At 40.0% G+C, this 144,179-nt stretch overlaps 3 protein-coding genes and 2 long non-coding RNA genes across 16 annotated transcripts; 4 read left to right on the top strand and 1 right to left on the bottom strand.

Moving 5' to 3' along the window:
* Positions 1-28,580: 28,580 nt before the first annotated feature.
* Positions 28,581-29,770, top strand: LOC135322005 (uncharacterized). Its single transcript, XR_010382223.1, has 2 exons — positions 28,581-28,746; positions 29,323-29,770. It is a non-coding gene; the product is annotated as an uncharacterized LOC135322005 (long non-coding RNA).
* Positions 29,771-31,615: 1,845 nt separating this feature from the next.
* On the top strand, positions 31,616-38,225 carry LOC135322004 (uncharacterized). Of its 2 annotated transcripts, none has more exons than XR_010382221.1 (3): positions 31,616-32,132; positions 32,213-32,286; positions 37,367-38,225. It is a non-coding gene; the product is annotated as an uncharacterized LOC135322004 (long non-coding RNA). The 2 variants fall into 2 exon arrangements; XR_010382222.1 differs by having other exon boundaries at positions 36,467-38,225.
* A 3,341-nt stretch (positions 38,226-41,566) lies between these two features.
* DENND2D (DENN domain containing 2D) lies at positions 41,567-59,407 on the top strand. 2 transcript variants are annotated; one of them, XM_031457789.2, is made up of 12 exons: positions 41,567-41,754; positions 46,277-46,452; positions 47,297-47,409; positions 48,125-48,194; positions 48,902-48,979; positions 50,186-50,326; positions 51,600-51,748; positions 54,124-54,301; positions 57,313-57,354; positions 57,774-57,858; positions 58,186-58,425; positions 58,901-59,407. In XM_031457789.2, exons 1-12 carry the CDS (start codon positions 41,697-41,699, stop codon positions 58,975-58,977), a joined length of 1,407 nt encoding a protein of 468 aa, XP_031313649.1. In that variant the 5' UTR covers positions 41,567-41,696; the 3' UTR covers positions 58,978-59,407. The 2 variants fall into 2 exon arrangements, with proteins under 2 accessions (XP_031313649.1, XP_031313648.1); XM_031457788.2 differs by lacking the exon at positions 41,567-41,754 and adding an exon at positions 42,916-45,702.
* Positions 59,408-61,615: 2,208 nt separating this feature from the next.
* CEPT1 (choline/ethanolamine phosphotransferase 1) lies at positions 61,616-97,581 on the bottom strand. Of its 5 annotated transcripts, none has more exons than XM_010993471.3 (9): positions 97,444-97,581; positions 90,228-90,637; positions 84,952-85,099; positions 82,928-83,069; positions 70,278-70,362; positions 64,222-64,353; positions 63,594-63,752; positions 62,988-63,113; positions 61,616-62,396 (listed from the first exon to the last, which is right to left on the bottom strand). In XM_010993471.3, exons 2-9 carry the CDS (start codon positions 90,564-90,566, stop codon positions 62,277-62,279), a joined length of 1,251 nt encoding a protein of 416 aa, XP_010991773.1. In that variant the 5' UTR covers positions 90,567-90,637; positions 97,444-97,581; the 3' UTR covers positions 61,616-62,276. The 5 variants fall into 5 exon arrangements, with proteins under 5 accessions (XP_010991773.1, XP_010991775.1, XP_010991771.1 ...); XM_010993473.3 differs by lacking the exons at positions 70,278-70,362; positions 97,444-97,581 and adding exons at positions 76,983-77,067; positions 96,928-97,068; XM_010993469.3 differs by lacking the exon at positions 97,444-97,581 and adding an exon at positions 96,928-97,065.
* DRAM2 (DNA damage regulated autophagy modulator 2) lies at positions 97,456-117,564 on the top strand. 6 transcript variants are annotated; one of them, XM_031446728.2, is made up of 9 exons: positions 97,456-97,596; positions 98,236-98,361; positions 103,401-103,542; positions 107,103-107,170; positions 108,325-108,464; positions 114,272-114,449; positions 114,974-115,056; positions 116,036-116,128; positions 116,624-117,564. In XM_031446728.2, the coding sequence occupies exons 3-9, from the start codon at positions 103,412-103,414 to the stop codon at positions 116,729-116,731; spliced, it is 801 nt and encodes a 266-aa protein (XP_031302588.1). In that variant the 5' UTR covers positions 97,456-97,596; positions 98,236-98,361; positions 103,401-103,411; the 3' UTR covers positions 116,732-117,564. The 6 variants fall into 6 exon arrangements, with proteins under 6 accessions (XP_031302588.1, XP_031302585.1, XP_064344879.1 ...); XM_031446725.2 differs by having other exon boundaries at positions 103,398-103,542; XM_064488809.1 differs by lacking the exon at positions 116,036-116,128 and having other exon boundaries at positions 103,398-103,542.
* The last annotated feature ends 26,615 nt before the right edge of the window (positions 117,565-144,179 follow it).

Raw genomic sequence — 144,179 nt, 5'->3', positions numbered from 1 at the left:
CCAAATAACTTTTCTGTTTAAATCTCAAAGAGAAGGGGAGGATCTGCATGAGAACCTTGTTTATTGCAGCAAACCTATAATTAGCAGGCAATTCAGGGCTGAAGGCATCTCTTTAAGGTAGCTCCATCCCTCCGAGAGAAAATTAAAAACCTTATAAATCAGTGCCTTTTGCTGAGATGAAACCTTAAAGCTGGGAATGTCTGATTTAGATGTATTCTAGTCCCCTCTACCTGCTAATATTAGCAATTACTAATGCTTACTTAGCATTTGTTATGTACCAACCACTGCTATGAGTAATTTATTTAAATTTACTCATTGATTCTCACTAAAACCCTATGAGCTAGGTATTATTATTATTACTCCCATTTTGCTCATTTGGAAACTGAAACATAAAGGATGATGGTGTGTGTCTATCTAACACTTTGAGCTGTCTTCTTGAGTAATCATCCCCTCTTTACCCCCCCCCCCACCCCGCCCCAGGGAAATGAACCATCCAGTAGGACTCAAGAGTCCTGGCTTCAGATTTAAATTCTGTCACGAACTCCCTATATTTCCTGGGACAAGTTAACATGATTCATCTCTGCCTTAGTTAACTAGTCTGTGAAATGGTCTGGTAATAACTTTTCTGTCCACCTTTCAGAGAAGACTTGTTTTAAAGACTCAGTAAGATGACAGATTTGAAAATGCTTTAACAGAGCAGAAGACACAATGCAGATGCCTTATCATGTTATTTTTTATTGTTAACATTTATTTTTAAGACCACTAGCTAGTCAGTTTCAGCTTTAGGATTTTTTTTGGCCAATGATTCCAATCCTTTAAGCATGACTAGGGAATTTTAAACTTCCTTTAAAAATTTATATGGTTTGTTTGAAGTAGAAAGACAGAGAGCCAAGCTGAGTTTCTAAATTATGAAGAAACAAAAAGGAACAATATGGTGGTCTATCCTAAGAAGAATACATACTTAGCTCAGCTCTCAGAACTAGGAGCAGAACTTAAAGCAACAGAGAGCAGCTGGAGGAACATGTTTGCAAACAGAGCAGCTTCTGTAAACTAGTGCTTCACTTGCAGAAGGAAACCTGTCTTATCTTTTACTCCTTGAATTCTTTTAATGCTCTCTGTAGACTCCCAACCTATTGATGCTAATAAAGCCTCAGTATTTCTCTTGGAAGCCCACTTCCCTACATCTCCACTCACAAGACCATTAAAGTGCCATGAATCATAGGCTTGAAGAAGAGAGGGAGATGGCAGGGCAGTGGGACACCTATCACCAGGGAAGGAACTGTGTCCCTGTACTTCTGCCAAAAGCAGTCAATTCAAATTCAGGAATTTGAAGGTAAAAGAAAATTTTACAGGGGCGAAAAAACAAAGTGATAGTGGCTCACAAGCACAGAGTGATGGTAGTTCCCTACCAGTGAGAGGAGTGAGCTGGGTCATTTGCCTCGGTGTAGAGACTCCCTCATCCAGCCTGCCTTTCTTTTCCTCTTCCTCCTCTCCTGTGACTTACCAGATTCTCCTTTATCCTGATTACCTCTAAGGTAAATGTTGATATTGGTCGTTGTCAAAGTTCAAATCCATTTAAGAACCCGTTATTTACAGTGAAACCATACTGTTTTGATTTCAATTTACAAGAAGAAAAACTTGGGCTCAAGCCCAGAAACCAAATTAATAAGCTCCATTATAGAGCAGCTTACATAATTCAAGATGGTTTATGTACAGTGGAGCTATACTCTGTTTGAATAGTGAAGCAACTAATTGGCCATGTCATAGTCTCTTTAACAGGCATAAGCATGAACTAACTTTGCATTCATTTATTGTTTGCATTCATTCATTCATTGTAAGAGCAAAGCTCCCTCCTTAAGCAAAGACAGAGGAGTAGCCTACTCTGGTTTTTTTGCCCTCAAATTCTTACCTATTTTCTTCCTATTCCTTTTCCTGTTCTTATTCCTCCTTCTTTCTCCCAAGCTTCTGCATCTCAAGTGACCCTAGCTTGGTTCCACTCTGTTCAGGCTCCTTCCCACTGTGATATTTCCCTGGGTTTAACCTGCTTCAGCTGCCCCCAGCGTGCTCTTGATGGCATCTAGAATGTCAAATCCTTTCCAGAAGGTTTTACTTTGCTCAGATCCATCAGAGGACTCACTACCTATGGCAGCTGGAGCTCACAAAATGTATTTTTTAACTTGTAAGACTTGAGAGTCAAAATTACCCCTTTTTTCACTTATTTTGCATTAGGTAAAAATATAAGATAATATGTATCATAACGAAATAGAAGTGAATAATGCCTTGTAGGATCAGAATGTGTTTTAAACTGATATAAAGAGTTGGGATTTTAAGGTTTCTGTAATATTCCTTTTCATTATAGGCTATTATAAGGTATTAAATATAGTTCTCTGTGCTATACAGTAGGACTTTGCTGTTTATCCATTTTATATATAGTAGTTAGTATCTGTGTGGGAGCAGAATTAACTCCTTGATCCATTGGCTGCAGAATGGATGTTAAGAGGCACAAAAACAATATTAATCTCATTGTATGTCTCCATCAGAGCTCTTGGGGTACCAAGTGCATTGTCAGTGAGCAGTAATATTTTGGAAGGACGCTTTCTTTCTGAGCAGTAGTTCTCAACAGTGGGCTTAAAATATTCAGTAAATCATGTTGGAAACAGATATGCCGTCAGCCAGGCTTTGTTGTTCCATTTATAGAACACAGGCAGGGTAAATTAAGTAAATTCTTAAGGGCCTTTGGATTTTTCAGAATGGTAAATGAGCATTGGCTTCAACTTAGTCACCACCTGCATTAACTCCTAACTGGAGAGTCAGCCTGTCCTTTCAAGGTTTGAAGGAAGGCTTCTCCTCTCTAGCTCTGAAAGTCCTAGGTGACATCTTCTTTCAATGAAAGGCTGTTTCATCTACATTGGAAATCTGTTGTTTAGAACATCATTAATTATCTTAGCCAGATCTTCTGGATAACTTGCTGCAGCTTCTACATCAGAATTGCAATTTTATCTCACACTTTTACATTATGGGGATGTCTTCTTTCCTTAGACCTCATGAACCAACCTCTGCTAGCTTCAGCTTTTTCTTCCCCAGCTTCCTCACCTCTCTTGGCCTTCACAGAATTGAAGAGAGTTTGGGCTTTGCTCTGGGTTAGGCTTTGATTTAGGGAATGTGTCTGCTTTGATCTTCCATCTAGACTGTTAAATTTTTCTCCATATCAGCAAGAAGGCTATTTTGCTCTCTTATCACTCCTCTTCCCTGGAGAAGCACTTTTAATTTCCTTTGAGAACGTTTCCCTTGCACTCACAGCTTGGCTAACTGTTTGGTGCAAGAGGCCTAGATTTCAGCATATCTTATCTTTCGACATGCCTTCCGCACTGAGCTTGACCATTTCTAGCTTTTGATTTAAAGTAGAGATGTGTGACCCCTTCACTTGAATACTGATGCCATTGTAAGATTATTAATCGGCCTAATTTCAATATCGTTGTTTCTCAGGGAATGGGGGAGACCTGAGGAAAAGGAGAGAGATGGGGGAACAGCCAGTCAGTGGAGTAGTCAGAACATACGCAACATTTATTTATTAAGTTTGCTGTCTAATATGGGCACTGTTCACTCTACCCCCAAACAATTACAATAGTAACATCAAAGATAAATGATCACAAATGACCTTAACACATATAATAATAATGAAAAAGTTTGAAATATTATGAGAATTTTAAAAATGTGAGACAGGGACTCAAAGAGAGAAAATGCTGTTGGAAAAATTGTACTGATAGACTTGCTTGATGCAGGGTTGCCATAAGCCTTCAATTTGTAAAAAACGCAATATCTGCAAAGAGAAATAAAGCAATGTGCAATAAAACAAATTCCCTAAACTGTCCTTCAGTTTTGTGTCAGTGAGTATTGTATTCATGACGAAAAAGGTTCTTTGGTTGAATATGTTGGAGAAATGCTGCATTCAAGAAGCATCTCTTGGAAAATCACAATTCTCATAATTCTGAGAGCCCTGAGAAGTCCTCTATGCTTAACTTGGCATTTCCCAAATATATTTAATTCATCAAATCCTCCCCCAGGTTTTCCACATTACTGTCCTACAGAATGCACCAAGAAGAGGATATAATAGACAATGTTTCCCAAATTACTGAACTATGGAAGCCTTTTGTCGTGTATATGTATTGTTACATAGTTTTATATAGTATATAGTTTAAGAAACATTGCAGCTTTGTTCAGTGGAAATATTTTGGGAGCCACACATGTAACTGGAAAATTTTTTTTTATTGAAGTATACTCAGTTATAATGTGTCAATTTCTGGTGTACAGCATAATGTTTCAGTCATACATATACATAAATATATATATATTCATTTTCATATTCATTTTCATTATAGGTTAGTACAAGATATTGAATATAGTTCCCTGTGGTATACAAAAGAAATTTTTTAAATCTATTTTTATATATAGTAGTTAATATTTGCAAATCTCTAACTCCCAATTTATCCTTTCCCATATCTTTTCCCCCTGGTAACCATAAGATTGTTTACTCTGACTGCAAGTCTGTTTCTGTTTTATAGTTGAGTTCATTAGTGTCATCTTTTTTCTTTTTTTAGATTCCACATATGAGTGATATCATATGGTATTTTTCTTTCTCTTTCTGGACTTCACTTAGAATGACTATCTTCATGTCTGTCCATGTTGCTTCAAATGGCATTATTTTATTCTTTTTATGGCTGAATAGTATTCCATGGTATAAATATATCACAGCTTCTTTTTCCAGTCATTTGTCGTTGTACATTTAGGTTGTTTCCACGTCTTGGCTATTGTATATAGTGCTGCTGTGGACATTGGGGTGCATGTATCTTTTCAAATTAGAATTCCCTTCAGGTATACACCCAGAAGTGGGGTTGCTGAATCATATGGTAAGTCTATTTTTTGTTTTTTGAGGAATCTGCAAACTGTTTTCCATAATGGCTGCACCAAACTGCATTCTTACCAACAGTGTAGCAGGGTTCCCTTTTCTACACACCTTCTCCAGCATTTATCACTTGTGGGCTTTTAAATAATGGCCATTCTGACTGGTGTGAAGTAATACTTCACTGTAGTTTTGATTTGCATTTCTCTGATAATTAGTGATATTAAGCATTTTTTCATATGCCTGTTGTCCATCTGTATGTTTTCATTGGAGAATTACTTGTTTAGGTCTTTTGCCCATTTTTGGATTGGGTTGCTTGTTGTTTTGTTATTAAGTTGTATGAACTATTGATATATTCTGGAAATTAAATTTGTCAATCACATCATTTGCAAATATTTTCTCCCATCCCATAGGTTGTCTTTTTGTTTTGCTTATGGTTTCCTTTGCTATGCAAAAGCTTATAAGTTTAATTAGGTCCCATTTGTTTATTTTTGCTTTTATTTCTATTGCCTGGGTAGACTACCCTAGGAGAACATTGGTAAGATTTACATCAGAGAATCTGTAACTTGAAAATTTTTAATAACTACATTTAGAAAAGTAAAGTGAAATTAATTCAATAATAGTTTATTTGATTTAACTTATCTATAATATCATTTCATCACTGAATACTCAGTTGTATAATTTATGTAGAAGTTATTGAGATAGTTCATTTTTTTTATCTTTCGTGAGTCTTCAAAAGCTGGTGTGTATTTCACACATAAATATCATCTCAGTTTGATTAGTTACATTTCAAATGCTCAGTAGCCACCTGTGACTAAGTAGCTACTGTATTGGACAGCCCAGGGCTGCAGAGAGCCCATATTTGGCTCTTATGTTATAAGCTCTCGATAGGTTTGCTTTGATTGATTGCATTTTGGACTTAGACCCTCCCTTTCTTTTGAGGGATGTTGTAGAGAGCATCCATCTATAAAGTAGGCCTTATGTTTACTGGAAAGATGATCATCCTCACATTATACAGTGTTCTCTTTATGAAAATCCCAGGGAGAAGTCTGAAACAGTCTTAGAATCTAAAACAGTTACTTGCCTTGTTGGTTTGTTCTGATCTTCTGGACATTATATATTGTGTAACTCATTTCTTTTCCTATTTCTCATTGGTGACCAGAAATATAGAATCAAATTTGTGGCCCACATGTAGTATGAATATAGGATACATTTCCCAAAATGTGTTTCATTCCTTAGTAGCTTGCAAAATGCTGGTGGTGTTCAGAACACATTTTGTGAAATGCTACAGCCACCTGTCAGATCCAGAAGATAATTCTGATAGTGGTGTTAAAAAATAAAAATGGAGTAATGGAGTGAGGAACTAGACACAGCCCAACAAGAGTGGAGCAGGTGTCAATGGGCAGGAATGATGGGCAAGGTCTGGTTGCCTAGTACCACAGATTTGCCCGCCTTCCATCTGGGCACCCAGAACTTCTGGCCGAGAGATTTTAAATACCCAGGGCGTGGTCCACCTGCTCCATGTTGCTGGGAACAGTGGTGAATGTCCCTGGATAGACTGTGGTGGCCCAAGTTGGCTGAACGGGAGGGGAACCCCAGCGGCCAGTGCCAAGTTGCTTTAGGAGCCCTCAGAGTGAGCCACAGGCGGCCTGCACCTGAGAGGGTCCTCATCTCCCTAGTGATTTTCCGGGGCCGAACAGGGCCCTCCCTCCAGCCAAGATTCCAACCTTGGATTCTGGCCTCGACAGCTCAAGCCAATTCAGGGATTTTTGGATGTCCCTACAGCGGTTTTGAAAAAAAAAAATTGACAGTCTTTAGCATTGGCTCACCCAGCCAGTGGATGTGGATGAGGGGCACAGGTCGCTGCCAAAGCTGTGAAGTGGAGGAGGCCTGGAGCACTGATACCGCCACCGTGCTGTCATCTGACCTTCAATTGCCTCCTTCCGGAGCAGGAGTGGGGATTTCCTCGCTGGGCTCACCCAACCCGGTCGCATCTTGTCCAGTAACCCGCTCCCTTCACCACCCTCAGAGGAGATTTCGGCTCCTTCATCCTTCGTCTCAGCTCTGCGCTCCTGCACCCCGACAGACCTCGCCGGGAAGTAGGGGCAGCGGAACCCGGCGCCGCCTGCGCAACAGCGGGGGTGGAGGAGATGGGGAGCCGGGAGGAGCGCCGCGGTGCCAGCCAGTGCGCTCGCAGGGGAGGCGGCTTGGGGTGGCTCTGGCTAGGATCTAGTGTCTTTGGGGGAGGGGGAAGGGGGACAGTCGCTGTCGCAGCCCCGCCCACATGGCGGATCATTCTACCCAGGGGTGCAGGTGCGGTGGCACGTGGACGGTTGATTTAAGGACCGCCCCGCCTGGCCCGCCCCCGACGCGCGGGTGGGTCACCACCTGTCAGCACAGTCCAGCCACCCTGTCCCGCCTTCGAGGTCCGTTCCTCACTAGGAGGACGAGCAGACAGCCCAGGGCAGCATAAAGGTGTGCAGGATGGGGTGTGCTGAAGCCAGAGGAGGGAGTCCTGAAACACTGGGTAGTCTGCCCTGACCTGCTCCACTCTGCTTTCCCCTCAGTTCTGAGTGTGATCCGAAGACTGGAGCCTCGGCCGGGAATGAGAAGTGGCCTCCAGGTGTGGTTGGGCCAAAGGGCAGCAGGGAGTGTGGGTTAAGATCAGGGACGCTGGAGCCACACTGCCAGCTTTGAAATGCATTTCCCAGCCCTATGACCTTCCGCAGGTCTCTCAGCCTCTCTGTGCCAGCTTCCTGTAAAGTGGGAATAATCACCATGACTACCTCACGGAGTCCTTATGAAAATCCAGTGAGTTGATGTTCACAGAGTGCTGTGTAAATGTCGGTTAATAATTAAAGCAGCAGGAAAGGACTTGGAGTGAGGACTGGGGGAATACCAAAAGGGACTTCCTTCCTGGCAGAGCCAGGGCAATGAGGTAAGGAGCCACGAGGAGGGTGTGTGCAGATGACACAGCGATCCAGACACGTGTGCAAATGACTGAAGTGCAAGCCACAGGGATCACGGGGATGGGGGTACCCTGGGCCAGAGATGCTTTAATGGTTGTGAAATATGTGAAATCCACAAGAAATTAAGTTCAAGTTTTCTCTTTGTAGTTAACTTACAAAATGGCTGGGTCAGCACTTCAGGAAAACCTGGGATCTTCTTTTCTGCTGACTTATGAGAACATTCAGTATACAACGGAATGTCTGATCAACAGTGCTGAGTCCTTTCACATAATTTATCATCCAAATCCAGGCACATCTGAGAGTGAAAAGGGCATTAGGAACATGTAATTTTTGAAATATTTATTTTTTGATTGGTGTTTTGTTGTGCAAATGGACTTATCAAATAGTTCTATTAAAACTGTTTTCAAAAATATATTTTTCTGAAAAATAAATATGTGTGTCTGCACAGTAAATCAAAATTTAAAATTCTGAAAGATTATTCTTGCTACATATTCACAGACTTCAGTTTCTTAGCCATATCTCTAGTAAGATGTCGCTGACATTTTTCTAAAGAACACAGTTTTTTCAGCATGGTTTTATTATTTTTAATTTTAATTTTTTCCATAATATTGCCTGAACTGTTTTCCAAAATTGCTTTTCGTGGTTAATCATTTCAGAGATGCCAATACCTTCTGTGTTAGTTCGCTAGGGCTGTCATAGCAAAACGCCACACACTGGGTGGCTTAAACAGCAGAAGTTCATTTCCTCACAGTTCTGGAGGCTAGGAGTCTGAGATCAAGGTGTCTGCTGGGTTGGTTTCTCCTGAGGCCTCTCTCTTTGGCTTGTAGATGCCCCTGTGGCTTCACAAGATCTTCCCTCTGTGTGTGTGTGTGTGTATCTGTATCTTAATCTCCTCTTCTTAAAGAAGCACCAACCATATTGGATTATAATTCACCCCACTGGCCTCCTTTTACCTCAGTTACCTCTGTAAAGGCCCTGACTCCAAATACAGTCACATTCTGAGGTGCTGGTTAGCACCTAAACATATGAACTTGGGGGGGGAACACAATTCACCTCATAAACACCTTCTATTGGTTTTTATTTGGGAAAAACTCTCTACAGATATTCAGAGGAAATTCTGCTAAATGGGGGATATTCTCAATTCTATTTTTTTGTTAAAATGTTTAAATATTTTAACTGAAATATTACAGATACTACCATTTTGCTTCAATCCAGAGAAGGTTTCTTCAACAAATACCTTTATGACTCCTTTGAATGTTTCTCCAAATTTAGATGCTACAACATTATAGGCCTTTTCAGCGTCTTTCTACACTAATATAGCAATAAATGTATCCTATTGAAAATTGTAGCTAAAATAATAGTAGCTCTATAAACACACTTTCCCATAAATTAATATTTCAGAATGCAATTTTAAAATTCAAAATTGTGTCGTTATATAGCATTTGAGCACTTCTCAATTAATTTGTTTAATGCCTCCTTCAGAGTCTTCCTATTTGCATAAATTTTTTAATAATATTAACTTATTAAAATATCAAAAGTTACAGTGTTTTAGAGCTTCCTTTTCCAATACTTTGATGAAATATATATAAATGACTTGGAATAAAATGCAACCAAAACTTAGAAGACGTGTATAATTTTTTTATAAGTTCAATACCTTTGTGAAACACTTCGGATTAATTAGGGAGTAATTTTTCAATGGTCCAAACATTTCTAAAATCCAATAGACAATAGGCAACTAAGAGAGAAAGCTTGTGCTACCACACTGATGTCTATTTCTTGTGCTCAGTACCAGCGTTACCTAAAAAAAGATACTGGTCAGTTCCTCTATATAAAATATTTGAAAATTTTACAATTTTATTTTGAATTATAGAATGTCAGTTTTTTTGGACACATTAATAAGTGATTTGTGGTCTAAGCCAATTCCCAGGACATCTCTGCTCTGTAGGTTTTTTAATTTACAAAGAATATTGTTTTTGCATAGTGTTGTATTCCATCGATATTTCAATTTATCACCACAAATATTATGACCACAAAAAATAATTAATTTTCAAGGCAGAACTTTTTTTTACTGAATTTACAGTAGCATTTACAATAACATTAGATGTTTCATCTTTGACAAAATGAACCACAAGAAAGCTTTACTTTGATTTCATGCTGGGGTGAAAAAAATTCAGCCATTTTTAGAATTAACTTATCTGATTTTTTATTTGAAGCATCTGATGACATCGATATAAATTTGGTATTACTTAAAATCTGTGAATGTATTCTGCAAATAGAGCCTCACTTTTATATGTGTGCACACACACTTACACACAGAATAGAAAAAAAGAAATGAATTTGGCACACCTGTCATTATATCTACCTAAATGAAAATGTATGCTTCACCAAGTGATATAAAAAACACCTTTGGCAACTACTTTTGTTAAATCATCATATTTAGGTAAAATCCTCTTCATATAATTAGTACTTTAGAAATAGACGCTGATGCTTGCTCAGCAGATTTGTCTTCTGGTTTCCATGCAATACCAAACAGCCCCATGGTGAACAGGGAATGTTGACTAATATATTATGCAAGTTATAGATTCATCTCAATCTTGGAAAATTCAGTACTTAATTTTTCATTACACAGTCCCTTCACCTTTTTTTTTTTTAGCTCAGTGCTGTCAAAAGCATTTACTTGCAAAGTAAAAAAGTGTCGTCCAACAATAACATAAATGAATGGTTGTAGATTTAGGCCCCACAATCAATGACAAACTCCGTAGCAAGAGCATTCAGACTACTCTCTACAGGTTCAGTGGTCGGATTGCTTGGTTTCTCTGCCCATGTTCATATTCCACATACTCCTAACCTGTATTTTCCCACATTCCCCACTGATCCCACCACAGGTGGCCTGATGACTTTGTGCATCTCGCAGGCCATGGTTCAGGCCACAGCAAGGGTGGCCGGTCTACCAAGGAGCAGCAGTATCCGTACCTCCCCCACCAGCCCTGCAGACCAGAGGAGATAGCTGTCCACTTCCATCCCAGCACACATCAGTGTATCAGTGAGCACCTGCAAGTGTCATTGCAAGAGGTTGTAATTTAAGCTTTGTCAGAGAAGAGCCAGGAAAAGAGAGATGGGTCATCACTAGAGAACGTTTAGATTTAACCATGTATCAAAGTAAGAATACTGTGTACAGACCATGCTTGTGGAAGTAGTATAAAGTGGAGATGTATCAAATGCATTCCAGAGAACGTTGATTCAACTAGTAAAAAATAAAAACAAAACATTAATAAAATTTTAAAACCAGTAAAACTGCTAAATGAATGGGAGGCTGGAACAACAGTTAACCACCAGGACTATCCCAGACAAACAGCCTTGCTCCTATTCCAGCTGATGAGATGGGAGGAGGGAAATTAACTTCCAGGGGTTCTGCTTTTTATTTATGCCTGTTTTATCAAGACAGCATAATCCACAGGCCCATCCCTGCCTGAACCCCCACATGAGCTGGTTGGCGTGGAAGCAGTTCTTCGCCTGGTGAGCTGCACTCTTCCTCCGCAACGTCAGCTTGGTAAGTGGTTAGAGAAAGAGCAGGGACAGTGCTGTCCTGGAGATGGCAGGACCAAGACCTCCCTCCCCTGATGCAGTGTGCCTTTTCTTTCCATTTTCTTGGTGCCTTCCCTAAGGGAATTGAAAGGTACATTTGGCTGTGGTGTGATAATAAAGATGACAATGTCCTAATTTTTTTAAGTGAGCCACTTGTGAAATCAGTGCTGATGGTCTTGTTCCCAGCCTTGTAAGCGTGGAAGTGGAGTGTGTAGACCATCCTGCAGGTGGCCGTCATGCTCTGTCCTCAAACCACAAGTACTGCTTGCTTGGGTTGTTTAGCCCTGGAGCTGGGAGGTGAGTAAACCTGGTGAAGGAAGCATTCTTGAAGAGGTGATGCAGTGAATTAAATGTCTGAATCCAGCCACTTTTCTAGGTCCTTCTGCAAGACACTTTGGAGACATATCTGTAAGAATAAGAATTTGAGGTCTCTTGCCCCCTAAAGCCTCCTATTTCCTCTCCCCTCCTGCCTCAGGAGGGGCCCAGGGTACCAGAGATGCTCAGAGAGTTCCCAGCCACTGCCCCTCCTCTCTCCCAGCCCCAACCACTGGAGACCTCTGGGGAACGGAAAGGTGGAGCTTCTCTTTTCCATGCAGGGGAGTATCACGCAGGTTTATAAATCAATAAATCAAAATAGACAACTTGACATTCTGAGGCAGAACTTCCATTCAATCATCTTTCTGTCCTACAGTCCCCAGTGGACCCAACAAGTGGATGGATGGCTTAAGCCCAGTTACAGGAAGAGCAGCTGGGGTCAAAGACCAGGCCCATCTGACAAGCCTCCTGCGGGGTGTGCCCATCCACGCAGCTGCAGGAAGTACGCTTGCTGGTGGAGCTGGCATAGAGACCGTCGGACTTTCCGGCACAGAATCCACTGGGAGCTTCAGTGACAATGGGGGCCATGCTGGTACCCAGGGAAGAGGTGGGCACTCTGCAACCTGAAGAGAACAAGAAAAGGTCCCCTTAGGTTCTGGAGCGGACTCCTTTCTCAGGAGAAGTGTTGTGTCTGTAGTATCACTGGGGGTTCCTCTCAGCCAAGGGATCATCTTATCTGAACCACTGGTTAAAAGCTCTGGGCCTGAGTCAGAGCTATCCCAGTTCACAGCCCAGCTCTACCATGAGCGAAGTGACCATGAACAAGTCATTAACATCTCTGAGCCTCCAGGTCCTTGTAGCAATCGATGTCGCATAGTGGCTAGACGTTTGTGAGGTTTTGCCAAGTCTGGAGTGAGAAAGCATCACTCTGCAGGGTTGCTTTTGTTTAACTGAAGGTTGCCCGGTTGACAGAGGGTGGAAGAAATTCACAGAGGGTGAGAAGGGGTAGATATTTCTAATTAGGCTTTGATTCAGAAGGGAGAAGCAGCGAGGCCCGGGGAGTCATACAAATCAGAGAGAAGACTGCTGCAAAACTGCCTGTGGATAGAGGCTCTGAGCATCACGACTCTTTAGGACCTGCCTCCCCGCACTCTGCTCCACTCCCAGCCTAACCATCCAGACAGAATGTAATGGAAGTCCACCATGAGGCCGCGTCACGGGTGTCCAGACCATGTCTCGGGGTCACTCAGCCCCAGAAGGCACTGAGAGGAGCAAAGGCGTGGCCCACTCTCCTCCACGACGGGCCTGGTTTTACCTTTGGCATTGACACCAGCCTCCCGGTCTGACTGAAATCCCAGTTGGGACGGGTGACACTGCTGGTCACCCTGCCGGCACACGGCCTAGGGAAGCATGGTGACACCTCCTGCCTAGAGATCGACCAGGTGAGTGTTCAAGGTCTTCTGAAAGATGCTGATCAGATCCTTGGGAACTCTGAGTCCAGATGCATTTAAAGGCAATCTGGGTTCACTGAGAACACAGGAGTGGGGCCTACAGACTTCAATTCAAGTATGGAGGGCTGATGATGGCACACCCGGGGCTGTTATCCACAGTCTCCCTGGACCCTTCCCAGGCCTTTGACTCAGTTGGCCTCCGTCTGAACCCTAGTCATTGACTGCCAAGAACTTGAGGCACAGACTAACTGGAATTGGACCTGTCTTGAAAGTAATGTAGCTAACAGCTATTCAGCCCTTGCCATGTGCCAGGTGATTAAATCATTTAATCCTCAAAATAAACTTTGAGGCAGATGCTGTTACTGTCATGTGTTTTACAGGCCAGGGAAACTGAAATTTAAGGGACTTAGATAAACTACCCCAGAAGCAGAGCTGAGATCCAAGCAGAGACAGCCTGCCTCTGGGACCTGGGTTCTCCTGCTCTACTGACCCTCATCCCACCCCCACTCCCATCAACACTCACATAGGATCCTTCTTTGGCAGAACCTTGAAGCATCTCCTTAAGGGGATTGCCTGGGGTTGGGGTGAAGGAAAGGCTGACGAGCGTTCTTCTCCAATCCCAGCTAAACAGGAGGCCCTAATCTCCTTAATCTTTCCCTGGATGCTGGCAAAGCCAATGGTTCTCTCCTCACAGCAGGTTTGAGAGAGGAATCCATAGAGTTAAGGGCTTGGAGCCCAAGACACAGAACTCGGATGAACTCCTGGGCTCTGTGCAAGTCCAAGTTAATGTGTTGGGCAGCTGTCCGTGATAATCAAAGTACCAACAAACACAAATAATGTTTTTGATGTGTCACACACTAACCTAAATGCTTTGCAAGTATTGACTTGCCCCTCATATCTCTGGCAGTAGGCACTCTTATTAAGCCCATTTTTACAGAGAAAACTGGAGCACAGAGAAGGTAAATAACTTGGTCAAAGTCACACAGCCAGTAAGTTAGTGACAAAGCCAGGCTGTGAACCCAGGCATTCTGACTCCACAGTGGGCTCTTAATTACTCCACTCCTCTGCTTCTCAAGAATGCAAAAGCTAGAGGAAGCAAAGGACACCGACCCAGAGGGGGAAAACCAGACAGGTGCCCCACACCATGTCTACCTTATAGTAGGAAGAGCTGAGCTCTGGGGCAGGATTTAGGGGGCCTTGGGAACTAAGCTCCCCTTGACTCCAGCAGTGCTTGCTACCGCCGTTGCCTCCCATGGACAGCTGATGTTTTCTCAGTGGTAAGGGAGTATTCAGAGCAGCTTTGAAATAAATCCCCATCATCCCACTCTCACTGTCCTCCGGATCACGTAGCCATCTCGAAGCCCCTCCTCTGCAGAGATGCTTGTGCTGCCACCACTTAGATATATGACCTTACGTTCCCCAAGCCGCAGTCAGCTCATCTGCAAATTGGGCTTATATGCCTCCTTCAGAAGCCATGAGGATTAACTATGCAAACAAAAGTGTTATTCAAACCTAGCCTTTGAGGTTATTGTGAAATCATATTTGTTAAGAGTATATAAATCATCTTGGGGAGTGATGTTTACTGTACGGAAATTATACCACAATAAAAAGCTGTTTTTTAAAAAGAGTATAAATCAGATTTTAATGCTTGGCTCTTTTACATATTTAGAAATATGATATGCAGGCCTCCATTTGTACCCTAGCCCCGGGCCCCACAGATGGTGGGACAGGACTGCCTTATACCACAGGGTCAAAGATTGCACACATGAGGCCACACTGGCTAGAATAAAATGCTTTTTTTTTTTATCATGCCCCAGGACAAGTCAGCAGCGGGAGGAGAACAAAGCCAGGGCCAGCCCGAGGCCTGAGAGAAAGCCAAGGGGCGGCTTTGGAGGAGAGACATCCGGAGAGCCTCTTCTAACCGCTGGGAATCTCACACAAGCACCCCTGCAGAGGCAGCAGCCTGCAAGGTCACCTTGTCTGCTCAGCTGTAACTTAAGCCTGGAAATAAAAGACTATTTCAAAGCCCAAGTCAGTAACCTGAGGCCTGAATCAAGTTAGGAAACCACAGATGTCCACAGCTGGAAGGCTGCTGCCCGTTCATCTAGGAGATTTCAAATTGTTCTGGGCCCTTCTCCAGGACGGCGTGGCCCATCCTCTCCAGTTATCTGTCTGCAGTGATCCCCAGTCTCCTGCTCCTCCACCACAAAGGATGTCAGCATGGCTGGTTGGTCAGCGACGGCTCTCACCTGCACTGAGGATATACATACGGTTCACCTCGGGAACCTGGGACCCAGGGGTGGAGCAGCGGCCAAACCACCTGCCGTTACGGCAACAGGTAGGCTTGGTCATCAGGAACGACCATGAGACCTCCTGAATGTCTAGACTAAGAGTAAGATCTACTGTGGATGGGGAGAGGGAGGGAACATTAACAATGATTGAGACTGGTTTTCTCATCAGTGGGTTGGGGGCATAGAGTCAGATTTGCTCTGATTTAGAAAACTAAAGCATGCCAATGGTTTTGTAATGAAGAATTTTAGTGGAGTCGATGTTTACTCTACACGAGAAGAAAGTCTTCGGCTCGGATTGTACTCAGTAAATGGTCGCCAAACTATCGCTTGTACTGGTTTAGAAGTCTGTGGGGAGCCCATCAAAAAGATGCGACCAGCCTAAGCGACAAGAAAACAAGGCAGACGGTCCAAAGGAACGTAAGAGCGGGTCAGTCAAATATGAAGACACTGTCCCCCAGGCAGTCTCCTGTGTCCTGTTCTGCCCGGCTCTCTGCCCACTCCCAGCCTGTCCTGGACTCTGTTACATTCACAGAGGGCGAAGGCTTCTCTTGGCACCTTGAATGAGGGTGTAAGGGCCCTGGTTGCAGAATTTGTCGGTGAAGTCATCTATGTCAATAGACTGCATCACGGCCCCTCCCCAGTTTAAATCCTTTAGGAATTGAACCTGACAGAGGAACAGAAGGTCATATAGAGGTTAGAAGAGGACCTTAGAGGGCCATGACCCAAGTTCAGTTCAGATGAAGATTTGAGCTTAGAAGTCGACTTATGGCTTATGGCGTTAGGGACTCCCTGAAGGGAACGGTTGCTCAGGAAGGCTTATAAGATGAAGAGAGGTCCACCCACTATTAACCACCTCTCGTGGAGGAACTATACTGCAGGACCAGTGTTCTTGGAGGCTCTGAAACACTGGAGGCTCTAGGATGAGGAGTAAAAACTAGGAAGCCACTAGCAAGGTTTCAATTATAATTAGGTTGTCGGTTACACTGATGCCTTTGTCACGCTCTAAGCCTGGAAAGCAAACAAACATCTTAGCAAGGTCTAAAGACTGGTAGGCTGAGAAATCTGGAGGCTCCTAGAAAAGCGGTCCATGAGGAGGACTGAAAGGTTTGCCCTGAGATGATCAATGAGGCAGGTAATTATATGGGCACCAGTGTCTCCTTTGTTCCCTCTCCCTCCTCCTCACTCATACATTCTCTCCATTCCTCACTTCTCCCCTTAGTCTTAATTCCTTCTTGCATCCTTTCCACCTTTCCTGCCTGTACCATAGGTGATACTAGACTTGGGCCAACAAAGGTCAATGGATCCCATCGTAGAATGGAGGCCCCAAGGCTTCTCTCCCTCCGCACAGGGTATTGAGGCATTTGACGACACACCCCATTCCCCACCCAAATGAGTGCTCTTCTGCCCCAGAGCCTCTTGCCTACTCACCTTGGTCTCCCCACTCTCCACATCATCATAGCCCACCCACTGGTTCCCCTTGACTGCATAGGGGACCTGCTAATCCTGGGGCCTCATGATCTTGGCTCCTTGCAGGAACTGGCAGATCTGGCAGGCAGAAGAAGAGCAAGAGAGTCAGTAATGAGCTCTTCTTAAAATGTATTGAGATCGAAAGGGCAAGTAAGCCCACGAGGGTCTTGCAGACAATATCAGAATCTCTACTCCAAGAATCAGTGAGAGAAAAGATATATGGATGACATGCAGATACAACATACAGAATGGATGGTCCAAGGTGAGCCCTTGGGAATTGTTGGTACTAAGGCCTCATCAGGAGGAGCCACAAAGAGCTAGAGGTCAGACAGTACTTGAGTTCCACATCAGAATTCTGCACTGACCAGTAAATCTCTCAATTTCTTCATTTGCAAAATGGAAATAACTATAATAATGTCTCCTATATACTTACCTTACAATACTGTTGTTAGGACCAAATGAACTAACACATATTAAGGGGGAAAAAACAGCCTTGAGAGGGGTGAAGTGCTTTACAAGTATGTGGCATTATAATGACCATCATCATCACTTCCTGCCTGTAGACCATCTCCACTTCAATCCCACTACTCTCCCTCTGCCCTTTCCCATTCCCAATGTGCCTGTCTTGGGATCCCCATTTCTATCATCAGCTATTTTCTCTTTCTGTTAGCATAAGTAAGAGCTACTAAAAAAAAGATAAATCTTCAGTGGGAAAAAAAATGCTTTTTAAGGTCTTACAGAAAATTCATTCTGGATTGCTTACTCTTTTTAGATTAGTTCCACTCATTCTTGCCTCAATGAGGGTTGAAAATTGAAAGTTGAATATTGAAGCAAGTATCAATTTGTTAAAGTTAGAATGATCTAGGGTGATAAACTGAACAATCAAATTAAATTTTCTATGAGATAGGGGAGTGTGTATCCAGTGGTCCATACTAAAATCCTACCAGCAGATTCTGAGCAGTGATGTTTCTTATCTCTTATGTTAAAAGTGTTGTTGCTATCAACATAGAGCAACCTAGGTCAGCTTCTCTCCCTCCCTTCAAAGTCAGGCACCCTGAGATTCAGTGAGGACTCTCACATGGTGACCCATGCTCCTTTCCCTTTGCCAACTGAACTGATGGTGTCTCAAACATTCCCCTGTGTGATATGAGAGGAAAAATTGAACACTACACTCACTGAGCACCTCAGTGGATGCCAAGTCCCTCAGCACAGGTTCATGGCATGACCACGCCAGTGATAGGAGGCCAGACTAGGCTTCCAAGGGGAAACCAAGGTGTAGAATATCATTCTTTCCTTATCTAATCAAACTCCTACCCATCCTTCAAGGTCCAGTGTGTATCTCTCCTCTTCTATGGAGCCTTCCTCAGTCACCCATCTCTGAACTCATGGCCTTCTACATTGGCCACTCATTGTCCACTTACTCACATCTTGTTTCTCAATACTGAGATAATTTGATCAACTATTATAGTTATGCTCTTTTAAACTCTTCTTTAATTACTTATATTTGTATTCTACATTTTTTCATCTTGGCAGCAAGCTTTTTGAGACAAGGATGAATAATTACTTATTTCTAGATCCCACAGTACATAATCTTTGCGATATGGGAGTATCCCAAGAGTTTCTGTTGGTTGAATTATCGCTTGATTCTTAGTGTTTCCTACGCTTAAAACATTTTTTTTTCCAGAATGAAGGGCAGAAGGAAATGATGGTCTAAAATTAGCTGAACGCCTTTGATCATTATCTCTGAGATGCTAAGTCTATCTGACTTCTGGGCAGAATATGACACATTTGATCACTCCTTTCTCCTTGAAACACCCACTTCTCTGGCACAGAGCTGTATGGGCTCCTCCTACCCCCTTGTTGATCTTGTCAGTTTCTTAATGGGCTCCTCTTCCTCTGCCTGTCCCTTAGGTGCAGAAGGTCCTCGGGTTTTGTCTCTCCTCACATGTGCTTTGGCTTCAAATACCATCTTCATGCTGATGATTTTAGGATCTACATCTCTAGCACAGACTGGCCTCCTGTGATCCAAACCCATCCACCTAACAGCTCACTTTTTATCTACATGTCTCACAGGCATATGCATTTCCCACTTACTCCTCAAACTCAGAACATCCAAAACTGATCTCATGATTGGGACCAATGGCCATTTCTGCTCCTTCTCCTGTCTTCCCCAGCTCAGTAAAAATGCCGTTGCCATCCACTTACTTGCCCAAGTCAAAAAACTGGGGTAGTCTCCCTTTTTCAACCTTCCATCCCCATTTCTCACTAGTTCCATCTCCTCTTCAGATTTCAGCTAATGTCACTTCCTCCAGGAAGCATCTCCTGACCCCCTCTCCCAAGTCAGAGTGAGGATCTCCTCCACCAATTTCTTGATCTGATAGCTATTATCAATCATCTCCCTCCCTGCAGAAACTCCTGCAGTCAAGAGAAGCCTTTCTTTGGTGGATTTTACAAAATCCTGCTGAATGGCTTCTGCTAACTCCGTTGAAAAACAAAACAAAAGAAAAAACACAAGAGGTCAGTTCCCCTCCCAGAGTACAGCGATAAGGTTCTTGCCAGATATGAAGTTTCTAGAACCACATTAGATGGAAAGATCCTGCCTTGTGCTCAGGAAATTCATTAGGCAGGACCACCAGTCTCATGGTACCCAGGAAAAAACTATCTGGGTTTCCTCCTAACAGATTTTCTGATATATCTGATAGGACATCTATGAGGCTATTTTAGTAATCAGAAGATTCTGGAGCCCCATACTCATTTTTCATGGGCAATCGCTTTGTTCTGGTGTTGTTTATTTATTGTGGATGGAGGCTCTGTTCTTTGATGGCCTTGCCCTAAACTAGAACCAAGGGTTTTTCCTCCATCAGTGGGGGCTTCCAACCAGAACCAATCTCTTCCTTTTTCTTTCCTGGTGTGGCCACGGGTTCTGCTTGTTAAGGTACTGAGGGTACCGTGGAGTTTGTCTTACCTGAATCGGCACAGTGAAATGAGTGTCGTCTTTCAGATCTGGGTAGATCCAGCTTATATGAAGCCCATTAAAGTCATGGTTCCTCAGAAACAGGATGACAGAGTTGATAAATTCCGAGCGTGATGCAGAATAATTGACCATGGGATACTTGGCTTTTCCTTTTGGTGCAAAGAATCCAGAGGCCTTGTAATTTCCACATTTTCTTTAAGGATCATGCACCACTTTTGTAATTAGGAAGAAAACACAATGAATGTCACTTTAAGTGTTTGGATGTGCCCTGGAACATTAGAGAAGAACCAGGGCTTGGTCCTGTTTTTCTGTTGTATTTTATTTTATTTTTACATATGAAAAGCTGCATGTAATTAATGTACACACCTTGATGAGTTAGGAGATGAGTACACTCATGAAGCCATCACCACAATCAATGCCAGAAACCTACCCATCACCCCCAAAAGCTTCTTCCATCCCTATTGTTTTTATCATCACTATTTTGTGATAAGAACATTTAACTTAAGACCTGTTCTTGTAACAGATTTTTAAGTCTACAATACAGTATCATTAATTATCTGTACTGTACAGGAGGTCTCCAGGACTTACTCATCTGTGTAATGAAAACTTTGTACACTTGACAAATGCCTCCTTGGTTCCTCCTCCTCCTAGCCCAGGGCAACTACCATTCCAGTCTCCATTTCTATGAGTTTAACTATTTTAGATTCATTTTAAAAGTGGTACCATGTAGGATTTGTTCTTCTGTGTCTGACTTATTTAACTTAGCATAATGTCCTTCATGTTCCTCCATGATGTCACAAATGACGGGGTTTCCCTTTTTTAAGGCTGAATAATGTTCCAGTGTACATATAAACCACATTTTCTTTATCTGTTCATCTGTTGATGAATGTTGTTTCTTTGTCTCAGCTATTGTGAATAATATCACAATGAATATGGAAATGCAGGATCTTTGAGATCCTGATTTCAGTTCCTTTGGATAGATACCCAGAAGAGGAATTCCTGCACTATATGCTAGTTCTATCTTTAATTTTTTGAGGCACCTCCATACTGTTTTCCATAGTGGCTGCACCAATTTGTGTTCTCACCAACCATGTACAAGTGTTTCTTTTTCTCCACATACTCCCAAACATTTGTTGTCATTTGATTTTTATAATAAACGTCATCTTAAGCATGAGGTGAGGGCATCTCTCTTGGTGCTGTGTAGGCCTGGGGGACAGGGGACACAGGTAAATTAAGACGGTCCTCCTACCCTCTTCAGTGCATCCTTTTTCATTTCTGTGTTCCACCCAGGTTCTGTAACCTCTCACCTGGTTTCTGGAGCTCTTATGCAGGTTTTTCATCCATGAATGATTGTTAAATTAGTGTTTTTATAGGGTGGTGAAGGCTGGAAACTTCTATTCCATTTTGCTGATTCAGTTATTTTTTAACAAACTTGATCTGTCAAGAGTTCATTCCTACCCACTCTGATTCTCAGTGGCTCCAGAAGCCTACAGAACCTGGATCGGTCTGAAAACTACTCAGCTCATCCCACAGAGAGGGGGCCAAAAAAACAGTATGGAAAGCTCGAGTTTTCTTCTGGTTTCTTCAGTGAGGTTCACAAATATAGCTGAGAAAAATATTAATACTGGGCATAATATTAATATTATGCATGCAAATGTGTTCATTCTCCTTGCAAATTAAAAGTAAAATGAGACTTTGGAAAGTCTTTATGTTCATTCATTCACCTGTTTGTTTAGGAGAAAACAGTATGGAGATCTGAGGATTTGTATAGAAAATCAGTGTGTTTGGTTTTGGGGTGCATACAGAGCTTTGTACTTTGTGAAACTAGGATAAATCAGTGGTTCCCAAATAGCTGTCATTGGACCAGGGCGAAACTAGCTGCAGTCAGAGGTAGGTAGCCTGGAAAAAGCTAAAGTTTGAGTTTCTTCTAAGCTAATCAGGATAGAGTTAGAACTTGATAAAGTAAGGGCTTACTATAAGAATTAGAATTAGATTTCAATAGTTTTAGTAGAAAAAAGATTTCCTAGGACTTTTCAGCTACTTATAATTAGTCAAATAAACTAGATTAAGTGATGAGATCTTACAGAAATTTTCTAGTACTTAATGAAAGATTTTCCGTCACAGGGCAACCAAGGTGTGAAAAATAACTAACCATGTGATCGATCATTGGATATTGATGCTTCCATGTTTCCCAGGCTAAAATCTACACCCAGCATAATGTCTGAATGTGCAGCTTTTAGCCATTCATTTTTTGAGGGTCCCTGAGTTGTAGTCAGTCAGAAACAAAAGTGACTCCAAGGATTATCCTTTCCAGCAGCTTTTACGCTGAGCTCCGTAGAGTCTGTAGTTCCCTGGATTCCCATGAAAGGCAGCCTGGTGAGAACAGATGGTTCCAGGCAGCCGTAGCAGCGTCAGCCAGTTCATGTTTATGTGTGTACACATGGCGCTTCTCTAAATTTGCATTTGAAGGAAGTGTTCTGAAATATTCAAAACAGCAACAAAAATTTTGAAACCTACCTTTCAATTTTAATTTCCTCCTTTTAGAGAAGAGAAACTCTTGGCCCACTAACGTTTAACTAAACTTTACAATAGGTATGTCTGCATAGGAAAAACGTAGTATATATAGGGTTCAGGTTCAGTCCTCTCCGCTGGCATGTTCCGGGCATTCACTCGTGGTCCCGGAACTTATTATACCCTGTGGATAAGGTGAGAGACTATTGTATATGCTAAATAGAGCATCAACTTTTATATTGTATAAAAGAAAATCAATTTAAAACAGATTAATGGGCTGTTTATGTCAGCTACTTTATAAATATTATTATGATATGGTTTCTCATAACTTGTGTCCTTTGTGATAGAGACAAACGCATCAACAAATTGTTCCTTTTTACCGAAAACTGAAAATTTGAATAAAAATTATAATTGTACCAAACTTACAGTGCAGCAAAACTCTAAAGAATATGAAAGTATATAAGAAAGTGTATAAAGCAGAAAATGTAAGTACCTACTCATTCTCTAAAGAAATCACTGTCATAGTTTGGTATATATCACTCTTAACCCTCCTCCCCACTCTATGCACGCACGCACGTACATTAACAATTAAAGCATCCTTATGTGTCACCAATCAAGATACACCAATTTACATGCCCTTTCAACAGCTACAATTCTCCACTGACAGGTATTTTAGTTGCTTCTGACTTTCACAATTACAGTCAATACTGCAGTGAGATGAGTTTGCACACAAAAATGTGCGTTTACTACTTCTATACCACTCTTCGAAACATTCTTGTTTATACTCCCTCCAACAGTCTGTGATGTGGGTCTATTACCCCCATTCTCACAAATAATAGTTATTATCAGGCCTTTATATCTTCTATATTAAACAAAGATGCCTTATATCAATTTATATTAGAATTAAAAGTTGAGCAATTATTTTATTTATTTATTGGCCAAGGCTATTTCTCCTCTGAGTTGCCTGCCCATTCATGTTGGATTGTTTATCCATCTTTTTGGTATTGCTTTTTAGTTTGTTGGTTTTTTTTTTTGTATTATATAAATTCATCTTTTCTCTCATATTTAATTTTCCCCATTTTGTTCACTTCATCTTTTGTTTATATTCTCTTTGTGCCATTAAGAAAATAGTTTTTTTGAAGTCTGATCTGTTGATCTTCATTTATAGCTTCTGCATCTAACTGGGGAAAGAGGAGGTAGGTGAGAGCTATGTCCACGCAGGATAAAGGAACAGAGAATGAAATACGCACAGCGCAGCAGTGCAAACAGAGGGAGGGCTGTAGCTAGAAGGTGACTGCAGTGCCCTGGTAGGAACCAAGCTGGCTTCCTCCAGAAAGAATGCTTTCAGTGGGATTAGAAAGCGGGTCTGGGCTTGGCTTGGGTGCAGAAGAAGAGCCGGAAGCATGCACTGCTGCAGACCTCAGGGAAGTCCTGAGGTGGGAGCAGGAGTGAGTGGGAGCCTTTATGGGCATCACAGGAACTGAGAATCACCCAAGGTGAGAGTGTGAGGTTGTCCATCTTGGTTACAATGCCAGGTTTAAACGCCAACTCTGGGTCATCTTGATTTACAGGGACGTAGGAAGGCAAGATCTAGCTCTGTTTCAAACCCCAGGGAAGACCTGAATCCCTAAAGCTGGAAAAAAACTACACTTCTTAACCCAAGGTTTGGTCAGAAATGTTTTTTTGGGATTTGAGGAAAAGATTCAACACCCAGTTCTGCCAGAGGAGGAAATAAAAATGAAGGATGACTTTTTATTAGTCAGTGAGGAACATGAGGCACTGTCACTGGTCCAGGGAGAATTCCACCAGCCAGCCTGGACTGGGAGAGAGCCGCGGCAGCAGGAGGCCAGAAGCAGCGCCCTCTTGTGGTGGTTGGTAGGTGGCTCAGTACCTGGGCTTGCGTCCTGAGAAGGTGCTGTGTCCCCCAGCCTCTCAGTCTCTTCTTGGGATAGAGATGTCTTAGAAAAGCAGAGAGGATGAATAGGGAGAAAGGAATGAGTCCATCACCTGGCTCACTGTGGAAACAGGTATGGACCAAAAAGGGGGAGGGAACAGAGGCACAAACACCAGGGGAAAATGCAAAGCAAGGGTGAAGAAATGTTCTGTTCTAAATACGGCAAAATGAGTTTTTCTTGTTTGCCTCAACTTGCAGACATTCCTGAGGCTTGGCGCCTCCCCACCTTGCTTTCTGGGACCTGGTTCAGGCCTAAACCTGGTGTAACAGAAAGGGGCTTTTGTTAATGGGCCTCAAGGTAGAAGAAGAGACAGGCTCTTGCAGCATATGTCAGCCTGGGGACACATGGGATGTGTGCTAAGAAAGGCCTGTCTACAAGGCAGGACACGGAGGGATGTCAAATGAGGCCAAGTATCCATGTGGAGAAGAGGGGCCAGGACAGGTTCACAGAAAGGTATTTGCTCTCTGGTGAGAGGAGTTGGCCTGTGAGACACCCAGAGGGCCTAAATAGAAAGACTCAGCCCAAAATAAGCACTAGAGTGGGGGTGGGGGGGAAGGTTGAGCTCAGTGGTAGAGCCCATGCTTAGCATGCATGAGGTCCTGGGTTCAATCTCCAGCACCTCCATTAAAAATAAAATAAAATAAAATAAAATAAAAATTTTTTAAAGTACTAAGGTGGAAGGAAACAAACTGAAGGAGACACTCAATTACCCACCTGTCTGAGAGCCCCGTCTGCATGAGAAATTAACTGTCAAACTTGAGCCAAAAATGTCTTGCATAGTCTTCTGGACTTTGTGTGTGAGATTGAACTATGGTGAAGTCATTGAGTCATAGACCCTAGCCCTTCCCCCTCTCCACTAAGTGGAAATGTGAGGTCATGACTGTTTCTCGCTCCCCACCGTATCTTCAGGACTTCTGTTGCAAACAAAACAGAATCTCAGTATGTCACCGTTAAATAAACAAGTGTAAGAATAAGTGAATAGGTCATTCATCTGTGCCCTTCCAGCCAGCCCTTGTCCACAGCAGGTCCACTTGGTAGTGCATCATTGATAAACAGATGAATGAACGAGCGATCTTTGAGAGCCCAGGTTGGTGGTTATTAAGCTGGCGGTAAGTTCAAAGATGTTACATACAGGCTTGTATAGGTTGAACCACTGGTGGGAACTTGAATCAAATACAGGATGTGGGCTGCGTGCTTCTTGCCTTCCTATTTTAGAGGGTGGGTGTTGAGCACTGAAAGTGCCCCTGATTTGTTAGTGGGCCCCTTGCAGGGGCTGCCAGAGCTGCAGAATTGAAAGCTGGGGGAGGAAGGAGGAAAAGCAGGATGTAAGTCCCAGCTAGAGATAAAAAGGAAGCTGTTGTGAGGCACTCATGCCACAGATAGTGGAGCCAGATTCCTGGAGGGGGCCTGAGATAATCACACAGCATCTTCCCATGGGCCTGCCCCAGCTCTTTGTAGACGTAAGCCAGGGAAGAGGGAAGTTCTTTATAGAGCAGGGATGATAAGAGGACCTCCCCTGTGGGTTGGTCTGTGAGGATTCATGTTGGCTGCGCGTGTGAAACTTTCAGCATTGTGCCTGGATCTGAGTGTACACTCAATAAATAACTAATGTTATTTTCCAATACATTCTGGATGCTCATTTCAATTTTCTGCCACACTGGTAAAGAAGGGAGGTGGAGAGTTGTGAGGAGTTAGAACTGGTGTATAGGGTGACCTTCCATGGAGTCATCACCCACTGCCTGATCCGGCGGCACTGGCTGCGGGGAACCTGGCCTGGACGTGGCTGCCAAAGCCCAGCGGTGGTTCCCTATGTCACAGGTTAGGTTCCACAGTAACAGATGTGGAGTCGGAGCCTGGGCACAAGTCATTTATCAGGAATCATCACCTGTGAAAAGGAGGGAGAAGGGGCAGGACTTGGCGGGGGGCAAAGCTGAGTCGCAATGCAGCCCTGACAGAGCTTCAGCCAACCTGGCCAGGAGCTCGAGAACAAGTGGGGTCCATCTGAGTCATCCTGCTTCAGATTAAAATGCCTGGGCCTTTATCCTGCTACCTAATTTAGTCCCCAGATATGAGTCACCCTCGTAAGGGTGTGACCTGGGGCAAGAGGGCTATCTGTACCTGAGGCCGACCCTGAAAAGCAGCAGCAGGAGGTGTCTGCCAACGCCAGTCCCTAGAACAAGCGCTCCCGGAGCGAAGAGGCTTTTTCTTGGTGACCCTCTGCCCCTCGGGGCCTGACACAGAGGCAGGTGTTTAGCACTCTGCTGATTTTCGGGTGAATCCCATTTGCTTAAGTGTTGCTGTTCACAGCACCATTTCCTAGACATGGGTTCATTGTGTTGCATGTTGGTGTGAGGGGCCTTCGGAGCAAATATGAGGCAGATGTCACAGTGGGGAGGATCACATAGCTCATCTCACTGGCTCATGGTGGAGTGGGTCTCAGCCCTTCTAAATGGTCTGTTACACTTGGGCCTGGAAGACCTTTCCCAGCTAGTCTGAAATAGGGTATGGGGAGGTGCTGGAGGGGAGCAGGCTGAAGAAGTCAGTATTCTGTTAGAAGACAGGGACTGGGGGAAGTGAGGGCTAAGAGGAGCTAAGCTGGGGGCAAATGGTATGATTTGAGCATAAAGAACAGCCTGAGAATGCAAAACACCTGGCCGCTCCTAGTAACAACGGCAGCTTTGTCACAGGCAAATGATCTCCTCGCTCTGAGTTTCAGTTCCTTTATCACGTGCCAGTGTGCTCGCACTCAACTCATACCCTAGTAACTAGCATAGAGGCTGAAATGCACAACACATTTCAGAAGGGTTTGTGGCCACTTCCAGTCACAACTGAGTAGCCAACTAGAGAACGAGATGAAACATGTGAAACCACTGTTTTCAGACAGCAGGCAGTGTGCAGTGCACGGCTGTGAACCCCGAGCGAGAGAAGGAAAACCAATGAGGTGAGCGTTACTGCTCCCCCAGATTTCTGCCTTGGGACAATTTCCAGACTGCAACACAAGGAAGGGGGACCTATGCAGAGCATGACCTGAGAGGACAAAGATTGGCATTGAAAGAGGCTGGGATGTATGGATTAATGCAACAGAATACCAGAGACAAGGGAGCAGTAGAGAAAAAGAGCTTCAGAAATCTGTGTGATTCCCCTGGGTCTCGGGGTGAATGCAAAGCTGTACATACAAAGGGTGAAACCCCAGAGGGATGGGCAAAGTTCCATCACCAAAGGAAAACACAGCACCGCGGAGCTGAGAGCTGACCAGCCACGAGAGCTTGCACAGGTCTGGGAGACACTGATGTAGGACTGGCCAGGGTGGAAAGTCTTGGTTGAGCAGTTGGAAAATTAAACTGGGACCTCAGAAGTTTCAATCCTTAGTAAAGGGCACACTGGCCCTAAAGACAGCTTCCCTAACAAAGCCTGAACACAAGCTGCAAATCATTCAAGCCCCAATCTGCCAGTAAACTGACCACCTGCCAACAAAATCTACACGTTTGATGACATGAGAGTTACAGCAGTCAGCATCCAACAAAACGTGGCTAGATACAGCAAAATACAGGAAACATGACTAATAACCAGGAAGGAAATGTGTCAATAGAAATACACCTAGAAATGACAGAGATTGACACACAAGGGCCTTAAAGCAGCTATGTTAAATATGTTCAAGGACTTAAAGGGAAACATGAATATAATTGCCAACTGAAGACTGTCACTCGCTACCTGGCATTAGCCAGTGCAGTCACCAACCTGCAGCACAACTTGAAAGGAGTTCAGGGTGGAGATCAGGAATGAGGTCCTCTGTGCTCTGGGAAAACGGGCAGAACAGGCCTTCAGATAGTTAAATATTTTCAAGAGAAAATTTTATGAACCCGGATTCTTGCATCTTCCCATACTTAGAAAAACATTAATCATTAACTGAGATATCTGATCCTCGTGACTAGTAGCAACCTTCTACCAAGATGTGTGCTTGGTTACATGGACCCCTTCTCCAGAATCACGTGTATACTGACCTCCCCCTTGCCTCCTCAGAGCAGGTCCTCAGAGCTGTGTGAGAGGCTGCCTCCCGGGCTGTCATCCTCAGTAAGTCCCCAGATAAAACAGAAACTTCACATCTTTCGCATTGTGCATTTTTATTTCAGTCTTTTTTTTTTTTCATAATGAACAGAGAAATAGAAACCATGAGGGGGAAAAAAGGAAACTCAAGAGCTGAAAAATACAAAATTCAATGTGATCAATTCACTGGACGGGCGTACAAGTAGATCCCGAAGGGGGAAACCCCGGCAAACCTGAAGGCAGAGAAACAGCAACTGTCTAACACCGGGAGCTGCATCATGCAGGTGACTTTTAGGTCGTTCTTAGAAATTTGGCTTCTACTCTGAGTAACATGAACGTCATTGGAGGGTTTTGATAAGAGGGGCGAGACCATCTGACTTACATTTTATGGAATCACTTTGGCTGCTGTGTTGAGAATAGACTGAAGAGGCAAAAGGTTAGACACAGATGGCCTGTCAAGAGAATATCACAATATTCTGTGTGAGAGATGCTGGTGGCTTAAACCCCGTTAGTAACAGCAGGGGAAATGGGAAGTTGTTGAAATTTGGGATATATTTTGATGGCAGAGCAGATGGGATTTTTTTCATGCACTAAATTTGGAATCAAAAATGATGTCAAAATGTGTATACTGAGCCATTAACTGTGTCTGGAGAGCAAAACCTATGTATCAGTCAGGACTACACTTAGGTATGTATGACAGAAAACCTAAGGAGGCTTATTTGTTTCACATAACTGGTTAGACCAAGGCTGGTCAGCTACTCCAGGTTACAATTAGTACCCCAGGCTCTTGCTATCTTTCTATTAAACCATACTTAACAGATTATATCTTTGTCCTTTCTCTTGTGCCTCATGGTCCCAAGATGGCTGCTGTACTTCCAGGCATAATGTCAGTGTTCCAGGAAAGAAGCAATGGCAAAGGGACAAAAGGGGACCTGCCAGTTGAGTTTGTCCCTTTTTACCCAAGAAAGCGAAAACTTTCCTGGAAGCCACATCCAGCAAACTTCCCCTCATATCTCATTGGGTCAGGTAGCCAACCTTAGGAGAATGAGAGTACTATGTGTGCTCTAGGCAAACTGCAATTCACTCCTTATGGCCAGAAGAAGGGATCTTCTCTCTGTAAAGTCAAAGAACTTCTACTGGTAGTTGACCACATCGAGGTTTTATTAGCGGAGCAGAAGGGCCATGCTGCAGGAAGAATGTTAGGTTGGTGATGGACAATTTCTATCATTGATTGCTTTTTGTGATTTTGTTACACACCCCCCTCCAAGAGTTTAGCAAATGTATACAATAAACGTGTACTTGCTGTAATGTTGACAGGCTGGCATAGTGATTTTGAAAGACTTCATAAATAAGAGGGAAAGACCTAGAAGGGAGAGGGGAAGGGTGGGCATGTTTGATTTCAGATTATTTAAAAAATGACCTGTGAGGGGAGCAATGAACTGGGGACTCATGAAGTCTGAAGAGATGGTACGCCAGGTTGGCTGTCTCATTCATTTTAGGTTATCTTGAGGAACAAGGGAAGTGTAGAGTGAATAACCAATATAGTAACCACGAGAACAAAAAAAGCACGTTATATCAAAGCTGAAGGCAGAATTCCCTTTGGAGAAGAACTTTTGTTGTTGTTAGCAGAACACTTGCAGAATCACTCCATTCTGGAAAGTTAGGTCTCAGGATCTGGTTTAGAGAGCAAAAAAAAAAAAAAAAAGAACCAAAGAAAACAAAATAGCTTTGCAAAATAAAGTAAGAAGAATCTTGAGTTCTGATTGGCTGCACAAGAGGAGAGAGAAAGGGATCGTGGGAACTGGGAAGGAAAGGGGCAAAATGAAAATGGTTGGGGGACAATTATGCAACCCTCACAGCCAATGCATTATATGCCCCCTCCCCACACAGCTTTCAAGTGGCAGAGCCAGGGTTGATTGATTGATTGATTTAAAATCTCATTCTTTGAATTTTATTTTTACATTTTGAATTTCAACATTATTAAGGCATAATTGACATACAATTGTAGTAAACTTAAACTATATGTCATGGTGGTTTGATATATATATACACAGTAAAAGGATTCTTTCCATGTAGTTAATGAACACACACATCACTTCAAATATTTATCTTTTTTTGTGTGTGTGAGAACACATAGTTTCTACTCTCTTCAAAAATATCAATTATACAGTAAGTGTTGTCAACTATAGTCACCATATTTAACATTAGATCCTCAAAAAGAACAAAATACCTAGAAATAAACTTAATCAAGGCGGTTACCTATACTCTGAAAACTGGAAAACATTGATGAAGAAAATTGAAGATGATACAAAGAAATGGAAAGATAGCTTGTGCTCTTGGATTCGAAGAATAAACATTATCAAAATGGCCACGCTATGCAAAGGAATCTACAGCTTCAATGCAACCCCTGTCAAAATACTCATGACATTCTTTACAGAACTAGAACAAACAATTCCAAAATTCATATGGAACCATAAAAGACCCTGAACAGTCAAAGCAATCTTTTGCAGGTCTTTTTTTCCCTCTTCTTTTTGTTCTCTTTTCTTATGGTTTGATGCCTAGAGAAGTTCCTTTAACGTTTGTTGTAAAGCTGATTTGGTGGTGCTGAATTCTTTTAGCTTTTGTTTATCTGTGAAGCATTTGATTTCTCCATCAAATCTGAATGAGAGCCTTGCTGGATAGAGCATTCTTGGTTGTAAGTTCTTCCCTTTCATCACTTTAAACGTATCTTGCCACTCCCTTCTGGCCTGTAGAGTTTCTGCTGAAAAATCAGCTGATAACCTTACGGGAGCCCCCTTGTATGTTATTTGTTGCTTTTCTCTTGCTGATTTTAATATTTTCTCCTTATCCTTAATTTTTGTCAATTTGATGACTATGTGCTTTGGTGTTTTCTTCTTTGGGTTGATCCTCTGTGGAAGTCTCTGTGCTTCCTGGACTTGGATGACTGTTTCCTTTCCCAAGTTGGGGAACTTTCTGGTTATTAAGAGCCAGGATTTAAACGCAGGAATTCAAAGCCCAGTGTGCCTTCTGCCTGCAGCACCCTACCACCCCACCCTCAGTCAGCAGGATGGAGTTCCAGTTTGAACTGGGAGCAGTTGGCTGATCATTCACAAACTCTTCCATCTCCAGCTATGGAAAGACTTTGAGGTGAAGGCCCACCTCAGTCGTGAAATGAAGTATCACGTGCTCCGGCAGGAAGCCGCATTATGACCTTGGGGAACAGACAGTTTCCTCCGGTTAGTGTTGTGGGTGAAGGTTCCACCTCCTTCCCCAGAAGAACCTGGTAAACAACCTTAGCCCCTCCTCCCACCCCCAGACCTCCTGCAACCAGGACTGTTGCTAGAGCAACTGATTCTTTCCATTTCCTGATAAGCAGGGGACTGGTATCTGGGCCCCCTGTGGGATAAGTACCAATTTGAGTTTGGTTTCTTTTGCGTGCTGTTACAGAGAAAAAAAGAGAAAGAAAGCAAAAGGAAAACAAAACAGGTTTTGACTGCACAGCCCCATTCACCACGGAAGCTGATACTCGTGGTTTCTCAGGTATTCACATCTTGATTGCTGCTCAGACCTCACACCCTTCGTGTGGTCCATGAACGTGCTGAGTACTGCTCCATTCTGCTTCCTCTCAGCTGCAGGGACACAAGAGAGCTCTGTTAAACATACCTCTGATGTAAGTGGCAATCGTATTAACACAGATATCCCAATTACTCATAGCATTTTTGTAACTAAAATCCCCCTTGGTCTTCACAGGAAGCCTGCTGTTTATGTTGGGTGTGAAAGCTCCTCTGAGCACTGAGATGCTACCTTCTTGGAGCCAGGTTCAGGTTTGTGTAGTTCAATCCGCAGCACCAACCAAGGTACCTGGGACACAGGAAAGACTCAGGAAATGAGAGCTGTGAGAAAAAGTGTTACAGTGAGATGTGAAATGAGAGGAGTGGTGATATGATGAAGTAGGTTGCGGCTTCTTTCAGCTCTTAGAAAAGTCTGATATGGGCATCCATTGAGGCTGAGGCTGGTCCTTATTTTTGAGTCGGTGTGTAAATCCCAAGAGGGCGAACTCCCCGAGGGCACTGAGTTTGAGCAGCTCTGTTCAGCAGAGTCCACTTTGGGGACAGGTGTCAATTTGGTACATATAGCTAAATAGACATGTGGGCACCTATGTGAGTTCATGTGTACATACACACCTATGTGCATCTGTCTCTTTAAAAATGACTGAGACACAAGACAAAATAATATTTTCTGCAGAGGCCAAAGGGAGGGAGAAGAGAGCAGTCTCTGAGACCCAAGTGGGCAGCCTTGGTCGTGAGGGGAATGCCAGTCCTGCCTCCAGCCTTTTTACCCAACCATCTTTCTCACTTCCCTTCAGGTCCCTGCCCATTATGACCTTCCTCCTTTTTCCACACGATGTCTTTCAAAGCCTTTCATCATTTCCTTAGCTTCCCCTACTCGATGGTCATGGTCAAGGTTGTTCGGCACAGTTCCTTTCTGAGCCAGGCAGGGGCAAGGGGAGAGGAAGGGACTCCGGATGTGGGTTTGTACCTTCTTGGGCTCTGTTCTCAGGGTGACCATGGGTAGTTGGGGGTTGATGTCATTAATCAGTCAGTGAACAAGTATTTACTGATGTCTGTGTTCCAAGGCTGTGCTCATTGCTCTCTCTAGTATCTGCTCATTAAGGGGGAAAAAGAGAAAAAAAATTGAAGACAGTTATCCATCAGATCCCTTCCTTGAGCTGAAGATAGGGGCCTGGACACTCAAGTCCCAGGTTCTTATCCTGATAGTCGCTAATCAGTTGTATAATAACAAGGCTACACACACACACACACACACACACACACACACACGGCCTGGGAGGCCAAAGACTAAGTTTTCAAAACGGGGATTTTCCTACTGCTGAAACCATGCCTGCAGTGGTGGCAGCCCTTGATAGGGACAGCCTGGGGCATAGGATGCCTCCGATAGTGTCTCTTCTGACTTGACATTCTACAATTCTAGGTTCTTTCTGTCAAGACCTGGCAAGAATATAGTTAATGAGACAAGTGAGATGTAGACAAAGAAAAAGGGTGTGGAATAAAGGGATTTTACTGTGGGCAATAAATAAGGACATTTCATTGCAATTTGTTCATTTCATTGCATTTCATTTCAGATTCATTGCATTTCATTCAATTCATTGCATTTCACTGCAAGGAGAAGAGAAGCTCAAATGAGCCAGTCAAAACTCATGTGGAAGACATCTCAGTAAACATGTTATAAAAGATTACTGTTCAAAATATCAAAAAGGTGATAGAAGATGCACTAAACTGAAAGAAAAGGTATAGGGTTGAGAAGACTCTAAGAAGAGTTAAGCTTATTAATTTATGGCTCATCTAGAGTAATTTTAGATTTACTGCGTAAGCCTTGTTTAGCCATCTCAAACCAAACTTTGACTCTGAAATGTTAGTTACTGTAGTCATGGGACAGAGATGGTTTTTAAGTTTCCCTCAGTGGGATGAGAAAAATATGTAGTTCTGGGGAAATGTACAAGTAAACAAGGAGGCAATAAATAGATGAATGTAGGATCAGTACTTTGGGTAAACTGTGTTCATTCAGGTAAAGTAATGTATCTTCATGGTGCTGGTTTGGTTCTGTTCTGTCCACTTGCCACGCATTTAGCAGGTAGATATGTTTGACTTACAAGACTTGTTTACACATTTAGGAGATGTGATTGTTGGATTAATATGTCTTTCCTGCCAGAAGTTTGCATCGTTGGAGAACTCAGTCATTTTGCACTTCTAAATGTAGAAATGTCTAAGGATCTTTGATGAATTACAAAGCCATGCATGACCTTCATGTAGGGGCCCCTTCTTTTCCTGCTACAATGGTGAATGGGGGGCTTATTTCCCTATAATTTCTGTAGAATTATCTGCCTTATCTCTAAGGGGTCATTCACATCGCTGAGGACTTTTAGTAGCTGTGACTCCTCTTACAATGAGCTTCTGTCCCATACATGAAAAAGCAACAATAAGAATAGCAACAAAACTCAAATAGACTGGGGAATTCCTTGGTGTGGAAGGTAGGGCAGTTTAGGAGCAGCAAGCAGACTGGCCTGATTATAATCACACAAGGTATCTGTCCTAGGACATCGTGGGAAGCTTTGAGGACCAGATCACTTGTCAGCTCAAGAACCTAGAGATAAGGTTCCCATCCTAGTGGGAATTTAAAGGTTCACTTTACCTGCTGTGTGACCTTGGGCAAATTTCTTAGCATCTCTGAACCTGTTTCGTCATCTGCCAAGCAGAGCTAGTAACACCTAGCTCAAAGTGTTATTAGTAATGCTGATTTGCAATAATATTTGTAAAGTGCTTAGCATAGTTCCTGGAACATATAAAGAGCTCAGTCCATGAGAACTGTCTGTTCCTATTAAGTGAATGGCCAAAGAGGACTAAGAAACTCCTCTAAGTTATTATCAAGGTGTTGGGACTGTAGTTCGGCTCATCAAATACATACTAACCATGAACTAATGTCATAGTCATAGCACTGGGGTTTATTCATATTTGTTCAACAAACATTTATTAAGCAGATGTTTTTTAGGGACATTAGTTTTGCCTGTTGGTTGTTCAGAGCCCTGACTAGTACTGAAAAGACACCTCCAAATTCTTACACTTTTTGTTCTTTTTCTTCTGAATGTATTCTGTATTCAGAGTGGTTTTTAAAAAGGAGATATTGCTAAGTGAAAGAAGCCAGCCTGAAAATGCTACATGCTGTATGATTCCAATTCTATGACATCCTGGAAATGGCAAAACTATGGAGACAGTAAAAAGACCAGTGGTTGCCAGGGGTTCCAGGAAGGGAAGGAGGCATGGATAGGTGGAATACAGGGGATTTTTAGCGCAGTGAAACCATTCCATGTGATGCTGTAATGGTGGAGACATGTCATTACGTATTTGTCAAAACTCAGAATTTATAAGACAAAGAGCAAACCCTAATGTTAACTATGGAATTTAGTTAATAATAGTGTATCAGTATTGGCTCATCAATTGTAACAAATGTACTGCACTAATGCGAGATGCTAATAATTGGGAAAACTATGTGTGAGGGTCGAAGTGAGGGAATATGTAAGAATTCTCTGTACTTTCCATTCAATTTTTCTTAAACCTAAAATTGTTCTAAAAATTAGTCTATTAGCTAAAAAAAAAAAAAAAAAGGAATTAGAAATTTCACTACCCATTTTGTCCCCTAGTCCTACCTCCTAAAGATTAAATTTGATTCCACAGGCTGGAGTGCAGGTTTTTTCATCATGTCCCTGAAACATGCTGTGTTTCTCTTAATCCCAGCATCTCTATGTTATAATATCCTTCCCACAAGAATGCAAATGCTTATTCATCTTTATGAGATCACATCAGTCTTCTGTTCAGACCTCCCAACGGCTTCCCATTCCAAGCGCTTTGTGTGTATTAACTCATTTAATCCTTAAAACAACACTGTGAGGGGTCTTGTCTCCATCAAATACGAGAAAACTGAATCACAGAGAGGTTAAGAAATGTGTCCTATGTAACGGAGCTGGTAACTGGCAGAGCTGGGATAGCCTCCTAAGTGGGCTGGCTCCAGAGTTTGCAGAAAAGTACCAGAAAACCCCAAAATGTGTTGAGTTGCAGGTCACACACATTTTGGGGTGGTGAAATCATTTTAGGGTGCCTTATATAAGCATATTTTTAAAAAATTCAATAATAGAATGGAAGAAAAAAGAGGAATTCCCTTGCACATAGTCGGAGTGGTATTGTTTTGTGAAACTTTTGTGTTTTTTGGATACGACCTGTCTGTATGTGTGTTTGTGCTGAGTGCCGTGTAAAACGTATTTGAAAAGCTCATTGCATTAATCTGCAAGGAGAGTTGTTACCTCAGGTAATAAGAAGCACAGAGCTGAGGCAGCGCCAGGCTCCTGCCAGCCCAGTCATACCTGGATCCCGCCTGTTACTCTGCGAGCTGGTTTGTCCTGTTCTGCTGCATGTGCTGGCTTCATCTCAGCAGGTCCTGCCATCATATCCAAACTGAGTGATGTCCAGAGGTGGAAAAACACCATCCCTTCTAGAGAAATCTATGCCAGAAGTCTTCAGCAGATTTCCCCTTGACCAGGGTAGACACTTCCTTACCTCTCACTGGGCCAGAGCTAAGTCACATGCCCACTTTAAGTCATTCGTGAGAATGGAGACTAGGACTGCTATGATCAGATTCCACTGATCTGATAAAACTCTGAATAAAGATTTCCAGCAAAGACAAAAGTCACAATGGTGTGGACGGGGTATAGCTCGGTGGTAGAGTGCATGCTTATCACGCATGAGGTCCTGGGTTCAATCCCCAGTAACTCCATTAAAAAAAAAAAAAAACTTTCTAAAAAATAAATAAAATAAAATTATGACATATGAGATAACCACAGGGGAACAAATAAAGGTCACAATGGGTGTTAAGCAGCCTAAGTGTTTGCCTTGAGTAGAACTTGGAAGACCAAAAATGTTTCAAGTAATTTTCTGTCTTCTTAGAGATGGAAGCTTAGGGCAGACTACTCATCTAGTCATTCACCATTAATTCCATTGAGAAATATTTAGCAATATCCTAGTGTGTGCCTGGCACTGTGCTAGGCACTGGGGACACAAAGGTGAGCAAAAGAGACATGATCCATGCATCCTGGGGGTGACTCTAGGAAGGGAGAGAGTTGTTACACAACTAATCTCAGAAATATATGTGTAACTATAAATCGTTAAGTGCTTTTAAGAAAACAAAGGAAACAGTGTGATCTGAGGTTGTAAAAGGAGGATCTGATTTAAATGGGGTGGAGAAAGTCAAGGTTTGGTCAAGGTTATCCAAATATAGAGCAGAGGCCCTTGTCTAGGAGAGAGAATGTAAAAGGTGGTCTTTGTTTCCAATTTTCAGATGTCCTCTCCTAATACTGGGAATCATTGATGATTCCTGGAAGATGTATAGGCTATCGTTCAAGTCATTTCTCACAGGAGATCAGAAGCCAAGACTCCAAGGTGGCTTGAAGGACAGATAGCTGAGCTTCTGTGAACCTCAAGCTGTGAAGAGGAATTGTACGGGACTATGGACCGCGTTATTCTGTACTGAAGGACCCATTCTTTGGAGGTGTTTTGTTTTTGTTGTTGTGGTTCTAGTGCTTTGTGCCAAAGGATAGGATCACATCCGGTGTCTGGGGCAGCAGTCCCCCTGAATGTAATAAACCTCACCACTGTCAATCATCCTGGAATATGTGAGTACTGAGGCAGGGCTGGACTCAAGGGCATTTCCACCGCAGCCAGGTCCCTGCAACATGGGGGCAGAACCTGGGAGCAGGCAGAGAAGTGCCAGGAAAGGACCCATCTGCAGACCCCAAGAGCAGTGATACTCTGTTTTCAAGTTCTCTGTTTTGCAGTATACTTCTCTTATCACAAGACCTTCAGCAAGTCCTAAGAAACCTTATTTCCTGATCTCAGGTACCACTGTATGGAACTGGAGATAGAACCAATGTCCAAGTTGGGCAAAACAGTACAGGGGAGAGCAGGAGTTGTCTTGAGACAAACATGCATAACCATGGAAGGAGAAAGTAATAGTTTGGATCCCTGTTGCAGACTGTGATGACAAGCAACTGCCAGAACTGGTCTGCGGAGCATGTAAACACTTTTTACGGATTTCCCAGAAATACCTGGAAAGAGGAGCCTGGTAATAAACAGTGCTTCTGCAATTAAAAAGAAGAAGCTGAGACTACAGTGATTCGGGCATTAAAGGGTTATGTGAAGTTTGGACTTTGGAATTACTAATCTATTCTCTCTGGTTTTCACAAGCACCCTGCAGAGTGATTTGGCTATTTTGGGAGAGTGAGGCGTAGGAAATGCCTAACCCAAGGCAAGTAAGCGGCAGCCTGGGGCTAAGTCCAAGCACCCCAGACCGTTGTGTTGTGCCGTGTACATTCCCTGAATGAAACTGACCTGTGCGCTTCCTTTCAAGACCTTTGGGAAAAGTGGGCTGGTTTATTTTCTTCCGCTCCACAGCCAGACTCTGAGAGAATAGCCAGAGGAATAGGGTGGGGGACAGTAACCACAAGAAGAAAAAGGGGGGAAAACCTTTTCTCTTAGCAGAAACTGAAGCATCTCATTTTATCCTTTAACTTCCCACTTCCTCATCTACAGATTAATCCACACCTATACCCATTCCCCCCAAACAGAGCTCTTTCTCCCATTTAAAGCCAGTCTTCTGCCAAAGCCCGGACTTCCATCGTCTCCCTCTCCTTTCACATCTTTTTCCACCTGCCTCTCTCTTGTACTCTACATCTCTTCCCTCCTGCTTCCTCCCCTGGTGCCCATAAATATGCTCTCATCTTTCCCATGATAACCCCCCAGTTTAATCCCGAGTTTCCTTCAAACTATGGACCAATTAACTTCTTTTATATTGTTATCCACACTTCTCAAAAGTGTAGATTTACACTTGTTAACTTCATCTCCTTCCATCCCAATAATTTCTCAATTCATTCTCATTTATGCCACCCTCATATCCTAATGAACACTTTTAAAAAACGTTTTAAAGTTTCATGTACTTATAAAAAAGTTCATCAAGGTGTACAGTGCAAAGAATGATCACATAGTGAACATAGTAAACCTCTGTGTCTGCCACCAGATTAAGAAATAGAACATTACTAGCACCCCGGAAATCCTATAGTGTTCTTCCAACCATTACTTTCTCCTTCCTCCCTAAATGGAGCATCATCCTGACTTCTCATTCCATACATTAGTTTTGCTTGTTTTTAACTTTGCGTAAATGGAAACTAACAACATGGCCTCTGTTTGTGTCTGGCTCTTCTGTTCAGCATTCTGTTTGTGTGATGTGGCTATGCTACTGCAGGCAGCCGTGGTTTATTCATTCTTACTGCCGTCTAGTACTCCATTTTAAGAATATGCGGCAATTCATCCATTCCACTGTTTATGGACATTTGAGGTTATTTCCAGTTTGAGGTGATTTCAAATAAAATTCAATATAAATATTCTTGTATACATCTTTTTGGTGGGCATTATACACACATTTCTTCATCTGTTTTTAAAGGAAGGAAGTAGTTTGGTTGTGAGACAGGATGGACGGGAGCAGGGCACAGCCACTCAAGGAATAACAGCAACCAAAATGGTGGAAGATTCACCTCCTAGCTGGCCTTGAGGATTAAGAGGTTTGACTTCTAGCAGATCTGGAGCTTCATTATATGCTCATCGTAACAGTGTGATCAAATAACATGCCCGCAGGCACCATGACAGTCCCAAGGCTAACCGCAAAAGGCCAAAGAATGGGCCATGGTCTAATTCCTGGTAATCTCAGCCCCTTCCCCAGGGCAGTTGGAATGATCCCACCTGTAGACGTGTGAAGCTACCGGACCATAAAAACTGACAATACCACACCTAGTGGCCTTTTCGCTCCCTCCCCTTCGGAGACGGCCCGCACTCTGTCTATGGAATGGAGTGTGTACCTACTTTTACTTTAGCCGGAGCACCCAATGGCCGCACTTATTTCCTTGCATTTCTCTTGCCTTACACTTTATGTAGTATGTATCTCTCTAAATAAATCTGCCTTTACTTAGTGGTGGCTCGCACTTGAATTCTTTCCTATGCAAAGCCAAGGAACCACATTTGTGGGGGCACATCCCAGGGGTTCAAGCGAGACATGGGACACAGCCCTCCTCAAGCCCCACATCCGTTTTCCTGCATCAGTTGGGACCACCATAAAATAGGTTGGGAAAAATTAAGGCACAATTATAGTCAGCCAATTGGAAAAGTTAACCATGAACAACTACTATACTCACACAGAAATGCATAAGACATGAATGCAGCCAAAAGAAGGTACTGGGGGAAGATATGTCTCCTCGTGTGTGGAAATAGACAGAATATGGAACAGAAACTGTGCAATTAAGACTGTGTAATTCAGCACAAAATTGCATAGGCCCAGAGTAGAAGCAACTTTTAGAACCTCCGGGCTAAGACTAGACAGTTTAATATCAGGCTGGATTCCTCACTCCTGCTCACCCATAGTCTGTGACAGGAGAGTCACCTGGAGACCACGCATGACAGAAGAAGGGGGCTGTAGGTCTGGGGGACATTTCTGTAGATCCCAGACATATATCTGCCACAGTGTCCTCTTCCCTCTGCCTTCCACACCTGAAATTGAAGCTAAAATCTCTGTGAATGGAAAATTTTCATATAAGCTCTGCACTCTCTCTACGGTTTCCACCCTACAGACACAGGTCCTGCGAGGGAGAGGGGAGCCAGGGCAGATTCCAAGAAAGAAGTGGGGCTTATCAAATGCAAATTTCATCCCTGACAACTGAAGCTTGAAATCTGGGCATACATGGAAGCCAGCGAAGGTGAGAAGGGTGGAGAGGAGCTGAAAGGCTGTACTGGGGTGCGGCTAGCTGCAACTGTCCTCACCATCCTCATCATTATTATCATCTCCCTTTAAATTTAATCACATAAGAGTTTACAAAGAACTTTCTATCCCTTAACTTTCACATCTATGCGGGTGGCAGGGCCAGGATTACCCTTATTTTGCTGATCTGCCCCAGAACAAGCTGGATAGAAGGCGCGGTCAAGACCCTAACCCGCATCTTCAGTCCCTCCTCAAGAGCCGCCAGGTCTCGGGTCGGTTCCTTGGGGAAGCGGAATCGGAAAAAGAGCAATGCTTCTCCCCACGGGGGAGAAGGACAAATACGGGTAAGAGATCTGGAAATGGCCAGAGGCTAAAGCAGTAGCAGGGGTGAGATGGACGGGTTGGAAAGGTGTGCCGTCTCTAAAAACTCTGTCCCCTTCTGGGAAAAGTCCGGAGCCACCAGGAAGGTGCACAGATGCCCACCGGGCGGGCACTCCCGGCGCTTGCCGCGGAGGTAGAGGGTGACTTCGTTGCGACCCCGCCCGCATTTGGGGACTGCGGGGCTCGGAAAGTCACGCTTCCCGGGGTGCCCCACGGAGGGTGGGAGCGAGGTGGCACCGCCCCTCCCGGACACGCGTCGAGCGCCCTCTGTCACCCAGGCCGCCCAGCCCGGGGCCGAGGGAAGAGCGGGCCCGCCCAGGTGCGCCGGGGGTTGGGCTGGAGTCCGGAAGGTGCGCCGCCCCGCCCCGGGCCTGTTCCCTCGGACTACCCCCCGCGTGAAAGTGAAAGTGTCGGGCCCGCGGAGGTCGCGCCTTGGGGGGCGGGGCCGGCGTGGACCTGGGAACTGGCGCCGGGCACTCGAGGGGCCATGGATGGGCTCGGCCGCCGCCTGCGAGCCAGCCTGAGACTGAAGCGCGGCCGTGGGGGTTAGTGCCGGGCCGGGGCGCACCGGGGCGAGGGTGCGGGGACAGCGAGGGGACCGCGGGCCAGAACAGGGCTTGATCGGGGCAGGGGGCCAGGGGACGGCCGCGCGGAGGGTTGCGATCCGAGAGCAGTCTGAGGGTCATCGCTGGGGGCTGGGCAGGGGTCAGGTGAGCTGGAGGGAGGGCGCAGGTGGAGGTGGAAACCGGCTGGTAGGGACTGGGTCGGAGGTCAGAAGAGAAGCCATGCCAGCGGGGGTGAGGGGGAGGCTGCCGGCCAAAGGAAGCAGTTGTGGGGCCCCGGGGCCACGTGTCCTTCCAGCCAGGAAGCTTGTGGGGCAACCGCAGAGTTCCTGCAGCGCCGGGGCCACGGCGAGCCGCCCGGAGACCCCGCCTCAGCCCCCGGCCGCCCGCCCCACCCCGCCCCGCCCTGCCCCGCCTCGTCTCGAGGTCCAGGGACGCCTCCGGTGGGAGCCCGCGACCCAGCCCCGCTCGCGGCCGCCGCCCACCGAACTGGTCTTCCCGACGTGCTCCCCCCACCACACCACCCAAGGGCGGCGGAGAGCCCTGGAGAGTGCGGCCGCGAGCAGAGCTGGGGTGGAGCCTGTTCAGCCGATTCCTTAGAATCAGACAAGTCTAGCGCCCCACCCCTGATCTTCTCTCAGTGAAGTGAGAATATTTCTTCCGTCCAGGGTGGTGGGGATTCAATTAAAGTCAACATTCGTTTCCTTTCTTCTCAGCAGGGGTGCTGAGCTTTGGAAGGCAGATTAGGAATTCATTCATTTTTTTTCATTCATTCAACAAACATTGCTGCTTACCACTAGCCAGTCCGGTGGCCAAGAAGCCATAACCCTTAGATAATTTGCCCAGAGGTCCCACCTTCTGAGAAGAAAGGAGCTGGATTGGAGAGTAAGCAGGGGTCATTCTCAGACAGCCCACCTCTCCTAACACTGGCAATCAAAAGGTGGAGTGAGACCTCCTCTTACTCCAAGCCCCAGAGCAGGAGAGCCCTGCAGGGAGAGACTGGTGCTCCTTCTGCCATTACCCCTGCCCCCTACCCCCAGCCCTTGCCGTTCTTCCTAAACACAGTTTTCCAGTGTCTATCTGGTCATTCATTTCCTCTACCAAGGCAGAAAGGTCAGAGACCATGGATGGGGACGGAGGCCTGGGAGTCTGTGGTGGCAGGAGCGGATGTAGGGTGGGGCTGGTGGTCCCTCTCCTCTGGAGAGCACCGGCCTGATCATTCCTGGTCTCCCTCAACCCTCAGAAGTCTAGGTGAATGGAAGGCATCGGTCTGCTCCCTGCAGCCCAGAGTTGCTCCCACACACCTGGTCCCAAAACAGGGCTGATGATTGTGCCCATAGGAGCTTCCTGGACATTGAGGACCTGTGGATGAGCAGCCAGTATGACTTGACCTGAGGTCTGGCACCTGTCAGGCCAGGGGACTGTGCCCTCTTCATCTTCCATACTGTCCTCCGCCTTCCTGGGGAGTTCCCCGTCCTTCTTTGCCTTTTTGGCCCCAAGGCAATTGTGTGGTCGGAGGGTGTGTGTGTGTGTGTGAGTGTGTGTGTGTGCGTGTGTGTACACGTGCATGTGTAAATCATCTAGATGGGGAGGAGTGTCAGTGGTGGTGGTCTTGGGTTGAGAGCAGCCAAGCTAAAAGAGGAGGAACCAGCTTTCCGGATCAAGGTTCTAGAAAGTCCCTACACCCGAATTCTGCTAGTTCTGGGACTTTTCAGCAGAGGGCTGTGGGAGGGGCTTCCTGATGGAGGAACAAGTGTAACCAGACTCCTGACTTCCCTAGAAAGGGTGGCTCCCTTCTCAACTGAAAACTCAGGATAATTATTTCTTTCTAAGGCGCTGAGGATTAAATGAGATGACCTATATTAAACATGTGTGTTTGATGGATGTTTTCTCTTCTGTTAATTAACCCCCTTTGAAAGGGAGGAGAAAGCAATCTTTATCTGGATTTCTTGGACCTCAGCCCCAAAGTCCAGTAACTTCTTTTGAGTTTGTGAGTTTTGCTGTGCTCTTGGCTCTCCTGATAAAGCAGGAAGAAATGGGCCGAAAATGCAACTCAAAGAATTTAGGGAAAGAAATCATTTCCCGAGGTTCTGGAATGATCAGTTAAAAAAAAATTGAGGGTCTCTAGGTCTTTTGCAAACAGGAGGCATTCCCCATTCGTGGGATGTTTGGTGTGCACTGCATCCAGAAGGCCAGAGCATAGACATGAATCCCTCATAATTCCCACTCCCAACAGATTCTGTTGGTAGTCCCTAAATAGTCCCTGAATCACTCTGTGCCTCAGTTTCCCCATCTGTATCAGAGATGCTTGTTCCTCGGACAGGAGGTGAGGATTGTGTTGAGTAGTCTGCGCAGGTTGTGAGTAAGGTGTGGCGACAGATCCAAGTGTTCCAGGTCATTGTTCCCACAGTTACAGTATTTGTAACATCCTTATTTATCGTGGTTAGCATTCTCCCCAGGAGTCACGGCTGGGCCACTGAGTACTGGCTTTTACTAGTCCCCAGAAGCCAGGTCTGGAGCTGTTAAGGGCAAGCAGTCGTCTCCCATATTTCAGCACCCCACTTTCTTCCAGAGGGCTACTAACTCTTTACAGGAGTGGCAGACCCTGGCACCAAACCTTTTTGCCTCCTGGCAAAAGTCTTTTTCTTTTATCATGTGCATTTACACATTCAAGGGTTTGTGTGAGAATCCTAGGCGATTCCTTATTGCTATCCTTTCTCTCTTCCCCATCCTCCAGACACCAATCTGTACCCTAGAGCCCCAGGGGCCTGCTGCTCTGCTTTTAGCCTGGCAGAACGGTTGACCTGGTCCAACAGGCATAAAAGACTGAGCAAGAGTGGGAGTGGGGTGGAGATCAGACAGGTGATTTCCACTGCCACTGAGTGCCCCTCAGGCTGCGGATGCAACCAGTCCCTTACAGTACACCAGGGAGAATGTCCTGAGTCCTTCCCATCTGGGAGGAGGGATTCTACACTGGAGCCCTGGAACAGATCCCATGAGACAATAGGTCCCAGGAGCCCCTTAGGATGTATCGCAGCGGGTGAGAGATGCACCACTGTAGATCGTCCTGAAATATTAGGAACTCTCCTGCTCAGAGATGAAATTTGCTCTCTATTTCGCCACCAGGAGAGGAGGCTTTTATGTTTGTATTGATATCCAGGAATTCCTCTTGCTAGAACAAATTTCTCCACTTAGATAATGATTGGGCCAGGTCTATTGATCTTAATCAGGGGAGGCAGTGACATGCTCTCTGTGGGGAGTGTTTGGTCCCGCGCTCTTGCTTGTAACCTTGAAGTCCTGGAAGTTCCACAGCGGAGCAGGTGGCCTTGCAGGGGTCATCTGCAGCTGTTGACCAAGTTAAGAAGAGAGAGGTCAGGAATCGGTTATGAAGACAGAAGATCCCAGTCCTGGGGCCGGTGAAGTCCAGCGCTCACAGTTTGATGCTATCAGGCACTCTTCATTGTCCGGAGGTTGTAAGGAAACTCGTTTCACAATCTGCAGCCCAGAATTGAAAGTCCTTAGCCCAGAAGCAGCTGGGCTTTGGAGGTGTTTGCCTATGACCTTTTCTCTCACCACACCCTGGGGCTCTTGGGAGGAGCTGAGGTCTGAGCTGCAGTGCCAGGATGCTGTCTCTGTCAGTGCGGGCGTTCTGCTGCCTTCCTGGGTCCTGTCACAACCTTCTTGCTCAACCACCGGGTGCGCAGGATGGAAACTGCTCTCCCCGATCTGGAAGACAGTGCGTGGCTTGGCTTCTTAGAGTTGTGGCTGGAGACTGAAACAGCCGCCCCTTTACCGGGCTTTCTGTAACCAGACCGTGTTGGGGGACAGGGAAGCTCTCCATGCCCTACAGGCCCAAGAAGATGGAAAGACGAGTGGTAGGCAGGATACTCAGGCGCCTCCCCAACTGGCTGCTGCGAGGACGCCGAGCAGGTCTGGACTGGATCGCCCACTTCCCTTTTTCCGGGGTGGTCCTCTTCGAGGAGGTTGCTTCTTCCTTGAAATGTTTCTTTTTCTTCTTCCTTTTATATTTCAGCCTCCACCTGGCTCCCCATGTGACTGTGCTCGGAGGTTTCCCCTTTTGGTCTGCAGAGTCGGTCATGCCCTCTGTGGGGGTTGGTGTGGTCACAGCCACGTGGCTCTTGAGCCTGTTCTGATTTATTGAGTCCAAGTCTGCTTGGGGCACAATGTCTCAGGTAGTCAGAGTCTCTGTCACCCTGGGGCCAAGGGCCTCCCAGGCGGCCTCCCCAGTACATTTCCTTGACTGCTGAATCTGTGTTTTCTTTCCTCCTCTTGGCTCCTTGTGGCTCCAAATCTTCCAGGGCAGGCAAAGAAACTGTCCAGTTGGCTCTGATTCTGTGCCGGGATCTGAGGCGGTGGGCGGGCTCCGGGGACCTCAGCGTTGGCATGGCGGCTTGGAGGTGTGGAAGTTGCCCAGAGCTGCACAGCCTCCACCTGGGGCTTGGATCAATGAGATACCAAGTGAGCCCTGGTGTCTTGGTTTCAGTGCCTCTCCGGGACAGTTCGGGGGAAGCTGTAAAGGAACCAGAAAGAGCCCAGGAGCACTATCTGCCCAGCTTTGCTGGAGGGCAGCATTTCTTTGAGTACCTCCTTGTGGTTTCCCTCAAAAAAAAGCATTCAGGGGAGGACTATGAGCCCACGATCACCTACCAGTTTCCTAAGGTAAGGACTGAAGGAGGGGGCCGGGGGTGGAAGAGGACTGCGGTGTTTGAGAGGCGGTGGTGGTGGGGGTGCCCTTTCCCTCCCTGACTGGGGCTGGAGTCTGGAGCTGTCCTGAGCTCACCACTCCTGTTTCCTGCAGGCCCAGCCCTGTTTTCTGTTATCACCCACAGAATCTAGGTCTGGCATCTTTGTGAGGAACTGATCTCGGCTCCCTAGCCGGGAAATGAGGCTAGTTCTTCTGCCCTTTTGGGGAGCCTCCTAGTTCTTTCAAATTCCATCCTCAGCCACCCTGCTCTGTAGAGAAGCTTACCTTCTGCCACAGGTTCTTGGAGGAACCGTTTCCCTGCAGTGGATGGGAAGGAGAGGGCAGGACAGGTACATAGCTGATGAGCAGACATCAGTCTCCTTCTTGTCTGGTCCTGCGGTGGGTGAAGCGGTGGGGTTAGCTTCGCTTACCCTGTCCAAGCGGCGACTGAGCTGGCCACATCTCTTCTCTGATGTGGTCCTCCCAGGAAGCCAGGCGGTCTCTGGGCCTTTCTGTATTCAGCATGGTCCTGGCTCCCTTCCTAACTATGTAGATCCCTGGGATACTCAAGTCCAACTCAGGTTCATGTAGCCTTGGCCCAGGAAGAGCTCCTTCGGCCCTGGGGTTGTGCCAGCCAGAGACCAAGGATGCAGTCTCTGTGCAGAGTGACGGGCAGAGATACGCTTGGAGCCGCAAGCCAGTAGAAAAGCTTATTCTCAGACTGCTTTCGAGCCTCAAGAGAAGCCCACCAGGCCTCAAGCCCTTTCCACCTGCTCGTACCTCCAGCAGCCCACCTGTCTCTTTTCCTCTTCCTTATAGAGGGAGAACTTGCTTCGGGGCCAACAGGAGGAGGAGGAGCGGCTGCTCGGAGCCATCCCCTTGTTTTGCTTCCCAGATGGGAATGAGTGGGCTCCACTCACTGAGTATCCCAGGTAATTGCCCGGCCCTAGGACAGAGGAATCTGGGATTGGAGGAGAAGGGATAAGTGTGAGCCACGTGATTCCTGCGCCCCTCTCAGAAGGAGTGTATGCTGATTTCTCACCAGCTTCCTTCCTGATGGGGAGGGACCGGAGTTCATTCATTTCTAAACATTTGCCTGGGGTCGGTCTCTGGAGGCAAGCAATCTTAGCTAACCAGGTTGACCAGTCCTTTCTGTCCAGAGAAGGGCAAGTTTCTCTCACCTGTCCTGGGAGTGAGAATTACTGTGTTTTGGCTGCCTCTGACAGAAGACGGCCTTAAGAGAAGGCCTTTGGTCTCTAAGGAGTCCCTTGTATGGCAAAGTCTTTTATACCTTGAGTCCTGGAACTTGACTGCCTGAGCTCGAATTTTGGCTTTATCACTCATGAGGTGAATGACCTTGGATAAGAAACACTCCCTCAGAGTCTCAGTTCCTTCATCTTTAAAGTGGGGAAAGTCATTGAACGTACCTCAAAGAGTTGCTCGGAGAATTAAAGGAGGTGATGCATTTAAAGCTTGACACCAATAAGCACTTTAGGTAAATTACTGGTGTTCCAATTACTCTCAGGATCAGTCAGCAGCTCTCCTTGACCCATCTCACCCGCCTTGGCACCCCTCTGGTGCTGGCCGCCGTCCTGTTTTAGAAGCTGGTGAGCAGGTGCTAACTAGGTCTTGTCTGCTCATCCTCAGGGAGACCTTCTCCTTCGTTCTGACCAATGTGGATGGAAGCAGGAAGATCGGATACTGCAGGCGTCTCTTGGTCTGTGCAGCTCAGAACTGCCCCCTCTTCCCTGCAGCCTGCTCTGCTCCGCAGCTGGGGTTGCTCAAGCCTCAGCTGCAAAAGCCAAGGCTCCCTGGCAGTGGTGGTTGTAGACTGAGCACAGCCCAGCACCTGCTGCCATGTTAGTGCCGTCTGCAGCCTCACAAGAATGAGGACACACACCCCTCCTCACCCACCCCGGGGACCTTTGCTTTGGTCTTTACTCTCTCCAGCTTTCAAGCGTTCCTGTGTGGGGGAGGCTTCAGCACAATCTGCCCTCCACCATCTCTATCCAGGCCTCGTTGCCTTGGCCCCTGGGGCCTCCCAGAACCTGGCCTGGGATTTGAACATGGTTCAATCCTTGGGTCTCTCTACAGCACTTTCAGAGCGCCCCCCTCCCTAGCTTTTTTCCTCATCTCTACAGCACACATGTTCCCTCTTTGCTGACCCCTGATGGTGTTGGTGCTGCCCATGAGCCATCCACCCCCTTAAGGCCATCTTTTTTTTTATTTCAGTGACCGCTCTGGCCTCCCTGCTGCCGATCCCTTGAATGGGACCTCTGTGCAGCCAGGCCTTTCTCCATCCGGCCCACCACCCTCGGGGAATCCCCCAGCCCCAGCCACCAGCCCCGTGCCCCATCAGCCCCAGCTGGGCGGAGGCCCTGGGGGGGAGGCTGTGGCACTGAAGCAGCCTCTCTGTCCCTGCAGCCCGCCGGCCGTGGCCCTCGCCTCCCCAGGGTGTACTGCATCGTCAGCTGCATTGGCTGCTTCGGCCTGTTCTCCAAGGTAGGGGCGGAACAGGATTCCTCGGGGCCAGTTGGGCCTGTTCAGCCTCCAGGTCTGCCTGGCCGCCTGTCCTGCCCGTGCTCCCTGCACTCCTCCCCCACGGTCGGGGTCAGGCGAGGCACACGGGGGGAACCGGCAGAGAGGTGCTTGGGCTTGACTTGATTTTCGGGAAAAGTGGAAACTGAACCCAGAAGACTACTTCCCCTGCAGCAGAGAATCCGCTGCTCTAGGGCAGAGAGTATAGCTCAGCTGTAGAGCGCATGCCTAGCATGCATAATGTCCTGGGTTCAATCCCCAGTGACCAGTGATTTCCCTAAAAAAAATTAAAAAAGAAGAAAGAAAGAAAGAGAATCTAGTAAGATCTCTAGTAAGAAGGCAGCTGGAGCAGGACAGTGGGGAGAGCTCCACATTTGGAATTCGGAGTTTCAGTTTCCTTGTCTGTCGAATGCATCCCTCCCCTTCTATTTCATGGGTTGGTATGAGGTGATATGTGAACAAAGCAGAGCACTAAACAAATATATAGACTATGCAGTGGGACTTGGGACTTGAGGGGGCTCCCTCTGACTCCTTTCAGGGTAGAAGGGAAGTTGAGGTTTCCAAGGATTTCTGCTGTAGCTAATTTGTGTGGCTCTGTGCCTGAGCTGGGTTCAGAGAGGAGTCCTTCAGAGTGGATGGGACATGTCTTAGTGGCACAAAAGGGCGTCAGTGTGCTCTGCCACAGGCATCCATCCTTTGGAAGGATGAAGGCAGTAAACTCCGTCAGCCTTTGCTTGGGCGGAGTGTTCATCTGTGCGGAGTTCTGAGCGATGGAGGCCGTCCCTCCCTGGGGAGTATCCAGTGGAAGTTGAAGGGCAGAGTGGCACCCAGCAGGCCCAGCTTCCATGCTCCTACTCCAGCCAGGACAAACGAACAAGGTACCATCGTGGATGATGAGTTTACTCTAGGACGACTTCCTGGGGAAGGTCGTCTATGTTGATGTTAGGAGAAAGGAGGAATATGGATTGGTAGACAGAGGATGAAAAGAATAAGGCTAGGAAAAAGGGGGTTTTGTGCAGGAGATAAACAGCAGACTTGTTTCTGCCAAAGAAGAAAGAGAACCAGTTAAGGATTGGCTGGACCAGCGTGGGAGACTCACATATGAGATCTCTGCCACCCGCCCAGTAGCATCCCTTTGAGTCATGTCTCCTGGGGTCCTTTTTTGTGCAGATCCTGGATGAAGTGGAGAAGAGGCATCAGATCTCCCTGGCAGTCATTTACCCATTCATGCAGGGCCTCCGAGAGGCAGCCTTCCCTGCTCCTGGGAAGACCGTCACCCTCAAAAGCTTCATCCCCGACTCAGGCACTGAGGTTGGTGAGCAAAATGGGTGAGACCCTCCCCAGCAGGAGGGGCTGGGTTTCTGTGGCATGGCTCCTCATGGAGCTTCCATTCAGCAGGTTCACATTCAGAGAAACTGAGCCAGGTAGGGAGTGGGGCTTGGCTTGAATTATTCACAGAGCTAAATATCAAACCCAAATTTTCTGATCCTTCCAACCTGATGCTCACAAGGACCTAGTCACTGCTCAAGCCACCAACATTTTTATTTATAATAAATAAGCTATGTAAGCTGAGGCTCCTGGTACTAGAATGGCCTTTGCCCCCAGCCCCTAAACTGCCACTTTTCCCCATTACCTCCCTTATCTTCCTGTTTCTGTCCTGTATCTCTACCTTATGGCGTCCACCTGTCTGTTTCTTATCACTCATCCCCACCCCTGAATCCCCACCCATGCCATATGGGGGATGTTACTATTTTAAGACACTGAGCGGACAACGCAGCAGGTAGAACATTGTTTTAAGAATTCCAGCCCTGATCCATGGTACTCTGGATAATCTGAGTGTCCCTTTGAACCTTGGTTTCCCCATATAAGAATAAAAGGAGGGGGCTAGGCTTTTTCACTTACTCAAAAAGCAAGTATGAAAGGCCTGCTGTGCTCCAGGGTGCACTATTTTCCGGCTCTGAAGTGGTAAATAAAATGAATGTGGTTCCTGACCTTATGGAGCTAAAAGGCCAGTGGGGGAGGCAGACGTTAAATAAGTAAACACACACATGAATAGATAATCAAAACTTGTATGATTGTGACGAAAGGAAAAGAAAACAGGATCCTGGGTGAGAAAAGGGTGTGAAACACGTGTTGCATTAGGGGGCCCAGGAAGGCCTTTGAGACAACAAGGAGGGTAAGAATGAAGAGAGAAAATGTGGTCAATTAACTACAATTTAAAAAAATAATTAATCAATCAACAATTGAAAAAAAAAAAGAAGAATGAAGGGAGGAGAGCAATCCAGAGAAGGAAAGAACCTCAGGCAGGAAACAGCATGACATGCTCAAGGAACTGGAAGGGGTTGATGAGACAAGCGAGGTGGGGGAGATGGTGGGGGAGGCAGGGCCTCGAGTGCCATGCCAGCGTACATCTGCATTATCCTCAGAGCAGAGGGAAACTGTGGGTGGATTTTTAGCAGGAGGGAGACAGGATCAGATTCCCTCCTGCAGGGAGAATAGGGTGGAGACTGGTAGAGGCCCAGCTTTCTGGGGTCTGTGTGATTTTTCAGTGTGCTGACCCCCTCTCTCTCTGGTTGCCCCACAGTTCATCTCATTGACGCGGCCCCTAGACTCCCATCTAGAACATGTGGATTTTAGTTCTCTGTTGCGTTGTCTCGGTTATGAGAAGATTGTTCAGATCTTTGCCTCTGCTGTGCTGGAGAGAAGAATCATCTTCCTGGCGGAAGGTCTCAGGTAGGTCCAGCCACTGAGCAGCTCACCTGAACTGATTGGCATCCCTGAGTTCCAGGGAACAGACCCGAGGGTTCTCCAAGGAAATCAGGCCATAGGACCCGTGTGCTCACCCTGCTGCCTCCCGGTCTTGACCTGCACTAAGTCTAGAAAAATACGCTTTTGCAGTCCCCCGTTTCTGCCTTCAAACTTAATTGCTGCCTAAGCCTGAAGCAGGTCCCTGATTTAGCCCTGAGAAGGGCTTGAAGTACTCCTGTGACAGCCCAGGTGGAGACCAGTTAGGGTGGATGCAGACATGATTCTTTTCTTGAAACGCTGAGGGAGGGAGGGAGGGTGGAGGACAGGGCAGGAAGCCATATAATGGTATGGAGTTCAAGCCCATCATCCTTAACTGCAAACACATCTTATTTGTCCACTTGTTCACTCATTCAACAAACATTTATTGTGTGTCAGCTGTTTACCAGATGGTAAACTGGTATCGGGAAGATACAGACATACAAGATGTGGTCCTTGACCTGAAGGGGATAAAGAATTATGTAGTGATTGAAAGCACTGGTGTTGAAATCAGCAGAATAAGGTTCTGGTTCTTTCCTTCAACCTTTAGCTACATGATTTTCTGTAGGTTAGTTTCTTAACTTCTTAAAGTCATGATCCCCTTGTCTGTAAAATGGAGATATTGACTGTACCGACCTCATCAGGATGTGGTGAGGATTAAATGAAATAATCCCATTAGGTAAGGAGCACCCCGCCAGGCACATATTGGTAAATGCTAGCTGTGATTCTTAATAATAAGCTCGCAGTTGAGTATATTCCTGTGTATAATTGAAGCAGAGTAATATCATGTCTTGGTCTCTACCTCTTAGGGGCTTCAAGTTTGAGAAAGATGGGGAGACATGTGACAGAACAGAGAAGGGAGAAGGATCATAAAACAGGAGAAGGTTGAACTGTTCACGTCTGGGGATGAAGAAAGCTGATGACATTGGGCTTACAACCTTGGTTTTTATCTTTTAGGGAAGAAGAAGAAAAGGATGTTAGGGACCCAAATGTTAGGTCAGAGGGTCATGTGAATGTCATGGGTTTTAGAGGACAGGAAGCTTGGGCAGGGAATGGGGTCTGGGTTGAAATTCCTGTACAAACCAGTAATAACCAAAAAGGCACCAGTGGTAGGCTAATCCTTGAGGAAGTGGTGTGAGCTTTTATTTTTTTGGAAACAGCTCTTCCACTTTCAGCCCTCTAGGGAAGTGAGAAGTTTCTATCCTGGGTAGAGCTGGGATTCTGTCCTTTTCCCCCTAAGATCGGTGTTTCAGAAGTGAAGGCGACTCCAGGTGTCCTCTGGCCTGGCCATGGGCTCACCTCTGGACAGTAACTTTCTTCCAGGAGACCCCACCTCTCCCCACTTCTTTCCCACACTGAGTGTTTCAGGTTTCTGAAGCTCAGGCAGGAAGGGGACTTCCAGTCAGCCCAAGTCTTGGCTAGACTCTCAGAGTCTCCATCTTTCTAACTCAGGAAATGCTAGCTTGATACCAAGAATTGAAACAAGGTTTCCGCATCTGTGTTTATATTGGCCGTGGCTTTGGGGCAATTTGAAGAAACGAAGAGCCATGAAAGCTAGTGGAGAATAGAGAAGACAGAGGGTGGGGTTGTGTGTGTGGGTTGAGGGGGGAGTGGGAGGAGCTGAGCCCCAGTTGTGACTTAGGCAATAATTATGCAGGGATGCTTCATTGCAAAGGGTGGAGGAGCCACCTCTGTGGGACTTTCCGGGTAGAAATTGCTGGTAAGAGGTTCCTGGAATCTAGGAATTTCCCACACAAACACAGGCACCAACCTGGTAGCTTTAAATAACCTCCTGTGGCCAGAAAGAGCCGTGAGAGTTAAAGGCTGGGGATGAGACATAAAGGGGGGAAATAAGGCTTGACCTCTCTGCTCTACTCCAATGTTTACATATTTGTCTCCTTAACGACACTGGAAGTTCCTTAAAAGCAGGGTCAGGCTCATACTTCCTGGTATCCACATCCTTGGCCCAGGGGTGCACATAGAGAAGGGCCTTAATCAATGATCTGTTTGAGTGGAGCCATTTCTTCTCCCCTCCTCTCTTTAGAGCTACTTCTCCCCGCCCCCAGTAGTGAGTTGAGGAGACTAACTGGGAAAAAAGGATCAAATAGAGGCCCCATCCTTGATGAGAGGAGCCTCAGCCCCTCCCAGTTTCTGCCCTCCCCTCCCAGCTACAAGGAGTCACAGCTCTGAGACCAGCCTGGCTCCCAGACTTGCTTTCATATCCCCTGGGGTAGCACTCAGCTGCTGCTGCCTGTGGTGGGCTGGGTGGGGGTGGCGGCTCAGGGAGGCCCCCCTGACTCTGATTCTCTGTGCCCTGTCCCCAGCACCCTGTCTCAGTGCATCCACGCTGCTGCCGCGCTGCTCTACCCCTTCAGCTGGGCACACACCTACATCCCTGTTGTCCCCGAGAGCCTTCTGGCCACTGTCTGCTGCCCCACTCCCTTCATGGTTGGAGTACAAATGCGCTTTCAGCAGGAGGTTATGGAGAGCCCCATGGAAGAGGTATGATGCAGCAGGAAGAGGGCGTGATTTGGAGCGAGGCAGACCAGGATCTGGATCCCGGCTCTGCTGCTAACAGCTGTGTGATCTGGGGCAAGAAGCTTAACCTCTTTAAGCCCGGGCTTCCTCAGCTGTTAAACTGGAATGACGATGTTCAGTTTCTAGGGACCCCAGGGGAAATGATGTGCATAAAGCACCTAGCCCGGTGCCTGACATATAGTGGCTATTCAGTAAGTCTCTGCTTCCTCCTCCTAAATGATCTCCCTTTGGGCTTAAGGGGTAGCACATCACTTATTTCAGGGGTCATCCAACTGCCCTGAGCCAGCTAGTCCTAGTCAGCTGGCCCTGGGTATCCCATTATTCTCTTAAAAAAATTATTTATGTTTGTGTGTGTGTTGGGGGATTAGGTTTATTTATTTAATTATTTGTTTATTTTAATGGAGGTACTGGGGATTGAACCCATGACTTCGGACACCCTAAACACACACTGTACTATTGAGCTATACCCACCCTCCCAATTTCTTTTCTGAGCACAGCTGGTCTATACAACACACACCCCACTGGAATTTATCCACATTGCTTGGACGTGAACTAACATAGCCTTCCTGAAAACAATGAGTCTTGAAAATGCTGATTTTTTTTTTTTTTCTGTAGCAAGGATCATCTTTCTGATTAGCTCAGAGCTCTGTTGGCTAATGAAGATATAGGTCCAAATCCCCTTTGATTTTGTCAGCTTCTTATTTCTTGGCAGTGCCCCCAGTACACCAGAGAGCTCAGTGGTGAAAATGGGCATACGTAACATAAATCTATCTCCAGTGTTTGGAAGAACAACTCAAAACAGGGGCTTTGCTTGAGTTGTCAATAGGAACTTTCAAAATATAGCATGTTACTGCAGTCTCAAGCCAGAAAAGCTACTTAGTTGTGTCTGCACTGGCTGACCATGGACTCCCTCTGTGTAGACAAAGGGCCTATGAAGGGGAGAGGCCAGGTCCAGAAGTAAGGTATGAAGGCATGAGACCAGCCCTAGTGGGAAGATTCTCATTTACATAAGAAATAACTGAGGTCCAGTGAACTCAACTGACTTATCTGAGGCTGCACAGGCGATGATGGAGGTAGAACCAAAAGCCCTTCTTACCAAGTGCTGCTGGGAGATAGAGAAGCAGGCTCTGTTTCCCGTCCTTGCGTCCCCGGCCCAGCCAGCCCTCCTCAGAACTGCTGAGTACACATGCCCTTTGAGCCAGCCTTTGCCTTGTGACTAACTGGGCCAGAGTATCAGCCCCATGTTTAGCAATAAGACTTAGGATGTCCCAACCCCAGAAGTTTTGAAACTTCCCGACGCTGCAGCTCCCGCCCCTTGTAAGCTGTGGCTCCTCCCCCGGTGGCCTGGTGGGAAGACACCCCAAGGTTAATAGGACTCCTGTTCCTACTGTCTTAGAGCCTTGGCTTGTTTTATTTCTCAGCAGCTGCTCTGTGAAGCGGGCAGGGGATGAGGAAGGCAGAGGGCCAGGGGCCAGGGTAGGGGTAGGGGGATTCCGACTCCCCATGTCAGCAGCTCTCTGGAAGGCACTGCTTGACAGGCAGTAATATCCCAAATACTGGAAAGATTTCTGGGAACAACTTCACAAAAAAAATGTTCACACACTTACCTCCCCCTCCCGCCCCCACCCCAGATTGAAGAGCCTGCCCTGAATAAAGGCATCTGAGCTGATGTATACAAGAGGTTTCAGGCCTGAACTAGTTCAACTTTCCTTCCTTGATGATGGATAATTACAGGGCCCTCTCTGTCTTTTGGCATGCTTTCCTGTTCCTCTCTTTCTTTTTATTTAGAAGAAGGGAGCACAGAGGGATCATTCACCCTCCGGTCAAGACTAAGGGTCACAAACTGAAAAGAGGGGCCCAGCAGGCACCTACGTGGCCAGCGCAGGCGTTGGGGGCTTACGCTCATCTGTTGAGCACATGCCTTGCCTAAAGGAGGCAGGTGCACTCAGTTCCACCCGAATGTGGACCAGTGTCAGAGCTCCTACCTTGTCCAGGGAAGCCCCAAATCCCAAGTTTATGTGAACTTTTCCATTTAAATACTGGAAACTCATTCAATTATTTATAAAATAATCTGAGGCTCAAAGATGCAGATCTGCCAGTTGGAATCCAACCAGCAGGATGCCTGTTCGTCATCTCAGGTCTAGACTGAAGGCCCCTCAGGCAGGGACGCAGCTGGTGCTAGAACTCAGGTCCCCCAGGTTCCAGGCCTGTGCTTGTCCCGCCTGCAGCCTATGGACACATGGTCTCCTCACCGGCTTTCCTTCCCTCTTCCTGCTGACCCTGGGCTCATCTCCTTCTCTTGCTGTTTCCTGCTGGGAGGCCCAAAGCTCTGAGGGCTTTTTTTAAAAATAGAAGTGCAGGCAGTTGGACCTAAGGTTGTTGTAAGCATTCAAAAGTCGACATCCTTGTCCTAAAGCCAACCAGAGGGAAGGGAGCTGAGGAGAGCTGTGGGGAGAGGGCTGCAATCCCAGGGACAGCACAACCTCAGCTTGGAAACTGGTTCTACTGTCTGTTAGCAGTATCACCTCGGGCAGCTTAACTTCTTTGGGTCTGTCTCCTCACCTGCAAAATAGGCATAGTACCTGCCTCGACAGGACTGCTGGGAGGATTAAATGAGATAAAATCGGCAAAGCAGTTATGGTGTGTGCCTTGTACTAAATGTCTCACATGTAAAAGCTGTTAGTGTGAACCTCATTTTACTAAGGGAGTGAGTGGCTATGCAGTACCCGTACTCTGTACCCCTTCTCCCTCAGCTCTCTCCCTTACTCCCCCTTCCCACACTCTCATCCCCTTTCCCCAGGAAAGAGGGGAATGGTGAGAAAGGAGACCATCAGCCAGGAAATGAGAATTGCAGATGCTGCCTTGGTTGCTGCTTGGGCTGAAAGGTACAGCCACAGGCAGACGTGGAGGTGCTGAGGCCTCCCGAGGGCTATGAAGAAAGGGGAAGAGATCAAGCTGTCCTGCGTTTCTTTCAGGTCCTGTTGGTGAATCTCTGTGAAGGAACCTTCTTAATGTCAGTAAGTGTCTGGGTTCAGACCCCCGTCAGCCCCCCCCACCAGCTCAACTGCTCTAGTCTCACTGATGCTCCACTCACTTCAACCAACTTTAAGTACTTCTGTTGAGTGAGAACTCACACTAACAAGACCTCTCCGCTCGCAAGGAGCCCACGACAAAGACGCACGTGACTTCACCAGGCGATTGGTGTTAGTGCCTTTAGAGCAAGGATATAAACCAAGTACTACAGGAATGGAGAGACTTGCTAATGTTTAGCGTCAAACTGACAATCAAGAAACAGCTTCTGTTTGTTTCTCTATGTGGCCAATTGTTTGGGGGTGAAGTTGGGGGTAAATTTCATGCCCTCCTCACACTCTCTGCCAACACCTCCCTCTACACCTCCTCTGTGACTCCTTGACCTCTGAGCTCTGTCCTCTCCTAGGTTGGTGACGAAAAAGACATCCTACCACCCAAGCTTCAGGATGACCTGTTAGACTCTCTGGGTCGGGAGATCAAGGAGTCACAGAGTAAGTCCTACCCTTTCTGCAAAGAGCTTGAGGGCATGATTCCCAACAATTCCCTTCCAGAACTCAAATGAATTCACTCAGCAGCCCTGGGCTAGTCCCAGAGGCCTGGATTCTAGGGCAAGCGTGAGTATGAGGTTTTAGTTTTCCTAAGCAGTGGTGGAGAACCCAGACCCAGTCTCCCGTTTTAATCAGTCATCAGTAATTATGAACCCTACTGCATCCCTTCCCCAAGAGCTTTCAGCCTGCAACGAAAGCCACTTGGAGATAAAAGTAGGCGGTTTCAGCCATCTGTTACCCTCTGAGATGATCTCTCTCTGTCCTCTGCAGCTCCGGAACAAATCAACGAGCACGTTTCAGGCCCTTTTGTGCAGTTCTTCGTCAAAACTGTGGGCCACTATGCCTCCTACATCAAGCGGGAGGCAAACGGGCAAGGCCACTTCCAAGAACGGGCCTTCTATAAGGCTCTGACCTCCAAGGCCAACCGCCGATTTGTGAAGAAGTTTGTGAAGACACAGCTCTTCTCCCTTTTCATCCAGGAAGCTGAGAAGAGCAAGCAACCTCCTGCAGGTATACAGGGACAGCCCTCTATCAATCTAAGCCCAGAGGGTCACTGTCTCCAAGTCAGGTGTGGCCCTAGGATGACGAGGAGGGAGGAGAGGGCACTCCTCTGTAGAAATCCACAACAGAGCTGTCATCTTTTCAAGTCGGATTGGAAAGAGAGACCCTGAAGCCTAAGGAAAATGCCTTCTGGGCTGACATTTTGCAGAGGTTGCTCTATTCATCAGCCAGCAGGAGGCCCTGTGCTCTTTGTTTTAGTCTGGAGTTAATTCCTATTAGTTATTCTTTGCTTTAGGCCCCTTCGGGCCAAAGTGAATACCCGGGTCTCCAGAGGCCTGTGAAGGCACGGGAATCCTGGCAGGAATGTGGGGGTGGGGGAGCACAGGCAGCAGACAGAGAGGATATTTCGGACCCTCGCTCCTGAGCTCATCTTGGTCTGCCTGGCCGGATTAGATGCCTCTAACACCTGTATCTGAACCCACAGGCTATTTCCAACAGAAAATACTTGAATATGAGGAACAGAAGAAACAGAGGAAATCAAAGGAAAAGACTGTGAAATAAGAGCTGTAGTGAACAGGCGTGACTAGACCGACAAGCCAGTTTTGGACTTTGGCCCCTGCCAGCACGGCAGGATCAGCGAAGCCCTCAGTCCCCAGAATCCACAGCCTTCTTCCGAGTCCTGGTAACCAGGTCTTGCTTCAAGTTGGTGTCTTGAATTTGGGATCTCTGGAATCAGCTATCTCAGGACTTTGGAAGGCTCTGACTTCTGTGCTCATGGAGCTGGGCACAAAGCTGCCTTTTCTGCAGAGGTGACACAGGGCAGCAGACAGTTGTACCGAGTGTTGTAGAATCTTCGATGTTGCTGTCACTGCCCCCTCCCACTATTACAAAATCCTCAAAAGAGGGACCAGTTATGGCCCAAAGGCCACGTAGAAAAAGAGGTCTGTGGACATGTGAGGATAAGAATAAAGATGACAACCTTCTTGTCCTATATATGTGTATCTCTGGCTTCCACTCTGGAGAGAGAACCAGCAAAACAAGGATAGATGTGAGACTAAACTGGACTAGATGTGGAGGACCTGGTAATAGTGCCCAGAACTCAGGCTGTGTTTGGAGCAGCAGAATTACACAGGGGTCAGCAGAGTCTCTAACATGAAGGGTAAGGGAACCTGGTAAAAGCAGCAACAGCACCAGGGGCGGGGCAGCAGTTCTTGGTTCTCCTTAGGTGGGCTTTCCAGAGTCCTGGGAGGAAAGGCTGCTGCCAGAGTGAAGCATTTGTAGTCCAGGCTGGCTTGAGGGTAGGCATTTCAGTTGACAGAAGCCAGTGAAGAACACTGCACTGCTTCCAAAAATTGGTCTGTCTGCCCGTCACTTCCAGTTTGGAACTTTCTGTTTAGACACCCTACTTCCTACTTTGTTGAGAAGCCCAGGTCAACTCTTTAGCTCAAGGCGGAGGGATACTCACACTGATACTTTTTCCCCTTTGGGAAAAGAGAATCATAGTCTTAAAAATCCAAGGGGTTTAGTAGTCGGTCCATCTTTATACCTCTACTGACAGCTTCTGTTCAAACACTGTAAGGGGTCAGAAATTTTTAGAAGCATCGTGTCTTTCAAAAATTCCATCAATTAATATGTGTATGTGAGTGTGGTCCTCAGGGGCCCCTGAATTCTGTACAAAGAAAACAAATGTTGTTGGAGGGTGGGATAGGGGGCTGGGGTTGCCAAATTTAAGTGCAACCCAATATAATTTTATTTTAGGGGCAGAGAGACCCACTGCAGGTGGCAGATGCTCCACCGTGCACCTACCACCCCAGCTATGCTGCTACTCTGCACAGCTTCTAAGAGTTAATGCATGTCTTTAGGTAATTTACGGCAGTAGTTCCTAAGCCTAGTTTTACCTCAGAAAGTTTTAGAACAAGGACTGGAATCCTGGAGAGCTTATGAAAAATAGGAGGCCCCGTCTCAAACCTACCAAATCATCTCTAGAGATAGGACCTGGGAACCTGTATTTTTTTAAACTTCTTCAGGAGATTTTGGTACCTAACCAGGTATATGATCACAAGAAGAAGCAAGGCCAGCTGAGGTTCACATACCCTTGATCTGATGCTGATAGTAACCTAGAGCTGAAGGACGCACACACCAAATACCTGAATGTCTTCCAGATTTCCTTTAGGCTGAAAAAGATCCTAGCATCTGTTTGTAGCTATATCCCACTAAAACCTACTATGGTGTAGGAGAGAGCCCTGGACCAGGATTCAGAAGATGTGGATTCTAGTCCCCATTCGGAAAAGTAGCAACTGTTGTGACACTGGTATGCCGTTTAGCCTCCCACACCTCAATGTCTCCTGCAGGTAATTAACATCTGCTATATCTGACAAGACAAGGATGTAACTTTGCCAAATAAGTTAATTAGCCCTTCTTCTTTTTCCTTTGTCCAAGCTTACAAAATTTGATCTGCCTTTTTTCCTGTATGCACTTCTCTACTCCAGATGCTGGAGAAGTTGCTAGCAAGCAAAGGTACTGAGAAATGTCCCTTTCCTATTATATTCTAGCAAAGAAATAAAAGATTTCACTGTCATTGCTAATCAAGATTATATGGAACTCATGGAACCATTAAAAGTGCAAGAAAGAGTTCCGGGCTGCCAGGCAAGGCCGCACAGCTACTGTTTACCTCTGATTATGGAAACAATGTATAAATAAAAATCAGTAACAACATACCTCATTTTAGTCAATAGTTTAAAACTTTTCTGCTTGTCTCCCTCTTCATTCAAGCAACTGAACTATCTATGTACCGTGGAAACAGATCTGGTTTATAGTTAGAGGATACTTGGTTTTCATTTCAAACTGTTGTGCAGATATTGAGCAGCCAGAAAAGGAGAGCGCAAATTTTCAAGAGGCCCAAGTCTCTTTTATTGACAATCTGGGGGAAGGGTTTGAGATTCCTAAAAGACTTATACTCTCAAGGGTGACAACTGCAACAAAACAAAAAATCTCCTGAGAGGGAAAATGAACATAACACTCCTGTGTTTTGAGTTAATCAATTTTATACAAAACAGAAAGGTCACAGGACACATAACAACAAAGCAGCTGACCGAATTTCCTTATTTATTTAAGAAGAGAAATAAATTTTGCTTAAAATTTTTAAAAACAACATTAAAACTTAGTTTATCTTTCCACTGAATAAAACGGAGAAAAAGACTGGCTTTCAGATCATACATTTATTTAAAAAAATAAAATGGATTGATAAAGTTACCACATTATTATGCATGCTAACAGGATTTCCCAAGCCCGTGAGATACCATTTCTTGAGCAACAAGAAAATGACTTCCTCAACAATGTAAAGATAGGAAGTCTTTCAATCCAAATTCAAGATCTTTATCACTAGTTCCACCTCACAAGCTAGTGGGATGTATCTGTGCTACCAGCTGAGCTCCTTGGTAAAAAAGCTTGAGAAGACACTAAACAAGGATGTCACTAACAGATGATGATTTGTTAAAATTATAAAGCAACCATCTTCTGGCCTGCAAATATTCTACATTAGAAATCTCCACCACTGGGGGCCTGCTCCCCATGAAAATTTTACTCTGAATCCAAGATAATTACAAACACATGGCATTTTTTCTTGCATGCTTTCTTGGGCCAAACCCTGTATGACAACATGTTACAGTTTACAGGATGGAACTTGAAATCGCCATTCTCACACAGTACAGTTAAGGAGTGTTACCAGTAACAAAGAATAAAAGTTATACAACATCGATTATTATAAATTATATTTGTTCTTAGCCACCCCAATCTCCTTAATATGTCCAGATCCTTTCTTGCAGAAAACATGAGTTTCCTATATAACGTCAACTGCATCATTAATGATGATTAGAATGAGCCGTAGAGACTTTGATTCTGAAGACATGTATGTGCAGGTGAGATGCAATCTGATTGCAAACACTGACACAGTAGCGAATCAAATCAAAGAAAGAGAAGACCTGGGGGAAAAAAGAAAGACTATGAGATTCTCAGGACCTGCTTAGACCATCCGTAAGCTTCCTGAAAGCAAAGAGGAGTGGCTTCCGACTTTCTTCTCTTCAAATTCACCTTCAGTTCCATACAACTTAATAACTCAATTCCCTTTTTTTCCCTTTATACCAAGGAGCAAAAAACTCAGTAACTATTTTAGGCTCTGTGGATCAGTGTTGTCACAACTGCTCAACTCTGTAGCATAAAAGCAGCCATAAATAATACATAAGTGAATGGTCACGACTGTGTTCCAATAAAACTTTGTTCATAAAAAACTGTCCATTGGCCCCCAGAGTGCAGTTGGCCAACTCCAGCTTTACAGCCAGAAATCTGGAATTTATGAGCTATGATGTAGGCAGGACTAACAAGAATAATGCAAAAAAAAAAAAAAAAAAAAAGACTCAAAGATGAAGCCACAAGGAATTCTCAAAAAGTCCCATAAATGTGGTTTTCTGGTATTCCAAATCATTACAATTACATGACCTATCTTTCAGGACCAGCCCATTGAAACAAGGAAACAAGTAGCTTCCAATCATGAAACAACACAGTACAAAACTTACCAGGGCAATCCACAGTACAATATATTCATCAATAAAGCTGTTAAAATACTGGTCCAGAAACAAAAGTGCTGGACCTATGAATGCTGTGTCATGCAAATGCATTTCGCTTTTGGTCATGTGTGCCACCTACGAATAAAACGGAATCAGTGATGTAGGCATTTTCATATTAGAGCTACACAGTAAATCAGTATTGTTATCAAGTATCAAGCTTCAAGAATTTGTCAGCAATATTTATTGAGTTTCTAAAACTAAAACACAAAGTGGGTAGGAGAGCTATACACCAAAGGGATACACCGTGTCCACTAAGGCCCTCTGAACATGCTTTTCACAAAGAGCCTTTACCTGACTGTACAGATTGAGATTGAAGAATGTAGACGAACTAACCAAATTAAACTGTGGATAGAAAGAATTACAGAGGTTCAAGGGGCTTCTGGTAATCTCAAATGGTTAAGACTAAAAACAGCTCCCACATTGATGTCAAGAGATTTTGACTAGAGAAGAGCAAACTCTAGAACTGCTTAGGGAGCTACGGGATGAAAACTACAGACTTAAAACCAATATAAGACAAAAGTTAAAAACAAAATAAACAAAAACTTTGGAGCTTACCACAAGTTTGTTGGTGATTTTGGCAGATACAAAACCAAATGTCAATATATAAAGACAGGGATGCTTTTCAAAAAGCTGAACTGCTGATTTCTTGTAGATCATTGCAGCTAATGTAATTACGGATCCAATATGGAGAAAAGGAGAAAGGACACTTGTCCCCTGCACAGAGTGAAGAGAAGTGAGGAGTTAGTCGTGTTCTAAATGGATCTGCTTGTTGTAAGACAGATCAGCTCGAACTTCTAAGAACCTCACGGTGTCTGACAGCCAGCAGATTCTATAACTGAATACCAGAACAGCTACTAGAAAGCAGCAGCATGGATTGGTTAGGCACAGACTGAGGATTTTACTTAAGAGGCCAGACTTACTTTACAAAGCAGGGCACCCTTAAAAAAAAAATGTGCATAGAAGCGTTTGGGTGTGTGTGCATGCACAAAAACATGCAATTATAGGCATATAAATGTATATATGTGTAAATAAAACTGAGAAGTTTTGGCTACTACTTTTTTTTCTTTAAGACTAAGTGGAAACTCTCAATTAACAAGTGATTTTAATCAATTCAAATGAAAAACAAAGCAACTACAAAACTAAGTCCTAAGCACAATCATTAGAAATCTTAAGATATACTTACTGCTATTGTTGATCCATTTTTGCCAACACCACCTGTGAAGATTACACGGAAGTAATTTGTACAGGAAAATATGGTCCCTGCTACAGTGCAAAGCGCGGGAAAAATTTTCATTTGAATATTCAGCACTGGAATCTTTAATGGGTAGAGAGAGAGAGAACAATTACTACACATACAAATTAAAATAAGAAAACAAAACAGTCAAATACTTGATCCATATTCTGATATATTCTCCATTCCTTCTATAGTTTAGTGAATACTTAAATTAATCGAAGTTTCTATCCTTTCCATTATGAGTAATATAACAAGTCTCAAAGATGAGATTATATAGAAATTAATCTCACTTCTGACACCAACTATTTAAAAAAGTAACTGATCGAACTTGATTAATATGTGTCATAGCTAAGTAAAGTTCATCCCAACAATGAACCAGGCTATCTTCTGGCCTTTTTATTAAAGAAGTGCAGTTTGTCTTTTTCTTTGTGCATTTTTTGAACTCTACCTCTAAATCTGTAATTTGTTACTAACTGTTATGAGAGAGAAAGCAGAGAATAAAGGACCAGAAATATTTGAAGTTAGGTTTAAAAATTCTGCAAACTGGAGAATGGAAGACAAAAGTTCTACTTAAAAGAGTTCCCAACTCCCAACTGTTAGGATACAGGCAGCTAGTAAAAACAGAGAGCAACTAAGAAGGCATTCACAGTCAAGGAGCTTCTGGTAATCTCAATTTGTAACTTCACAAAGAGAATAAACAGCTCTCATGTTGATGTCAAGAGATGCTGTTTGGAGGACAGCCAACTGAGGGGCAGAGGGAAAAATGTGAAGCACACCCACTGAAGTACAGCTCTGTACTTGTGGATCCGAAATTTCAACATGTAAGTTTACTTCTCAGAAGAAGTAAATACATTTTTATAGTATACTGAAAATATGAATTACCTAAAGTAAGGGGAGTTCAGTGGATTGAGAACATGTTATCTAATCTTGCAAGCACGATAGCCACCGTTTAAAATGAAATACACCTGTACTAAAATGTAAAAGTCATTTAAGATTTTCTTCCTTTTTGCACCTCTCTTTTTAGCTTTTCTGAAGTCTCTAATTTTGTCCAATATGGATTGGAAAAAAAGCAACAGTAAAATGATATATTCTATTAATTTTAAACAAATGACTCTAGGAATAAGATTCCAAAAGCCCATAATGGTTTAATGGGCACTGAGTTCTTACAATGAAGACATTTTAGTTAGGGTTGTCTACACTTTTTAGGGATGCCATCTGCCTACACTTTCAAAATCAAATAAGAAATGTGGCATGTCCTATTTTTTGTGTGCATAAAACCCAAGTAAAATTGATAGATATAAAATTTAATGTTTAGATACTTTATTTCTTTAAAATGCTTAAGGCCTCAGTTTATTTAAACAACTCTATGACTCTTGCAAAACTGCAGTCTAAAAAGAAAAAAAGGAAATCAACTATTCAAATTTCAAGTTGTACTGTGGCAGTGTTTAATTTTCTAAAATGAAACAGGTCAACTTAAAAACTAAGTCCAGAACTTTATGGAGCATCTTAAATGGTCTCCTTTCCTTCCCTAATCGATCTCTAAACTGTACAGCCCAAATTCAAAGCTTATTTTCAATAAAGGAGAAAATCAACACCATGGTTGCTTTGAACTCCAAGAGATTTTTTTTTTTTTGCTCTAGTTCGGAAAATCAAGGCTATTACAATCTAATCTGATGCACCTGGCTAAAATTCAATACTCTGGCTAGTTTCTTTTTCCCTCCAGAGACAAAGCACCTGTCTGGCAAAGGAGGAAATACTATACTCCTTCAGATTTCAGAAGAAGCAAAGCATTAATCCATTACAGGGGCATGCCTGTACTAGAGCCAGGGTACTAAATGAGTGCCAACTCTGGTGCAGCAGCAATCTGTGCCACAACCGAAATGAACAGTGTCACAACTGTATTTAAAATATGGTGAAAATGCTTTAGGATCATGGAAACTGTTGCCCTTTGAAATAAGAAAAAATAAACAGCAACATTAGAAAAGCCAGGCAAATTAGTAAATGGCTTGGACCACAAAGTAAGTAAGCAGGCTACAGATTTACAAGCAAAGAATCATAAACATTCTTAGGGCTTTCTTCACTTCTGTCATATATAATAGATATACACCAAAACATAAACCCTTGAGTGTTGGTTTATGTTTGAACTGATTTTTATATTCTTTCTAGAACCCTGGATATTGAAGGTGCCCAGTATAAACTTGTCAAATGAAGATTAAGATGCGCTTCATTTCTCTTACCCTCTATGTTGAATTAATTTTTGGAGACACTATGAAGACACATCTTGCTCCCACATTAAGAAGGAAAAAGGAAGTTAGCTACAAGATAAATCTGAGGCACTGGGAAGGGAAAGCTGAAGTCAGAGGAATTCTGAGTCTCACCAGGTGATCCCTTAAAAATCAGCACTGACTGAATCACTTATGGAAAGGACTAAAAACGTTGCCATTTTCACCTCACACTCAAGATCAAGGAGGTGGGCACATCCATCTTTACCAATCTTTTTCTTTCTGGCCTCATCCTCCTGGAACTCATCCAAGGTGATCAAAGTGCATCCACTGTATAGAAACAGCCAGAAAGCTATACTGAAAACATCTTTATCTCAGGCCTTCCCAGAGCGTCAGCAGTCTTTGGGACCAGGAAAAATAAAAACTCCCTTGGGTCATGGTGTCTGCTTTACGCTAGGGTAAAACTTTCTGGATTCATGGCATAAGTTATGCATCCAAATAATATCTATCTTTTTTAAAGATTAAAAAAATCTTAAATTCTCAGATTTACCAGATTAAAATGGACACAGGTTTTGGTTCAATTGTTTGGATTAATGCAGAATATCAGTTACTCAACTGATAGATTAGCTTTCTTATGAGCATAATAAAACATTCTTACAGGCTTTGTAAATTTCAGCAGAAACAGATAGTATCATTTTGAGATTAGATTCTTCCTTCCAAAGAATGTGGAAACACCTGTTTGTCATGTTAAGTGTAAGGGCACTTCTTAAATCTTTTAGTTTAAGAATGAGCTACAACTAAATTACACTACACAGTAAGTCTTCAGTTCTACCTAATGAATAATGAAACTTTACTTGTAGTAAAACTCACCATTTGCCTTAACTGGATTCCAGAAGGTGTCTCCTGGTTTAATACATATTTAATCAACTACTACTTTTAAAAGAATCAAAGTCATTGAAAGTAATCATGAGGGGGATTATATGTGGGTTCCCTTCCAAAGTGATGACATTCTTTTTTAAAAGAGTGATATATATGACAGAAGATAGTTCCACGACATACCCTGCAAAAAAGTCTTGTTTCTTGTAATGTGTAAACCATGCACTAACCTTTGTGCATGAAAATTTCTTTCCTTAAAAAATGGGGGGAACTGCCCCCCACCAAAACCACTCACACAAAAAAACCCAACCAACCAAAACCAACCAAAACTAACTGTAACTTTTGGTTAAAAAACCATCTCTTTGAAGGAAAAAAAAAATGGGTAATCCATATGTAGTGGATACAAATCACTTACTTCTGCAAAATAGCTGATCTTCTAAAATCAGTTATATGGAGACATTTGTACTGTTTCTGTTTGTTTTTACCATTAAGTTGCTTTCTTACAGATCAGTTAAAGCCTTTCAATGAGGATTTGGAAGGCAATTTCCATTTTATGTATTCAACCTCAAGAGATAAAAATTTCACACCCAGGCCCTAAATAAGTATCTTCTCTTCATTTTGGCACATAAATAAATCAGAACATTGCATGTAGTAGTCTTTCCTGAACTAACACAATGCAATTCAAAATAGCATATTCAGCAATGAGTCCATAGGGCCAAGTGAAAAGAAAAAAGAAAGAAAGTGCTCTGAAGTTCAGATTATGGGATTCCGTGCTGGAAACCGCTCAAAGAACACAGAATATTTCTCTGAGCCTTCAAATAAATATCACCAGAGAAGTCAAGTCCTTCCCGTTTAGTTTAATGATACTAACAGCAGAACCAATAATGCTATTAATAAGACAGAAGCCTGGGAATCTGTGTCTCTACTACAGCTTAACCTCACTAATCCTAGAACTGGATTGCTGGATCTGGGACCCCCATTTCAGTCTTGGGTCTTAGAGTTCCTTAGATTACTTTTTTAAACATAGAATAAAAAAGAATGATTATATTATTTTAATTATCAATAAAGATAGGACAAAATATTTGATTCTTTTAAAAGAAAAAAAAATTGTTATGTACATGTACAGGTGGTATGCACAAATCCTAATTAAAAAAAAAGGTAACAAGTTTACCTGAAGCAAACTTACTGCCAGGCACCACCTCAAAATTAAGGATATGTGTATAGTAGACATGAATATGTAACTACACTGACAACAATGCTTTATGTACTTCCATACTGATAAGGATACTTAGGTATATACACCTAATGCTGACTTGTTTTTCAATGATCAAGCTAGAAATCCCATTGTTTTGTTATTGGTATGCAGAAACATTATGGGCAATTTGTATATGTGTAAGATATGCAAATTAATCTTGGAGGGGGAGAGATTTTGGTATAAGACACAAAGTTCATGAAAATAATAATCGGTATAGTCGAGATACAAAAGACTTAAGTGGGAGGTTGACTTTAGCTTTATAATCTAGTTTTAGGAAAAGAAAATCTTTTCTTTCCTTCCTCTACAGCTAAATTGTTTAGTACTATAAACTAACAGTTCTATAACTATTTATAACTGTTAACTATTTAACCTACAGGAGACCAAAAGCAATAATATTCTTTAGTGAGATCTGAGATCTATCTATACGTATATCTATATATAGTGCGTGTACATATATGCACATCTATTTGTATTGCATATAGATACATATCTATAGATCTCAGATTTCACTAGAACTGTATTGGCTTTTGAGACTAGTGTGTAGGAAAAGATGTGATTTTGAAGGATATTATGTACATGAATGAACAGTTTCAGAATTTTCCTGGTTGACTATGGATTAAGTTTATTCCTTCATCTCCCTTGTCACAACCCTATCTTCCCAGCAAAAGGCATTAAACAATTTCTGGTAATAAATACCTAAGGAAGGGTGTTAACTACACTTCCTCAAGTATCTAATTTACCATCATGAAGTAAGTTAGGTAGGGGAAAAATCTTGCTCAGTAAATTTCCCTTATACCTTAAAATTAATCTGATTTTTAAGTACTGTGTTTGTGTAGGAGTAGTAAACATCTCACTTATAAGAGCAGCAACAACTTTTTTGAGGGCATATTTGATAGGCATTGTTCTGAGTGCTTTACACATGCTCATTTAATCCACAAAATAACCTTATAAGACAGATACTATTATTTCCTCATTGTACAGAGGAGGAAACTAAGCCACAGGGAGTTAAACAACAGATGAAGTTCACACAGTAGGCAGTGGAGCCAGGATCAAATTCAGGCAGTCTAGTTCCTGAGCCTGTGTTCTGGCCCCTGTATTATACCTACTATATTCCCTCTTTCAGAAGTTTGTGGAAAACAACTTGTGCTTGTAGGAGTGACTATATTTCAGGTCTGGCTGAAAATCAAGGTCCTGGTAAAACAATCCTATGGCATGGATTTCAATAAGCATTTATTCTGATCTGGGGCCAGAGTTTACTTACTATCAAAATTTGTTATTCAGCTTTAAGCACATGACAGAGAAACCAGAAAACTTATGTAGTTCAGAAAGAGAAAAGATCTGATTTAATCTTGTCATTGGTTTACCTGATATACTACCTGCTGTTTCCTCATCTGTAAAATGGGATGACAAGTAATAATTCTGATAGCCTTCAGAAACAGCCATGAAATGGACCTACTGTACCACAGAACTCCAGGTAGTAAAGTTCACTATGCCCTAAAGAGAAGTCTGTGTCCTACTGACACTGTGACTTTTCATTTTCAGAATGAATAAAACAGTTTTACACATCACCCTTTAACAGTATTATCCTTTGTTAGGAAAACACAAGCAAAAGACAACACGCATTACATGGGATACACAATGCGAAGAGTTACCATAGACTGCCAAAAAGGTGGTCCTCCAATCACTGCCAGCAAATGCATGATTATTATGAAGATTTGCACTTCAGTCACATCAATTCTGATTAGGTACAAAAAGCCAAAAAAGCAGAATTACTCAAAACAATTTCAAGTTAATTACTTGCAAGCTTAGCAGCATTCCTCTATCATGCACAATAGAAACAAAAATCTCAAATATCAAGGAAAGGGGAAAAGGAGATGTCAAAAATTTGTTATGAGCAAAATCAAATAAAATCCAGAGCCTTTTAATTTAATTTGATGAATTTCACAGAGCAATAAAAACCCCTCCTTTCTAAAGGAAATTTCTGTCTCATTGAAGTTGGGCTGAAACTATAGCTTAACCTTTCTCACCAAAAAAAAAAAAAAAAAAAAAAAAAAGTGTATGTATATTAAAGTCCAAGTATCAAGCAGAGAATTGCACTGCACTGCTTTAAAATACAAGATCTTGAAATAAGTGCTTTGTAGTATCAAACAGAAGAAATGGTGAGCTGTTACTAAAGTGACATAAATCACTGATACCTTGCAAAACTTACTGCCCTTTAGATATATTCATTTAATGCCAACTGTGGTATGGGTGAAAAAAAAATGCACCCAATTCTCAATCAAATCCTTATGCTTATTAGATTCTAAGACATCTGGAAAGAAGATACTGAAAGCAGCCAGGAATTAGCTTTGAAGTTGCTGAAAATAATCTTACAGTCAAGAAGAGACAAACCTGGTACAAAAACAGGGCAGTAGAAAATTAGAAGTCTGAAAGTATGAAAAAAGAATACGGGCAAAAAGACTGAGAAGCAAAGCATAAACTCATGTTCCTTTTCCTCTGTCAATGAGCACTTGTCATTCTCAGATTACTGGATCCAAATGCCTTCTGATTTTGGTGATTTACCCTACAGGTATGCTTGCACAAAATGTCTGTACAAGGCTATTCAGTACAGCACTATTTATAGAAGCAAATTTTTAAAAAAAAAATCCCTCAGTGAGGGAGTAGTTGTAGAAATTATGGTACTTCCGTACAACGAACTACTGGGACAGCTTTCTACATAGTGACATGGAAAAGTACCAAAGCTATATTAGATGAAAAAAAATGTTGCGGAATGCCTGTATGCTACTTTTTGTATTAAAAAAGAAGAAAAATGATATCCCATTTAAAATTTTGCCAATAATTACATAACAAATTTCTGGAAGGACACATTGCAAACTAAGAGCAGTGGGGACCTACTGGAGAGGACAGTGTGAGAACTGGATAGCTGGGAGATGAGGATGAGGAGACTATTCACTGCATACCTTTTTTATAATGTTAGTTTTTAAACAAAGTGACTAATTTAACTATTAAGAAGGTAAACTAAAAAAAAAAAAAATCAGTCTAAGAAAAAATGACAGCAACAACAGCAACGGGACCTACTCCCAGAGAAGAATGGAGCCCCCATTTCTAAAATTGATACTTCAAGCAGACAATCTATAATGTGAGCTTAAGATACATAAGCTCTCATGCTCATAATAAATTACTAGATTGAAACCAGTCTCTCACAACTAAAAAACTGATCTTTGATTGCTCAAGAATGTATTAAGCTGCAAACATAGTGATGTAGTTATCTTGATATACACATTTATTAGAAAAAAAAATGGACTGAATTAGGCTAAAAAGAATCTGTAGAGCTGACCTGGTGAGTGGTGTTGCCAATAAAGGGAATTACACTCAGTAGCAGACTCAGGAGACTAAGCAGGTGTCAAAGATGTTCGACTCTGTCTTGGGTGGAGGAGGGCAGACATCTTACAACATTTGCTGGATATATGAAGTAGCCTTTTGGGAGGGGAAGGGCCAGAAGTATAGAATTACAAAATAAAAATGGAGGGAACCTCATGCAATTAATCTTTGTACCCTGGACAAATGAATGTAAAAGAGAACAGGAAACATGAAAAATCTTTACAAAGTCCCAAATCAGGATTCCTAGGGGAAGTTTTATGGATTAGCCTGTTTGGAAATTTTGGAAGACAGAATTTCCTAAACCATTCAGATATTATCATTGTATTTAGGTCAACAGTGCCTTAATGTTAGGAAGGAGAGCCAGGGAAAACTTACTTACCAGTTGGTAATTAGTTAAGAATATTGTTTCCTGTGTGATTATCTGATTTAGAGGAATGCTCTGTACTACAGGTTAAAACCCTCCTGCTATGAATCATGAGAACAGCCTACCACCACACTCCCAGGGACGTGGCTCTAATCTTGACTGTCAACGAAAAATGCGAGACCATCCCCAAAGATAGAAACTAAGCAAGCTAAGAGGGACAGGTGACAGAAATGATTAACAGTGAACAGAAGAGTTAATGATTCTGTTTAGAAGAGAAGCAGTTACATGACAGTCCATTTTCCCACCTTCCCACTAGGAAGTCTCAGTATGGGCTGAATTCACCACAACACATATTAGGAGGGGGCTATTTTACTCTATGCAGGAAAGTCATAATTATCTAGAGGGAGACTATCATATAAAGGCAGGAATTTGGCATTTCTGCAGTCACTTGCTTATTAGTATTTCCAAAATACTAACATGGGTGATAATATTCCCACATGTTGGAACTGTTTCTCAAAAACAAAAACAAAAATATCAACCTCCATAACTATACCAAAAGTAAGTTCTTCAATGGACAAGGGATATGTGGTAGAAAACCACCTAAAACACCAGAGTGATTTTTTTAAAAAGACACGGGATACAAATCTCCTATCTATAGCATTAGACTACCACTGCTTGAAAACTTCACAGGGGGGTGGAAATTAGATGGTAATCAACACAGTCTTCTGTAACCAAGAAAGTATTTAAGTATCTTGACTGGTATTGCTTAAATAATTTCTTATTTCTACTTTATTTTAGTATAGGCTGTTGAAGGACAAAAGAACTTTTCCAATTACTGAGGATAATCGGTGAGTATGCTGGTCAGAACACACTTAAATTACCACAACAAGCCAGCAACGAACAACATTCTGATGGCTGTCACAGAAGGAAAATGGAAAAGGCAAACCTGTTGTGGAGACTAAGCTCTCCCATTTTCCTGATGGGGAGGCTGTAAGTGTGGCAGTCCGCAGTCAAAATAACCTTCCACACTCCTAATAAGCCCCTTGGGCCCATCCTTCTTTACAACATCCTAACAGTATATTGATTAAGAGATAAAGATATCAAAGTATCCCAAATAAATGAATAATTTTAACTTCTGAACGGGAAATAGAATCTCTCCAGTTGGAGTTGAGGATACTAGGGGCCTTCATCACCAGAGGAAAGCAGCTTAGAAAGCTCCCTGATCGGGACAGTTATTACATCAGAGGTATACCTTTAAAAACTGATTTAAGGGGTGCAACAACTCCAAACCATCTAAGTTAGCTAACTATAAGGAAAATTCCTATTCTGAATGTTTCATTTTTATTTCTTAGTGTACAGAGCCCAACAAACACATTCTGAGTTCCAAGACTCAGTATTAACTGAGGGATGTGAAGAGATTTAACTGACATTCTGTTGATAAGCTTATTAGTCATCATTTCCTAGCATTTTTAAGTGTCTTTCACCTCTAATATCAGAAATAAGACAATTTAATCTAGTTTTCTTCTACATGTGACATGTGCATTTCAAAGGTATACTTGCAGTTAATTTGTAAACAAAATTTTTTTGTTGAATTATACATAGTAAATATAATTTTGTTGTAATTGGGTTGGCTACTAGCTTGGTTAACACAGAATATGCACTAGGGCTAAATTCACAATGTCACAGAAATTCTGATTTGCACAATTTGATTTGCTAGTTATTATTTTAAAAGAAGCATTTTGCTTAGAAAGTCATTGAAGATAGCTGGAATCCTATTCAAGGATTAGACTGCTATTAACTACAGATTCAAATTATTTGTAAAGGGATCTGACGTTCTAAGGAACTTATACATAACCAGAATATGGCACGCTCCTTATGTACTCTACCAGAAATACCATGGGTGGGTGAAGTACTGGTAGACTAGAACGAAGACTGACCTAGAAATTTAGAATACTGCCTTCCAATATTTTACTTTCTACCCTTGATACGGGGTAAACTGGGCATGACAAGCTTAAATGTTAAATAACATTAATCATACAGCTGAGTGGTAACTACGAATATTTTAAAGTGTTATATACAGAGAAAGTCTAAGTATCTATTTTTGAGATAAACTCAGTTATACAGAACAGTATGATACAAGTGAGTACATGGGCTCTTCAGATGATCTGAGAGACTAAAACAAAACAACAATCCATCCAGCAACTCTGAATAGGAGAGAAATAGGCAACGGCTAGATTAGAACAAGTACCCTTAAGAGGAGCTAGAGTTTAGGTCTCAAATCTAAGGGGCAGACTATCCCTACCACCTTTGGAAACAGAAGGATTAAGAAGAGTAATAATCCTGGAGTTAAATAGAGGGATCATGGACAGATTTTTCCTCCCAAATTAGCACAATCAATTTTGGAAGAAATCTGGAAATTACTGGGAGTTACTAACACAGGTCTTAAAATACAATAATAATGATAATGAACAGTTACTATACAACAAGCACTGTAGTTAGCACATAACATGTTTTACTCTTTTAATCTTCACAGCTATCCTAGGAGACAGGAAATACTACCACCATTTTATAGATGAGGAACTTAAGTCATATAAGGAAAGTGGCTTTTCCAAGGTTATAGAGACTCTAAGTGGCATAACCTTGAAAGAAATTAGTGTTGTTCCTTCACAGTGCTAAAATCCTTCTAATTTTTAGTCTACGAATCAACTGGGACAAACATTTGTCTTATGTTTTTAACTTGCTATCACTAAGATGTCTATACATTTTAGGATGAAGATTCTCATATTTTAACACAATTTTCCCTAAAATTGCAGAATACAACAGGCAGCAACTAACATAGAAGTTTAGATGCTAATAAATTAAAATAATTTGGAAACAAATTAGGAAGAACAACTATTTCTGAAGCTTATATTTTTCTCTGAACGTTGTAAAGAAGAAAATACATCTGGCAACTTCAATGACCAAATCAGTTAAACAGGAAAATCTCTGCAAGTTTGCAATTGATAAAAGTGAAGACAATGTATCTGGACAAAAAAGAATGTAGTTCTAAAACATTTTTCATGATGTTAAAATTAAAACGCATTTCCACAGGAAGGGCTCTCTAAATAGAGGGTACTTTGTTATCATAGACAGACAAGGTAAAGGTGAATAATACAGTCAATATCCTGACTATTTAATTTCATTGAGAACATTGGTGGGGGAAAAAAACTTTTGGTAAATATAATTAATATTAGTAATAAATAAGCTATCAAAAATTGTAAATCTAGACAACTGCAGTGAGCATAAGGCTTCAGGTCTTTGGGGAAAGTACCAGAAAACAAGTTAAGGATAAAGAAGTGGTGAAGAATGACACATCTTAAACTGTGCACATTACTCTAGGAGGAAATCTCACAAACAATTATGTCAATGTAACTGTAAATTCAACTAAAATGGCTTTAGTTTTGCTCTTAAAACATGCCTACCGTACCTCTCAGGATACTCCACGTTGCAAACTGATTTGAAAAAAGATGTAGATTATCCCTCACTATTGATTTGTCCCCAAAGCTATCGTTACTACCACCGAATAACTGAATTTACAATGCTACAAGTAGCTTTCAGAAAGAACTCTGCTACCATTCACTATTTCTGTCACATTATTGAAGCATTTGGGGTATGGGGACTCAATGTTCAAAACCTAATGCAGCCTTGTATTGCTGAAACGATCTGTCAGGTGTGGTGTCCATACGAATAGTTCCCCAACACTCCCTGAGCTGCAAAATAAACAGAATCTATTTTTCTTATAAATAAACCTTTCATACTAAAGTGTCATGGATTCTGGACAATTCTACTGGGAAACCATTTCCTAATAAATCTTTTTGAACTTTTAAGTCATAATGTCAAAATCACAATTCTAATATGAAAGAAAAAAGATACATTACTTACTCTTAGCATTAATTAAGGAAATAGGTATTTACCAAAACAAAACAAAACAAAACAAAACAGAAAAAGGACAGTATTCAAAGAATGACCATAGCAACATGAAAAGCTACGAATATTTAGTTTTAAAAGCACACTAAGAGGAAAACAGTAAACAAAACAAACAGAAGTGAGAATAGCTTCCAGCATTACATTTTAAAAAAAAACCAAGATCAATTAATAAAAGCAGAAGAACTAGTACCAGGTTTCTGACAGAATATTAAGAGAATAAACACTCTTTCCTACATTTACTGTAAGAGTCCTCTCAACTTACCTAAGGAAAACTCTGCTTGCTTTATTGTTTTCAAAACACCAAAAAAAAAAAATTCTATTTAATGGTGGAAAGGTATTTGTTTTAAAAATATTACATAGAGTAAAAATGATACTGGGTACAACAGGTAAATAGGAGAGAGAATTGTTTTTAGCATCAAATCACCAGAAATATTATATTTCAAAAAATTTTGTTCAATAGGGTGGATTTTTATTGCCCTATTACATATTAAAATTATCTGTTTTCTAATAACCTGTTTGTCTGTGAAATACCACCAGGAAGACTTTCAAATTTTTGTTTTTTAATTACTCTGTGCATGACAAAGGTGCTGTCTTTATTAAGTTCACGCCATTGTTCACTGGACAGCATGAATATTCTAGCAGTTACCGTGAAGTTCCAGAACCAAGGTCCCAGGGTTCCTGTGAGAAGCTGGCATATTATAATTATGATCTGGGACTCTGTAACATCGAATCTATGCATAAGGAAACAAACATTTCAAAATAACTTTACTCAGAGCTTTTGCTAAAGAACCCTACTAAAACGGGTAGCAAAAATAGATACAAAAGGCAGCATTCTCCTTATAAAGACATCTAAAGATTCAACAATGCTACTTACACAGTACTGTTACTATCCTTATGCATACAGGTATATTTCTTACCCAAATCAAAATAGCACAAAAGCTTAAAAGTTAAAACTGTAATACACTGAATAAATGACTCATAAGTAGGCAGTTGGAAACACTGGAACTAAAAACGTAGTCAATTCTCAATTACCCAGAAATGGTGAATACTGCTGGCTAAATGATCACACTATCTGTGACATAGGTCCCTTCAGTGCCAGAACCTATCCCCTTCCCTGGAGACAGGAATGCTTCCCAGAAGCCCGAAGGTACAGTCATCCATGTGTTTGAAAAACCACTAATCACCTCACACTCCTTCACTGTCCCCATACCTCATCACACACCTGTCTCTACTGTCAGTAAAATTCCATGGATGTGGAAAGGGCAAGTGGGAAAGTGAAAGTATGACTTCTCTTGATATGGACAGAGCAAAAACCACACTGGCCATCTCCTTGGCCTGTTTCCTGATAATCTCTAGTCCAGAATCTTATCCTTTTTCCTTTTCCTTCTGCTAATTCCTCAGCAGCACTGTAACTCTCTACTACATTGGATTAATTTTATTAGAGGTAACAAGTAAAACATTCAATTTAATCACTAAAAAAGTTCTGGGACACAGATGGTGACAGAAAAAGAGCAGCAGTATAGAATGGGCTTCAAATGAAAACTACAGAATCAAAATTAAGAAGTGAGGGATGAATGCTAATGCGACAGACAGAGGTCCATGGTTTTACCTGATGATCTGTGAGTCCTAAGAGCAATCTAGATTTTACATTAATACAAACTGTTGTTTGGGGATATTATCTATAATAATCTGATAACATTTGTATGGGCAGAGTCCAAATGAATGAATCATTGCTGAGGAAAAAAAAAAAGGGAAAATAGAGAAACTAGAAACTAAAAGAAAATCACTGGTATTTAATAATTCATGTGATAAATCCTAAACATTTAAAGGTAGGCAGACCCTATGCAGGTCTGCAATTGGAAACTTCCTGATTCTTAATCCACAGAAAGTGGACTAGGCATTAACAGGCAATAGGTTTTAATTAATAGGAAGTAGGAGGCCTTTGCATACTTATTCTTTAGAGGTTATCCGAATAAGAAGATGATCTGGATTTGCCAGACTACCAGCAGAATATACAACTTATTAACTTTTTTCATTTACAAGAGAAAAAGTCAGAAATCACTTAATTAACATAGGAATACTTGTTGGGGGCAAGGTTTTTAGCTGACGTAAATGTGAAACCTTAGATGCATGAATTGAAAAATGTCATAAAGTGAAGATAAATACTCTGCCTGCTAAAATTATAAGTAAATGCACTAGAAATGACATGTGTAAAAGTAACAGACTCACAGAAGGAACCTTAGATATTATGTAATTCAAAACTCTTACTTAACAAATAGGGGGATAAGGCCCTAGCCCAAGCGGATATACAGATAAAATAATTTGAAGATAACCCTTGAGGTAAGACATACTGGCCTGAGTTCAATCTATTATAATTTCTTTTTTTCTCTCCTGAAAAGATAACTTGAGAGTACTTTTTCTGAAATGATAATTTGAGTTCTACCTTTCACAGTATGTAAGTTTTTTTAAGGCCCATCTTTTGCATAAATACAGTTTTATTAAAGATTGTTTAGGGTTTCTAAGCATTTAATTCATAAACATGATTCTATATATACATCTATAAGTTATGTATTTAAAAGTATCTAGGTATAAAGGGTTTAGGCCTTAAGAGAAGAAACGTGGACTCTTCCATTTAATATAATCTATAAACATTTTAAAGAATATTTTACAAATGTTTACAAATGAGCTTCAACTCATAATTCTTATCTTCTTCTACCAACCCAATCCTTCTATGAAGTTCTGGCCTCTAAGCTCATATCCTCCTCAGTTCTGCATATCCAGGCTAGTAAAAATCCTAAAGGGCTAATAAGCTGGTTCTGGAAGGGTTCCAATGAGGAGTACTCATCTCCATCAGATCTCTACTTGCTCAGTGCAGATGCACTGTCAGGACAAAGGTCTGTCTAGATGTGACAAGTACTGATATTCTCTGTGCAAGGCAGTTTTAGCTGTGATCAGAGCAAAGTGTTGGACAATATAGCTCATAATTTCAGGGAAGATGTATCCAAATCACACCAGTTTTCTCACAAGACCTGACTGTGAATGAAAGGTATTTAGTTATGGATGAATTAAATTACTATGCCTATTTTTGTTCAAGATACTATCATCAAACTTAAAAACTGAAGACAGTGACATTAGGAGATTAAGAAAAACAAATAAAAGTTCTTATTTGGTGAATATACTATTTTATAAGGTTATTAAACCTATGACAACCTGGATGTATTATACATATATAAAAACCTTGTGAGTTTTTTCACTCATGTGTATAAACATCAAAATACAACAATTAAAATGGAAATGGTTTAAAATAAAATCCCAAGGTGCCTAAGGCTACTTTCACTTTCCCCTAAGGAGGAAGAGAAAGCAAGTGATTTTTAAAAATTTCTTTTCTCAAATTATGTTTGAGAATTGACCTTGTTCTCCCCAATTAAGTAAAATAAAATTTGGACTTCCTCTTCCACACATACAAACTTTACTTCAATATTTAAGCAATTATACATCTGCCTATTGTATCTGCTCTTTTGAGAATGTCTATATTATTCCATATGCTTCCATTACTCTGGCATTTTGATAAATATTTCCTTAAATGTAAAGCACTCACAGCATATTTCCATAAATGTTGTAGCTTGCTTTTAATCTTAAAAATAAGTAAGTTCAGTGTTGCTTTAATGTGAATCGTATACAATTTCCCCTAATCAAAACCAATCCCTTACAATACAAATATTTAATTTAAATTGAGATGTTAAATTCAAACTGGCCTCAATATTTCTAGGTATTTTTTCACACTGTTACAAGGAGGCACTGCAGTCTCAGTGGGAGCATGTCCTCCTGTCTAGCCCCTCCTGCCTAGTACCCCAAACTCCTTTGCCCTGCATTGTCAGCAGTTGAAGCTCCATAAATCATGCCCTCACTTTTTTTTTTTCTTTTTCCAGGTATCTTCAATCTCTTTTCTAAGTCAGTTTTCTTCTGTATGCTCAAAACTTTCCTATTAAAAATACAAAGCCCGCCTTCCTTTGAGCCCATGTTCTTTCATCTGATGCCTTACTCTTGCCCATCGGAGCTACACATTTTACAAGTAACTTGTACTTATTTCTCCCGTTCGCATCTATCCCTACAGCCTGGCTGCTACTCCACCACTACAGAGAAACTACTCGTGATGGCCTCCCGCTGCCAAATTCAGTGCATAATTTTCTGTCCTCATTTTTGAATTTGGCAGCAGTTAGCATTACTCTCTTTTGAAATTCATCCCACTTCTGGCTTTTCATTCTGGTATGCCTCCTCCTGTCTGGCTCTTCAGTAATTTTCATGGGCTTCTTTCTAGGCTTGCTCTCTAATTTTTCTGCAATTCTCATTCTATTTGGATGTCTAGAATTCCTCACGTCCCATGTTCTAGATAAAACTATCCCTTCCTTCAAATAGGCTCCTCTCTCTGTAGTGCCCTTCTCCACCTTCCACACACCCACCCAAGGAGGGGAACTGAGAGTCATTCCAGTTTCTGCTCTCTCATTCATTCTCCGTATCCAAAAAAAGACTATGCCTATAGTTTCTACCTCTTAAATCTCTCTTCGACAGCCCTGTCACTGTGCTAGTTCAGAGTTCATCATTCCTCGTATTAACTATGCTGGTGCCTCCTAACAGGTCTCCTAACTTCTGTCACAGCCCACTCTGACTCACCTTCCAAAATGTTGCCAGACTGAGCTTTCTAAAAGGTGCTTTTGTCATTTCCCTCCTTTAGGTCTTGCAAAGGTTCCCCACTGATTCAGGATAAAAGCCCACATTTCTTGGCAGGACACAGACGGCCCTAGGTTTTCCATATCTTCTCCAGCCTTATCTCCTGGCACACCCATAAAGGCATCTTATGATCTAACAATATGGAACTGCCTGCATTTCTCCAAGGACATATTTCATCAAAGGAACACACCACAGGGAAACTCCAGACTGGCATATAGAAAGCTGTGATATCAAATCACTCCTAAAAACACTGTCTATTTAACTCTTCCCCTGCTTCCATGGCTCATTCGCTTTCCTTCCTTCAGTTCCCACACCATATGGTTGGTGCTGCTTTACTTGAAAGCGAAACAGAATAAATTAGGGCTAGATGATAAATGAGCTTTCAAAATAAGAGATTGAAAGTTAACTGTGACATAACAATCAATGAAACATAAACTATGTGAAATCCAGATATTACCAATTCTGCTATTTTTGAAAATAGTATCATCGCTAACAATTAAAACTGAATTAGGGCAAACCAAGTGATCTTAAGTCTATTATATTTTGTGGTTTTACATAATGCAGAAAAAGACTACGACAACATTATTGAGATAAAGTAAAGGCCATGAATGTAATACTGAGAAAACATCTGCACATAATATTTTCATCTACTGCTTCTTTTTTAATATCAGAAGTCTTCAATATTTCCTGAACATGGATCATTTTATAAACTGCTGATGAATGCACAGGCATAGTTTTTAACTGGACACTCTTGTCCACTATTATCACTTATAATACTAAGAGTATCACCTTAAGATGGGCCTTAAGCATGTTCCCTAAATCCCTTCATTTGGAAATTATTCTAAGATCTGTCTTTTAGTTCACATCCAAAGTATTAATCATTATTCAGTTACTGTCACAAGTTAAGAACATCTTAAATTCTATTTAAATAAGTTTAGTAAAAATCTCCTAAAGTGAACTTGTAGGGAACAGCTAAATTTCTATGTATTGTGGCTTTTTCAAGACCTAGAAAACTAAGTTGATTAGGGATCTAAAATTTTAAAATCCATTAATGATTCGTCTTAGTGACTAGCTTAAGATGTTCTCCTATCATTTGCCATCAGAGATTTTTATTTTGATATTACATGAAGTATTCAGAGTCTTTTCTCAAATTCTTTTTCTTTTAACTCTACACCATAAAAAAAATAAAAGACTAACTTGAGCAGTGTAAATAGGATCTGTGATACTTAATTAAACACCAGTTGGGTTTACTCTTTAATATTTATGGAAAAGAACTGATCACCAGGTAGAAACTATTCACTCTGCAGTTTGAAAAGTTTCTAATTTTTAAATTCTTAGGCATTTTGTTGGCAGCAATACTCTATATGGTATGCTCATATCCACTGAATTATCAAGAGCTTAGATATATATAGATTCATAAATAAAACAATGTGAAAAGAGTAAAATCTAATTAAGCCATAATATTTAGAGGTGAGAGTTGCTTTTTGCTCTTATAAACTATCTTTTCTTTCCTGAAAATGTATTTTCAAGTGTCAAAATAAACCACAGAGTTAAAGCAAGTAACAATGGGGAAAAAGAAAAATGAATTTGTCTGAAGGAAATATAGTGGATATGAGTGAAGGCGTTACTGTTTTTCAAGTTACTTTAAAAATATTGGTTGACAGGTTCTAATACTTCCTTTTAAAAAGTGTGACAGAAGGAAACATGATAGAGACCATTACATAATAGCTAAAATAATGAGGGTTTTAAACTTCTTTTATTTACAGGTGTAGTGATTTGATCAATTCCTAATACTCAAATACCTAAAAGCAACACTCTTCATATTTGAAAGAAAAAACAAAATCACCATTTAGTGTTACTTACATTCCAAATCGCAATGTTCCAGAAACATACGTTTGCCAATGTGCACAATAGAACATGAATGTCCCAGCAAAACAACAAAAAAACATCCAGTCGGGGTTTGTCCCCAGCTGCACTGCAATACAGGTTCCAAGGACTACAAAAACTGTAAAAGAAAGATCACAATGAAAACTGAACAGTCTGATTAACAAACATTAACTGAGCTGGAAATGATTTTGGATGAGGCAAAAAGAAGATGTGCTGTGAATGTACAGTCTTCTCTCAGTTATCTATGCAAACAGGAAAGTAGGATATACCCTTTTACACTACAATTTACCCCGTAATTTCAGTCTCTTCTTTCATTATACCACTTAATGGAACCAGACTTCTTGAAAGCAACTAAGACACTTCAGCATTTTTTAGGGTACAGGCACACCTCATTTTATTGCACTTTGCTGATACTGTGCTTCTCGATACTGCATTTTTTTTTTTTAACCAATTAAAGGTTTCTGGCAACCCTCTACTGAGCAAGTCTATCAGTGTGATTTTTTTCCAACAACAGTTGTTTACTTTGTATCTCTGTCACATTTCAGTAATTCTTAAAATAGCTCAAATTTTTTCAGGATTATATTTGTTATGGGAATCTCTAATCAGTGATCTGTGATGTTACTACTGCAAAAAAAGATTATGATGTGCTGAAGGGTTCAGATGGTGGCATTTTTTTTTTTTGGAATAAAGTATTGCTTAATTAGGGTATATACATTGGTTTTTCAGACATAATGCTATTGCACAGTTAATAGACTAAAATATAGTCTAAACAAAACTTTCAAATATGCTGGGAAACCAAAAAATTTGTCTCGCTTCATTGCAATATTTGCTTTATTGCAGTGGTCTGGAACCGAACCAGCAATATCTCTGAGGTATGCCTATATTCTCCCAACTCAGTGATGAGAGCACTAATATTGAGCAGTAAAAATTACAAGGCTGAAAGTCAAAAAGAAGGAAAAACAAAAGGCCTAGATAATTCACAAGGGGACCTACTTGGCTTTAGGTTGACAGCTGTCTTTCCTTATTTAGCAGATTTCATAATGGGTAATATACATTAAAAAAAAACATCCTATAAAGGTTTGGAAGTCAACCTACAGTGTAAAAATGTCTATCATTTAAAAAAAAAGACACCTATCATTCCGTTGTCACCTAGTTAAATTATAATAGCCTTTTAAGATGTCCAACTAGCCTTTATTCAGTATGTTTTTCTTGAGTCTTAAAAGTTATAAAAGCTTAGCTGCTCCTTCCCTTCTACCAAGCAAGCTGCTGTAGGATACACTGAAACAATGATTTTAACACACACTTGCATCTGTGAATCTGAGCTCACAAGGTAAAACCATCAAGGGTTTTGTTTGCATGTTTTAAAACATTTTAAATGCTATGCCAAATGACAATAAACCAACTAAAGAAGTAAATAAAAATGTGTGTGTTGGGGGCTGGGTTGGGGGAGTGGCGTTCCTGAAAGGAAGACTAGTTAGGAACTGTCATTTTATTTCTAAATCTTTTTTCCCTCTAAAGAAATACTCAAATATTACTTTAAAATGGTACAAATATGTATCATCTATAATCTAACTATAGTAACTCATCTATTGCTAGCACCTTAGTGTACCTTCAAATCTTTTTATCCAAGCCCATTATCACAGTTATACTCCAAGTCTACAATGTAATTTTAAACGTTTACGAATTTCCTATTGTACTCTTATCTATATTTTATGAGATTTTTTGATGATAACAATTATGCCCTAGGATTTTAAAAACAACAGGTGCCAAAAGAATATTTAGGATTAAAAATAACAAGTAGAAATTAATTTCTAAATTTCCCAACACCACCAAATACTGAACATTAACCAGATTTATGTTTTTTGAAAATACTAAAACTTAATACAAAATCACTTATTCTGGTAACTATTATAATACCATGAACTTCTAATTTATTCTAACATTGTTTATCATTTCCTTTTACCACTATTAATCATTAACATTAAAAAAATCAACAATACCTGTTGATAGTGAATCACAACCATGATCAAAAAGCTCTCCCAAAGGAGAACTACTATTGGTTCTTCTTGCCTGTTTCCCATCTATAGCATCCAAGGACTGGTAGATGAAAAGGCCACACGCACAAGCAATATACGCCCACAGAGGTGCCTGCGAAATAAAGTAAGAAAAACGAGAGTCTTAAGACATATTGATCACTATGTTTGGCTAATATATATTTTTACTTGTAGATATTTTATCTTCATTCTCCAGAGAAATACTACTGACTGGAAGCTAAGGGAGAGAAGACCCAAGGCTGCATAATGAAAAACTTTTTGAAATAATCTGAATTATAAGAGAATTAAATTCCCTGCTTTGCAGGAGTACTCAAGTAGACGCTGGATAACTACTTCACAAGAATATTACAGAAAGCCCATGAGAGGTTTGTCTCGGGAACTTCTATAAAACTCCTCCTAACACTTAAATTCTAAGAATCAATTAATGACTAATCTAGTACAGTTACCTTTCAAGATGTTTATAGGTATTATATGAAAATTTCCACAGTAAACTCATGTAGGAAACACTAGGCTGAACAATGTGAAACAGATTTCTCTACTGCAGGGCTTCTTCTAGCCCCTAAGATTACTAATGTATATTGTGAATATTCACGAGGGACAGAACACACTGCCATTTTCCGAACTTAATTTGAGCGTGTAACTTATTTTTAAACACACCTCTTCAATGTTCCATAAAACAATACTAGAGAAATAATGATCTACCTACTAGACTAAGTGCTTACATTATATTTCAAATATTTATGGCCACATTTCAAAGAATGGTTTCCCTTTTCCCACACAGAAACTGAACCACTAACATTGAATTTAAATGTTGTGCATTAAAAAAGAAGAGCATCTATTTGGTTTGTTCCCTGTAAGAATGTAGAAGAGTGTTTTGTATCACTTCTTGCTATTTTCCCATGCCCAGGCCATGAAAACATTTTTATAACCACAAGATATTTTCTCAGATATTGGTTATCAAGTTAAACTGTATTAAATGCTCAGAGCAGCAAATTAAAACTACTCAGAGCTGAGATAATATTAGTATATTCTGCACTGCAGAGGTATCTCTCTGGCAGAGATCTACTTAGATCTCAGTTATTAAAGCTAAGGATCTTCTCTTAAATGTTTTCTTGGAGTCTCATATTTTAAAATAGAGAGGCTGCTTAAAGGACCATTGTATACACCTCCCCCAGCTGGAGTTACCAACCTAGCAAGCAATTTACTGTGATTATGTAACCACAGTTTACAGGCCAGCACACTGGACTAATGGATTGATCTTGAGTACCTAAGAACCCTACCTTCTAGACTTTGGGTCCACTGCTTCTTACTTCTAAAAGAATCTAGTAACTCTCTAGAGTTGCACTGCCCTGTATAGTAGCCATTACATCTGAGAATATTTTAGTTTTAAATTCACTAAAATTAAATAAAACCAAAAATTCAGTTCCTCAGTTGCTAGGCACATTTCAAGTGTTCAACAGCCACAAGTGTCTGTGGCCTCCATATCAGACCAGAGACACAGAACCCTACCATCGTCCCAGAAATTTCTATTAACAGTCCTGCTCTAGGGGACTAGAAAACAAGGAACGTTTAGGGGGGTCTTAACTTAGGATTTTAATGGGAAAAAGTGTTACTCTGGAACAGAGATAACTTCAACTATTACTATACACATAATCCTGGAAAAAATAGCAAGATAGAGATACATATATAAGAGAGAGCAAAGCTTTCTTGTCTTCGGATTTTTCTTTCTTTCTGTAGAACACTAACCTAATATGTATATATTTCTTCCTTGTTCCCATTATTTCACAACTCTCAGAGGTGTTTTAAAAAAGCCTTCTCTTTCAGGAACAAGCATGGTCTCAGCTGGGTTAAGACCCTGATACACTGAATGTATCGATCAGGAAACCATTACAGCCTGACAGGTGGGTGGGGAACTGGTATTAGCAAATAATCTTACTACAACCTAGCAATTAACTAAGTTGCAAAATCTTGCAAAGATGCTCTTATGAGTCAACTCAAGTGACAAATCCTCAAAAACATGTTTTACTGAGATTCTGAAACAGAACTGAGTGATTCATACACACAGAAATACACACACACACACACACGCTGGTACAAGAGTGACTATTTTCCTGGGAGAATACAACAAAAAATTGTTGTATGTATGTTGTATGAATGAGGAGGAATCAGAAGTAGGGGAGGGAAGGAAAGTCAGATCAGAAAAGGAAGATTTTACTTCTGTTTTATGCCTTTCTGTTCAAATTTTTCTAACTATGTAAATTTTCCCCTCTCCTTTTTAACGTCAATAGAAGTTAACTGGGCAATGAGATTATGGGCAACATGCCATTTTAATTGTATTTCCATTTTTCTGTATTAAAAAAATCTAACGAGTTTTTTAGTGGGTTAAATCTAAAGCATTATATTTAGCAATATAAAAACAAACAAAAGCAAATTAGCACTGACACAAAAATGCTTATGATCATATTCCAAAAAGTTAGTATACAACTCAGTTCCGGTTTTCCTGTGTATAAAATAACTAACACCAATGTTCTTTATCTGTCTTATGTGGCAAGGATAACTGAAGCACATGTAACACATACCAAGCTGAAAGCTAAATTTTAAATTAACTTATGATATGCTAAGACCAAAGCAACCAGCTGATGAGGTTTAAATACTTAGTAACAGAAACAGGTCATTAGGATACTTTGCTATTCTGTATAAAAAGGGAGAAGCCTGTATTTCTACCTCAGGAGTTTGAAAAATAAGGACTGATTTTCTTTTCTTATCTACTGGAAACTTTGTTTTTTTTTTTTTCCTACAAAAAAGGCAAACTCTGCTGAAACCATTACAACAGTGAAATTCTTTTCTACTAGATAGATGGTAGCTGAAACTTTAATGTAGTCAAAAAAGTCAGCAACACGAAAAATAGATGGACAGTTCCTAATACCTGTAGATATGAAATTAATGCTCACCCACTGGTATAAAGCCCAGAAGGACTAGAGATATAATGAATGAGAATTCCCTTAGGTAATAAATTTCTGGAACTCTCTGACTGCAAAACACTGATAAAGAAAAAAATATAAAAAATTCCATAAGGACTTAGATGAATTCATGAGTCCACAGATAACGTATTATTAGAAGAAATCAGCAATGAGAGAGAGGTTATAGGGAAGAATAGGTTATTTGACCAATGAAATTATAACCATATACTATTTATTGAGCATTATATGCTAGGCACTTTGAACACATGATCTTATTTAATCTTCATAATACTATGAAGTAAGATTTAAAAGGATAAACTGTGATATAGAGAATTTACATAACTTATTGAAGATCAGAGAGATAATAAGAACGTATCATAGAAGGCAGCCGTGACCTATCGTAATTCACTCTGATCATAGCCTCACAAGGATTTCCACCCCGCAGCTATAAACGCACACACACAGCGTTTGTTGGACACCACCTTCCCTTGCAGAGCACCAAACGGTAGCTCCGTCATAGTCCACACTGATTCCTCTCAGTAGCAATTCTGAAAAGTTCTCTGTGATTAGTGTAGTTTCTATTCTGGAAGTTTCCCCAAAGATTTAACTAATTCTAGGGTTACTTGAATAATTCCAACTCACTTAAGAACAGAGGCTGAGGAGAAGTATCCTAGGGAACATGGTGCCTGGGACACTCTGGGTGTTCAACAGATGACTGTCAGTGGCTGGGCTACCTCTGAACCTGCTCTCATCCCCTGATCCCCACCCTGGAACTAGTGTTGGATTGGGAAGGCTTCAACTGGAACCGTCCCACTTGCCTGTTGTTCTTCTATACCTCTACGGATGCGTGAGATCTGGACCAAATTCCTTTAGAAGTAGATGTCAGGTCCTCAGGTAAGTCACAGGTAAAACAGCTCAAAGGACATGTGATAAAGAATCCCAGCACATATTTAAACAATCACACTGGTGTTTATTTTTTAAGTTTCCTGACTGATGTAAAGCAAGATAGTTAAGAAAATGAGGGGAAACCAGAAATACATCCATACAATCTGCATGGACTGTATTTGTACAGTAAAAGAGGAATTAACATAAAGGTATTCAAGGGTGAGGGGAAAATGAGCATCTAGAAAAAGAAAAAACAAAATATGTTTTATAGCTAACTGTGACTCTCAGTAGCTGTTTACTTTAAGAGCTCTATGTGGAAACGAACTGATGAAAACAGAAAGGAATAAAGGATTAAATGGTGATAATTTTACCTTAAAAAGCAAATCATCTGAAAAGACTAGGCTTTAAAAAAAATTACTTCAAGCTTAAAACAAGACAAGGAATGTTGTGGCCATTATCATTTCATATGGTTCAGTCACTTTTGACAGAGTAGTTTTTGACAGACAGAGGACCGCCTTCTATCCTCCTGGGTAACCTGTGGCTGATCATTATGAACAATGCAGGCATAACAAATGTTACTGATTCTCCTTCACCTACCCACCTACCTTAGTTCACTTTTTGACAAGGAAGTTTTAAAAACAAACATCAATTTACCCATTCAGATAAAGGGTTCCAGTTTCAGTTTTGGTTTTAAGTAATGAGTAACGAGGGTAAAAGAGGGAACAGCAGTGGAGAGACATATTTGAGAAGGCCCAGGGAGAGGGTCCTTGTAAGCAATACCCGTGCTTTCCTTTTTATTGGTAGCCACAGCAGGACCCAGAGCAGGAAATAGATTATATTGTTTTTTCTTATACTTCTGATTTGTTAGAATGAGAGACATATACCTGAGGTTATCAGCCACACATGTTCCAGGAAGAGAAAAAAGATATTCAACAATTCTCACTGGAATTGAGAGGGAAATACTTTTGATAAGACTAATTGATAGCTGTGCCATCTTACTACCAGAGACTTCCCTCTCTGATCACTTTAAATTCTGTTAAGACTTAACAGCCATTTTTAAAAAATGGGATAAAACTCTTAGAAAGAATCGAGATTTACTGATTTTAAAAGGAACATCTTACATGTTAATCCCAACTAACATTAATTTACCTACTAGGATCAGTCTACACTTTGCTTCTGATTTCTTATAAGCATAGTGTATAAAGTAGGTTGTCATTACAAGCTTTATTAAAAGTAGATATGATAGGATACTTTAAAACAGCTGACAAATAGCTATCTGATTGTCTTCCTTTAGCTAAAATAACCTAAAAATCCCAATTACAGTGTTTCTGGTAGGCAATAAATGTTCATATCTGTTGTTAAAGAAATTCCTCTTACCTGCTCTGTAGCTGTAGGGCAGTAGAAGACTAATAAAACAGTTGTACAGATGTTTATTGACAATCCAATGATGGTGATGAGATTTGGGGCAATCCAGGAGGGCACTCTTCCAACTAGCCATTCCCAGTACCCTTGCATTAAGGGCTCAAGCAGGGACCGTCCAGCACTCTGATATCTGTGTTCTTCTAGCCGCTTAAGCTGGTGTCTTGACAATGGTGGTGTAGGTAACTGAAACAACTTATTTAATACACACCCTGGAGTACTCATATGCCCGAAGCCCATGGGGGACTCCGGGTGAGAATCTCCACATCGTTTCCTTGTTGATCGATGCCCACTCATGGATCTTGGCTTTCTTTAATTTGGAGAGAATAATTTATCCTGTTTTACAGCTTTTGGTGGATAGTCTTTACCTGGAAAAAAAAAGATACATTTGTCAGCCACTATTTATATCAATGCCAGTAAATTAAAAAAAAAAAATCAAACTGATACTAGAGTAAAACATATTAAGCAAGGATTAGAAAATCAGCAGTCTGTTTTTAGTTCTAATTCTTACTGATGGTACAAGCCAAAGAAGTCATATAACCTCACCTTTAAATGAAAAACATTAAGAAATGTTAATAGTAATATGTTTCTTGTTACCTTATAGTTTGACTTCAAAACTCATGCTTTTATCCCCCCATCTCACGCTGCTTTCATTAGTATAAATCGAACAAATCTTAGAAATGACCTAATCATTTCACATATATGGAAAATGAGGTCCAAAAACATGCCCAAAGACAGCTAGCAAATTAGTGTTAATACTGGAGGAATGACTTGAATAGAATGGGTCTTAAACCAGATTTTTATTCAATGCTAGTAGTTAATATTTACTAAACAATTACTACGTACTAAACACTTTAAGCAAGTTTTATATATTAACTCATTTAATCCCCACAATAACCACAGAAGGTAAGGACTATTAATTATCCCCATTTTTACAGAAAATGAAACTAAGGCACAAGGAGGCTAATTAACTTGTCCAAACTGGGTTCAAATAAACACAGGGTTTTTGTTTAAATTAAAAGTTAAACTTCTTTTTAGTGAAAAGGGATATAGATGACATGCCAGGATGGGATAAACAACAATGAAAAAAAATTAATTTTAAGAGGGCAGTATTTACATGTTAGCAGTGTGGCCTGATGAACTGTGGTAGTAAGAAAAAATTGGAAGTGCATTAAATGATGATTGTTCATAAAGAACCTTAAATTTAAATCCCTGAAGTGCTTGCACTTGACTTAGAGAAGATTAGCAGTAACATCTTATCCTAAGCTATTAATCAATGTAAGAAAATAATGACAACTGGAGAACACTTAAAAATTAGTATGGAGACCTCAAAGGTTTGAAGTGGTAGGCCTGGAGTAGGGTGGTAAAAATGGGAATATGAAAGGCAGTCAAATGTGTAAGTAATTTCTACTCAGAAGGAAGAATCAAGAGGAAGTGCTTAGGAATTAGACATGAGAGGTGAAGAGGCAGAAGAAAAAAAGGAACCAACAGTCAGAGGCTAGTGGTACTACTGTCAGAATGAGAGTCTGGAAGGAAAAATCAGTTTATTTTCCCTTTTAGAGGGTGCAGGATGAGAGGGGATCTCGGGTGAGAGCAGGAAAGCTATACATGCAGCTTTTAAGTAGAGATGTTTTAGACAAAATCAAATGACTGGTGTTTGGGTACGAGATCAAAATTTCAAGTTTTTCAACTTAAAAGCAAAAGGCTAGTTAAAGATTAGAAAGTAGAAAATTTCTTAAATGGATTGAGTCTAAAGAGAAAAGGAAAAGAATAAAGACCCTTACGGGAAACTCATGGTTAGTTGAGTAGGAGGAAGAGAAGCCATAAAAAGATTTTAAAAAGGAAAGAAATAAAGAAAAAAAGAATAATCTTAATGGAACTAAAAGGGTAGAGATGCTGAACCAAGATATGTGTACTTTGATCTTCTGGCAGAAAGTTATCCAGAAGGAAATATGAACTTCCCAGAAATGCTGCACTATGGGAATACAGAAAGTGATACAGAATCAAGAACATCTCAACAATGGACCTAGTATCAAAATATACCCTGGGTTTCTCTCTATTCCCATAAACAACAAATTCCAAAATTTCAATGTCACTAACGATCTAAAGGGGCATCCCAAATCTCAGCCAATCATGTATCTCAATAACTGGTTTAGAAAATAGTTACTGTGGTCATTATCGGACTTAAATAAATTTTCAAAAGTCTCAAAAGAATCATCAGTGCCACTATTTAACTAACAAAAGTGCTCTGAAATAAAAATATTGGAATAATTTTCAAACCAAGGCAAATTAAAGCTAATTTCCAGCTACTTCAAAGAATTCTTCCACACACCCAACTGGATCACAAAGTACTTGATTAAAACCGTTTTAAAGCAATATTTATATAATATCAAACAACAAAATCATTTTAGAAGAAATGAGAGTGATAACCACCAAAATAATGTAACATGAAGCAGCCAAATTCTCAAAAGTCAAATAGAATAATGTATTTTCCTACTCGGTAAGCTATAATCAATCAGCTCTTATGTAATTCCACTTAAAATGGGAATAAAAAGTTGAGCCAATTCAATTTATATTTTATTATTGTAGTGTTCCATTCTCCAATAGTTTAAAAAAGATAAAGTGACATATTGAGGATGCTGGCCTGCTTTTGGCACTAAACAAGTACAAGCAACTGATCCTAATGGTTTTAAGTTTGAGCATTTGGCAGGACTACATGATAAGCTGATACTTCCTTCTAAATGTTTTCCCCCCTCTAACCTAGATTTTTTTTTCCCTTCTATTTCTCTTTTAGAACAATCTACGTTTTGACAGACCTTTCTAGATCTAGTCATTATATAATTCATACATGGAAAAAAAGAGTATTTCAATTTGGCAACATTGTCTCTGTGAACCTTATTAGCAACCAGATTGCAAAGAAAAACGCAGACACATATAGCCCCTGACATATAGCTACCTACTTCACTTTCAACACATACAGGTAGCCACCTTGCTGTCACTGCCACTGCCACAGATCCATCTCCACTCTTCCTTCCTCCCGTCACACCTGAGACCAGGAGGCTACTGCCATGAAAACTATCTCAGGAAAAAGACAGGAGTTTCTGAATTTCAGCATGTGAAAAGCAAGCATATTCAAGGGAGCAGGACAGTGTAGGCTGCTACAATAGGAGATCAGATTCTATGGAGAGAAAGGGAAAAAGGATGTGAAGTGAGAATACGGAAAGGAGGTACAAACATCACAAAAATTATTTTAACCACTTGAGATTTTTATGTAGAGTCAAGCTGATGCCCAAAAGGTGGAAGGGGTAATATTCTTTTCTATCCACACTACAAGGAACTAAAAAATTAATGCAAAAAATTAAAATTATTGCTGGCTAGCCTACAAACCTAGGCAGCAGTCCCAAGTTTTTATAAGAAAATGGATTCCAAGTTCCAAAAGCATTCAGCCAATATACGAGTGCAGTAAGCAAGACAGACATGGTCCCAGCTCCCATGTCCAATGGGAAAAAAAACTAAAAACAGGTAAACAAGCAAATAACATTACACACTCTGATGGGCACTATGAGGAAAACAAGGTGTGGAGCCAGGAAACAGTTGAGGGTGCAGATTTTAGATAAGGTTGTTGAAGTCCACGGAGAAGAAGCACTTATTCCAAATTCAGAGGAAGAGAAGGAGGTTGCCATTTCAAGAGCAAGAACAGTCCCAGAGAACAGGCTCTGAATACGAGTGATCTTGTCTCTCACTCAGGGACCTCTGCAATGACTATGGCTGGACAGTAGTAAAACAGATGAAAGGGTGAGATAAAATAAAATCTGAAAAGCCAGACAATGCAAAGGTTCATAGACCTTGGCAAGGAGTTGAGATTTTATTTGGATGTTATGGAAAGTCATCAATGAGCTTATCAAGAAACCAAGAATTTTTTGGAACAGCCTATTTGTTAAGTGAGGATATATTTTCATAAACCATAATAGTAAAAGTGAGTACTTAAAACAGTTAAAAATTCTTATCACCCGGAATTCATTTATGATAATACTGATTACTGTCCTATAGCTATTGCAACCTTTCCACTTGTAATCAGCAAATTTCCCTCCTCGGCGACATAACCTGATCTAATGTGATGCTCCTTTCATAGCACTTAACCACATTTTGAATGTTTTTGTTAGTTGATGATGTTTTCTGGTCTTTTCCCCACACTGGTATGTAAGACACAGGAGTGCAGGAGCCATGTCTATCTTAACATTCTTTTCCCAGAATCTTATACCAAACCTAACACTAAGTAGGTAATCAGTACTTATTTGTGGAACAGTGAACAAATGTGATTCATCTAATATTTAATGAGCACCTAGTGGTTCTAGACTCTGAGGAAACAGAAAGGTTGAAATATACCATCCATGCCCTCAAACTCAAAGTAAGGGCAGGGAGTCTTGTAAACAGCTGTTATAACATACTGTGAACAAACTGTTGGGGGAGTTCAGAGGAGGGGGCAGAGACGGTCTAACAAAATTCTTCTTTGTGCAGGCGTGAATATTTATGGGGAACCCAACAAAGGTACAAAAATAAAACCAGAGATATTAAATGAATACCTTTACTAAAATTATACACAATTTGTAGACCTTAAATCTATGATGCAGAACATCTGAGCATCTGATGCAGAATAGCAGCTGAGGATAATAGCATGCTGCCTACATGATTCCTGTGTTCTGCACTGGGGAACATCTGACAAGTAACACACTCAAAAAGGCATCTCCAACTGCCGAGCAGAGCATAAGGTAAGCTTACACAATATCCAACCTGTAGCGGGAAATTCCAGAATTCCCATCCCCCATGTCTAAGGGTGCCAAGTTTTGAGCTGCATTGATTCAGCAGTATGTCGGCTGTCCTTTCACAGGAACTGGTGACTACACAGCTTTTCCCACTTTCACAGCTCCACTAAAGGAAAATACTAATGGCCAACACTATTTGGGAGGCAGAGCAAATTATAAAAAGTTAAAAAAAAACAAATAACTAATAGGATCACAGGATTACATTCAGCATTATTTAACAAGTGACACACAGAACAAGTTAGCAAAAACAAAAGCCTTTTCAGCAGACTTGGAAGCTAAAACAGTACTGTGTAACACAATTTAGATCTACTGTTTGTTGAAGTGAAATCTTGCATTTCTTAAAAAAAAAGAAATAACTTCCTCCAGGGGGAAGGAAAAAAAAAAAAAAGCCAAAGCCTGGCATTTGATGGATTATTTTCCTATTTCCTTAAAAGAGACAGCACAGCATAACTTTCAAAAGAGTATCACCATCACTTTTAGTTCTCTTTTAAGAACAAGTATACTGCTTCCTAGAAAACAAATTGACTATGCAATAAAACGTAACTGGGGTTATAAAACAAATTTAGAGTTAAACAGCAAACATTTAATAGTGTTTATAATGTAAATTTTAAGAGATTGGGTGTGGGAAAGGAAGAATGAATTTATGAAATCATAGTTGTAAATATTCAATAATAATATAATAACTGGGGAACAAATAAAGACGCCTCTGTTGGAACAGGTTAATACCAGAGGCTAATTTATTTCTTAAATGGAAGAGCTGTAAAAACAAGTTGTACAAGTAGCTTTGTGCTCAGCACAAAACGAGTATGAAGCAAAATGCTTTTAGAACTTCAGTCTCTGGAATGTTATGTGAACGCCAAAGGTACTAAAGTACTTATGCTCTAAATGCCTTTACCAACCTTACTTGTGTTGTCAATTCAATACCCTCACTGAAAATATTCCTACTAGTTCAAGAGCAGAAACTGAACCTTTTTTTCTTGGTCCACATACAAAGACAACACAGTAATATTTGTTTAAATATAACTATCAATTTGCCTACTATCATAACATGGATTCATTAATGAACTCAAAGACTTCAAGCAAAATTACATATTAATGCCAATGATGCAAAAGGCAAAACGACACAAAATGGCCAAGCACTTGATTGGAGAAGACAAGTGAAACAGACCTCATTCATCCAGTGTTCTTGGGAACATCGGCAAAGACTAGCAACTCTTCTGTCCCTTCTTCCAAGAACACTGCTGGAATAAACCCTAGCTGGCAACCTCAGAGCTTGTCAATATACGCTGAAATTTCTGGAAAACTTGCTGACCAAGAAGTGTGGCCCAGCCACGAAACACCAGCACCTTATTCCAAAGGGAGGGCAAACCCGGCACAGGATGCAACTCGATTTGTGGACTTAGCAGCACCCAAGCAGGAGGGTGTGGACCTGAAAGGCAAGGTCGGTTCCGCACGGACAGCGCCCCCAGCCCTCGGCCCGCCCAGCCTCGGCCGCCGAGATTCTCCTCTCCTCGCATAGCAGGCCCCGGGCTCTCGCGCTGGCGATTCGCCGCCTCAATCTCTCCATCCGCGGCCAGAGGGGCAGTCGCCCCTCGCCCTCCCCACATCCCCGCGCGCGAGGCTCCCCCGCGCGAGGCAGGGCTGCGTTCCCCCCGCGCGAGTCCATACACAGCTATATTCCAATACCCCACCCCGAGAGCGTGCAGCCCTCTCTCCACCCCTCGTGAAAGTCGTGTCCTCCGACACGTCCTTTACACCCTGGCCATATCCCCAAGACAAGAGCGAGCCCGGCAGCCTTACCCTGGCCCCCAAAAGCACACCCCTAGAAATAATACCTCCGACTCCAGCCGACTGGGTGACTCTGATCCGCGGCAGCACGTTCACGACACTTTCGCGATTGCCGTAAAGGGATACAGGGTCGGAACTGGTGGTGGCGGGAGCGCGCCTCTCCGGGCGGTGAGCGCGCCCCGGGACCCGCCAGGCTGCTCGGGAGCGCGCCCCGGGCTCCGCCCATCTCAGTCCGGCCGGCAGGCTCCGGACCCGGCGGCCAGTACTGGCTGGGTCGTCCAAGCAAGGTAGGCCAAAAAAGGGGATGAGGACAGGCTCAGCTTCCACTAGGGCATGTGTGTCAGAGGATGGGATCGGGTGGGTCGGGGAGGCGGATGCTGCTGGGAGCCTTGACCTCCGTGGCGGGCGTGAGAGTCGCGTGCGGGCTCGCCCTGCCTCCAGGGACTACCGTACGCGACGCGCGGGAGAGGGACCGGGTGCTGGCCGGAGCAGCGGGCGGGCTCCCCGGGACCCGGGATGGGGCGGGAGCGGGTGCAGGCTGGGCTCAGGTCTCTGCGCCTCACCTTTCCGTCCAGGTCCTTGGTCTTCTCCTCTAAACCCCAGCCCGCATGCCCCTAGCCGGGCCAAGCTCCGCCTCCTGCATCATTTCCCAGCCCCAGGCAAAGCGTAGCCGAGATCTTCGTCCAAGAGCTTTGCGCCTCCGGAATAAAGCAGCGGTGGGTGTAAATAATTCCTTGGTTTTATTTCTTTTAAGCGGTTGCAAAGAACCTTCGCCCCAATTCCACAACAAACTGCGGTTGAGTATACGTTCCCTTTATCACTGCTGGGCTCAGATTCCTTGGTGTGGGGCGGAGGTGGGGGATGGCGGGGGCGGAAGGAAGATTTGAAATTGCGATCCGTGTGACCTTGTGTTTACGCGAAGCTCAAATCTGCTACACCCAATTGTATCGCGGGGTGCCCAACACAGAAAGATAAATGGCTCGTCCTTTGTGTCCTCAACCATGCTTACATTAGGATACGTTTGCGAAACGCTACATTTTTCCAGTTCCCCCAAAGTTAAATTTGTAAATCAGTACGCAAATACAGCTGTAATTTGCATTGCATTTTCGGATTCTCCACCGTTTCTCTCCCTATAACATTTGATCCAGTTTACAAAAAAGCGCCTTAATCTTCTAGACTTTAGTTTGTAACCATTACGAGAATATTACATTTGTTAGAAGGCCAAGTTACAGTTAAGAAAAATAACCATTTTCTATTATGCTTTGCTTTGGGCCTGATGATTCTATGTACCTCTAAAAGGAGCTTAGGGCTTTCTCTCTTCACTTGGACTATTTATTCTTATTGTTTCTAAGCAGTAACCACTTAGAGGAGACAGCATAAGAAATTCGTCTTTTTACCAGTGGCACTTCAATATTTGTGAAGTTTACAAATTGTAGCTGCAGTTCTGATTCATGGATCTTCAAGGAGAGCAGAGAAGATAGGTGAGAGATGCAAGAACATTTTGTTAAACACTCTCACTGGTATGTGAAGCTTATTCCTGCGTATTTTCAAGTATCTTGAAAAGTTTCTTAAATTATAAACCATTAAAATTAATTTTGCCTGGTTGGCAGTTAGCCAGCGGTGCTTCCAGCTTTCCAGTGATAACAACGCATAGGTAAGTAGTCTGCCCCACCTAGTTGGTGCACTTAGGTTTCTCAGTAGTCATTAGCAAACTGGTAAACCATTTCAATCCCTGCTCCTTCTCTAAAATGTCAGTTCAGATAACCAGAACCCTAAAAGCTTAAGGAAATAGGAATCCAAAATGATTCATATATACTAAGAATTAAGTGTTGTCGTTCCCCATCCCTGTGGCTAGTGGTGGTTGTGCAGAATTGATACATCACCTATCATTTTTATATTATATGCCCACTCTGTTCTGTTGTAAGGAACAGCCTTCTGAGATGGCTACTTTCAGGATACCGTAACTCAGAGAAGCTGAGTAACTTGCCTGAAATCATACAGCTGGGACATGAAAAGCTAGAATTTGCACTTAGATAAATCTGACCTCACAGCTGTGTTCTTTCCATTGCATCACAGGGACTAGTCTGTGCTTTATTTTGCTTAATATTAAGTTATCAGCCTTCCCTCATTATTGTCTTTCCTTCTGTGTTTTTCATTTTATTTTATCCTTTTTGAGATAAGGGAAAAGTGTCTAATGGGAGAAAGAATAAGAAAATTGATACCTCAGGTTTAAAATATTAATTCTAGATGGTACAAATCATTATAAAATACATGAGTATCAACTATTTAAAGAAAAAATTAATAATGCTATAGAATAGTGTTCTGCCTACAGTGTTGGTGCATTGAATTGAAATTTTACATGTTTAAGAGCATCTGGGTCAAAACAACCTCTATTTTTTTGTATGTGGATTTCACGATTTTCAAAAGGTAAAGGTTTGGGCAGATTTTAAGACTGATATTTTGTGAACTTGTAAACAGGTAATTCATCTTTCACATTCTAAAAGAGGAACAAACATTTATTGACCACCTGTGAGAGTATCTTATGTATGTTATCTCATTTAGTTCTTGAAAGAAAACCTCTCTGAAGCGAGTATTATTTTAGCCCATAAACAGTAAATACTAAAAGCTACCAGTATCACCAGTGTGTTTAGGTTCTTTACTTGTGCCATGTCAGCAGCGTAATCCCTGCAGTAATTATCCGGCACAGCCCAACTTTTCTACGATAATGGAAGTGTTCTGTATTTTCACCGTCTTAAATGGTAGCTACTTGACACCTGTGGCTTTTGAGCACTTGAAATGTGTCTAGTGCACCTGAGGAGCTGAAATTAAAATTTTTTTAATCAATTGAAATTTTAACTTCAACAGCCAACATATGGCTAGTGGTGACTGTATTGGGCAGCGCAGCCTTGGCCAAAAATACCCGCATTTTCCAAAGGAGAAACTAATTCAGAAAAATTAATGATGCTTGCCTAAGTTCACACAGTTTTATTTTAAAAAAAGTTTTTGAGCAGAAAAACATTTTAGGAATGTTAATTTGGCAGTGCGTATAGAATGGATGGAGGGGAAGAGAAAAAGCAGACCAAAAGAGTTGAGAATCTGACCTAAGTGGCTACACTGGTAGACTACAAGGAAGAATGGTTGCAAATGGCTGGAGGTAGAATTGTCATCACCTAGTGACAACATGTGTGGGCTTTGGAAGAGAGACCCTAAAGGTACTTTGAGGCCTTAGAATCTGGATGGCCTGGAAAAATGGTAACACATACAGATCTTCCTCCACCTTTGATGGGGTTACATCCCAATAAACCCATTGTAAGCTGAAAATATCCGAAGTCAATAATACATTAATATGTATAACCTACTGAAATAGCATACGTAGCTTAACTTAACCTACCATAAACTTGCTGAAACACTTGTATTAGTCTGCAGTTGGGCAAAATCATCTAACACAAAGCCCATTTTATAATGAAGTATTGAATTCTCATGTAATTTATTGACTACTGTACTGAAAATGAAAAACAGAGTGCTTGTGTGGGTACAGATGGTGATAAGGGAATCGGCTGTTCACCCTGGGATGGTGTGGCTGACTGGGAGCTGTGGCTTGCTGCTGTTTCACAAGAGTATTACGCTGCACATCACGAGCCCAGGAAGAGATCAAAACTCGAAGTGTGATGTCTAATGAATGCTTATTGCTTTTGCACCATCATAAAGTGGAAAAATTTTTAAGTTGAACTATATCGTAAGTTGGGGGTGGCCGGTACTGTGTACTGAAATAGGAAAATCATAAACCTTTTGAGGGCTTAAAGGGATTTCATTTTGGCTGTTTGTTCATTAAAAAAAAAAACTTACTGAGTAATTTCTATGAGCAAGGCCCTCTTCTCTGCTTGGGTAGTAAAGTGGAGTCCCACATCAAGGATTTTATCCACATCAGACACCCTCCCAGATTTTTATACCATAAAAGATAATGAGCTGTAAGAGATGTGCAAATCAAGTGTTCTCAGAGGAAAGGGTGCTTAATTCCAGATTTGAAGGGATTAGGGAAGGTTGTGAGTAGAAGATGGTATTTCAGCTCCATTTTGAATAGTAAGAAGGATTTGGACATGGCAAAAGCGATTAAAGGAGGAGGTTATGCTTCTAGCCATGGGTGGACAAAATGTTTTAAAAATCTCCTTTGCTAAAACACCCAAGTGCTGAATAAATTACAGTAGCCTCTTAAATGCATAGCAGTTCATGAAGGAAAGAAAGGGAAATTCCTAGGCCTAGAAAGTCAAAGAGAGCTGAAACCAGAGTGGTAAACCAGCAGTGCATCTCTTTGGGGGTGCTTTTGGCTAGCAGCAGAAATAAAGTACAATTAAGGATGAATGTGATAGGCTCCCCATGCTCCCCACCCAAAGCAGAGAGATGGAACTCATACCCCTTGACCTCCCACGCTTTCTCCTCCAAGGGGCACCATTCACGTGATAGTTTGTGTGGATGATGCCCGTGTGTCAGGGGATATCTTTTCTTCATAAAAAGTAAAATGTAGTTATTTTTACTTGAAATTGTGCAGCTCATGGCCTTGGAACCACCTCTCTCCAGTTCAGCCAGGACCCTCAAAAATCTGTACACTCAGTGAAAGGTGGGCTAGGAAGAATACTGCCTTCCCGACACAGGGGGGTCACAAAGAAATTTATTCATTTTCACCACAGCTCCAGGTGGGGAAATAAAGATAACCACATAAGAACTTGAAACTACAGGGTCTGGCATTACTCAGCTTCAAGGTTCAAATTTACATACCTAAGTGGTCTAAAAAAATAAGGAAGCCAAGAAATTAAAGTTGGCCCAGGTTAGTGATGTGCCACAGTGCCTGGCAAAAATACAGACCGACTCTCCCTGCAATGATTTATCCTTAATCTAAGCTGTTTAGAATACTCCCAGTTAAGATCATCCAGACAGGGGCTCATAGTCAAAAACCAAAAAAACACATGCGCAAGGGTTGGCAGAACCGACAAATATGAAACTAGACTCCTAAAGATTATAGATTCGAATTGATCAGAAACAAAATAACATTTAAAGAGATGAAAGGAGAGACGTGAAAGATTTTGGAAGTTATTGGAGATTTATAGAAATTGAGAATTATTATTCGGGAAACTTACACTAGAATATTAAGGACTGATCTGGGAAAAAGAACAGAAAAGAGGAGATTGTGATAATTCAGACAGGAAGTTACTCAAAGCAATATAATGGTGACTTCAGGGAGAAAGGAAAAGAAACTTATGTAGCACAAGTTAAATGTACATATTTAGCAACAAGTCAGATGATCTGAGTAAGTGACAAGTACAAGTCAAAAGTGGCTGAGATGACATTATTTGGAAGGTCAGTCTGAGCTGAGGAAGCTGAGCACATTGGAGGATCTTGGAAATCAGAGTTGTAAGTTTTACAAAGCTCATGGGAAATACTAAATTTCAATCCATCAAACTGTAAGAAGATACTCCAAACATGAAATTATTTTCACGTGTGTTGGAGTAATTTCTTAATGTTTGAAAGTGCCTCTGTATTTTTCTTTTAATTTAATGTATGAAGATACACTAATGTTTTCTAATTCATATTATTGACCACTTACTACTTACCAACATCCAGACAAAACATCGTGGACAAAGGCACGCCAGAAGGCATGACACATTTGAGGAATTTTGAAATTTTTGAACACATTTGGAAGAAATTTTCTGTGGCAACATAGCATAGTGATTGGTATTAGAATGGAACTGCCTGAGTTTGAATCATGTCTACTGCAGCCCTCTGACCTTGGGCAATTCTCATAACCTCTAAATTCTGTAGTGAGCAGTAAATGAGATCACGTATTTAAGGTGCTTAGTAGCCTTGCTGACATATGGTAGTTTGCTTTTATAATGAGGATGAAGATGATAATAGCAAAATCAAATAACTGAGATCAAAGAAGTGGCCAGAGACGAATGTAGAAACGTCAATAGAGATTAGACAGTAAAAGGACCTTATAGACCATGTTAAGGAGGAAAGACAGCTTATAAGGGCCTAGGGGAGGCGCTCAGAGATTCTTCAAAGGAGAATAAAATGGTCAGATTGGTATTTCAGAATAAGAAGGCTCATTCCAATTTAAGAATGAAATCTAGATTGCCTGTGGTCCAGACTAGGAGAGGACCATTTAGGAAGTTTTTATAATCTAGTTGGGAAGTGATGGTGGTTTAGGTAGGGTACTGGCAGTGAAGATGGAGAGAAGGGTTAGATATGAAGAAATTTAGGAGGTGGAATAAACAGCCTTTGGTGTACTTGATTATGCGTAGAAGGACAGGGGAGAAAAAATTTCTGGATACAAGAAGTGGGTGAATCTTGGTTCCATTTACTAAGAAATTGAAAGAGAGCCGGTGTTAGTAGATGGTGCTGGGCTGATCAGAAGTGAAGCAGGAGGGTGAGAAATGTACAAGGTTGTGGGACGGGGTGGCTGAAGTAGAATAGGTGACATACTTGTGAATAATCTTTCCTAATTTGTTTGTTTCTGCTTCAGAAGACCTGTTTGAGATGTGGTGGTTTCAGCAAGGCCTCAGTTTCCTTCCTTCAGCCCTTGTCATTTGGACAGCTGCTGCTTTCATATTTTCATACATCACTGCCATAGAACTCCACCACGTTGACCCTGTTTTGCCTTATATCAGGTTAGTGAAGTGTATTCTTATATAGAACATCGTCATGTCTCATTCGTATTTTAGCATTGAACCCAATATTTAATTTTAATATTTTAAAATTCAGATTTTATGTTTGATACTATAACAATAAAAGGAATGTAAAGAGGAAGTTTATTTGGCTCTTTCTGTGTGATGGAGAAATGTGGAGACAGAGGGCTAAGAATCAATTAGTGAATTATGACACTTCAGTGCCTTGTCTTCCAAGTAAGTATCTGAGGTCTCAGAAGATAGAATTGGAATTATTTTCCTCTTAAAATTAAAAAATTCTGGAACAATAATAATAATAATATTAAAAGATAGTGTTAATGACAAACACTTACTGATCTACTTACTGTGTACAAGGCAATGTTCTAAGCATTCTTCAGGTCTTAAATAATTGAATTCTTACAACCACCTTTTGAGGTGGGAACTATGACCCCCATTTGATAGAGGAGGAAATGCAGTCCAGGGAGGTTGTCATTTGTCCAAGGGAACATGACTCAGTAATTGGGCAATTTGATTCTAGAGGCTATGCTCTTACTTTTTATAACATGTTACCTAGAACTTTCTGACACATTGAGTATTAAAATTTTATTGGTAATATTTTTGAAATTTCACAGCTACTAATGATGTAAGTATGGGTACTCAATCGTGTGTGCTATGTCCATAACCCTCTTTTTTTCCCAATTATAAAGGCAGTATGTGCTTATTATAACAAATTTTAAACAGTACTAGAGTGATCATAAAAATAAAAAGTGAAAGTCTCTTCCAACGTCCTCTCCAGTCCCTGCCCCTCCAAAGGTGCTTAATGGTTTGGTTGATTTCCTTCCACAGTTTAGCTTAAATCAGGACATTACATTCTGCATTTGTTGTTTCCACAGTGGTATGGTATGGCAGAAAGATCAACAAAAAATTGAGTCCCTTAGGATGATTTACAAAACCCAAAGTTATTTCAGAATTTAAGGTTTCAGTTCTAGGAATAATTTGACAAATAGTCACCACTGTTTATGACTGTGCTAGAGAGATATGTAACTTAAGGAACCAGTTCATTTTTTAGTAACTAAAACAACATACATATTCATGAGGGTCCTTCAGCATTTTTATTTCCTCTCAAAGAACTTGTCTGCTTTCATTTTTAAAGAGTTTTTGTCTTTGTTTTTGTATTTTAATGATTCTTAAAGCCAGTTTGTTTCATATTTTGTAATTCCCCTTATGGTGGAGTTTTCTGATTAAACACTACATGTTCATTATAAACAATCCAAAAAATACATTAAAAAATAATAATAAAAGTACATTAAAATGTAAAGAAGAAAGCTCTTTAAATTTTTTCAACTTTTATTTCTTTGGTTATTGCTTCTCTGTCTTATTTTCTCTATAATTTCTATTATATATATTTCCTATACCTCCTCATTAAAGAGCTTTTAATAATTTAAGAGACCACTGAGCTCTTCAGAGTTTCAGTTCGCTGATGATTTTGCATGTGATTTTCTGATAGAATCCTAGACACTTCCTTTTCTGTCTCTGTCCTTCTGCCTTTTTAAATTTTTTTGGTCATGAACTTAGTAGTTTTAACCCTGGGATCTTTCTCCAACATCCTAATATATTTCAATTCAGTGGTACTTATTTTTACTTCTCTTAGGCTCATTTCCTTCATCTGAAAAATGATTACGTTAGACAAAATACTCTGTAAAGTTCCTTTCAGTTCATAAACCCTATCTAAAAGGTTTAATTGTGATAGCCACAAGAAGACATAACCAAATGTAAATTCCACTTGGAAGACAATTCCACTGCAAGTGTGCTTTCGGTGTTCTAGTTGATTGAAGCAGTGAACACTGAAGAAAGGTTCATGAGACTAACCACTGGGGTATGAGAAGAAATTATTAAAACATCTATATTTTTTTAATTTCAAAATATTTAAACTTATGTTTAATATATGTATAATAATATAACAGAGAACATATATTGGTGATCAGACCATTTTTTTTCTGATGCTGTGTGATCAGAATAGCTTGATGACCGCTGATTGGGTTGAAGTGCTGTGCTGACGAGGTGATGGGCATGGCTGTTTCCACACACAGGCCAATTTGTCATTTTGTTCCAGAGCACATCTTGGACATGCATCTGACTACTTACTTATTGGGTAATTCAAAACAGGAGCATCAATTGGAATATGACTATTAAAGTTAAGGAGTTTTTTTCTGATTGTAAGAATGGTAATTGTGTATTACTCTTTTTTTTTTTTAAGTTTTTTGCAGGGAGAGGTAATTAGGTTTACTTACTTATTTTTTAATGGAGGTACTGGGGATTGAACCCAGGACCTTGTGCGTACATGCTAGGCATGCACTCTACCAATGAGCTATACCATCCCCCTTTGTATATTATTCTTGAAAACTTGAAATGTAGGAGGAACAACAACAACAACAAACATAACCCCCACTCCCTGAAAATGATCAAAGAGTATCAAACTCTTTTGTATCTGAAGATACATTTTAGAGTGGGAAGGAGCAATCCTTAGAATTCATATTTGATACTTTACTTTTCCTAAACCTTATCCAAATGTTCATCAAATCTTACTAATTCCATACTGGATGTGACTTTTCCATTTCTCTTTTATTTCTTTCCTATAGTACTTCAGTTTGAGACCAAAGACTTTGTCTTTTTAATCTTTACAGTCGTTTGGGGAAAGGGGAAGGAACTAGCCAACATTTAATGGGTGTCTCCAGCATGCCTGTTGCTGTGCTAGATACTTTGCATGTATTACCACAGTTTCATTTCCTCAAGTTGACCCAGTGAGGCTGGGAGGAAATTGATAGCCCCATTTCACAGACAGGGCACAAGGTTTCACAGTTAGTAAATGGTGGGTTGTTGATCGGGATCTGTGTAGTTCACCCTGCGCTGAAAGACAGACATGTAAACAGACATACTGCAATACAGTGTGATACGGGATTTTGATGGGAGTCTGGACTGAATGCTCTTTGCATCAGCCTGCTGCTAGAGGGGTTGGCCAAGGCTGTAGAGAGGAGGGAACTCAAAACTGGTCTTGAATGGAAGCTCCAGGAGTGTAAGGGCTTTGTCTATTTTATTTACCACTGTATTCCTGTCCCTAAAGTGCTGTCCCACACGGTAGGTGCTTGGTAAATAATCAGGAAATGATCAGGTGTTAATTGAATGTAGGCAGAGTCAACAACAGATGTCAAAAGACCGAGTCATGAAAGATCTTGTGGTGTTTCGGGAATATTCAGGTGAGACAGAGACATATCGCCTGACTGATCTATGTCAATAACACAGCCTTAACATGCCTGGGATAGCTCTTTTATCAATTTATATTGACTTCTGTTATGTGAAGAAGAAATAATCTTAAGTGATACATGAACGAGGCAAATATTGTGAGCTCAAATTATGTTTTCATAAAATCACGTTAAGAGTTGAGCTCATGAATTTATGAGAAGGTAAAGGATTTGAAGTAACCTCTATTGTTTCCTATCCCTTAGAAGAAATGCATGTGTATATCTAATATGAGCAATTAGCACACCTTCTTTTTTTTCTTTCAGTGACACTGGTACAGTAGCTCCAGAAAAATGCTTGTTCGGGGCAATGTTAAATATCGCCGCAGTTTTATGTAAGTGATGAGAGTGGTTTTAATAGTCAAAATTAGTAGCTGAATTGAGCTTTTCTTGTTTCAACACTATCGTGTTACTTGTGTTACTTTCTAGGTATAATTGAAGAAATGTTGTTATTGATCACAGATATGTTTCTTTAAAAAAATTCTAGAAATGCTAAATTCTGGAAATCTTTTAAAATATATATATAGGGCTCTTTGACCACTCATCCAAATAGAAGTTGTAAAATATAACCAAATATTCGTTGAGGCCTTAAGTGGATTTCTTTAGCAGCCTATAGAAGACTGTAAACAGGCTGACCGCAACTATCCCCAATGAAAATTTTTTAAGGTAAACAATTTAGAAGTATAAGAATAGCTATGGAACCATGTTTTGATTTTTGAGCGGTATTCTAATGCCAAAGGAATGGAGCTCTGCTACAATATTTTGCATTCATTTTCATTATTTACTTTTGAACCAGTTTTTTTCTATTAATGGTTTACTAAAATACTGCTTTTTCCATCTATCGTGATTGTTTTAAATATTTTCATTTTGTCCCTGTGATGTTTATTATTTGCTCAGATCAAACACTGAAGATAAAAAAATGATTCAATGTATAAAAGTTCATCTTATGACTAACGTTTTTAAAAATATATCTACAAAAGCGTATCTGTGTTACATTTCTACACTTCTGAGTTCTTTGGCATTATTTTTGCAATAGAAGGTTTGATTTGGCCCTTTCTTAACTAACAAGGACAGTCAAATGGGTTTTTTTTTTTTCTTTTTTCTTAACTGCTATATCTGATTGAGCCAAGTTGTAGTAATTTGACATAAAAGGAAAAGAAAGTGAGGCAAATAATTTTTTGGTGTTTTTTTGCCTATGGCCATTTTATCCATATTCTAGGACAAATTGCTTTAGACTTTAGTACTAATTATATAGAATATTTTGTTTTTTATATAACATTTACTATTAGAGATTTTTCAGAAAGTGTCAGACTTATCTCTTAAATTTTTCCTAACTTATTTTTAATATGAGACCTGTGGGAGGCAAACGACTTGCTCGGTCACACAGACATATCAATAGATTCATAATGCAGCCTTAAGAGTACTTAGAAATCTACAGCTGTTACTTAGTTACTTACTACTTTGCTGTTTTCTCATTCTGTCTTCCCAGGCGTTGCTACCATTTATGTTCGTTATAAGCAAGTTCATGCTCTGAATCCTGAAGAGAGTTGTATCATCAAATTAAACAAGGCTGGCCTTGTACTTGGATTACTGAGTTGTTTAGGACTTTCTGTTGTGGCAAACTTCCAGGTTTGTGTTTTAGCCCAGCATAGGTATTTTCCTGAAACACATAAAAATCCACGTTAAAAAAAGAAAAGCTGACGCATTCGGTTACATGCTGTCATTGTTTCTTTGCCTTAACAAAATGGAATCCACTGCCTTTAAATTATTTGACCCTCTTAGAAATTAGAGAAATTGATTCTCAGTAATCTCCTGAACAAATATAAATTATTCTGATTTTTAAAAAATCCCCAGGACTCATTACTTGGTAGATTCTTTATTACTACTTAGTTGGAGATTATCCCAAGACAGAGAAAATTGATATCAATTGTAAGTGACACAATTATAGATTTCAACATTTTTTAAATATGCCTAACAGGTTGTACTTAATCTACCTATTTTATATTCTTGTTTAGATGTTCCCATTGATTGCTTGTGTTCCTAGGTACCCAGCCCCTTATATGAGGAAGTAAAAGGAGGCTCTATAGCTCTTCCAGCCTTTTCTCAGGGAATTCTTAATGTTAAAGTGGCAGTCAGCCTTCACCAAATATTTGCAAACTCTCCACATTCCTTTTTATTGACGTTCTTTCAGAGGAGTCTTTGGTAATACCAGCTGCATCCTGGGCATATGGTGCTTTTTGATTAATCCCTGCTGTCTTTAAAGTTTCAATTTAGAGATTTGGTAACCTGCTTACACACCTAATAACCATTCAGACATACAAACACACACTCGTCATATAAATACACATATAAAGGCATATTCCATTTCTCTTATTTAGAGTTCTCCTTTCTTAAATGCTTCTGATTGGCTCTCCTATTTTTCAGTGTTTTGGTAATGGTTAATACTCATAAATGCTATAAATATAACCCAAGTGGGTACCAGGGTAATGCTTGCTGCTCTAACAAAGTCCAGAATTTCAGTGTCTTAACACAATTGATGTTTATTTCTTATATAAGTGGATCCAGTGAAGGTATTTTTGGTTGATAGATGGCTTTCCTCCCACAGTGGTTTAAGGTCCAGATGCTATCCATCTGCGGGTCCTGCCGTTCCCTAAGACCCTGTTATCTTCTGCATCTGTCTGCCTTAAACAGTCAAAGAGAACATGCAGAAATCACACCTGCTTCTTAAAAACCTTGACCTGGCAGTGACTCATATCATTCCACTGACATTCATTTCCTAGGTGCAGGAGGGGCTGGGGAATGTAGTCTATGGATCGTGATTCTAGTTATCCCTTGATCAGTTGATCAATTTAACAATATCTCTCATCACTGTGTGGTAAAAATGGATCCCTAAGTGACCTCCACATTTAACTACTTCTATTAGTAACTGGTATTTGTTCACAACCCAGTAAATTCCAGTGGCAGGTCCAAATAGCATCATGCAAGCTGCCTTTCTACCTTTATTTCATTGACCTACTAAAACAGTTTGCATTCATAGGCATTCTTCGTTTTGTTTTCAGCTTTCGTTTTAATTTACCTCCATCACAAGAGTCCCGTTGATCTTGTAGTTTTGAATCAAATTAGTTTTTTTTCTCTGGGTAACATCTGTTTTCATGCAGCTTTGGGCCTGTTGAATGTGCTCTATATCTGTCACTGATGGCTTCATTGCTGGACCATCTTTATAAGCAGACCCTGTAATAGTACCCAGATGTCAAACCGTTCCCCTTCCTTTCTAATGTAAACTTCCACTGCTTATTTAAAGGGGTGAGTGCATTGCCTCTTTCTCCTCTTTCCATTTCTATTTTGCAGAGACAAACTGGTTGATTCAAATAGGAAAAATGGTACACAAACCACGTCTGTAAATGGCTTACAGTTAGAGAGCTTAACTTAGAAGAGAGGCAAGTGCTTTGTTTTAAAGTAGGGACTTGCTGGCTTTATGTCTTAAATATTTCTTGAAAGCATCTGCTTCTCTCTACCATCTCCTTCTCAGCCAAGTTAGATTTCATCATCTCTCATCTGGATTACTGCTGTGGCCTCCATAGTAGTTCCTCTGCTTTTACTGTTACATCCCTTTAATTTAATATGGCATCCAAAGTAATGTTTTGGAAATATATCTACTCCTCATTCTTCTTCCTTGTACGCCTGCTTAAAGCTCACAGGTCCAAGGTTGCATGAGGAGAGATATCATTTAAGAGAGGCAAAATGATTCGTTCAACTGCCAAACTGCTTAATTAACTTAAAGGTCTTTTAGAATCTGGCTGCTGTCTACCTCTCCAACCTCCTTCTGCATCATTCCCCTCCTGTATCTGCATTGTCCATAACATAGGCGTTTCTGTGTTCCTTACGTAAGACAAGTTTATTTAACTCTTATTTCATATATTGTTTCTTTGATTGCACGTTCCACAACACCAAGCCTAAATAGAAGTTGGCAGACTATACTTCCTGAGGGAAGTCTTTTTTTGTCAATGACTTCCTCCTATATACTTCAAGTTTTCTTCCTTGGTGATCTGCAAGACTCTAAAAACTAATTTTTCTTAACACTTCTTATAGTCTAATTTTATATCTGTAGGTTTTTTAAAAATTTATTTAAGAATTTTGTAGTTCATATGTTTCTCCATCAATTACAGCACAGTGGTTTTGTTCACCATTGAATATTGAGCACCTAACATAGCACTTAGTACAAGCATGCTCCGATACTAAGTATTTAGTACCTTTGTGAGAGAGGCTAAGGGAATTAAGCAGGATGGGTGAAAAATTCTCTTGAGATTACCGTGATTGTATTTAAAGAGACCTAATAATTATCATACGGCATTTAAAAACTGACTTAAAAGATACAGGTTTAATTTCTTTGAAGACAAATGTGTATAAAAATATATAGCAGAGCAAAAATGTGTCCTCAGTGCCTAGGAATTTTTCCTTTCCTAGTGTCAACTGAAATAAAAATGCACAACATGAGAGATGTGAGTTTCAGTGTTATTTGGGGACTTACTGTGAACTGTAGCCTGGGAGGCAGCCTCTGAGATAGCACTGAGGACGTGCTCCAGAGAGATAAGGGGGGAGGTCAGTGTATACGTGATTTTAGAGAACAGGTTTGTGCAATCAAACACATCTCAGTAGAAGGTTGCTGCAAAGTCATGAGGCACAGACATCTTACTTAATGATTTTAGCCGTTTTTCTAAATACTGGAAGATGTAAGAAACTGGTTTCATAAAATTATCTCCTAAAAATATCTAACTGTCTGAAGGCCTGTTCTGCCAGTTTTTCCAGAGCACAGAGGGCCTCATTCCTGATCTCCACCCTGAACTCCTTTCAGGGAGCACTGCAGGTCAGCAGCCCCAGTGGCTGGTGACTCAGTCCTTGTAGAGCCAGTTGACAAGTGACATTCTTTAGTTGGCACCAGGAAATTTATCCTTGTCAAGGAAATGTGGAAGGGATGATTAGGCAGAAATCTATGTTAATTTTCTAGGGCTGTCATAACAAAAATACCACAATTTGGGTGTCTTAAAATAACAAAAATTTATTCTCTCAAAGTTCAGGAGGCCAGCAATCTGAAGTCAAAGTATTGGTAGGGTTGGTTCTCTTTTGGGGAATCAGAGGGAGAATATTCCATGCCTGTTCCCTAGCTTCCAGTAATCCTTGGCATTTCTTGGCCTGTGGCAGCAGAACTCTGTTGTCATATGGCATTCTCCCTCCCTAGAAAATTTATCCTCAAGGAGACTATGGAAGGGGTAAGAATAAGCAGAAGATTAGTTCTTAAGTTTCATTAACTGCTTTTAGGTAAAGATTACAAACCACTCAATATGTAATTTATAAGTTCTATAGCAAACATTTGGCCCTGACCTCACATATCTCTGTAATTTGTTTGTCTTCATCAAAGAGTAAGTTTTTGTCTTTTGTTTTGTTGAAGGATGTATTTTTAAGGAGGATAAAAGAATGACTTGTGTACATAGGTCAAAAGTTTTATTTAATTTACTAATTAATGACAGAAATAGTGGGTACTACAAACCAGTTCAAAAGAGAAGTCAAAGTAGCACACACTTATGGTCAGATAAGGAATGCTCAAACAAATTTATAAATTGATGCAAAACTAGCAAAACTGATTATTATTCACAGAGTGATAATCAATTGCATTTAGTCTGACACTGTGCATTTCTAGTCATATGAATTATTTGCATTCCTATGCATTTTCAATAAGTTAACTTCTGTCTCCACACATAACATCTCTGTCTCTATACATAACATCTATCATTACTCAGCTTTTCTCTGCAAAATAGCCCTAACAAAGCCAAGTAAAATTCACGTATCTATAGACCCATTCCCAGAGGCTCTAGCATTCCATTGAAAGGATAACCTCTTGCCCATTTCAAGATCTTCTGCTGTTTCCCTAGTCTCTAAAATGACAAAGTTGACTCGGTTAAGCAAAAATATGGCCAGTTGAAACCACTTTTATATACCTCTGTTTTGATTATAAAAATTCAAAAGTAGATGCCCTCCATCCTTTATTATTCTTTTTAGCTACATGATTTTGTTGATAGAACTGTGTGCTGATCACAGGTGGGCACTGATCAGGGTATATCTGTGTTTAGCTTCATCAATATATGTGAGAATATTTTTAAGGAGAAAAATCTACCCATATGTCTGCTCTTAACCCTAAAATAGTCAATTTCATTTTTGCCTCTATTTCCACAGCCTTTATCCATATATATATATAGATAAATTCATATGAACCAAGAAGATATTACCATTTTACATTATGTTTTATGGGTGCTGAATTTTTTTTTCCTTTGTTACTCAAAGTGGTAGTAACGATACATTTTTTCCCTTTCCAAAGCTCATAACATTACCAGTTAAAACACCCCGTACCATATTGAAGTAGCCCTTTTTATCTCCGAAAGGAAACCAATACCTTTTAAAAATAATTTGTTATCTTTTCTTCTTTATATTAGAAACTTCTTACACCTTCAACTAAAAAAAGTGGACTCTGTTTGTGAATTAGCACAGTTGATTGTAGATGGAGGGAACCAACACTAACCTAACCTCTCTTCTCCTATTGCCTTAGTCATACCCTCTTTACCAAGGGCTGTACAGCACTTTCTCAACCGAATGGCATACAGATAGCATCAGTTTAAAAAAACTAGAGAGTTCACCAAAGGCCTCTGATAGTAGAATTTTTGGAGAGCTACTGTCCTCACTTTTAAACAGAGGGTATATATAGTAAAATGTAACTGGATTCCAATAAAGGTAAGGTGAAGGAGAAAAAAAAATTACAAATTATGGTAATCCCTTACAGTATAATTTATTAAGACCAATCAAATCAGAGCCAAGGGGAGATGTTTTAATTTCTTGAGCTTTTAAGTTGCATTTAGATTTTAATTAGATTTAAGCTGAAACTCTCTACCCCTTGCATTCCCAACTATCCTAGTCCTCTTTATCTTCTTCTATTCCTTCTATACTCCATAACCACCATCTAACTTATTATGGAATTTATGTATTTCTGAAGTTTATTATTTACTATTTGTGTTCCTTCACTTGAACGTAAATGTTAACAGCCAGATTTTTGTCTGTGTTGTTTACTAATATTTCTGTGTGCTTAGAACAGTAGTTTGATGCATAAGAAACCCACAAATAAACATATTATTAAATGAGCAAATGAATAATCACTATCATGTTTTCAGTAGTGGCACAAATGCATGAAATAATTTGGATTACTGTAATCCTCAGGTTTACGCTGAGTCCTGTGAGAGAATATTACTTCGGGAAGTAGTCTGTAGACGCTACAGAACTATTCCACTTAGTGAATGTTCTGTTGAAATCGCTGGGCTTGGGGTTTTAGATATAGTTTTGGCAATGTGTTTTGAGTTTCTTTTATTTACTGATTTCTTCCTTCTACCTCTCAGAAAACCACCTTTTTTGCTGTACATGTATGTGGAGCTGTGCTCACCTTTGGCATGGGCTCATTATATATGTTTGTTCAGACCATCCTTTCCTACCAAATGCAGCCCAAAATTCACGGCAAACAGATCTTCTGGATCAGGCTCCTGTTGGTTATCTGGTGTGGAGTAAGTGCACTTAGCAGTATCCTTTACTGTAAAATGTGGCTACACTTGGAAAGGAATCAAGTAACAGAATTTAAGTGAACACTGTTGGCATATCATAAGCAGACCTTTTTTGGGGGTGAGATTGTTGGGTTAGTAAACCCTAAATTAAAGAATTGGAAGCATGAAATCCAAGTTTTACATAGGACCTAATAACTAAACTAAGAACAAGGATAATGTTTAGCCTGATCATACTCCCTTCAGGGATAGGAAGGATGAGTTAAGGCCCTCCCTGAGAACAATTATGTAGCAAAACCTTATGATAGAACTGCTGATTTATTGAGCAAAGAGGGATAGACGGTGCAAACCATTTCATAGTAATCTTCTGGGCATGTTTTAAACTTTACTACTGCCGTGTAACTTGAAGTCTTTAAGAAAATGGGTTTGGACCTTGGAAACATGTATGTGTAATCCTTTTAGACCTTTAAAGTGATTTTGGTTTTGAATCTAATTTAAACTTACAGGTCTCCTCTGAGATTCTTCCTTGACTTACTTTTTTTATAGTGCTGACTTGCTCATCCCTTCTGTACACTGGGAGTTTTGGCGCTGATATAGTACAGAAACTGCATTGGAACCCTGAGGACAAAGTAAGAACTGACAGTCTATAAAACTTAGTTTTATATTAAAGATTTTCATTGCTTTTGATGTGCTTTTCATTACATTACTAATAATGAAAGTAGAATAATTATTAATGTATAGGACTATTTTCTATAAAGGATAGAGTTTATGTAGAACCATCCATTTTTCTCCAGCCACTTTGTGATCCTTGGACATTTTCAAGACATAAAGAGAGTTGTGATGGCAGAGTCTTATCAGAAATTGATTCCTCTAAATATGGTTATAGTATACCATATACCCCACTGAAATCTTTTATTCGTAGAATACTTGTTTTCTGAATTGAAAGCAAAAATTTCTTTTCCCATTTTTTGTTATCTGTAAGTTTATTATTATGGACTTTGCATTTGGGTTCCAATGTAGTGGATATCTGACTAGAGATAGCATTTTTGATCCTGAGAACAAGACAAGAGGGACATATACTTAAATAGGCAATAAAATGAGTTTATCTGTTTTCACAAACCACTCAGTTGGCATTTTATTTTAAATTATTTTTAAAGAGTCAGTCGTAAATAGGACATGTTTGTGAGAGTGATTGAGCAAAATAATTTACTAGATTCTCCTAATTATAATTAATCTATATATTATTCAATACTCAAAAAACACCACTAAGTTTATGCTGAGCATTGTTTACTTAAAATTTTTTTTTAGTGGCATTAATGACTCGTAGCTTTGGGAAAGGCAGTAACTTCTTGATTCTAGAGTAGAAGTTCCTGTTCTTAGTTATTCAAGTGAAAATTTTATTTGCTGTAGATGAAACTATGATGGATCATTTAGGAGGACTTTTCTAATGTCTACCTTTAAATCTAGAGATAGGTTAAATAAATCAGGGGTTGATATTCAGAACACAGGTTGGTTTATAAATATTATAGGTTTTTTATCTGAGAGAAATTATAGATCATTTGAATGAAATTTCACAGAACTACTCCTTTTTTGTTGTTGTCGCTTAAGGGTTATGTGCTTCACATGATCACTACAGCAGCAGAATGGTCTATGTCATTTTCCTTCTTTGGTTTTTTCCTGACTTATATCCGTGATTTTCAGGTAAGAAGACATGGAATTAAATTTATGCAATTAAACCTCCTTTGGGTGGAATAAGAAAGCTTTCTAGAAGCAAGTCTCTGGCGTTTTTGAAAATTAACTTCATAAGCAGTGATGCCAGAAGAGTACCTTCTGTGTTTGGAGAAATAGTGTTTTGCCAGCAATGTCCAGCCTTATAAAACAATTTGCAAAAATTCTTTCAGAGAGTTTTTATTAACTCTGCCTACATTTACGTAGGCCATCCTCAACGTTTAGTTTTACGCATTCTCCGTAGAAACCAAAGAAAATTAAGGAACTTCTGAGTAGAGAAGCTTGTTTTTCCCAACTCTGTTGGTACTACAGATGATACTGTTGGCAGTACAACAGCTGTCTCACTCTTGTTACTCATTAGAATAGATTTACATTCCTAGTCCCAAAAGATGTTCCTCCGAATGTATTAAAAATGTGATCTGCCTTTAAGGAGCAAACTTCTATGTGTAACTTTCTTTTCTCTTCCAGAAAATTTCTTTACGAGTGGAAGCCAATTTGCACGGATTAACCCTCTATGACACTGCTCCTTGCCCTGTTAACAATGAACGAACACGGCTACTTGCCAGAGATTTATGATGAAAGGACAAAATATTTCTGTGGTGATTATGATTCTCAGGGACTGGGGAAATATTCATGAAGGTTACTTACTCTGCTCTGAAATTTTCAACCAGTTAATCAAGGCTGACGATGTCGAAGAATACTGATAATCAAGACCCATGAATTAAGCCATTTGATATTATAAAGGATATCTTCAAGAGGACCACATAAAAACATTGATGCCTATAGTTTTTTTTAATCCCAGAAAATAAAACCAAAGGACTACAACATTGTAGCTTTTTTCTACTTTTTTAAAAAGAAACAAGCAGAAGTGCACCAAGCAGTCTGCAAAATCCAACTTTTCACATTTTTTAAGGCATTATAAAGGACGTTTTGTTTAGAGTACTTATATGAGAGACATTTTTCAGGACCCCAAATAATCAGCATTGCTCAACAGCTCTTTTTTCATTGGATTTTGAAGTAGTAGTTTTACCATATTAATACATTTCTTACCATCTTCATAAAATTTTTTTTCTTCTGGAATCCAGTTTTAAAGGGAAGCAGACCTGAATTCATGTGAGCACCATCATTGCTTAAGCTTTGCACAAGAGAGCCTGGAGGTATTGAATTGATTACTGCCATGAGGCCAGACACTATGCTAACTGGTCTGTCACAGTGCTTGCAATAGTTTCATGAAGCTTAGTGTCTGATACTAGATTTTAATTACTAATGAATAAGGAAAGTAGCTATCAGTAAATATACTCCAATTGTGTTTTGTGTAAAAGTGTTTAGTGGGTTCCTTCACAAGGCTGAGAAGTTTGTGAATAACAGCAGGTATGATTAATATAAAATAAAAATCACCTCAAACTGCAGTCAAGACCTTCTTAAGATTTTCATTTATAGCCAATTATAATTACTTGTAAAAGTAGCATTGAACTGGAAAATGAGCCTTTTTGAGGGGAGCTGGTCTTTGTAGGACCCAAATTCTAAAGAACAAAATCAACAATCCAGAAAAACGAGGTACAAGATAATTGTGATACATGCATCCACCAGCACAACGTTCTCTCTTTTCCTCTGGCCATAAAAGTGATTGGATAGCTTCTGCTTGGATCCCTACCTGTGCAGATAAAGAATGGTTTACAGATCCCAGATAAAATTCAGAAGAAGAAAATGCTCATCTGGAAGGTGCCTTTGATGAACTGATTTGCAAAAGGATCTCTGAAGAAGATTAACAAGGCTTATCTTTTTAGAAGAAATGGTTCCATAGTCAGAATAACAGACAGAACAGGTTTGAAGTGTAAGAGGTAGCAGTTCAAGAGAAATGATTATATGATGGAACCATAGATGTCAGTTATGAAAAGGATGCTAGTTACAGAATTCTGTAAATATTTCTGAAGACTTCTGGACTAGTTTTACAGAAAATGGAATAAAATACTTTTTAAGCTGTATCAAGCAACAGTGCACATGGGAGACATTTCAATAAACATTGATTGAAATCTTATCATTAGGAAAAAAACTCAGTATGAACCATAAAATTTTTTTATCATGCCTCTGAAAACCATGGTGCAGCCACATCTGGGAAACAAAATCCAGTCCTGATTGCTATACATCAAGGAAACTAATTCAAGTTGTCAAGGACTACAGTGTGGTGAGAGGGAAAATGATAGAATCAAAGTTTATAAAGTTATAAATTATATGTGGGGAAGAGCATGGACTTGTACATCCATACTAGAATATTAGGCTTAGGGATACACTAATACATTAAATTATTTTAAGACAAAAAATGTTATTTGGATAGTACTTTAACTTTTGCTCTTACAAATAATATAGGCTAAAAATATTAGTAAGTTCAAAAAGGATTATAAATAGAAAATTTGAATGTGCCTTTATCCTTCATCTTAATGCCAAAGTAATGGAAGGCAACTATACCCTATGTCAAAATGCCTTGCCAAAGTTGTCAGACACATTAGCTTGGATGAATGGATAAGGTAGTTCTCTTCAGTCAATTTTCTTTTCAATGTTTAGCTTTAAGAGTAAGAGATTTTAAGCTGAAAAGATTAGCAGATACAATGAATTGATAGTGCAAAATCTGTTTTCTCATTGTCCTACGTACACAATAAAACTACATTTCCCAACTTTCAGTTAAGTATAACCATAAAACTGAATTTTAGCCAATGAAATGTAAATGAAATGGATGTGTTTGCTGTTTTTATATTAAGGTTTTGTAAAACAGGAGTGCTCTTTCCCAATCTTTTTATACCATTTGTATATTGATGACAAGATTTTAGGATATGGCAGAATCACATGTAGGAGCCCTGAACTAGTCCACTTTTAATCAGATTTTAGAATACTGAACTAGAGATCTAATATAATTTAAGAATTCTGTTTTTATCCATCCCAGTTATTAAGATTATGTATTTTTAAGTTGTGTCATACATTGTAAATGATCAGTGGATTTATGAGAGAAAGAAACTTATCTCTTCTGCAGTGTTCTTTACAGGCTTACTATGAAATGAAGTTCAGTAGATGTTGGGTTAATGTCCTTGCAAATCTTTGTTGTACATCTTGCCTTTTTTCAAGCAGAGTGCTGGTTTTAGAAACTATATACTCATTTATGAGGGAGATAAGAACATAGAACAGACCTAAAACAAAGGAAAACTCTTTCTGAGAAATTATGGCTCTTAACAGTATAAGAAATTGTATCCTCCAAAAGACGTAGCAGTTTGAAATAGCAGTTTGAAATAGTATTCACCTGAGAGTTCACCCATTCAGAAAGCCTGAGGAGAGTACAAAAAGAATACCTCAGAAATTCTAAAATATACAATTGGAATGTAGTGCAGAGGGAAATCCCCAGTGTTTGGGAATCTGGCAATTCAGCTGAGAAGCACAAAGATTCCTCTGGAATATCACCAATGACCAGATCCCAATCTCTGTTAAGAGGAAATCCTGTTCACTTAAAATATTTGAAGCAAGTAGTAAATTGAATCAAACTAAAGCAGCAACAAAGCTCATCTCCACCTCAACTACAGACCATAAATATTAATTCAGCCTCTCACTCTGCAAACATGGCCAGAAAACAGCCATGCCATTTTTTGGAGGCAACTATTATGGAAAATATCCAGCATATAGTAAGAAATTATAAAGACATGCAAAGGGACAGAAAATTTTGACTCAGGAAACAATAGAAGCAAACTCAGAGATTGCATAGATGTTGCAATTATCAGAGCTAGATAAACTATGGTAAAAATGCTGAAGGAGCTATTAAAAAGTTTGGAAAACATGCACAGAAAGATGGGATTTCAGCAGAGATAAGTATATTTTAAAAAACAAAAATTCTAGAATAGAATATGATGGCTACATGAAGGAAAGAGTTTTTATCAATCGAAGATGACAATTGAAAGTAAAAAACTGGGAGTGAAAGAAAAAAAGAAAAAGGAATTAAGTATCTGGTTTTGAAGGCAAAATTAAATGGTCTTAATCTTTTAATTGAGTTTCAGAAAACGGATAGAATGGCATGGAAGAAATGTTTGAAGAGATACCAACTGAGAACTTTTGTAAAGCTGATGGAAATTAACAGAAAATCAACAAAATCGAAAGTGAGATTTTGGAAATTATAAAATTAATAAATACCTAGCAAGACTAATACACCGTGTTGAGTAGTATTCCCCAAAAAGTCATGTACACCTAGAACTTCAGGATGTGACCTTATTTGGAAATAGGATATCTACAGATGTAATTAGTTGTGATGAGCTCATACTACATTAAGATGAGCCATAAATCCAGTGACTGGTGTCTTTAAAAGAAGTCCACAATAGAAACAAAGAATCAGAGAAAAAAGCTAATTGAAGACAGAGTCAGAGATTAGGATAATGCGGTATCAAGGCAAAGAATCCCAAGGATTTACAGCAAGCAGAAACTATGAAGAGACAAGGAAGGGTTCTTCACTACAGCTTTTAGAGGGAGCCTTGATTTTGGATTTCTGTCCTCCAGAAATGTGAGAGATTAAGTTTCTGTTGTTTGAAGCCATCCAGTTTATGGTGATTTGTCATGACATCCTAGGAAGTTTAAAAAAAAAAATGAACAAGTAAGAAAGAGAAAACACATTACTGATACTGGGAGTGAAAAAGAGGACATCACTACATAGCCTATTGACATTAAAGATAATAAGAGCATTTTATGGCCAATTCTATGCCAGTAAGCTCAACAACACATGAAATGAACAAATGCTATATGAAATGTACAAATTCATAGAAATACAAAACATACCAAGACTAAGTCAGGAAGAAATAGAAAATCTAAATGGATCTAGAATAACAAGAAGATTGAATCAGCAATACAAATTGAAGCAGCAATACAAAATCCTCCAACAAAGAAAAACCCTTGACCTCATGGCTTTAGTGGTGAATTCTACCAAACATTTAAAGAACTAATACTAAGTCTTGCAGATTTATCCAAAAAATGAAGAGTCCACTTCCTACCTTACACTATGAGGCCAGCATTCCCCTTATACCAAAGAAAGACAGACTCCACAAGAAAACTAGAGACTGATATCCCTTATGAACATTGATACAGAAATTCTCAACAAGATACTAGGAAACAATTTGGCAGCATATCTAAAGGTTTAGGCGCCATAAGCAAGTAGAATTTATGGTTCAACATATGAAAATCAATCTGTGTAACATACCATGTCAACAGAATGAAATGGGAAAAGCCCACATGAACATCTCATTTGATGCAGGAAAACCATTTGACAAAATTCAACACACTAATGATAAGACCACTCAACAAACTGGGAGTAGAAGGAAGCTACCTTAATGTAATAAAAGCCATTTATGAAAAGCACAGTGAACATCATACTCTGGTGAAAGACTAAAAGCATTTCCTCTGAGATCAAGAACAAGGCAAAATTGTCCTCTTTAACACATCTATTCCAAAATAGTACTAAAAGTTCTAGCCAGAGTACTTAGGCAAGATAAGAAAATCAAATGCATCCAAATGGGAAAGGAGAAAGTAAAACTACTGTTTTGCATATGACATCTAATATATAGAAAACCCTAAGCAGTTCAAAGAAAAAACTCAGAACTAATAAATCAATTCAGCAAAGGAATAGGATGCAAATCAACACATAAAAATCAGTTGAATTTCTACACACTAACAATGAACAATTTGGAAAGGAAATTGCAAAAACAATTCCATTTGAAATTACATTTTAAAACACTTAGTAATTAATGTAGTGAAAAGTAAAAGACTTGTACACTGAAAACTACAAAACATTGCCAAAAGACATTAAAGGAAACATCAATCAATGGAAACATCCTATACTTGTGGATTGGAAGGTGCTATTGCTAAATCATCATTACTACAGATTTAACGTAATTCCTGTCAAACCCCCAGTGACTTTTTTTTTTTTTTGCAGAACTAGAAAAACTAATTTTAAATTTATGTGAAACCTCAAGGGACCCTGAAGGGCGAAAAGAATCTTGAAAAATAAGAACAAAGTTAGAGGACTCACATGTCCAGATTTCAAGACTTACACTACAAAGCTACAGTGTTATATTGGTGAAAGAACAGGCTTAGAGACCAACAGAATAGAAGAAGAGCCCAGAAAAAAGTCTGTCTTAATCTGGTCAAGTGACTTTTGACAAGGATGCTAAGACTATTCAATGGGGAAAGCTCAGTCTTTTCAAAGAATGGTGATGGGAGAATTGGATATCCCTATGTAAAAGAAAAGAGTTGGACCCTTACCTAATACCATATCCAGAAATTACAATGTATCAAGAACCTAAATGTAGGGTCTAACACATAAAATTCTTAGAACGGTACAAAACTGTCACAACATTGGATTTGGCAATGACTTCTGGGATGTGACGCCAAAGGCATTAAGTATCAAAAGAAAAATTAGACAAGTTGGACTTACTAAATTTTTTAAAAATTGATGCAGCAAAACCACACTACCAACAGAATAAAAAGGCAACCCACACAATATTAGAAAATATTTACAAATCATATATCTGATAGGGGATTAATATCTAGAACATACAGAGAACTAAATCTCAACAACGAAAACCAAATAATTCAGTTCAAAACTGGGTAAAGAACTTGAAAAGATATTTATCTAAAGAAAATACAGGATATATTCAGTAAACAATGAAAAATGCTCAATATCACTAATCATTAGGGAAATGCAAATTGAAACTACAATGAGATACCACCTCATACCTGTTACGATGGCTACTAACAAAAAACAGAAAACAAAAAGTGCTGATAAGGATGTGGAGAAGGTGGGATCCATGTCATAGCAAAACCCACTACTTCCCTCTCTCCCTCCCTTCTTTTCTTCCTCCTTCTTCCCTTCCTTTTGCCAGACAATATTGCATTCTATCAATATACCATGGCTTGTTTATCCATTTATCAGTTGATAAAAATTTATGTCTCCACGTCTGGGCAACAAATGTTGCTTAGATTTATCTTTTGGTGTCATTTCTAAGGAATCATTGTCTTACCCCATTTGGGAGATTGATTTTTAACTCTTTCAAGAATTTTATTATTTTATCTGTTAAATTTTATTTTACCATGCAAAATAGATAATTGTTTTGTTTATGGTGTGAGGTACAGGTCTAAATTCGTTTCTCTGCATGTGAATATCCAGTTGTCTAAGCATCATTTGTTGAAAAGATTACTGTTTCCTATTGAGTGGTTATGGTTTCCCCATTGAACATAAGTTTGCCATAGGTGTATGAGTTTATTTCTCTACTCTCAATTCTATTCCCACTGAGATGATTAGATAGATAGATAGATAGATAGATAGATAGATAGATAGATAGATAGATAGATAGGTATGTAGATAGGTAATCCTCATATCAGTATCATGCTTTGAGTACTGTAGCTTTGTAATAGGCTTTAAAATTGAGAAATGTGAGTCTTCCAGTTGTGTTCTTTATTTTTAAGATTGTTTTGGCTATTCTGGGTCCCTTGCATTTCCTCATGAATTTTAGAATCAGATTGTGAATTTCTCCTAATGAGCCAGTTGAGATTTTGAGGAAAACTGTTGAATATGTGTATCAATTTCAGGAGCACTACCATGTTAACAACCCATGAGCATAAGATACCTTTCCATTTATTAGGGTATTATTTAGTTCCCTTCAGCAGTGTTTTGTAGTTTTCTGTGTGCAAGTCTTGCACTTGTCTTGTTGAATTTATTCTTAAGTATTTTTGATATGATTGTAATTTCAATTGGTTTTTTAATTTCATGTTATTTCATTTATTGCTAGTTTATTGTTTTTATATGTTGATCCTGTAAGCTGGCTGAACATATTCATTACTTGTGATAGTTTGTGTGTATTCCTTAAGATTTTTTAAAAATTGAAGTATAGTTAATTTACAATGTTTTGTTAGTTTCAGTGTTACAGTAAAGTGATTCAGTATATATATACTTTTGAGATTATTTTCTATTAGAGGTTATTACAAGATTTTGAATATAGTCCTCTGTGCTATGCAATAAATTCTTGTTGCTTATCTATTTTATGTATAGTTAATCGCATACTTCTAATTGATCCCTCCCCACAGTCCTTTCCCCTTTGGTAACCATAAATTTGTTTTTTATGTCTCAGACTGTTTCTCTTTTGTATATAGATTCATTTATATTATTTTTTGGATTCCACACATAAGTGATATTATATAATATTTGTCTTTCTTTGTCTGATTTGCTTTACTAAGAGCAATATCCTGTAGGTCCATCCATGTTGCTGCAAATGGCAAAATTTCATTCTTTTTTATGAGTAACATTCCATTATATATATATATATATTATTTTCTCTTAAGCCAATTGTCTGTTGATGGGCACTTAGGTTGTTTTCATGTCTTGGCTATTGTAAATAGTGCTGCTATAAACATAATGGAACATACATCTTTTTGAGTTAGAGTTTTTGTCTTTTCTGGATATATACCCACAAGTGGGGTTGCTAGATTTTATAGTGTACCTATTTTTAGTTTTTAAAGGAAACTCCATACTGTTTTGCATGGTGGTTGCATCAATTTACATTCCAACAGTGTAGGAGGGTTCCCTTCATGTCCTCTCCAGCATTTATTTGTAGATGTTTCATTATAACTAATCAGACTAGTGTGAGGTGATATCTCATTGTAGTTTTGATTTGCATTTCTGTATTAATTAGTGATGTGGAGCATCTTTTCATGTTCCTGTTGACCATCTGTATGTCTTCTTTGGAGGAAGGTTTATGTAGGTCTGTCCATTTTTTTTTATTAGGTTGTTTGTTTTTTTGATCCTGAGTTATGCAACTTGTTTGTGTATTTTTTATATTAACCTGTTGCCAGCCGCATCATTTGCAAATATTTTCTCCCATTTCACAGGTTGTCTTTTTGTTTTGTTGATGGTTATTGCTGTCCAAAAGCTTTTAAGCTTGATTAGGTCCCGTTTGTTTATTTTTGCTTGTTTCTTTTGCCTTGGGAAACTGATCTAAGAAAATATTGCTATGATATATGTCACAGAACGTTTTGCTTATGTTCTCTTCTAGCTGTTTTATGGAGTCACATCTTATAGAAGAAAATAGATGTCTAGGTATAGGAAGCACAGAGGACCCCAAACAATAGAATCCAAACAGACCTACACCAAGTCATATAATAATTAAAGCAGCAAAAGTTAAGGATAAAGAGAATATTTTAAGGATAGCAAGAGAAAAGCAAAGAGTCAGTTACAATGGAATCCCTATAAGGCGGTAAGCTGATTTCTTTGCAGAAACTTTGCAGCCCAGAAGAAAGTGACATGATATACTGAAAGCTCTGAAAGGGGAAAACATGCAATCCAAGATACCCAGCAAGGTTAGCATTTAGAATAGAAGAAAAAATAATTTCTCAGACAAGCAAAACTAAAAGTATTCAATAATACTAAACCTACCCAAAAAGAAATATTAAAATGTCTTCTCTGAATAGAAAAGAAGCATGAGTCTAGAGGAATGGGAAAATCAGAATAAGAAAGGGAAATATAAAAAAAAAAAAGCACTGAAGGCTTCTTAAATAACCCAGCATAGAGAATAAAAAACAAGTAATTTGTCTAAAAGCAATTATACCTAAATTAACAATGAAGGATAAGCATGAAATAAGACATCAAAATCACAAAATATGGGGGATTATAAAAATACAGATCTTTTCCAATGTGTCTGAACTCGTATGATAGTTTAAAGCAAATCCAGGGTACCTACAAATCAAAACAAATAATAGATTCACAGAAACCATCAAGAAAGGAACTCAAGTATCCTACAAAAGAAAACTATCAAACCACAAAGGTAAGAACAAAAAGAAGAGATGAACAAAGAACTCCAAAAACAACTGGAAGACAAGGTTTAAAATGGCAATAGGTGCATACCTATCAATAATTACTTTAAATGTCAATGAACTAAATGCTGTGATGAAAAGAACTAGAATGGAAGATTGGATAAAAAAACAAAACGCTACAATATACTGCTTACAAGAGACTCATTTCAGGGTGGAAGACCTACACAGATTGAAAGTGAAGAGATGGAAAAGTTATGCAATAGAAAGAGGAAAGTTGAGTAGCAATATTCATAGACAAAATAGACTTTAAAATAAAGGCTGTAAACAAAGACAAAGTGGACATTATATATGATAAAGGGATTAATAAAAGAAGAGGATACTACACTTATTAACATTTATGCACCTAATACAGGAACACCTAAATATATAAAACCAACCCTAACAGACATAAAGGGAGAGATTGACAATAAAATAATAATAGCAGGAGACTTTAACGTCCCACTGATGTCAATGAACAGATCATCTAAACAGAAAATAAATAGGGCAACAGAGGTTCCAAATGACACAACATACCAGTTGTACTTAATTGATATCCACAGGACAACACATACAAAATACACACACACACACACACACGTGTGTATATCTCTCTGTATATATACAAGGATATATATGTGTGTGTGTGTGTATGTGTGTGTGTTTATTTATTTATTTATTTGTTTGTTTATTTGTTTATTTATTTATTATTTCCCTGTGTTTTACAGTAGGTCCTTCATGTTTATCTTTTATATACAGTAGTGTGTATATCTTAATATCAAACTCCTAATTTATCCCTCCCTGTCCCCCCACTCTCCCCTTTGGTAATGATAAGTTTGTTTTCTATGTGTGTGAATCTATATAATAGATGTTTTAAAGTCTTTGTCTTGTAAGTCCAACATCCTGAGCTTCCTTGATTACACTTTCTATTGACTGCTTTGTCTTGTTTTGTGGACATCATGCTTTCCTCTTCCTTTACATGCCCTATAATATTTTTGTTGTTGAAAACTGGTTATTTTATGTAATAGAATTTGGAAACTCAGAAAATCAGCTCCATCCCACTCCCACTGCCTTTTCCCAAAGATTGTAATTGTTTTGCTATTCGATTACTTTCTTGGTCAATTCAATAAAGTCTGTATTTTTTGTTGTGTAAAGCCAATGAATTGTTTGATTAGTGGCATGGTCAGCTAGTGATCAGTAGAAGCTTTCTTAAATGCCTTAAATCAGTATAACCCCTACCCTTTAACAAGAGTCTCTGTGTATGTATTATAATATGCCTTCAGTGATCTGGCAGTTTACAGCTGTTTCTGAGCTTTACTTCCTGCTTGTACAATAATTCAGTGTTGCTATAAATGAAAGATCAAGGTCTTTTTATATCTTCCTGAGAATGCACATGTTCTTGCACATGGGTTCTGCCTTCCAGACCTCTAGGAATAGTATGTATCCTTTCATAGCCAGTTGTAGAAATTTATTTCCCAGATTTTTCTGTGTAATTTTGGGGGGCTATTTTCTTTTTCTTTTTCTTTTCTTTTTCTTTTTTATACTTTTTTCCCCCCTAACTAGTTTTGCTGCCTCAGGCTGCTGCAATGTTAAATAATTGCCATTATTATTATTTTTTAATATACTAACAACCAAGAGTTTCCTCACTGTATGAATTCTGAATCAGTTCAAAATCCTCTGAATGAGGTGCTTCCAGGGAGCTTCCAAACAGGTCAAATGGTGACAATTCTCTGGTAATGAGCTATGAGAGGGCCTCCAAACTCATTCTCACTTCACACATATCTGGTCAATTTATCTTTATCATAGGTGCCAAAGAAATTCAATGACAAAAGCGTAATTGTTTAATCAAATGGTCCACAAACAACTGAATAGGTAAGTAGAAACAAAACACTAATACTTAACTGACGACATACACAAAATGTTTAATTTAAATGGCTTAGAGATCTATATAAGAAAACTAAAATTTTAAATATATATATATATATTTATAAATAATATTACCAACTATGTGGGAGACAATGATTTTCTATATATAGGACATGAAAGGCATGAGTCATTAAAAACTGATGACTAGATTTATGAAAATAAAAATTCTCTGCTCTTTTGTGATAATTTTATGTGTCTTCTTGGCTAGACTATGGTGCCCAGTTGTTTTGCCAAACACTACTCTAGATGTTGCTGTGAAAATATTATTTTAATTGTGATTAACTTATATAATCAGTTCAATAAGGCATATTACCCTCCACAATGTGGATTGGCCTTATTCAATCAACTGAAGGCCTTAAGAGCTAAGACTGAGGTTTCCCATAAAGAATTCTACCTCAAGACTGTAACATAATGTTCACTAAACTCATCCTGGTAATCATTTCATAGTGTATGCAAGTTAAATTATTATGTTATATAACTTAAACTTATAACTGTTGTATGTTAGTTATATCTCAATAAAACAGGGTGGGTGGGGAGAAGACTGCAACATAAATATTCTGGCTGTGTTTTCAGCCTGTTGGCCAGCCCCGTGGATTGTGGACTCAAGGTTGCAGCATCAGCTTTTACCTGAATTTCCTGCCAGCTGGCTGTCCTACAGATTTCTGAATTGTCTGACCACACAATCAGGTGAGCCAATTTTTTTTACAAATCAATAAATCAGTCAATCTCTCTCTGACTCTCTCCTTCCCTCCCCGCTCTCCCACCTCTCTCTCTCTACACACATACACAGAGTTCTGTTTCTCTGTAAAACCCTTATACAGAACCTTAAGAAAAAGAAAAAGAAAACTAGAGTAGTACAAAATATTCTAAATATACAGTTTGCAGAGGAATTATATCCAAAATATGTAAAGAACTCCTTTAATCTAGTAATATAAAGATCTATAAAGAAAGAAACAGATTTAAACAAACACTTCGTAACATTAGAAAAACAAATGTTCAATGGATGTATTAAATTATCCTCAACGTTATTTGTCATTAGAGAAGTGCACATGAAAATGTCAAAATCATTACACTACAAACCAATTAGAACTGCTAAAATTAATAACACTGACAACAAATATTGATTAAGTATGGAGCATTTGGAATTTTTGTGTTTCTAGTGAGTGTAAATTTATAACCACTTTCAAAAATTGTTTGCCAGCTTTTTGAAATCCAAATTTACAATTACCAAATGAGCTAGCTGGATATTTCCCCAAGAGAAATGACAAAATATGTCTACACACAGACTTGCACTTGAAACCTCATGGCAGGTTTATTAATAATAACCATAAATTAGAAATAATGCAAATGTCCATCAACAGGTGGATAGGTGAACACATTGTGGTATATTCATAGAATGGAATGCTAATAAAAGGAAACAAATTACTGGTATATGCAAAGAGAGATGAAATTTTAAAACATACTTAGTGAATACAGCTATACCTGAAAGAGTTCATTAATACAATTCCATTTATATGAAATTTTAGAAAAAGCAAAAAAAAAAATAATCAGACAAGGTTGACAAGACAAATTATTATACAAATTATAATTAGACAAGACAAATGCATCTTTGCCTGGGCTTTATTATTAGGGGATTGACTACAAAGGGAATTTTGGGGAGTGATGGAATACCTTAACTTCTTAATTCTAGTAGTGCTTACATTGCTGTACATAGTTCTTGAAACTCATCTAAATCTGTACTTAGGATGGACACGCTTATTGTATGCAAGTTATACTTAAATAAGGTTTATGTAACAAATATAAATTCATTAAATGCATCAAAAATTTACATAGGCACTGGTGAATTTGAGGACCACACTTCAGAAAGCAGGTAAGCCCCCCAAAATAAGCCTGTCATTAGTGATGCTTTTTTTCAAATTGTGGTAATTGCCAACTCTGAAAGCAGATGCTGAGAGAGTACCAAACCAAGCATTACTTTTTGTGGATTCATGGTAGTACAATGACAAATATGGCCTTAGGAGGAAGTAAGACTTTGGCAAAGAATGAAAACTTAAAGTTGGGAGTGTAAAAGGAATGAGTCTGAAGTATATATAGAATTTCCCTCATAGATTTGGAAACCAAACTTCAGATCATATTATTCCTTAAATAAATCAATGTACCCTGGAATTTCTAGTTCCCTTAGCCTATCTTTCTAAGAGAATCATGAGTAAGTCCTGTCAGGAGGAAGATTATATCATCCAGTGTCTTAAATTGTATGTACAGTTTTATTATTAAATCTCATAATAAAATATCTGACAATCAGATGAGTATATGGGGGGGATGCTTGATCAAATACTAAAAAAAAATATATTCTAGACCACCAAGAAATCTAAATAATGTATTAACAGACATGGACTTTAAAATAACTAAAATGCAGGTAGAGATATTTGGGGGTTGGTGGCCGAGATGGTGGAGTAGAAGTGCTGGAGCACACCTCTTCTCAAAAACACACCAAAATCACTACTGACTCAGAAAAACCATCAATAAGAAAGACTGGAACCTACCAGAACTAATCTTCCATAACAAAAGACATAAAGTAGAAACCACAATGAGAAGGGAAGGAGAGGCACACTGTTGATAAAATCATATCCCACGGTGAGTGACTCCCAAACCAGGGAATTATTATATTGCAGAGCTTCTCCCACAGGAGTAAGAATTCTGAGCCTCACATCAAGCTCTCCAGCCTGGGGTCTAGCACTGGGAGGGGGAGCCCTCAGAGTATTTGGCTTTGAAGACCAATGGGGCTTAATTGCAGGAGAGCCACAGGACTGAGAGAGAGAGGCTTTTTTCTTAAAGGATGCACACAAAATCTCATGCTCACTGGGATCAACGGAAAAGGCAGTGATTTCATAGGAGCCTGGGCCAGACCTACCTGCTGGTCTTTGAGGGTTTCCTGGGGAGGTGGGAGGTGGCTGTGGCTCACCTGGGGACATAGACATGGTGGTGGACATATCAGGGAGTATTCATCTGCATAAACTGTTCTTCCTGGAAGCTGACATCTTTCCTGGGTCATTAGCAACTAGACATCACCCCACCCAAAGCCTGTAAAATCCAGCTCTGTGATGCCTCAGGCCAAAACACTAACTAGGTGGGGAAACACAGCCATCCTTCAGAAGACAGGCTGCCTACAGACTTCCTGAGCTCACAGCCCCCTCTAGACATGCCCCTAGACAGGGCCTGCCTACAAGCCCCAGCCTCACCCACCAGGCGGCAGACACCAGAAGTGAGAAAACTATGATCCTGCAACCTATGGAATGAGTCTGTAACTGCAGGCTGGACTCTACCCTGGGACCAGCTGACCCTTGAAACATTGGGTGATGAGAGGGGAGTGAACTGCTGGGACATAGAGGACCTTTCCTACAGGAGGCCATTTCTCCAAGGTCGAGAAACATAAATTACCTACCTACATAAAAATACAAATAGAATTTTAGACAAAATGAGATGGCAGAGAAATACGTCCAGACAAAGCAACAAGATAAAATCCCAGATGAAGAAATAAGGGACATAAAGATAAGCAGTCTACCCAAGAAGAAATCAGGATGGTGATTGTAAAGATGATCAAAGAACTTGGCAGGAGAACAGATGCACCAAGCAAGAAGTTAGATTTTAACAAAGAAAATATGAAGAACAACCAAACAGAATTGTAAAATACAAAAACTGAAATGAAAAATACACTAGAAGGAATCAATAGTAGACTAAATGAAGCAGAAGAATGGATCAGCGAGCTGGAAAACAGAATAGTGAAAATCGCTATCACAGAACAGAAAAAAGAAAAGAAGAATGAAAAGAAATGAGGACATTTAAGAAACTTCTGGGACAACATCAAGCACAATAATATTTACATTTAATGGTCCCAGGAGAAGAGAGAGAAAAAGGGCATGAGAAAATATTTGAAGACACAATAGCTGAAAACATCCATAACCTATGAAAGTAAGAGGTCACCCAAGTCGTGGAAGTGCAGATACTTCCATATAGGATTACCCTAAAAGGAACATACCTAGACACATTATAATTAAAATGACAAAGATTAAGGATGGAGAGAATATTTTTTTTTAAAAAAGGAAAAGCAACAATTAACATACAAAGGAACTGCCATAAGACTATCAGCTGATTTTTCAGCAGAAAATCTGTAGGCCAAAAGGGAAAGGGAAGGCAAGATATATTTAAAGTGATGAAACGGAAAAACCTACAACCAAGAATACTCTACCAAACATGGCTCTCATTCAGATTTGATGGAGAAATCAAAAGCTTTGCAGACAAGCAAAAGCAAACTTTAAAACAAATACTAAACAACTTCTCTAGGAGGAAAAAAAGCCACAACTAGAAATAAGAAAATTATGAAATGGAAAAGCTCACTGGTAAAAAAAAAATCATACAGTAAAGGTAGGAAATCATCCATACACAAACTAGTAGGAAGACTAAAAGATTAAAACAAAAAAGTAGTAAAATCATTTGTATTCACAATAAGCAGTTAAGGGATACAAATGACAATTAAATGTAAAATATAATATGAAAAAGAGTAACTGTGATGGGAGAAGGTTACAAATGCAGTGTATTTAAAATGCATTTGAAATTAAGAGAGCAGCAACTTAAAGTTATATATATCTATATATATCTATATATATATAACTATATATATATAACTATATATATATATAAAGAGAGAGTTACTGGCAACTATATGCCAACAAAAAGGATAACCTAGAAGAAATGGACAGTTTCTAAGAAATGTACAATTTGCCAAAACTGTATCAGGAAGAAATAGAAAATATCAATAGACCAATTACCAATACTGAAATTGAATCAATAATTTAGAAACTCCCAACAAACAAAGGTCCAGGACCAGATGGCTTCACAGGCAAATTCTACCAGACATTTAGAGAACAGTTAACACCTATCCTTCTGAAACTATCCCAAAAATTTGCAGAGGAAGGAACACTTCTGAACTCATTCTATGAGGCCACCATTGCCCTGATACCAAAACCAGACAAAGATATACGACAAAAGAAAATTACAGGCCAATATCACTTACGAATATAGCTGCAAAAATCCTCAGTAAAATACCAGCAAATTGACTCCAAAATGCATTAAAATGATCATACACTGTGATCAAGTGGTATGTAAACCAGGGATGCAAGGATTTTTCAACATCCACAAGTCAATCAACATGATATACCACATTAACAAATTGAAGAATAAAAACTATATGATCATCTCAACAGATGTAGAAAAGCTTTTGATAAAATTCGACATCCATTTATGATAAAAAAAAAAAACTCTCCAGAAAGTGGGCACAGAGGGAACATAGCTCAATACAATAAAGGCCATATATGACAAACTAGCATCATACTCAATGGTGAAAAGCTGAAAGCATTCCCTCTAAGGTCAGGAACAAGACAAGGATGCCATACTCACCAATTTTATTCAACATAGTTTTGGAAGTCCTAGCCATAGGAATCAGAGAAGAAAAAGAAATAAAAGGAATCCAAATTGGGAAAGATGAAGAAAACTGTCAACTGTTTGCAGATGACATAATGCTATACATAGAAAACCCTAAAGAAGCTACTAGAAAACTATTAGAGCTCATCAATGAATTTGGTAAAGTTGCAGGATACAAAATTAATATACAGAAATCTGTTGCATTTCTATACAATAACAATGACATATCAGAAAGAGAAATTAAGAAAACAATCCCATTTACATCACATCAAAAAGAATAAAATACCTAGGAATAAATCTATCTAAGGAGGCAAAGGACATGTACTCCCCAAACTATAAGACCCAGATAAAAAACTGAAAATGAAATAAACAGATGGAAAGATATACTATGTTCTTGAGTTAGAAGAATCAATATTGTTAAAATGGCCATACTACCCAAGGCAGTATACAGATTCAATGCAATCCTTATAAAATTACCGTTGACATTTTTCACAGAGCTGGAAGAAAAAAATGTTAAAATTTGTGTGGAAACACAAAAGACCCTAAATAGTCAAAACAATCTTGAACAAGGAGAACAGAGCTGGGAGAATCATGCTCCTTGACTTCAAACTATACTACAATGCTACATTAATCAAAACAGTATGGTACTGGCACAAAAGCAGACACATAGATCAATGAAACAGGATATAGTCCAGAAATAAACCCATGCACTTATGGTCAATTCATCTATGACAAAGGAGTCAAGACAAGAATATACAATAGAGAAAAGATTGTCTCTTCAGTGAGTGGTGATGGGGAAACTGAATAGCTAGCTATAAAAGAATGAAATCAGAATATTCTCTAATGTCATATACAAAAGTAAAATCAAAATGTATTACAGACCTAAATGTAAGACTGTATACTCTAAAGCTCCTATAGGAAAACATGGGCAGAACACTCTTTGACATAAATCACAGCAATGTTTTTTGTTGAGCCAGCTCCTAGGGTAATGGAAATGAAAGCAAAAATAAACAAATAGGACCTAATTAAACTTAAGAGCTTTTGCACAGCTAAGGATACCATAAAAAAAAAAAAAAAAAAGACAGCCTACAGAATGGGAGAAAAATATTTGCAAATGATGTGCCTGACAAGGGACTAATTTCCAAAACATGCAAACAGCTTAATATAAAAAAACAAAACAAGCAACCCAATCAAAAACTTTGCAGAAGATCTAAATAGAAAGACATACAGATGGTCAAAAGGAACATGAAAAGATGCTCAACATTGCTAATTATTTAGAGAAATGCAAATCACAACTACAATGAGGTATCACTTCACACCAGTCAGAATGGACATCATTAAAAAGTCCACAAAAGATAAATGCTAGAGAGGGTGTGGAGAAAGGGGGACTTTCCTATACTGTTGGTGGGAATGTAGTTTGATGCAGCTTTTATTTCCATTACTCCAGGAGCTTGTTCAAAAAATATATTGCTGTAATATATGTCCGTGAGTGTTCTGCCTATGTTTTCCTCTAGAAGTTTTTATAGTATCTGGTCTTACATTTAGGTCTCTAATCCATTTCGAGTTTATTTTTGTACATGGTGTTAGAGAATGTTATAATTTCATTCTTTTACATGTAGCTGTCCAGTTTCCCCAGCACCACTTATTGAAGACACTGTCTTTTCTCTGCTGTATAGTCTTGCCTCCTTTGTCATAGATGAATTGACCATATGTGCGTGGGTTTATTTCTGGATTTTCTATCCTGTTCCATTGATCTATGTGTCTGTTTTTGTGCCAGCACTATACATTTTAATTACTATAGCTTTGTAGTATAGTCTGAAGTCAAGAAACATAATTCCCCCAGCTCCATTTTTCTTTTTCAAGATTGTTTTAGCTATTCAGGGTCTTTTGTGTTTCCATACAAACTTTAACATTTTTTTTGTTGTTGTTGTTCCAGCTCTGTGAAGAATGTCGTTGGTAATTTGATAGGGATAGCACTGAATCTGTAAATTACCTTGGGTAGTATGGCTATTTTAACAAAATTGATTCTTCCAATCCAAGAACACGGTATATCTTTCCATTTGTTTGTCATCTTCAATTTCCTTCATCAGTGTCTTATAGTTTTTCAGCATAGAGGTCTTTTGCCTCCTTAGGTAGGTTTATTCCTAGGTATTTTATTCTTTTTGGCACGATGGTAAATGGTATCATTTCCTTAATTCCCTTTCTGCTATTCCATTGTTAGTGTATAGAAATGCAAGTGATTTCTGTATATTAATTTTGTATCCTGCAACTTTACCATATTCATTGATGAATTCAAGTAGTTTTCTGGTTACTTCTTTAGGGTTTTCTATGTGTAGTATCATATCATCTGTAAACAGTGACAGTTTTACTTCTTCATTTCCAATTTGGATTCCTTTTATTTCTTTTCCTTCTCTGATTGCTATGGCTAAGACTTCCAAAACTAAGTTGAAAAAAAAGTGGGGAGAATGGGCGTCCTTGTCTTGTTCCTGATCTTAGAGGGAAATCTTTCAGGTTTTCCCCATTAACTAAGATGTTAGCTGTGGGCTTGTCACATATGGCCTTTATTATATTGAGGTATGTTCCATCTATGCTCAATTTCTGAAGAGTTTTGATCATAAATGGATGCTAAATTTTATCAAAAGCTTCTTCTGTGTCTATTGAGATTATCATATGGTTTTTATTCTTCAATTCATTTATGTGGTGTAGCATGTTGATTGATTTGCATATATTGAAAAATCCCTGCATCCCTGGGATAAATCCCACTTGATCATGGTATATGATCCTTTTAATGCATTGTTGGAGTTGATTTGCTAGTATTTTGTTGAGGATTTTTGCATCTATATTCATAAGTGATTTTGGCCTGTAATTTTCTTTTTTCGTATGTCTTTGGTTTTGGTATCAGGGTTATTACGACCTCATAGAATGAGTTTGAAAGTGTTCCTTCCTCTGCAATTTTTTGGAATAGTTTCAGAAAGATAGGTGTTGACTCTTCTCTAAATGTTTGGCAGAATTCACCTGTGAAGCCATCTGGTCCTGGAATTTTGTTTGTTGGGTGGTTTTTAATTACTGATTCAATTTCTGTACTGGTAATTGGTCTGTTCATATTGTCTTTTTTTTCTGGTTTAGTCTTGGCTAATTGTACCTTTCTAACAAATTGTCCATTTCTTCTGCATTGTCATTTTCGTTGGCGTATAGTTGCTCTTAGTATCCTCTTATGATCCCTGTATTTCTGTGATATGAGTTGTAACTTCTCCTTTTTCACTTCTGATTTTACTAATTTGAGCCCTCTCCCTTTTTTTCTTCATGAGTCTGACTAGAGGCTTATCAATTTTGTTTATCTTTTGAAATAACCAACTTTTAGTTTCATTGATATTTTCTATTGTTTTCTCAGTCTCAATTTCACTTATTTCTACTCTAATCTTTATGATTTATTTTCGTCTGCTAACTTTGGGATTTGTTTGTTCCTCTTTCTCCAGCTGCTTTAGGTGTAAGTTTAGGTTGTTTACTCGAAATTTTTCTTGTTTCCTGAGATAGGTTTGTATCGCTAAAAAATTCCCTCTGAGAACTGCTTTTGCCAAGTCCCAGAGATTTTGGATTGTTGTGTTTTCATTTTCATTTGTCTCAAAGTATTTTTTGATTTCCTCTTTGATTTCTTCCATGATCCACTGTTTGTTTAGTAGCATATTGTTTAGCCTCCACATGTTTGCAGTTCTTGCAGTTTTTTTCTTGTAGTTGATTTCTAAACTTATAGCATTGTAGTCTGAAAAGCTGCTTAGTACAATTTCAATTTTCTTAAATTTTCTGAGGCTAGTGTTGTGAGCCAGCATGTGGTCGATTCTGGAGCCTGTTCTATGTGCACCTGAGAAGAATGTGTATTCTGTTGTTTTTGGATGGGATGTTCTATAGATATCAATTAGGTCCATCTGGTCTCATGTGTTATTTAGGGCCTATATTTCCTTATTGATTTTCTATCTGGATGATCTGTCCATTGGTGTAAGTGTGGTGTTAAGGTCCCCCATTTTTATTGTATTACTGTCAATTTCTCCTTTTATGTCTGTTAAAAATTGCCTTATATACTGAGGTGCTCCTGTGTTGGGTGCATATATATTACAATTGTTATATCCTCTTCTTCAATTGATCCCTTAATCATTATGTAGTGCCCTTCTTTGTCTCTTATAACAGCCTTTCCTTTAAAATCTTTTTTGTCTGATAGAAATATTGCTACTTCAGTTTTATTCTGGTTTCCATTTGCATGGAATATCTTTTTCCAACCCCTTACTTTCAGCCTGCATGTGTCTCTAGCTCTGAAGTGGGTCTCTTGTAGACAGCATATATATGGGTCTTATTTTTTTATCCATTCATCCAGTCTATGTCTTTGGGTTGGAGCATTTAATCGATTTACATTTAAGGTAATTATTGATAGGTGTATGCTTACTGCCATTTTGTTAACTGTTTTGAGTTTGTTTTTGTAGTTCTTTTTTTTTCTTTCTTCTTTTTGTTCTCTTGTGCTTTGATGACTAGGGAAGTTCCTTTAACATTTCTTGTAAAGTTGGTTTGGAGGTGCTGAATTCTTTTAGCTTTTATTAATCTGTGAAGCTTTTGATTTCTCCATCAAGTTTAAATGACAGCATTGCTGGATAGAGTATTCCTGGCTGTAAGTTTTTCCCTTTAAGCACTTTAAATATATCATGCCACTCCCTTCTGGCCTTACGGGTTTCTGCTGAAAAATCAGCTGATAACCTTATGGAAGTTCCCTGGTATGCTATTTGTTGCTTTTGTCTTGCTAATTTTAATAGTCTCTCCTTATCCTTAATTTTTGTGAATTTGATGACTGTGTTTCCAACTATATCATGAGCATGGCCCTCCTACCTTCCTGCTGTGGTTCCCTCTCTATGTTTCCAGTTGAAGCAGATCTTTTTTGCTAAGCTCCAGTCTTTTTTCTTGATGCTGTTCAGCAGTCGGTTGTGGTTTTGTTGTAGTTGCGAGGAGAGGCAAGTTCGTGGTCCTACTACTCCGTCATCTTCACTGGAAATCCCAGAATATACATTCTTATCAAGTGTACAAGGGACCTGGCCACATATTAGGCCTTTAAGCAAGTCTGAATACATTTCAAAGGGTTGAAATCATACAGAGTGCTCACTTTGACAAAAGTGAAATTGATCTAGAAGTCAGTGACAAAAAGACTACTTTTTTTACAAAGTCTAAATATTTAGCAACACATTTTGAATAACCAATAGTTCTAAGAAAAACACAGTGGAAAATAGAAAATATTTTACGTTGAATAATAATTTAAAAACTACTTCAAAATTTATGGGACACATCTAAAGCGGGTCTTAGAAGGAAATATAAAGCTTTAAACACGTCAGTTATACGAGAAAAAGTTTAAAAATTTATGTTTCCACCTTAAAAAAGGTAGAAAGAAAGCAAATTATTCCTTAGGGAAAATAGAATAAAGGAAGCAACAAACACAGGAGCAGAAATCAGTGAAGAGAAAACAGATGCACAATAGGGAAAGTAAGCAAAATTAAAAGCTTGTTTTTTGAAAAGTTTAAGAAAACTATTAACTGGATAACAAGACATTAAGGAGAAAGAGAGAAAAATGTAATTTTTCAATATCTGAGATTTTAAAAGTTGACATCTCTAATAGGAAATATTTGCTCTTGAGAAACATGAATTTTTAAAACCAGGATGACTCTCAGACCCACCTTATGTGAGTCTTATTTCTTCACAAATGATTTGATATTCAGGGAGCCAGAGATACTAGTTTGTACCTGGCTGTGTGGACTACTGAAAGACTATTGCAAGCTTTACTTTAACAAACAAAAAAAAGGTGTCCTTACAGTTGTCCCACTAGTAGGTGTGGTTCCTATCCTATATAATTTTGAGTAGACCCCTGGCAAGGAAGGGTAACATCTGCTGTGTTTGGCAAGACACAATGATAACAATTTAATAAGGCTGAAGGATATAGGAAAAAAAGATCTACCCAAATTTACAATATGTGTGGGAGTGGGTAAACCATAGCCAGGCTGAAAAAATCATTACAAGAAAGTCAGCTAGTGCATATTTATATATTTATAACTTCAACTGGAATCTAAATAATATCCTTTGCTGTCACATAATGAAAACTGATGGGAATGCAAACATTTCTTAAGTGATTTCAAGTGACCAACTTAAAAAAAAATTAAAGCCAAGAGTCTATGTTCAAAACCTTATTTTTGAGTGAATGAGATAAGACTGCTTTCGGACTAAATAAAACCCCTAATTTACTGATGGTGTATGAAAGAAATACTTTTACTGAAAAGAGTGAAAAATTATACTGTACTATGTTTGGTTTAACTGTTCTGATGTGTTGTTATTTGGTGTAAACTTACAATTGATCCCTAGGATACAAAGGTCTGTGGCACTCCAAAAACTAATTGGCTAAAAAAAAGTCCAATTTGCCAAGGGACAGAAGGAACATTGAATAAGAAATTCCACTGAATAATAAAAATGTTGGTAATCATAAAATGTATTAATTTGTCTTTTCCTATGTTAAAGATGTTAATGGAAAGTCATAGGAAATAGAGTGTGGATAAAAGGTTAAATTATTTCCTTTTCTGCATGAAAATTCTTTCAGTTTGTTTCCTAGCTCTGGAAATAAATATAGATGTATGTATCAACTATGTTATTAAGCAATATTTGCTACAGTTAAAATGAATCCTGACTGGTAAATTGAATCTGGACTAGGAGAACTATAAACACATCATGAGAAGCCATATTTGGGGGATTTCCTCAATGTGAGACTCATACTGGGCAATATCCTTGAGGGAGCCCTGAAAGTTATGCCTATAGAGTTGTGGTAAGCTTCTGAGTAGCATGAGGCTTTTAAGCCAGAGAATCTGCCACATTTCACTCAATGTTAATCTCATTTCTTTGAAGCTGAACTCTTATTTGAGGAGTCAGGAAAAATAGATCCTTTATGGCTGTGTGAACTGTTGCTCAGACGGCTGTAATGTTACTTCCACAGAAGAGAAACATATAGCATGCTGTGATCCCTGTCTTATGGCCTCTTAGTAGACCTAAGGGTGGCCTATGATAGTTTCATAAGACTGAATGCTTAGTTAAACCTAAAAAAAAAAAAAACACCAAAACTCAAGTTGGAAGATGACATCAGCATGATAATGGACTTGGAGATTTCAATGCTTGTCTCCCCAATAAAAACAACAAATAAACAACTACAAACCAACAAAAACATCTCTGTGAAAGTTCTGGACTACAATGAAGAGTCAACAGAAATCCACAGAGCACAAAAACTTAGGATGGCTGCATAGAAAAGCATAGGTAGCATGTTACCTGCATAAACCCATTCACCAATCCAAAGCAGCTCAGCACCAAGAGGAATTCCATGGAGAGATTTTTAGCCCATGCTGGAAAAGAGGGACAGGAAGAGTCCAGCAATCTTTGTCACCGCTGGAACATCTGTAACCTTTGCTACCAAGAACCCTCACAGTCTTTACTGATACTGAACACTGTTGATGTAGCTACCCAGAGTGCTTGTCACTACATGTCCTCCCCAGGGTTGTTGTGCTTGCTGAGACCTTCTCCCTAAGGCCTGAGCCACTGCTTCACCCCCAATTTCTGAGATTTAGATGCTATAGTCCCATACCACATATGGGAGCAGAGCTGCTGATGTACTGTGCTCCATCCCCTGGGTCCTGAGTCAGGGCTTTGACCCACCGTCACCAGTGCTGCATTGCCACTGCTCTGGGCTCCACCACTAAGGCCCAAGTTGTAGCTCTGACTACATTTTTGCTACTCCCCAAAGCCTGAGTTGTATTTGTGACCTGACATTACTGGGGCTGCACTGCAGCTGCACTTTGGCCCTTAGGTCCAGATTACCATTACACTCTATTATCCCAGGGCCCATACCACTGCTGTTTCCCCCAACTCCACTCCCTTGGGGCCCAAGTCACCGTACCAAGTCCCAGATACTCTGACCTCAGTTCTGTGGATGATCTGCACATGATTGTACCCTGGATAATTATGTCACCACAAAAGCAAGTGTGTCTGTGCCCCAGCCCCATGCACTATGGTAGTTCTGCATGCTCTTGAGCACAGGATATCAACTTGGTTGCTAATCTGAGTACCATTGCTCCAGACATGTTGCCAGGAAAAAAAAAAATGTTCTTGGCTAAGTTTCCTCCCACAGACAAAAATAACAAAAGGATCCCAGAAACTTCTGTCACCAAGGACCCCAAGATCCCTAGTTGCCATTACCACTGAAGGCACTTACAGCCTTGATCAATAAAGACCCCCACCATCTTTGCTGATTTTCACTACAGGTGATGGAAGTGCATGGAGACCATACAATTGTGCCCTCCCCAGAATTGGAGACTGCAACCCTATTAACATTGCCCTTGCAATCACCTGCAGGTGAAAATAATTCCCCACTGAAGCCAATCCAAAAGGGCTGGAAGAGGTGATTGTACCCTTAAGTGTACAGACATCAGCACAAAGCCAGTAGAAACACAAAAATTAAGGAAACATTACACCACCAAAGTAACAAAATGATTATCCAGTAACTGACCCCAAAGAAATGGAGATCTACCAGTTACCTGAAAAAACCTCAAAAGAATTATTTTGAAGCTCAGGGATCTTCAATTGAACACAAATAAATAGCTAAATGAACTCAGGGAAACAATACATGAACAAAATTACAACTTCAACAAAGAGATAGATATCATAAGAATCCATCAAAACCGCTGAAACTGAAGAATACAGTGAATGCAATGATGCAATGAAAATGCAATAAAGAGCTTCAACAGAAGACTTAGTAAAGCAGAAGAAAGAATATGTGAACTTGAAGACACATCTCTTCAAATGATCCAGTAGAGAAGAAAAAAGAAATAGAAATGAAAAAGAATGAAAAAAGCCTATAGGGTTATGAAAACTATCATGAGAGCACATATACTCACTACAAGAGTCCCAGGAAAAGAAGAAAGGGAGAAAGAAATAGAAAGCTTATTTAAAGAAATAATGACTCAAAACTTCCCAAATCTAGGAGAAAATATGGACATCCAGGTACATGAATCTCAAAAGTCCCCATACAGACTCAACTCAAAGAGATCTTCACCAAGAACAATATAATTAACTTTCAAAAATCAAGTGAGAATCTTGAAAGCAGAGAAAAAAAAAATCTTGAAAGCAGAGAAAATCATTTACAAGAGATCCTCAATAAAGCTATCAGCAGAAACCCTGCAGGGCAGGAGACAGTAGGATGATTTATTCAAAATGTTGAAAGTTAAAAATGCCAACTAAGAATATTTTACATGTCCAAGTTGTTCTTCTGAAAAACAGAAAGATAAGGCCTTTCTTAAACAAACAAATTCTGAGGAAGTTCATCACCACTAGAAAAACTAAGCCCAAAAATAGCAGAAGGGAGGAGATAATAAAGATTAGTGCAGAAATAAATAAAATAGAATACAAAGAAAATAGAAAAGATTAATAAAAGAAAGAGTTGGTTTAAGAAGTACAAACTTACTATGTATAAAATAAGTACTGAATCACTGTGTTGTACACCTGAGACTAATATAATACTATAAATCAACTATGCTTTAAGAAAAAAAAGGTTTGGCTTTTATAAACAATAAAATTGGCAAGGCTTTAGCTAGTCTAAGTAAAAAAAGAGAGAGAGATGACTCGAATATATAAAATACATAAAATTATGAATGAAAGAGGAGACATTACAACTGATAACCATAGAAATACAAAAGATCACGAGAGATTAATATGAACAACTACATGTTAGCAAATTAGATAACCTAGAAGAATTGGATAAAATTCCTAGAAACATACAACTTACCAAGACTGAATCATGAAAAAATAAAAAAGTTAACATACCAATAATGAGTAAGGAGATCAAATCAGTGATCAAAAACTTCCCAATAAGGAAAAGTCCAGGAAGAGATGGCTTCACTGATGAATTTTACCAAACATTTAAAGGAGAATTAATACCAGTACTTCTCAAACTCTTTCAAAAGGTTGAAGAGGAAGAAACAATCCCAAACTCATTTTATAAAGTCAGCATTACCCTGATACCAAAGCCAGATCAAGGACACAACAATAAAAGATGCAAGAATGATTTGATATATGCAAAACAATGTGATATACCACATTGAAAGAACAAAGGATACAAATATATGATCATTTCAGCTGATACAGAAAAAGCATTTGACAAAATTTAACATCATTTCAGGATGAAAGCTCTCAACAAATAAGGGATAGAGGAATCATACCTCAACATAATAAAGCCCACAGCTAACTGAAAAGCTAAAAACTTTTCCTCTAAGATCAGAAACACAACAAATATGCCTGCTCTTACTATTATCCACCATAATATTGGAGTCCTAGCCATAACAATTAAGCAAGAAAAAGAAATAAATGACATCCAAAAAAAAAAAAAAAGAAAGAAAGAAAAAGAAAAAGAAAGAAAATAAAGGAAAAGAGTAAAACTATCTCTATTTTCAAATGATGTAATCTTATATGGAAAACCCTAAAAATTCCACAAAAAATAGAACTAATCAAATAATCAAATTTCAGTAAAGTTACAGGGTACAAAATCAACATATAAAAATCAGTTGCATTCCCTGTGCTAGTTCTTTGCAGTCCTGATATAGTCCTCAGAACCAGAGGACTAATTGGTGTTGATATTATTATCCCCATCTGGCAGAGAGAAAACTGAGATGTGGAAAGTATAAGCAACTTGCTAAATTTCTCACAG

This window comes from Camelus dromedarius, chromosome 9 (genome assembly GCF_036321535.1).
Source record: "Camelus dromedarius isolate mCamDro1 chromosome 9, mCamDro1.pat, whole genome shotgun sequence".
Classification (NCBI taxonomy): domain Eukaryota; kingdom Metazoa; phylum Chordata; class Mammalia; order Artiodactyla; family Camelidae; genus Camelus; species Camelus dromedarius.
This window is presented reverse-complemented; position numbering and strand designations above follow the sequence as displayed.

What these genes read in the sequence shown, in the direction of transcription:
- CEPT1 (XM_010993471.3), bottom strand. Translation starts at nt 90,566, where the DNA reads ATGAGTGGGCATCGATCAACAAGGAAACGATGTGGAGATTCTCACCCG. An exon ending in GCCCTACAGCTACAGAGCAG is followed by an intron (nt 85,100 to 90,227) that starts GTAAGAGGAATT and finishes TTTATTTCGCAG; the next exon opens with GCACCTCTGTGGGCGTATAT. An exon ending in AAAATGGATCAACAATAGCA is followed by an intron (nt 63,753 to 64,221) that starts GTAAGTATATCT and finishes CACTCTGTGCAG; the next exon opens with GGGACAAGTGTCCTTTCTCC.
- DENND2D (XM_031457788.2), top strand. Translation starts at nt 45,612, where the DNA reads ATGCCCTACAGGCCCAAGAAGATGGAAAGACGAGTGGTAGGCAGGATA. An exon ending in GCTGCGAGGACGCCGAGCAG is followed by an intron (nt 45,703 to 46,276) that starts GTCTGGACTGGA and finishes TCTTGGTTTCAG; the next exon opens with TGCCTCTCCGGGACAGTTCG. An exon ending in TTCCTGGCGGAAGGTCTCAG is followed by an intron (nt 51,749 to 54,123) that starts GTAGGTCCAGCC and finishes CCCTGTCCCCAG; the next exon opens with CACCCTGTCTCAGTGCATCC.
- DRAM2 (XM_031446728.2), top strand. Translation starts at nt 103,412, where the DNA reads ATGTGGTGGTTTCAGCAAGGCCTCAGTTTCCTTCCTTCAGCCCTTGTC. An exon ending in CCTGTTTTGCCTTATATCAG is followed by an intron (nt 103,543 to 107,102) that starts GTTAGTGAAGTG and finishes TTTTTCTTTCAG; the next exon opens with TGACACTGGTACAGTAGCTC. An exon ending in CTGTTGTGGCAAACTTCCAG is followed by an intron (nt 108,465 to 114,271) that starts GTTTGTGTTTTA and finishes TCTACCTCTCAG; the next exon opens with AAAACCACCTTTTTTGCTGT.